This window comes from Pongo abelii, chromosome X, assembly GCF_028885655.2.
Source record: "Pongo abelii isolate AG06213 chromosome X, NHGRI_mPonAbe1-v2.0_pri, whole genome shotgun sequence".
Lineage (NCBI taxonomy): Eukaryota > Metazoa > Chordata > Mammalia > Primates > Hominidae > Pongo > Pongo abelii.
Genome location: NC_072008.2, coordinates 143365839 through 143510017, shown reverse-complemented (window position 1 = coordinate 143510017; position 144179 = coordinate 143365839). Strand labels below are relative to the sequence as shown.

Sequence of the window (144179 nt, the reverse complement as noted above, 5' to 3'; positions counted from 1 at the left end):
AACTCCATCTCAAAATAAATAAATAAATAAATAAATAAAAAATAAAAAATTTTTTAAAAAGTCTTCTTGGTAGCAAGATAACCAATTTTCAGAGAGTTGGACATGAACCAGTACTATCATAAATTTCTGAGAAAAGCAGAAGCTGTTTGTTTGACATTATAACTATAAAAACATGAACTAATCAAAGTGTCATTTCCTCTCAGTAATTAAAGCCTTGGCAAGAAATCCAAATGCAGCCAAAATTTCCTGGCATCAGAGTGCGTGGGATGCAGTAGTGAAAAGAGGGCATAGTCAGTTTGGAGTTTAGAATTCAAATTATGGTTCCACCACATATTAGCTGTGTGACTTTCTGGAGGCTGCTGAATCTCTCTGGAATTCAGTTTGTTCACCCGTAAAATAATGTCTATTTCTACAGATTGTTGAAAGAACCAAATTAGATGATGTACCTCAATCCCCTGGCAAGTACCAGATGCTAAATAAATTAGTCCATTCCTCTTCCCACCCACTCCCCCAACACAATACTTGGAAAAGTCATTTCCTGCTCTTCAAAAATGTATAATTGAGTGATTGAATCAATAGGAATACACTTGAGAACAATTAGGTGACAGTGTCAGACAGCAGATGAGTAGTAAAAACCCAAAGAGGTTCTGAAAAGACTAACGTGGACACAGAAGCTTCTTAGAGGAGGTAGGCTTTACTAGAACATATTTCATTTTTATCTTTGCGTTTTAAAATAATGTATATATAATAGATTGTATGTAGAGAGATTTGTGTTCCAAGTGTATGGATGAAAAAATGGGTGCCAGAGAAGGTGAGTGACTTATTTGAAGTCATGCAGCTTATAATTAGAAGAGCTAGGACTTTAAACCAGGTTTTCTGTCTCCAGGTGTAGCACTTTTTCCAAAGCAAAGAGGCTGAGCCTGGATGGGTAGAAAATATTTGGTTAGAGAGGGGGAGTATGAGGCAGAAGTTACAGCGGGAAAAAAGATACAGTTGCAACGAGATCAGCCATCAGAGCAGAGCTACCTCATCCTTTCAATACCAGTTCCACCAACTCAGATACACCTAATCTGCCTTCCTTCTTGTTGCAATAGGTAACATATTTGCTTTTACCCCAAAGAATAGATCCCATACTATCTCACCCCTTTTAAAAACTTCGCTCCTGCATTTTTCATATTTCTTGCCTCTCATCAGTTTCTCTCTATTCACAGAAAAACTTTTCAGAATAGTTGCCTCTAGTTGCTGCCTTCACTTCCTCACCACACTTCCTCTTGTCTCAGGCTCCCAGTTCCACTACTCAACTGAAATGGCTATTGTCCAAAGCTCACAATGACCTCTATCTTTGCCAAATCCTTTGGTCATTCTCAGTTCTTATCTTTCTTTATCTCTCAGCAGTATTTGGCATGATTGATTACTCCCCACTTCTGAAAACTTTTTCTTCTTTAGGCCCCCAAAACTGCACGTTCTCCTGGCTTCTCTTTTATTTGGCCGCTTCTGTCTTTTTTGCTGACATCTCTTTTCCCTTTGCTTGATTTCTAAATTTTGGGGTACCAAGTCTCAATTCTTGGACACTATTATGGGCTGAATTGTGTTCTGCCAAATTCATATGTTGAAACCCTAACTCCAAGTACCTCAGAATGTGATTGTATTTATACACAGGGCTGTTAAAGAGGTGATTATGTTAAAATGAGGCCTTTAGAACAGGCCGTAATCCAATCTGCCTGGTGTCTTTATAAGAAGAGGAAATGTGGGTGCACAGCGGGACACCAGGGTCACATGAACAGAGGAAAGACCATGTGAGGACACAGAGAGAAAGTGGGTATCCGAAAGGCAAGGAGAGTGGTCTCAGAAGAAACCAACTCTGTCAACACCTTGATCTTGGACTTCCACCCTCAAGAACTGTGAGAACATGAATTTCTGTTGTCTAAGCCCCCCAGTCTGTGGGATTTTGTTATAGCAGACCCAGCAGACTCATAGACCTCTTCTCTGTTTTTTCTATACTCACTGTTATTCTGATTTCATCTAGTCCCTTGACTCTAAATACCATCTATTTGCTGACAAGACCTAAATTTGTATCTCTAGCTGGACCATTTCTTACAGCCAACCACCTACTCCACATCTCTAGCTGGAGGTCTAATAGGCATATTTAACTTAATGTAGCAAAACAGTATTTTCTGATTCTAAGACCCATACCTCTAACCACTGTATTAAATTAGAGCTATTTCCTTGTACACTTTTATTAATGTGGGCTATGACTGCATTATTAGTTTTTCTTCAGTCTATTTGTTTTTCTTCTTATGGAAATACTGGTGACTCATACAATACTTGAGATATTTTCCACTTGGAGTGCCATCAGGACAAATATTCCTCATGACGTAGTTTGACAATTGACTTTTTTTTAAACCCAAATTCAGTTCTTTCACTTTATCCTTGCAATTTCATCTTCTTGGTTTTGACTTGTCCTTTTAGCATATCAAGATTTTGAAACTTAGTTCTGTCATCCCCTATATTTACTTTCTCCACTATCTTTGTTTCATTTACAAACTTGATGACTATTTTCATCTGTCATGTGAAAAAAAAGTTGAACAGTGCAAGATGAAGAAGACAGCTCTTTTGTATTTCCATAGAGAAGCCCCTCCAGGTTCTCAGCAATAACCTGGTATCAGCACCAATAATCTACACTCTGGTTACAGCCATCCTACCAGTGGTAGGTGTAGCTAACTAAAATACCATGCAGCCCTTATATAATGATCTCGTTCTCTAGGATGTCAAACAAAACTTTGTCAAGTGCCCTGCTAGAACACAAATATCACAGAATGATGGGAGAATTGTAGCAATGTGAATGGAAGAGAGATAAGATGTTTCAAAGGAACATGAATTTTATAGCATTTGGGTATGAGGAGAGAGAACAGGCATTCAAGTCCAGTACGGTGGGTACATCCTGACATCTCATGGATTGCAAATGTGGGTTTTAATTTTTGGTTTATTCAATATTTTTTAAAATTTGATAGTTTGCCCAGTAACATGGATGACTCTCCACAGCATTTTGCTGAGTGAAAGAAACCGAACACAAACGAGTACATGCTGTCCAATTTTATGTATGCAAAGTTCTAGAACATAAAAATTAATCTATGGTGCAAAAAAAATCAGATCAGATCAGTGGTTACTCTGGATGGAGAGAGGTAGGATTTGACTGGAAAGGGGCACAAAGAAACATTCCTCAAAAAGTAGTGGAAATGTTTTTACATCTTGATAAGCATTTGGGTTATACATGTGCATACATTTGTCAAAAGGCATCAAATGGTATATTTAATATTTTTGAATTGTATTGTTTGTGAAATTTACCTCAGTGACAAGAACAAAATACTGTGAACAAATATACTTAACTCAAATGATACATGTGGTGAAGTGTTTAGTGGGGAGGATCCTGATGTCTGCAACTGACTTTGAAATGCATCTGAAAGATGGATTAAGGGATGGATATGCGATAAAGCAAGAACAGCAAAACGTTAACAGTAGAATCTAGGTGATAAGTATATGAGCGGTCAATATCAAAGTCTTTCAACTTTTCTGTATATGTTTGAAATTCTTTATGATAAAATGGAAATGAAACCAAGGTAGAAAATTTGGTAGGTTGTCTACATTTAAAAATTGGAAAACTTTCCATGAAAGTCTAGATATGTCTTCTCTTTAAAAGGTACAATATCTGGCAAGAAGGGTTTCTCTCATGGCTGGAGCTGAATGGTGCACTACAGAACCCAATATTCCTGTTGTTTCCTCAACAGGGACAGATTGCACTGTTATTTTTTTTTTTTTTAATTTGTTCTTCACATATTTACACTACCTGTCTGGAATCTTGTAAGCAGTTGAGTTTTTGACCCCTGCAGTATAGTTAAGTGTTCAGGCTTTGGTTTCACATGGATCCAGAATTATCACTGACAGTTTCTCTGAACCTCAGTGTCCTCTTCTGTAAAATAATTGGAATACCTATCTCATAGAACTGTTATAAAGATTAAATGAACCTAAAATAAAAGTTGGAAAGAAAAGCAAAGATTGAATGAGATAATGTATAGTTTCTGATACAAAGTAAGTTCTCAATAAATGATAAGGCTCTTTCTTAAGGGTTTTAATCAAAATGTCAAGATCAGGAGAACAGCACAAACGTTGACAGAAATATGGAAGTTGAGCCAGGATTGGGCAGAAGAGAGTAGTCTGGGAACAAGATGCATCCAGTTTTAGGCATGTCAACTTGCCTAGAGATAATGGCTGGATATTTGAGTTGCATCATGTACTAGGCATCTGAAGACAGAAAAGTGACATTGACACCAGAAGTCAGGGCTGGAGATAGAGTTTAAAGAAGTCCTCTTTAAAGAGGTGATAGTTGGAACCATAAGAGTGGGTGAAAACTTTGAAACAAAATGTAAAGAGATGAACAGACAGATGTTCAAGGAGTGAACCTCAAGGACTATCCACACACAAGTTGAAGTAGGAAGAGAAAAAAGGGGCAGAGAAACAGGAGTATGTCCTTAAAGCCAGGAGAAGAGAGTGTTTTAGAAGAGAGGGATTTGAATAATCAAAAGCTTGTGGAAGCATAATGTAGAAAAGTGTTCTCCATACACTTGTCAAATAGCAGAGAGACCACCATATCCAGACAAGGGATCTATGACAGCCTCTCCTTGACCTACTTGCTCCTTCTAGGTTGCAGGTTCAGGCAGGCCACAGTCTTTCATATGTAAAGCAAGTGTCATATGCTTTAGGGAACAGAAGTATCATCTGGTTGCAATCATAATTCTGGTAGTCTACTAAGGTTGAAGCAATATAAATTGGCATGAGAAAGAGAAATAAAATGTCTTCTTCATACCAGACAACACCAGAACTTGGGGGAATTGGGAGGGGAGACAAGCTTTTAAACTTTCCACATTTCTTTTCTTTGTAACTTGGTAGGAAACCGATTTTAAAATTAACATTATATTTGGCATTAATTTGCAAATCAGGAGCACAAATGATATTTGGTTTGGGATGTGTGTGTGTGTGTATGTATCCATAATTGAGTTACATTAGTTCTTTCAACATTCCATTGTAAATGAAAATGGTGTAATTCAAGATAGCACTGGAAACATATAATTATTTTAAAGCCTTTGGTTATACTCATATACTAATGTGATTATCTAGCTGTGTTGGGAAAGAATAGGATCCTTAGCTTAGCATTAAATGTTCTGTTTGACACTATTTGTACATTAATATCAAAGAAATGTATAGAAAATGCATGCTTAATCTTAAAAAGAAGGTATAATATTAATTCCCCATGGTCATTATTTCTCAAGATTCATCTTAAATGTATTATTAGAAAATTTATTTCCAGAAGCTCATGAAATTGCTCTTGGGATTTCCTTTGTTCATAAGTTTGGTAAGCTACTGGTTTATCTGCTTAGTAAATAAAGCCTCAGGAAGGGTTTTGCAATTTTCATCTATTTCTGTTGTTACCATTTTCCACTAGGCTGCCTAGCTCGCTTCTTTAAGCCTAACTTAAACGTTCCAAATGTTAGCAGGTTTCATTAACAGCTTCCAAGTAACAAGATCTACAGAAATTTCAGAATTCACATATGGAATCAAATTCTTAAGACTCATCTACAGACCAAGCTACTCAACTTTTCCAAATGCCAGGCACAAGGTTCTGTTTACCCACTGATGAATTCCAGTCAATTATCCAGGTATCTTCAGTCTTCCTTTTATTTTTTTTATTTTTTATTTTTTTTATTTTTATTTTTTCTGGGAAATATATTTTTATTTTTTTATTATTTTTTTTGAAATTAATTTTACAGTTGTTTATTTGGGATCTTGTAATTTCAAATGAATTTTACAGTTGTTTATTTGGGATCGTTAGGCACATGAGTGAAAAACAGTAGCTCTGGGGTTTTTTGCAGAGTTAGATTGCTTCTGTTTTTCATGGGCCCATCCTCTGAGTGTTTTTTTTTTTTTTTTTTTTTTTAAAAGGTGGGCAAACACACCATAAGACAAAGAAAATTGGTGCCTGAATAATGTATTTACACTTTATTTCTCATGGATGCTATTTTAGCTTGAAAGTAACTGGTTGTATTTAAATAAATCAAAATTAACATTGCTACAAACAGTATGTGTTGGGAGAAACCAGAATTCTCTTTAAGCATGTTTCAAAATTATAGATTAGTAAATGATGGAGGATTACAGAAATTGATGAGACATCAAAAAACTTCATCACAAACTAGGCTTACACCACCAAAGTATTTTGACATCAGCTGACATCCTTTTCATCTTGGATAGCAATAAAAATTGTTTAAGTAGAATTGCATAGTTTACTTCAAATTTAAATGCAGTGAAGATCTTGTTGTATAGTAACTGGTGAAAGATTTTTTTACAACAAGGTAAACTGTAATCACCTTGTCTTAAAAAGGAGGCAATTTCAAGAGAGTCTTCTATCCTCAAATGAAAACATAAATTATTTTCTTTTGTATTTGAAGTCATTCTTATTTTAAATTTCATTTTTTATATGCTCTCTAACCTATTGTAGTTAGTTAAATCTTTCATGGAATTCTTTGTTTTCATGTACAGTCAACTCTTGATTATCTCAATTCAACAATACAATTGAGCAAATATTTATTGAGCACTTGCTAATGGTGCAGCTAATCTAAAATAGCAGACCATTTTAAGAAATAATTCATATTTGATTTTATAATACATTATGATTTTATTATAAAAATACCTTGATTTGTATAGTGCTTTATAATTTTCAGAGTACTTTCACATACATTATCTCATTTGATTTTATGCAGATTCACTTCCCTACTTAGGAGAGGCTGATTGGGCTTAGGCTGATTGATATTAATATTAATTTGCATTCACTAAGCACACACTGGCTGAACAGCAGGAGCAGGCGGCTGCTGGAGTGTGCTGGGGAGAAGGGGAAGCTTGTCTGCGATTACAGATCTGAGGTGGACAATAGAGCTGATGCACATAATAGAGCAGTAATGACCACACATACACACTGGCATATATGTCTTAATTTATTTTTCCATTGCTATTAACTACTGACACAGGCATTTTGGAGGTTTAAAATGGATAGCTAATTATGATGGGCAAATAGGATGGCATAATAATTGTGTTTGGATGAGTCACTCTCTCGAGATCTAGTAGTGGAAACCTTTGTGACTATCAGTATTGACTCTGGAAAAAGAATTTAAATGGAAATGAGCAAAGTAACCACAGATAAGACTTCAGCATCAGCTCAGAAAGTGGAGGCTGATGGCAACAAATCCATTAGCAGAGGAGCATTAGATACTGATTTTAGCCACATAGGGAGCAGCTGCCATTTTATTTCTGGAAGCACATTTAGACTTTAGATTCACAGGGAGAGCAATGAGGAGTGTAGAGAACAGAACCATCAGTTTTGGAGTTTGGGTTTGAATCTCAGCCATTGTACTCGTCAACTATGAACACCAGCTGTTCTGGCTGCAAAGGCAGTCTACACTTCATAATGTTGTTATGGGGATTCTAGGAGAGGATTCATGTAAAGATCTCAACACAGTACCTGGCACATAGTAAGCACTCAATATATGGTAGCCATTACTTGTAGTAGTTTTTAAAAATTACTATTACTGAGCCCAGGATGTTGACGCTGCAGTGAGCTATGATTGCACCACTGCACTCCAACAGCCTGGGCAACAGAGTGAGACCTTGTCTCTCTAAAAATAAAAATATTATTAAATACTGATCACTTATCCTCCCTAGAAAAGCCACCCACCCACCCTTTGGGACCTAAAGCAGCTATTTAAAAACAGAGTAGCTGTGGCAGGCATCATCAGTTGCTCTGGGCAGCATGTGTAAGTAATAGGGGCAGGTAATTAGAGAAGAAGAAAGATCATATTCCTTTCCCTTATATACTGAGTGAACTTAGGACAGACAGGAGTTTGAGCAGATGAGCCAGCAGAAGCATTTAGGCAGAGGCAGGAAGCCAACCTCACTGCTTCCCATGGAATGATGAGATGCGCAGAAGGGGAGGAAAAAGCCCTCATCTTCTCTTTATTGAGTGTGTGTCAAAAGGAAGCTTGCCATCACGACAGGTCTCCCCCAGTCTCACTTCTACTTGCCAGAGGCTGATCTTGGGTTTTCAACTCCAGCAGCACAAGAACCGCAGGAGAGGGCCAGAGGTGGTGTCTGGGACTGGAGAGCAGAGCACACAAGCAAGGATCAAAAGCAGCAAAGGAGTTGGCCTTGACTGCTCCAGGCCTCTGTCAGGAGAAGAACACAAACAGGGGAGGTGGAAGGAGAGATGCTCTCAGAAACAAGGAGTTTGTGAGAACTAAAGAAATGGTTTATGTAGCATTCATCCTGGATTAATGCAAAGTGATTGAAACAGAAAGGAAACATGATGGTTAGTTCAAATTTTTGCAGACAGAAATTACTGTTAGTCCGTTTGAGGCCACAGACCCTTTTGGAAATCCAATGAAAGCTGTGTGTTCTCCCAGGAAAGAAGCAGATGTATACCTACCCACAAAAGGCTCCATGTAATTTCAAGGGATTTATAGACCTCCTTAAACTCAGATTAAGAACCTCTGCTATCCAGGATGTAGGTTAGACTACAATTGATATCACAAAGATGAGTTGGGGATTCCAAATCTTAAGAGATAATAGAGTAGTTTTCCAGTGTTTACCTCAGTAGTTGTTTTCCTGTTTTATTGAGGTATAATTGACAAATATTGAGTGAAAGGAGCAGAAGTTAGTTAAACCTTCTTATCAGTACATGGGGCCCTGTCAATCTCAAGCAGCCATTTCATTACCAAACAACTCCTAGTTTCCAACAAAGGAACGATACCATCACTAGTGCAATCCTCCTGGGTCCAAAGGGCTATTCTAATAAGGAAGAAGAAAGAAAGAAGGAAACTCCAGAAAAGTCTTCTCCCCTGTTGGGCAAGAGATGGTTTTAGAATTTCAGCTCGCGATCAGTCATTTAACTCTTTACATCACTCTGCACTTTGCACTAACTATAATTAGTATTGGGCCCCAGAACTGCTGTTATTTTATGTACTACCTTTCCCTTCCTCGGACATGCTACCAGCACAGACCACGTAGGAAAGATGGAAGAGCACTAATTAAGCACCTCAATAGGCACATATCGAGTCACCATAATAAATAATGGAATATTTCTTGTTTGGACACTTTCAAGTTCCACAACTCCAGAAATAGCAATTTAAATGACTTAATTTTCTTCTCCATTGACTTTAATGAAGATCTCCTTAGATTCAGCCATCCAGCAAACCTAAACTCTCAAATAGTGCTGTGACTATTTGACTTGGGCCAGAAATATCTGAGAAGTGGACTCTGGTTATGCAACTGAAATACGAATTTGTATTAAATGCTCTCATGACAAAGCCCTGAAAGGTTAGGTGATGATTTTAAAAGTTAACACACTTCAACACAACTACAGTGGCATTTCGAATGGTGAAGCTGATGCACCTTAAGCCTTCAGATGCCTATACTTCTTTTAATTTTATTGTATTTTCCTTCAAGGACACCTTCAGTATCCAGCTATCATCCTGGAATGTTTGGATACTGGATCTTTTCCTTCTTTCTTTCTGCCCCTAGAGGCCAAGCAAAAACAAACTCAGTCTCTGAAGCCCAGGCTTCATGTCTGAGTGCCAGCACGGAGCTGGCTCTCAGGTCCCTCCCAGCCCAATGATCTTATTTTATGCTGGAGAACACCCAAGTGCAGAGATGGGAAACACTGACTTTCAGAAGTTTGGAAGCTGGACATGAAAGTGCAAGGCTAAAATAAAGGTAAGAGAAAGATGAAAGCGGGTGTCAGAAAGCACAGGGAACATAGAAGTGGAAGTTCTCAGCCCAGAATCTGAGCCTAATTTTAAGTTTAAGACTAGAATGTCAAGCTTTTTGGATTTAAAACATTGACAGCCTAACAATCCAAAAGTGCCTGGCATGGGCATGAGCGTTGCTATAAACACCTTCCTTTTTGCATTTTTCTGTGTTTTAAATGATAGCCTTAAGATGACTAGCAAAAATGTGTTGTATATTAATTTAAATGTAATGACAATATTAGATTAACTATTGGTAAATATCCTCTTTTAGTAAGTTAAAAGTGAATTTTTATTCAACCACAAGTTTGTCTTGGGGCTAAACTAATATTGATCACACCCTGAAAATCTCCCTCACTTGCAGGCATTTTCAGTACATTAGGCCATCAGCTTCAATTCTTTTTCTTATTTAATTGACAAATAATAATCATGTATATTTGCTGGTTACAGTGTGATGTTTTGATCTATGCAGGCATTATAGAAATATCTCACTTATATGTGAAGTCTAAAAAAAGGCCACCAGTTTCAAAATTAATTTCCCTGAATGGTGTCAACAAGAGTGACATAACTGTTAGCGTGGGGCAGCACTTCTCTAATCTGCAATATCAAGACAGATATCAGAAGAGCCCGCATGGCATGGCTGGATGGGAATTGTTGGGAACAGCCTGAGAAAAACGGTAAGATCAAACACAGACTCCTGTACCTTCCCAGTCTCAAAATGTAACTCTCTTTTGTGCACTGACCTGATACCTTGACTCCTGGGAGTCTGTTAGCTTTGGGTTAGGCAATGCTTTTTCTACTTTTCTCTCTACTTATCTCACCAGAAGCACTTGTGTTGACACAGATTGTTTGATTTTTTAGAAAAAGATAATACGATTGGATAGTGTGCATAATAGCTTATATTTACTTAGCCCTTTCTGTGAGTTAGACACTATCTTACATGCGTTACCCACATCATCTCATTTGATCCTCACAATAATTCTAAAGTAAGTTGTGACCATCATTTACAGTTAAGAGGCTCTGAGGTTATCCCCTGCCCAGGGTTACCCATTTAGTAAGCAACAGATCCAGCATGTGAATCTGGATCTAGCTGACCCCAAAACTCATGTGGCAGGTTCTTCTGTCTCCTGATCATGATTTTATATATAAATGTTGATTTGATAGATTCATATCAGTTCTCAAGATAACAGAGCATTCACAATACTAGGAGGTCACTGGCCTGAGTATATGGTGATCCCAAGGGCTTAGAATTTCCATTCTGATCCTTGTTTTATATCATCTCATTGGTCCTTCCTTACGTATTTATGTCCCTCAGCCTGATATGTTCTAATTTCTTCTTGCCCACAGACTTACGGTCCTTGTCCACAAACCTATGTCACTTGGACTGATATGCTCTAATTTAGGATCTGTAAAATCCAGTCTACCAGTCCTGATACTTGTCTTCCCTTGTGAGCTGGACAATCAGCCTGTGGTGTGATGTGGGGAGAGGAAAGAGATAAGATGGGGCCCACTCTTTGTCCTGGAAGAGTTCATGTTTGGGCTCATCTGGATTCAATGACAGCCCAATGAATTGACTGCAGAAGCCTGTTGCCAACACTGTGGTATAGCTGTACCAAGCAGGGGAGAGGTGAAGCATTCTGAAATCCATGCACTGTGGAGTCAGAGGCTCAGAGAGAGCTCACCCAATGGAAGGCACCAAATCCAACTCATCTACTCAAAAGCTTTTTTTTTTAAGGAGTAAAGATTTTGCTTTCTCCTTTTAGTCTCACAGTTAGACAATTTAAGGAGAGGAAAACCATCAAATAGGTCCTTTGTTAATTGTTATGCTTTAAGATGTGGGGATAAGCTTCTAGAGAAAGTGTGTGTCTTGAAAACTTGGTCACAAGTTGATTGTTCCCCCAAAATGTCTGTAGCTAATCAGAGAAATTCAAGTAGAGCCCTTGGCTGATTGATAGGCGTGACCAAGCAATTACCCACACTCTATAAAGCGGACTCCATGCAACCACCCACATATTTGCTGATACCTGGGAGAAGCACAATATAGTTCAAGCTCTGGTGGAAGTGAGAGAAAGCTCTGAAAAGGCTGTTTTTTTCCACCCCTGAAATAATATATTGCCCATGACCATCATTTCTCAATCTCCCTAAAGAACCAGCCTTCAAAGATTTAAATAACTACAAGGGGATTTAGAAAGTCAGACCAGAAAGAGCCACAGGCAAAGATTAGTGTCAGGAAGGCTGACAGGTAAATTGTCATTGTGGTGTGCTAGGTGGAGAGAAATGTGTGCAGCCCTTCACTAATTTCCCCTAACAATGGGCTGGCCCAACCCACATGATCCAACTCCATGGATTAGAAAGAAAGCAAAAATAATAATAATGAGTGTAAATCAAGCTAACTACATCACCAAACATTATTATTTAACACTTAATGAGCACCCATGGTGTGCTGGAAGCTGGTTTACCTCAACAATAGCAGCTTATTTTTATTCATAACACTTCATGGAAAGCAAGTAGCACAATATAGGAGTTCAAGTTCACTTCAGACTTCCAGTTCCTCAGTGGTGGGGAATAATGTTATTGGGGCTAGGCCAGATCTGTAAAGCCAATGAGAAATCATTTCTTTTGGCTGTTCTTTGCTTTGTTGGGACTGAAAGATAAAAGAGATAAAGAAAAAAGGAAGAGAAAAGAAGAAAGCCCACCACAGAGGGAAGCAGAGCAGGGGAAAAGAAGACCAAATTCAGAAACAGGGAAAAACGCCCCCATTTAAAAACAAAAAGGCAAATGCCTCAGTCCTGTGTGGAGAGATGTCCATTCAGCAGTCAGGCAGCAGCATCTGGACATGTTGTATCAGAACAAGTATAAAACCTTTGTCCTGGATGGAGCAGTTTGGTCATTTCTGCCCTGGGGAAGTGCACTGCTCTCTCATTCCCACTCTTCTAAAACCCACACAGGGTCTGGCCTGCAATGGGAGCTCAGGGCATTGCTGTTTCCATATCTCCTTGTTAGACTACAAACAGACCCAAAATGTGTGCAGAATGAAAAAATAGGCAATAAGATTGGGTTTGGGATTTGATTTTAATAAGTGTAAGAAGGAGAGGCAAGAAACCACTGAGTGGCAAACCAACCTCAGAAAATGTAGAAAATATGAAAGTCACCTGTAATCCCTTCCAGAAATAACCACCTTTTAATTTATGTATATTATTTATTTTAGGATAGCCTTATTTTCCCTTGATTTTGGTGGTCCATTGGACTGGGTCTGTCTTTCCCCACTTTTCCCTTTCTGGTGGAGCAGCATGTTAAGACTCCACAGCGAAGCAGAGGGTAGGATGGTGGTTGTCAGAGGCTGGGGAGTGGAGAAAATGGGGGGACGTTGGTCGAAGGGTACAAACTTTCAGTTATGCAGGATGAACTATTTCTCAAGATCTAATGAACAGCAAGATGATAATAGTTAACAATACCATTGTAATTTGCTAAGAGCATAGCTCCTAAATCTTACCACACATACAAATACACATACACATACACATACACATACCTACAATGATAACTATGTAGAAGTGATGGATATGTTAATTAGCTTGATCCTGGCAATCATTTCACAGTATGTATATATACATACCAAAACATCAATCAGGTTGTACTCCTTAAATAGGAACAATTTGTATATGTAAATGATATTCCAATAGAGCTGTTTTAACAAAAACACTCCATAGCATTCAAGTAGCACCATTTGTCTAGCATCTCATAAAGCTTCTAGAATCTTTAAAGTGGGAAATAACTTAAATGGTCATGTTGTCCAACACTCTAATATTACAAATGAGGTGTCTGAGACCCAGAGTAGGGAAGTGATGTCTCAAGGCTGCACAACTACTAAGTAACAAAACCAGAATTTGAGCCCAAGTTCAAAGTCAGACACTTAGCCATGACCCTGTGTATATGGAATAGGCCTCCTTCTCTTCTCAGAGGAAACAAGACCTATTTATTCAAAGACAATCTTCAATAATACACAGTAGCACATAAGTTGAATTGGGAGAAAGAAGGGTTAGTCAGGGAGAGCCTAAGCCTAGAAGACTGGGGATGGTTTTGAGGGTTCATTTAATAGGCAGTATTTTCTGAGCCAGGTCCTGCAGGTCTGAAGCCACTAGGCAGAGGAACGAAAACAGGCATTTCAGACAGGTAGGGAAGTAAGAGGAAATGCAGCAGTGAATATGAGCTTGGGTTTCTCTGGTACAGAGTGGAAGTGGCCTAGGCTGAGAGCATAAATTGTTAAGCAAGCACATTTGTACACTCACTCTTCCACTGAACTCATTTTTATTGAGCAGCTATTATATAATGAGGCACTGTCATGGGCAGTGCTGAACAAAATGATACACGGTTTCTGTCCTCATGGAGCTTACACTCTTCTGGGGAAGACAGACTTCAGTCAAGTGTTGTATGAATGTAATAATGCACTGAGATCAGTGCTTTGAGAGGAAACAACACATGACTATGAGATCTGGTTAAGGCCAGGGGATCAGGGAAGGAAGCCTTCCATCAGGGAGTAATGCTTAAGCTGAGATCTGAGAATGAATAGGCCTTAACCAGGCAAAGGTGGAAGGGAAGAATATTGCTGAGAGAAGGCCCCATGGCCAGAAAGAGCCTGGTGCATTTGAAGAATTGAAAAGAGACCAACAACGTTGTGATGCAGAGTAACAGGGAGAGAGATGCAAAATGAAGAGGAGAAGTAGTCAGGGGCCACATCAGAAGAGCAGGGCATACACAAACATTGCCTATTCATCCCCAGATTTGCAGTAAAAAGTTTTTTGTTTTGTTTTTTTTAGAGACAAATACAAAGAAATTGAAGATGAGTTAAATACATTCTTTGGGCAAAACAAATGAGCCCTAAACAGAAGACAGCTCATAGACAGCTCATAGCTGTAATTTTGAGCCCTGAACATAAGAAAGCTCCTTGGTTTCTCATTGTCTCATAACAGGTTCATAGATCACTTGGAAAATCAGGCTGAGGGAAATTTAATCGGATATATTTCCTGCTGTCCTTGAAGCCATTGAGCAGCCCTGTTCTTGAAGGCCACAGTAGACTGAACCTGATTTTTAAGCCTTGATTCCAGTTTATTCTTCTGGTTTGCCTGCTGCTCAGGAGTCTCTCTTCCTGTAGAATCGTCAATAGGGAAGTGAAGCACATCTCTATTGGAATTACCTTCTCTTCTAGCTCGGATTTCCTTGCTAGTACAGGTATCTTACCTCCTCTTTTAAGGGCAAGGAGGAACTGTAGAGGACCTTCAGCAGAGGGGATAGGGGTTGGGGGAACATGATCTGATTCACATTTTGAAAGGAGCATCCTGGAGGCTGTGGGCAGATAATGATATAAGCTTACGGCTATTGAGCTCTACTGTGTGCCAGGCACAGTGCAAAGCACTGGTCATACATCATCTTTAAACCCCACAACAACCTTAGGAGGTAAGCTGCAGTTATTCTTTCCATTTTGCTGAGGGGGCAATTCAGGTGTGGAGTGATGAAACCACACAGCTTATTAAATAGCAGAGCTGAGACTCAAATGCAGATCTCTTTGCTTTCAAAGCTTGTGCTCATAGCAGTCATGTTCTCTGCCTACCTTTTTGGTTTTATTCATGGCAAAAAAATATGTAACATAATATTATCATTTTAACCATTCAGAAGTCTACAATTTAAATGAATACATTAAGTGAATATATTCAATGCATTTACTGTGTTGTGTAGCTGTTACCGCTATCTCTTGCCAAAATGTTTTCATCATCCCCAACAAAAGCTCTGTGCCCGTTAAACAATGGCTCCTCATTTCCTCTTCCTTTCAGCCTCTGGTAGCCCTATTTTACTTTCTCATATGGCTACCTCATATAACTGGAATTACAAGATTTGTCCTTTGACATCTGGCTTATTTCCTTTTGCATATTGTTTCTAAGGTCCACTCATGTTGCAGTATATATCAAAATGTCATTCCTTTTATGACTGAATAATATTTCATTGTATGGATATACAGATCTCATTTTGTTTACTCATTCATCTGCTGATGGACACTTGAGTTGTTTCCACCTTTTGGCAATTGTGAATAATGCTGCTATGAATATTGGGGTACAGATATGTATTTTATTCCTTGCTTTTGGATATATAGTTGTTCCTCGGTATCAGCAAAGGATTAATTCCAGGCCTCACAATGAATACAAAAATCCACAGATGTTCAAGTTCTGTTGTCAGCCCCATGAAACCCACGGATAGGAAAATTCAGCCTTCCATATCTGAGGGTTCTGCATCCTGTGAATACCACAGTTGTGATCCATGGTTAGTTGAATTTGCAGATGTGGAGCCAACAGATACAGAGGGCCCACTTTATACATAGGAGTGGAAATGTTGGGTCACATAGTAGTTCCGTGTTTAACCTTTTGAGAAACCATCAAAACTTTTTACACAATGGCTGCATCATTTTACATTTCCACCAGCAATGCACAAGGGTTCCAATTTCTTCACATCGTCACTGACACTTGTTATTTTCTGTGTTTTTGCTTATAGCCATCCTATTGAGTGTGTAGCGGTATCTCATTGTGGTTTCGATTTGCATTTCCCTAAAGACTAATGATGAGCATCTTGCCGTGTGCTTACTGGTCATGTGTACATCTTCTTTGGAGACATGCCGATTCAAGTCCTTTGCCATTTTTGAATTGGCCTGCTTACCCTTGATGCATAGTCTTTAAGGAGAAAGCCTGGGGAGCTTGGAGACGATACTCATCAAAGGATAACCACAGATAAGAATGCCTGGTATGGACTGGGCTGACTTGTATATCCAGAGGACATTTTTCTTCCTGACGTGATGTCCACAGTGAAGCACTTCTGCCCCCAGTGGCCTGTAATCTTATAGAGAAATTAGAAGGTCTTCTGCTCTTTGAGGGGAGAGAATCTTTATGACCTGTATTTTATGTCAGTTAGATTCTCTCTGACATGGCTGACAAATCTTTCTCGGAGAGCTGTTCCCGGCTTGGGTAGGTGCCCTTCCCAGCTTCCCATAGTCATCTATCTTACCTCTGTCCTAGCACCATGCTGCAATTGCCTGTTGATGCCTTTGGCTCCCAGCTTGACAGAAAAGCTCCTTGAGGTGAGGGACCATGCTCACTGTGTTATTCTCACTCCCAATAGTGCCTGTCCCATAGTAGGTGTTCAGTGAATATCTGTCCAGTAAATTTGTGTGTGTACATGCATGTGCAAATACACAAGTGCATGCACATGTAGAGGGAGGCAGTTGGTAAGAAGAGTCTAAAGGAAGGGCTCTGGGGGACCACAAATTGCTGGTATTTACATGTCATCTCCTAAGATGCTATGTGGAATAATAATGACAGTAGCTATCATCTGCTGAGCACCCACTATGTGCCAGGCACTTTGCATTTGCATCATTTCCTTTAATTCTCATAAAAACCCTTTGAAATAGGCATCCCAATTTTATACATAAAGAAATAACTAGTCTCAGAGAGATTAGGTAACATGTTCACAGTCAATTAGCTAATAAATTGCAAAGATAGGATTTTGACCAAAATCTGAGCTCGTAGCCACTATGCTGAAAAATGTTATGCTTACTTTAAGTTGGGTACATGTTGTCTTTTCATAGTCTCTCTGATACCTGTTCTAAATGTCCCTGTACTCCAGGCATATCCAGCAGAAGAGAGAAAATTGTAGTGCCCAGAAGGTTGGAGGCAGGAGCCAAGGAAGGACACAGGGACTCCTGCCTCTCTACTGAAGAGCTGTACCTCAGTATCACTGAGTATCACCTTAGCATCATGTTGAAGTCCAAACAGGACTTCCAAAGAGTTTTTGTTCTTGCGAGTCATATCTATTTCTATGTACCATATTATAAATTAAAACAGAACTGTAAAAATATTTATTGAGCTCCGGTCTACAGCTCCCAGCGCGAGCGACGCAGAGACGGGTGATTTCTGCATTTCCATCTGAGGTACCGTGTTCATCTCACTAGGGAGTGCCAGACAGTGGGCGCAGGTCAGTGGGTGAGCGCACTGTGCGCCAGCCGAAGCAGGGGCGAGGCATTGCCTCACTCGGGAAGCGCAAGGGGTCAGGGAGTTCCCCTTCCAGGGGTGACAGACGGCACCTGGAAAATCGGGCCACTCCCACCCGAATACTGTGCTTTTCCGACGGGCTTAGGAAACGGTGCCCCAGGAGAGTATAGCCCGCACCTGGCTCAGAGGGTCCTACGCCCACGGAGTCTCGCTGATTGCTAGCACAGCAGTCTGAGATCAAACAGCAAGTCGGCAGCGAGGCTGGGGGAGGGGCGCCCGCCATTGCCCAGGCTCGCTTAGGTAAACAAAGCAGCCTGGAAGCTTGAACTGGGTGGAGCCCACCACAGCTCAAGGAGGCCTGCCTGCCTCTGTAGGCTCCACCTCTGGGGGCAGGGCACAGACAAACAAAAAGACAGCAGTAACCTCTGCAGACTTAAATGTCCCTGTCTGACAGCTGTGAGGAGAGCAGTGGTTCTCCCAGCACGCAGCTGGAGATCTGAGAACGGGCTGACTGCCTCCTCAAGTGGGTCCCTGACCCCTGACCCCCGAGCAGCCTAACTGGGAGGCACCCCCCAGCAGGGGCAGACTGACACCTCACACGGCCGGCCAGGTACTCCAACAGACCTGCAGCTGAGGGTCCTGTCTGTTAGAAGGAAAACTAACAGAAAGGACATCCACACCAAAAACCCATCTGTACATCACCATCATCAAAGACCAAAAGTAGTTAAAACCACAAAGATGGGGAAAAAACAGAGCAGAAAAACTGGAAACTCTAAAAACCAGAGTACCTCTCCTCCTCCAAAGGAACGCAGTTCCTCACCAGCAACGGAACAAAGCTGGACAGAGAATGACTTTGACGAGCTGAGAGAAGAAGGCTTCAGACGATCAAATTACTCCGAGCTACGGGAGGATATTCAAACCAAAGGCAAAGAAGTTGAAAACTTTGAAAAAAATTTAGAAGAATGTATAACTAGAATAACCAATACAGAGAAGTGCTTAAAGGAGCTGATGGAGCTGAAAACCAAGGCTCGAGAACTACGTGAAGAATGCAGAAGCCTCAGGAGCCGATGCGATCAAATGGAAGAAAGGGTATCAGCCCTGGAAGATGAAATGAATGAAATGAAGCGAGAAGGGAAGTTTAGAGAAAAAAGAATAAAAAGAAACGAGCAAAGCCTCCAAGAAATGTGGGACTATGTGAAAAGACCAAATCTACGTCTGATTGGTGTACCTGAAAGTGACGGGGAGAATGGAAACAAGTTGGAAAACACTCTGCAGGATATTATCCAGGAGAACTTCCCCAATCTAGCAAGGCAGGCCAATATTCAGATTCAGGAAATACAGAGAACGCCACAAAGATACTCCTCGAGAAGAGCAACTCCAAGACACATAATTGTCAGATTCACCAAAGATGAAATGAAGGAAAAAATGTTAAGGGCAGCCAGAGAGAAAGGTCGGGTTACCATCAAAGGGAAGCCCATCAGACTAACAGCGGATCTCTCGGCAGAAACCCTACAAACCAGAAGAGAGTGGGGGCCAATATTCAACATTCTTAAAGAAAAGAATTTTCAACCCAGAATTTCATATCCTGCCAAACTAAGCTTCATAAGTGAAGGAGAAATAAAATACTTTACAGACAAGCAAATGCTGAGAGATTTTGTCACCACCAGGCCTGCCCTAAAAGAGCTCCTGAAGGAAGCGCTAAACATGGAAAGGCACAACCGGTACCAGCCACTGCAAAATCATACCGAAATGTAAAGAACATCGAGACTAGGAAGAGACTGCATCAACTAACGAGCAAAATATCCAGCTAACATCATAATGACAGGATCACATTCACACATAACAATATTAACTTTAAATGTAAATGGACTAAATGCTCCAATTAAAAGACACAGACTGGCAAACTGGATAAAGACTCAAGACCCATCAGTGTGCTGTATTCAGGAAACCCATCTCACGTGCAGAGACACACATAGGCTCAAAATAAAAGGATGGAGGAAGATCTACCAAGCAAATGGAAAACAAAAAAAGGCAGGGGTTGCAATCCTAGTCTCTGATAAAACAGACTTTAAACCAACAAAGATCAAAAGAGACAAAGAAGGCCATTACATAATGGTAAAGGGATTAATTCAACAAGAAGAGCTAACTATCCTAAATATATATGCACCCAATACAGGAGCACCCAGATTCATAAAGCAAGTCCTGAGTGACCTACAAAGAGACTTAGACTCCCACACGTTAATAATGGGAGACTTTAACACCCCACTATCAACATTAGACAGATCAACGAGACAGAAAGTCAACAAGGATACCCAGGAATTGAACTCAGCTCTGCACCAAGCGGACCTAATAGACATCTACAGAACTCTCCACCCCAAATCAACAGAATATACATTTTTTTCAGCACCACACCACACCTATTCCAAAATTGACCATATACTTGGAAGTAAAGCTCTCCTCAATAAATGTAAAAGAACAGAAATTGTAACAAACTGTCTCTCAGATCACAGTGCAATCAAGCTAGAACTCAGGATTAAGAATCTCACTCAAAACCGCTCAACTACGTGGAAACTGAACAACCTGCTCCTGAATGACTACTGGGTACATAACGAAATGAAGGCAGAAATAAAGATGTTCTTTGAAACCAACGAGAACCAAGACACAACATACCAGAATCTCTGGGATGCATTCAAAGCAGTGTGTAGAGGGAAATTTATAGCACTAAATGCCCACAAGAGAAAGCAGGAAAGATCCAAAATTGACACCCTAACATCACAATTAAAAGAACTAGAAAAGCAAGAGCAAACACATTCAAAAGCTAGCAGAAGGGAAGAAATAACTAAAATCAGAGCAGAACTGAAGGAAATAGAGACACAAAAAACCCTTCAAAAAATAAATGAATCCAGGAGCTGGTTTTTTGAAAGGATCAACAAAATTGATAGACCGCTAGCAAGATTAATAAAGAAAAAAAGAGAGAAGAATCAAATAGATGCAATAAAAAATGATAAAGGGGATATCACCACCGATCCCACAGAAATACAAACTACCATCAGAGAATATTACAAACACCTCTATGCAAATAAACTAGAAAATCTAGAAGAAATGGATAAATTCCTCAACACATACACCCTCCCAAGACTAAACCAGGAAGAAGTTGAATCTCTGAATAGACCAATAACAGGAGCTGAAATTGTGGCAATAATCAATAGCTTACCAACCAAAAAAAGTCCAGGTCCAGATGGATTCACAGCCGAATTCTACCAGAGGTACAAGGAGGAGCTGGTACCATTCCTTCTGAAACTATTCCAATCAATAGAAAAAGAGGGAATCCTCCCTAACTCATTTTATGAGGCCAGCATCATCCTGATACCAAAGCCTGGCAGAGACACAACAAAAAAAGAGAATTTTAGACCAATATCCTTGATGAACATTGATGCAAAAATCCTCAATAAAATACTGGCAAACAGAATCCAGCAGCACATCAAAAAGCTTATCCACCATGATCAAGTGGGCTTCATCCCTGGGATGCAAGGCTGGTTCAATATACGCAAATCAATAAATGTAATCCAGCATATAAACAGAACCAAAGACAAAAACCACATGATTATCTCAATAGATGCAGAAAAGGCCTTTGACAAAATTCAACAACCCTTCATGCTAAAAACTCTCAATAAATTAGGAATTGATGGGACGTATCTCAAAATAATAAGAGCTATTTATGACAAACCCACAGCCAATATCATACTGAATGGGCAAAAACTGGAAGCATTCCCTTTGAAAACTGGCACAAGACAGGGATGCCCTCTCTCACCACTTCTATTCAACATAGTGTTGGAAGTTCTGGCCAGGGCAATTAGGCAGGAGAAGGAAATCAAGGGTATTCAATTAGGAAAAGAGGAAGTCAAATTGTCCCTGTTTGCAGATGACATGATAGTATATCTAGAAAACCCCATTGTCTCAGCCCAAAATCTCCTTAAGCTGATAAGCAACTTCAGCAAAGTCTCAGGATACAAAATCAATGTGCAAAAATCACAAGCACTCTTATACACCAATAACAGACAAACAGAGAGCGAAATCATCAGTGAACTCCCATTCACAATTGCTTCAAAGAGAATAAAATACCTAGGAATCCAACTTACAAGGGATGTGAAAGACCTCTTCAAGGAGAACTACAAACCACTGCTCAAGGAAATAAAAGAGGATACAAACAAATGGAAGAACATTCCATGCTCATGGGTAGGAAGAATCAATATCATGAAAATGGCCATCCTTCCCAAGGTAATTTACAGATTCAATGCCATCCCCATCAAGCTACCAATGACTTTCTTCACAGAATTGGAAAAAACTACTTTAAAGTTCATATGGAACCAAAAAAGAGCCCGCATCACCAAGTCAATCCTAAGCCAAAAGAACAAAGCTGGAGGCATCACACTACCTGACTTCAAACTATACTACAAGGCTACAGTAACCAAAACAGCATGGTACTGGTACCAAAACAGAGATATAGATCAATGGAACAGAACAGAGCCGTCAGAAATAATGCCACATATCTACAAGTATTTGATCTTTGACAAACCTGACAAAAACAAGAAATGGGGAAAGGATTCCCTATTTAATAAATGGTGCTGGGAAAACTGGCTAGCCATATGTAGAAAGCTGAAACTGGATCCCTTCCTTACACCTTATACAAAAATCAATTCAAGATGGATTAAAGACTTAAATGTTAGACCTAAAACCATAAAAACCCTAGAAGAAAACCTAGGCATTACCATTCAGGACATAGGCATGGGCAAGGACTTCATGTCTAAAACACCAAAAGCAATGGCAACAAAAGCCAAAATTGACAAATGGGATCTAATTAAACTAAAGAGCTTCTGCACAGCAAAAGAAACTACCATCAGAGTGAACAGGCAACCTACAAAATGGGAGAAAATTTTCGCAACCTACTCATCTGACAAAGGGCTAATATCCAGAATCTACAATGAACTCCAACAAATTTACAAGAAAAAAACAAACAACCCCATCAAAAAGTGGGCAAAGGATATGAACAGACACTTCTCAAAAGAAGACATTTATGCAGCCAAAAATCACATGAAAAAATGCTCACCATCACTGGCCATCAGAGAAATGCAAATCAAAACCACAATGAGATACCATCTCACACCAGTTAGAATGGCAATCATTAAAAAGTCAGGAAACAACAGGTGCTGGAGAGGATGTGGAGAAATAGGAACACTTTTACACTGTTGGTGGGACTGTAAACTAATTCAACCCTTGTGGAAGTCAGTGTGGCGATTCCTCAGGGATCTAGAACTAGAAATTCCATTCGACCCAGCCATCCCATTACTGGGTATATACCCAAAGGACTATGAATCATGCTGCTATAAAGACACATGCACACGTATGTTTATTGCGGCATTATTCACAATAGCAAAGACTTGGAACCAACCCAAATGTCCAACAATGATAGACTGGATTAAGAAAATGTGGCACATATACACCATGGAATACTATGCAGCCATAAAAAATGATGAGTTCACGTCCTTTGTAGGGACATGGATGAAATTGGAAATCATCATTCTCAGTAAACTATCGCAAGAACAAAAAACCAAACACCGCATATTCTCACTCATAGGTGGGAATTGAACAATGAGAACACATGGACACAGGAAGGGGAACATCACACTCTGGGGACTGTTGTGGGGTGGGGGGAGGGGGGAGGGATAGCACTGGGAGATATACCTAATGCTAGATGACGAGTTGGTGGGTGCAGCGCACCAGCATGGCACATGTATACATATGTAATTTACCTGCACATTGCGCACATGTACCATAAAACCTAAAGTTTAATAATAATAAATAATAATAAAAGAAAAAAAAAATAATAATAAAAAAAAAAAAAAAAAAAAAAAAAAAAAAAAATATTTATTAATTAATTACTTAACAAATATGGTACATGGCAGTACATATGACCCCCAAAATATTTTGATGGAAAATAACTTTATTTTCCCAAACAAAAGAATATTCAGTGAGAAGAGTGGCATTGTGTAACATTTTTACAAATCTCTTTAATGTCTGCCTTAACAAAGGACAGCTGGATTCTCAGATAGGCTTCTGCATTCAGTCTGCCACTATGTTGTTAGGGATGTGTTCTATGAAGAAAACCAGTCACAGACACACATGGAGTCAGAAAAAGAAAGTATCTCAGGAACACCCAAGTTTCCTCCAATCCTACTTTGAGAACCCATACGTTGAAAACCACTGTTCTAAAGTTTTCCTGCCAGCTGCAAACATTACATTAAGGGCACATCTGTGCCAAAGAAAAACAAAAATGTGCCAGGCTTTTTCAGAAGGAAAAACATTTCAGAGCTGTCAGGCCACCACAAAAAATAGAATTGGCCTAAAAGAATAGCCCTCTATGAAATGAATCAGTTCAGGAAGCTAAGGGCTTAAAATGGGCTAATTTAAGGATTGACAGATAGGCACATAATGCTGTTTAGGAGTTGGCAGCACACCAACTTCTCCCAGTGCCCAGCTGGAAAGGGCCCTCTTAAGCAGTCTTATTTTTATCTCAGGTGTTGAGAATGGCAGGGCCAATTAAACACCCACTCTAGTGTTCCAGGCTAACGCATTATGTTTCCATTCAAGCATTATTATTATTAAAGATAATTGTATGTGGAGGAGCAGAGCCCAAAAATGCCCATTAAGCCTCTCACACCTTTTGAAGAGAGAACAGGCGAATATATTTTGACAAGGAGAGAACCTTGCTGAGTTCTGGGCTTTTGAAATTTGGGGAGGGTTTGTGTTCATTTATGAGTTGGCAAATAATAATTTCTGACTCCAAGGAGTAGGAGGAAGTTTTCTCAACATCGGTTACAAAGTAATGTTCAATCTGACCACAAGAAAACCCAACACCTGGTTTAAGATTCTGCCATTTTGAAAAGTTAAGAGCAGGTGAGGAAACACTGTACTTCATGAAGGCCTAGGTTTTGGGGGAAGTTAGGGCCTCGCCCCAAACTGGGGAAACCCAAATCATCCATTTCTGAGGTAATTGTCAACTAATTACTGGAGATATGTTTTAAAAGAATAACATAAGCCCCCCGAAAAGCAAAAGCCCAAGTGGAAAGCAGCTTTGGGAGAGGAACAGGCTCTGTCTTACCAGCTACTTGAAAGGGAGAGGGGGCATCCTTATACAGGCACTAGCTGCCTTTAGCGCTTGGCAGTGCCTGTTTTCTTCTTTGGCAACATCCGGTCTCCTGCTGATGTCATCTCCAGGAATACCTGCTGACTTGCTGAGATCCAAAGAAGAAAAACAACGTGAAGTAAATTACATGTCCTTCTGCTCTCCTCCAGTTGCAAGGGCATTGTGCTGACAATGGAGGGAAATTATTAAAGGGGGATGTCAGCTATACAAATGTGCATCGCATCTCTCCACCTTCTTCTCTTTCTTCTTGTCTCCCATCCTACCACACACACACACACACACACACACGCAAGAATGCAGATGCTTCCACACCAGGTGTTGTGAGATGCTATTTTGGAAGGTGGCAAAATTAGATAGTTGGGTAAACAAGAGCTCAGCTAGGACATTTTTGTGGTGAGACAAAATTTCATGTTTCATCTAAGCATCTGTAATTGAGAAGTTTATTGTCATTGCTGTTCAGGCTTTTTGGCTAGAAATGGTGGAAGGAAAGTTGGAAGAGTCTACCTGAGTGATTAGAGCAATCTGGAAACGCTAATGTATGTGTCTGAAATGGAGTAGTTCTCAGAGTGAGGACTATGGCATTTCTGGAACTACTGATATGCTCTGTGATATTTGTACTGCCCTGATTGGGCTGCAAAAGTGCTATCTGGATATATTCTCTCTGTCTCTCTCTGCCTATGTATTCTCTGTCTCTGTCTCCTTTATTTTCTCCACCTGGGTTTCACTTCCTGCATCACTCCCAAACACCCACACTTTAGCACCAGAGAGTTCTGCAGAGGGGAATATTCACCCACTCGTCTATCTACTTCTGTCTTTGGGTCTCCTGCATCTTAGCTACCACTTACCCTGGGAAATCTCTTACCCTTGTTGGTTCCCCTGGGGTTTGGAGTCCTGTTCTCTCAGCTGCTCTGACTCAGTTTCTCTTTACCTCTCCCGATCAGACTCAGTCACTCTCTGGCAGTCACATTGCTGCTAACCCAGGCCCATTGGGATGGCCTGGGCTTCTGAGAACTTCTCCATTGGCCTGGCAGATTTTCCCAGATGCTCTAAGCCTGCAATGACTTCAGCTCATTACTCCAGAGGTGTGAACAGGGCTCAAACTTCAAAATAGCTTCCTCAAGCAGCAAGGGCGTTCACAGAAGAAATTAATAGGTTGTTAAAGAGAGAAAGCAGGTTTTCTGGAGGCTGCATGGTGTAATAACCTTGGAATCTTCTAGACCTCCTAGTCCCTGCTCAGACACTTACTAGCAGTGTGATCTTGGCCTTATTATTTAACCTATCTCAGGCTTCAGTTTCCTTAGTGTAAAATGGGGGAAACAGCAGCTCCTACCTCCCACAGTTGATGACAGGGTTAAATGAAATAATAAGCGTTGAGTGCCAGGCATAGAACAAGTGCTGGAAAATATGCTAGTTTTCTTCTCCTTGTGGTTGAATGTCCCCAAGCACTCTCCTATTTTCCACAATCTTTTTTTTTTTTATGTGGAAGCAGTATCCCTCATTTTTAAAAATTCATTAACCATGTAACATGAGTTGACCTGCATATAATGAAAATATGCTCAAGAAATTTCCCCATTTTCTCATTCAATTTAAATAAAAGAAAACCTAAACCAATAAACAACAAAAATTCTGATGGGGCATGTATCACTCAACTTCAAGTACGCCAACACATGTGTCAACTTTCATATACATCCTATACTGATAGACACCCCTTGGATCCAGAAGATTCTTCTGTGGTACAATTCTGTTTTATATATATGGAGAGAAAGTGAGGCTCAGAGACCTCTGTATATAACTTACTTTGAGTGTAGACCAAAGGTACAGCAGATGGTGGGATTCCAGCCCTCAGAAATGGATGTTCCAGCTAGCAGAACATACTGCTCCCAGTGCACTATGAAGGTATGATCTGTGTTGGGGAGGGGGTTAAAGGGGAAGGAAGCAGGTTGGTAAAGTCAAAGGTCCTTCAGCAAATGAAAAGGCAGAGACAAGACCAGAGCTCTCAAGATTTAAGCCCTTGCTATCAGATCTCAACCATTCCACAAACACTGTTTATAGGCTCTGCATTGTCTTAGGAGCTACCAGAGGTGATGACACAGCCAATAACCAAATCCCTGTGGCCATTCTTCATTTATCTGCTGACTACACTTCTAATCTTGTCTCCATCCCTTCAGCTGCAGTAGCTGCCTTATTTTCTTGCTCCTTTTTTGTTTCAGGCTTTCCCCTTCTCAAAGCCTCACAGAGTAACTATAAAAAATAACCCAGAAAGCACCCACCTGACTAAGGGCCTGGAGTTAGATTCCCAGCTCCTGGTCTATAAGGTGAGTAGTCAGCACTTGACATTGTCTTTGTCACTGAGGCCTGGGATGGGAGGAGAGAAAACTGGGTTCAGGTTGCTTTTGGGGCAAGAAATTAACAAGAATCAACTTAATGAGCACAACCAATGGGAATGACTTGGAAGTCACTTGTTCAGAGTCCTCAAGAAGAATTGGTTTCAGTCAGGTGTGTATAATCCCAGAAGTAACCAGAGGCAGCATTTTGAGCATTGTAGTAAGGTAGAAGACATTCTGAGAGAAAGTCAGAGCAACAGTCTTTTTAAAGTGCTAGAGGAAAAGTCAGGTGTCTGAGATGAATGGAAGGCTGAGGGCTGCATGTGAGAAACCCATGCACATCAGTCTTCTTTCTCCAAGAATTCACCAGCTAATGACAATGTGGTATTAGCCTCAGATGTCTCATAATTAGGCAGTAATTCCCAATGAAGCTGATATTATAGAATAATAGCTAAAATCAGAGCTCAAGATGTCTCCATGTAAAGTAAAAGCTATTTAATACATTAAGCGGCCAGTCATCAGATAATGTCCACTTCCAGTGAATTTGATTCCTGCAGCATTAGCCACATCGGTGAAAGATTTTACTTTGGAAATAATTCAATGATTTCTGCAGTCATGAACACACTAATGACTGCATTACTGATCAAGCACAATTCTTTTATCTCAAAAACACAAATATAAGTAAGGAATGCAATCAATGGATTCTATTATGTTTACTCTCTCAGAGTCCAAAAAATGATACTGATGCTAAACTACTCCCTAAATTTCTACACAGATTATTTTATTTAGCACACGTCTCCATAACTAGAAAATTTTTTGGAATAGCAATAATCCATGTTAACATAGGTTATAATCATCATTATCTATCATGAACATAATTCTATGCCCATAAAACCATCTCATAATCTTTTTAGCAGTATTTCTAGAAATCACTCTGCTATGGACTGAATGATTGTGTCCCTGCAAAATTCATATGTTGAAACCTTAATCCCAAATGTCACTATATTGGAGATAAAATGTTTATGAAGGAATTGAGGTTAAATTAGGGGTGATAAGGGCATGGGCCTAATTCAATAAGACTGGTGTCCTTATAAGAAGAGGAAGAAATACCAGGAGATGTGTGCACACAAATGAAAGACCATATGAAGCTGGCCATCTGCAAGCCAAGAAGCAGCCCTCACCAGAAACTGACCATGCTGGCAGCCCAGATCCTGAACTTCCAGCCTCCAGAACTGTGAGAAAACAAATTTCTGTTGTTTAAGACATCCAGTTTGTAGTAGTCTGTTCTCACATTGCTATAAAGAACTACTTGAGACCAGGTAGTTTATGAAGAAAGGAGGTTTAATTGATTCACAGTTCTGCATGGCTGGGGAGACCTCAGGAAACTTACAATCTTGGCAGAAGGCTATGGGGAAGCAAGGCACATCTTCCCATGACAGAGCAGGAGAGTGAGAGAGAGCGAGTGGGGAAGTGCCGCTCACTTTCAAACAAGTGAGTTTATGAGAACTCACTCACTATCATGAAAAGAGCAAAAGGGAAATCCACCCCCATGATCCAGTTACCTTCTACCAGGTCCTTTCCCCAACACTGGGGATTACAGTTCAACATGAGATTTGGATGAGGACACAGAGCCAAACCATATTCACGATCTGTGCTGTTTTGTTATGGCAGCCTGAACAGACTAATACAAGCTCCTAATGGGCATCAGTCGTATAATGTAAGAAAAGCTAAGGAGGGTCTTAGTAAGTTTTGCAAGGTCAAACCTTCTTAGCTAGGCACTCGAGGTTCTCTAAAATTTCACCTCAAACTTACTTTTCAACTTTTCTCCCCAAACAATATTCTCCAAATATTTTTCACATCCATTCCTTCATGACAGTTCTTAATACTACCAGAAACCTTGTTTATGCCCTAATCACCTCATGGCTGGGACTGTTGCCCAAATCTCTTCTGTACCTCCAGTGTTTTTGCATTCCAAAGCCACCAAGCACTTACTGCTGAGGAGACTTTTTGAAATCACAATTTCATGTCTTTTGAGACTAAACTTTGCAAATCTACTCCTACATGTTCATTCCTTGTTGACCAGAGTTGGAGATCTTGAGCCTTTTTGATGTTGTTTCCCTATTCCACCTGCCAAGGGCACCTAACAACCTTGCACATTCTGTAGGAAACAAACATAGCAAGGCTCTGAAAGGTGGACAGAAGGTGGACCAACTATAAACCTCAGGAAGCAAGGAATAACATAGTTGTGTGTGATCCCGGGTTTTTTATTTTTTATTTGTGCCTTATGTATCCAGGACTGGGTGTTGGAGAAGCTGGCAACCCAGAAATGCCAATAGGCACAAACAAAGTCCCAAGAAAGCTTAAGCTCTCTAGCCAAAGGATCGGGAAAAGGAGAGCCCAACAGGACAGAAACTTTTAGACAATAACAACTTCACTCCAGCCAAACATCACAGAAAAAACTGTGGCCCTCCACCTGAGCAAAGGTCAAATGGGAAGCCTAGACTTCCACCTTCATCAGGCACCCCAACCCAGAGAAGGCCCAGTGGGGAGCTGAGATACCGCCACCCAGTGGTAATGAGACTACCCTCCATACTAATTCGTGATACAAACTCTCAGAAAAATCGACACGTGAAAGGTATGTAAAAGACCCAAATGAAATTTTTAGGAAAAAAAAAAAAAAAACAAAGCCTAAGATGAAAAATGTGCTGGTGGCATTAATGGCATTAATGGAAGCTTAGGTATTGGAAAAGAATAACAAACAGAAGGCCACAATAGAAACTATCCAAAATGAAACACCAGAGGAAAACATTAGTGAAAAAAGCATCATTAAGAGCTATGGGACAATTTCAAGCAACCTAATATTTGTATAGAGTCCCTAGTGGAGGGGAGGGACAGAAAAAAAATTTGAAGAAAGAATGGCTGAAAATTTTCCAAATATGATAAAAACTATGAACCTACAGATCTCAGATGCTCCACAAACCCCAAGCAGAAAAAACGTAAATAACAATATATCAAGGAATACCATAATCAAATTGCTCAACAAAAATAAGCATTCCAGAAGATTTCTCATCAGAACGAGTGCAAGTGAAAAGACAGTGGAGCAACAACTTCAAAGTACGAAAAGTAAGAAAAAAAAAAAACGATTGATCTAAATTCTGTAACGAGTGAAAATATCTTTCAAAAATGAAAGCAAAATAAAGATGCCTTAAAACATATAAAAGCTGCAAAAAAATAGCACCAGAAAATATGCACTACAAAAGATGTTAAAGACAGTCCTCTGGCAGTACTTTGATACACTGGTTTCTCCATAGGGTGCTCACATGGAAGCTGGCCTCCCTCTTGGCAAATGAACTCTTTCAAAGGATAGAAAAGAAGGTTCTTGGTCATGAAATCCTTCCCTAAGCCAACATCTAAGAAGGGTTTTTCCAATGTTACCTTCTAGAATTTTTATAGTTTCAGGTCTTAGATTTAAGTTCTTGATCCATCTTGAGTTGATTTCTGTATAAGGTGAGAGATGAAGATCCCGTTTCACTCTCCTACATGTGGCTAGCCAATTATCCCAGCACCATTTGTTGAATAGGATGTCCTTTCTCCACTTTATGCTTTTGTTTGCTTTGTCGAAGATCAGTTGGCTGTAAGTATTTGGGTTTATTTCTGGGTTCTCTATTCTGTTTCATTGGTCTATGAGCCTATTTTTACACCAGTACCATGCTGTTTTGGTGACTATGGCCTTATAGCATAGTTTGAAATCAGGTGGTGTGATGCCTCCAGATTCATTCTTTTTGCTTAGTTTTGCTTTGGCTATGCAGACTCTTCTTTGGTTCCATATGAGTTTTAGAATTGTTTTTTCTAATTCTGTGAAGAATGATGGTAGTATTTTGATAGGGATTGCATTGAATTTGTAGATTGTTTTTGGCAGTATGTTCATTTTCAGTGTTGACTCTACCCATCCATGAGCATGGGATGTGTTTCCATTTGTTTGTGTCACCTATGATCTCTTTCAGCAGTGATTTTTAGTTTTCCTTGTAGAGGTCTTTCAACTCCTTGGTTAGGTATATTCCTAAGTAATTTATTTTATTTTATTTTGCAGCTATTGTAAAAGGAGTTGAGTTCTTGATTTGATTCTCTGCTTGGTCGCTGTTGTTGTATAGAAGAGCTACTGATTTGTGTACATTCATCTTGTATCTGGAAACTTTGCTGGATTCTTTTATCAGTTCTAGGAGCTTTCTGAAGGAGTCTTTAGGGTTTTCAAGGTAAACGATCATATCATCAGCAAACAGTGACAGTTTGACTTCCTCTTTACCGATTTGGATGCCCTTTATTTCTTCCTCTTGTCTGATTGCTCTGGCTAGGACTTCCAGTACTATGTTGAAGAGGAGTGGTGAGAGTGGGCATCCTTGTCTTGTTCTAGTTCTCAGAGGGAATGCTTTCAACTTTTCCCTATTCAGGATTATGTTGGCTGTGGGTTTATCATAGATGGCTTTTGTTACTTTGAGGTATGTCCCTTGTATGCCAATTTTGCTGAGAGTTTTAATCATAAAGGGATGCTGGATTTTGTCGAATGCTTTTTCTGCATCTATTGAGATGATTGTCTGATTTATAGATAAACAGTTGGGACTTAATTAATCTAAAGAGCTTTCGCATGCCAAAAGGAACAGTCCGCAGAGTAAACATACAACCCACAGAGTGGGAGAAAAATCTTCACAATCTATACATCTGACAAATGACTAATATCCAGAGTCTACAACGAACTCAAACAAATCAGTAAGAAAAAAACCAAACAATCCCATCAAAAAGTGGGCTAAGGACATGAATACACAATTCTCAAAAGAAGATATACAAATGGCTAACAAACATATGGAAACATGCTCAACATCACTAATGATCAGGGAAATGCAAATAAAACCCACAATGTGATACCACCTTACTCCTGCAAGAATGTCCATAATCAAAAATCAAAAAAACAGTAGATGCTGGCGTGGATGCAGTGATCAGGGAACACTTCTACACTGCTGGTGGGAATGTAAACTAGTACAGCCACTATGGAAAACAGCGTGGAGATTTCTTAAAGAACTAAAAGTAGAACTACCATTTGATCCAGCAATCCCACTAGTAGATATCTATCCAGACGAAAAGAAGTCATTATAAGAAAAAGATATTTGCACACACGTGTTTATAGCAACACAATTCACAATTGCAATATTGTGGAAACAAACAATAAGTGGATAAAGAAACTGTGGTATACATACATTAATGAATACCACTCAGCCATGAAAATGAATGAATTAACAGCATTTGCAGCTAGCTGCATGAGATTGGAGAGTATTATTCTAAGTGAAGTAACTCAGGAAGGGAAAACCAAACATGGTATGTTCTCACTGATATGTGAGAGCTAAGCTATGAGGACACAAAGGCATCAGAAGGATACAATGGACTGTGGGGACTTGGGGGGAAGTGTGGGAGGGGGGTGAGGGATAAAAGACTACAAATATAGCGCAGTGTATACTGCTCGGGTGATGGGTGCACCAAAATCTCACAAATCACCAATAAAGAACTTACTCATGTAACCAAATACCACCTGTACTCCAATAACTTATGGAAAAATATTATTATTTTTTTTTAATGAAAACAAAGTATAGAAGCAAAGGGAACACTTCCAAACTCATTCTAGGAGGCCGAGATTACCCTGATACTAACCCAGATAAAGACATTACAAGAAAAACAATAACAACAAAAGAAAACAACAGACAAATATCCTCAGCTGGGTGTGTTGGCTCATGCCTTTGATCCCAGCACTTTGAGAGGTCATGGTGGGAGGCTCACTTGAGGCCAGCAGTTCCAGGCCAGACTGGGCAACACAGCGAGACCCCGTCTCTACAAAAAACTTTAAAAGTTAAAAAAAAGAAATTAGCCAGGCATGATGACATGCACCTATGGTCCTAGCAACTTAGGAGGTTGTGGTGGGAGGATTGCTTGAGTCTGGGAGGTTGAGACTGCAGTGAGCCACAATTGCATCACTGCACTCCAGCCTGGGTAACACAGTGAGACCTCGTCGCTCTAAACAACAACAACAACAACAAAAATATCCTTCAGGAGTATAGATGGAAAAATTCCACACAAAATTTTAGAAATGAAACCCAGCAGTATGTAAAAAGGAAATACGTTATGACTAAGTGGGGCTTATCCTAGGATGCAAGTTTCATTTATTATTTAAAACTCAATCAGTACAATTCACCACATTAGCAACCTAAAAAAGATGCAAGTCCTTTATCATATATGTGCTTGGCTAGTATTTACCCAGTCTGAGGCTTGCCTTTTTATTTTCATGTGTGTTTTTCGAAGAGCATAAGTGTTTAGTTTTGATGCAGTTAAATTTGTCAATTATTTTCTTTGATAGATCATGCTTTCGGTGTCATGTCTAAGAAAGCTTTGCTTAATCCAAGGTTGCAAAGGTTTTCTCCTATATTTTCTTTTATAAGTTTTATACTTTTAGGTTTTACATTTAGGTCTATGATCCATTTTGAATTAATTTTTGTATGTAATGCAAGGCATGGATTGAAGTTCTTTTTTTGTATATGGATATCCAATTGTTCCACACCATTTATTAAAAAGATGAGCCTTTCTAAGTGAATTTAATTTGCACCTTTGTCAAAAATCAGTTGTCCATATTCGTATGCATCTATTTCTGAACTCTCTCTTCTGTTGTTTTGTGTATCTTGATACCAATACCAAACTGAGCAGATTACTGAAAAATTGAAATACTCCAATTTTGTTATTTTTCAAAGGTCTTTGTGGCTATTCTAATTTTTTTTAACTTTTATATTAAATGAAGAATCTGATGTGAATTTCAAGAAAAGCCTGCTGGAGTTTTGACTGGGATGGTGTTGAATCTGTAGATCATGTTGGCAGAATTTGCATCTCAACAGTACTGTCTTTCAACTGATAAGATAATTATCTCCATTTATTTAGATTTTCTTTATCCCAGTAATGTCTCGTATTTTTTAGTATGTAGGTCTTGCATTTCTTTTGTAAACTGTGTTTCTCTATTAGTTCTAATGGTTTTAGTGGAATCCTTAGGATTTTCTATAAGCAAGATCATGTCATCTGCAAATTGAGGTAGTTTTACTTCCTCCTTTCCAATCTGAGTGCCTTTTGTTTCTTTTTCTCCCCTTATTTTAATGGCCAAAACCTCTAGTAAAATGTTGACTAGAAGTGTTGAGAGCAGATGTCCTTACCTTTTTTCCTCAATCTTGGGGAAAACCTCTAGTCTTTCACCATTAAGTATGACTTTAGCTGTGGGCTTTTTGTAAATAACTTTTCTTTTATCTGGTTGAGGAAGCTACCTTCCAGTCCTAGTTTGCTGAAAGTTTTTGCCCAAATGAACAAAGCCAGTGAGTGAGAGAGCCACGACTCATGTCTACATTGGTCAGTTCCAACAAAGTGTGCTTTTGAGACTAAGTGGGACAGTGTTTGCAAAGCACCGAGCACAGTGTCTGACCCAGACTCGGCTCTTAGCTTCCTTCCCTCCAAACCTCATGTGCTTGCTACTATACCCCACCGTTAATGAAGGGAAGGGATATAAGCCATTATTATCTTCTCTTTTCATGTCTCTTAGTCTTAATCTCTTCAGCCACATCCTCAAATTTGAATCCCACCTGCCATGTTTTATTTAACTGGTCCTATACCACCCACCCCAATAGGAAACATGATCTTTGCTTCCTTAGTACCTGTCAACCCTTAGAAGTGAAACTCCAGTTAGGTTACACATATAAACACCATCATTTATCAGAATATCCTCAGACTGTACCTTATTGATTAGAGTTTCCTATTTGGACCTCGATATTAAATATTCTAACAAGAAAATATTCATTGATTCTACTCAAAACTATAGCCCCCACTTCAGTAAGAACCTTACCAGTACCAGAAATCCAATTCAAAATCACTTTTTGTTGGCTAGATCTGGGCAAACCTCATGGTAGAATTGTCATTGGGTTGGATCTTTGGAAAGGCAGAATTCACCAGGGAGACTGGGAAAGGGAAGGCTTTAGAGACAATCTGAGCAGAACAAGACAAAGAAGCTGGAAAGCAGGAATGAATTTTGGGCAAGAAGAGTAGTCCCATTTGGCTACAATTATAGGTGAAGAGAAAGAGGAGGTAGTAGCAGAAAAGAAGGTGGCAGTGGTAATGAAGGTAGTGGTGATGGTGCTGGAGGAATTAGGAGAGCAAATATTGAAAAACTAGCCTGCAACCAGATTACAGGGAGGGTTTTTTTTCCTTCCTAGGTAATGGAAAAGCCATCAAGATTCATCAAAGTTTTCTAATGGAAAACTAGAATCTAAAATACTTCTCTAAATGGTGATCACATTATTATTAAGGATGATCATATCACATTTAGTGTAACCATAAGCAGATACCCTGTCTCTCACCTGGAGATGTGACATATATCTTTCACTTGGAGGACTACAGGACATTTTCTTTAAAAAAAAAAAAAATCAAGCTTACAGAGTGTTAAGAAGCCTAATGAATAATTATTACAAGGAACTGACACTAAGAGGATTTTTCTTTTTTATCTTTTTAATACGTAATTTCCCCCACAGATTGAGCTTTTTCACTTTGGATGGGAGAATAGACTCTTTGATGACAGAGGAGGCAAGATTAAAATGTAGGGTCCTTAGGCAGGGTGTACTTTCCATCAGTGCCCCTCTTCCAGTGCTCCTTATCACTGTGTTACCTCTCAAGGTTGTGGCCCTGGTGCCTTCTTTTCCTTCCCAAAACCCTTCTCCCAACTTTACTACATGTTATTAACTGCAGATGGTCTTTGCACAGCCTTCCACAAGCTGGCAGTATATTTCTACTTCAGAAATACCTTTTTCTATTATGAATCAATCTCAGCATGCAGCAGTGACGACAGTCATTGTCTCTGGGTGGTGAGATTACGGATGATAATTTTTGTTGTTCTTTTTGCTTATCTGTACTGTCTGGCTTTGCTGTGGTGAATATGCATTACCAGTGAACGGAGACATAATAAAAGTAGAGCTAGAAAAGATTCAATTTCATTATAATGTCAAGTAAATAAGGCTGGATAAAAAATTGTATAAGCTATTTCACTATTTCTTAGTGAAATAGATAAATTATTAGGATAAGAGACTGGAAGGAAATATGCCAAAATGTTGATAGTTGTCTCTGGGATCAGAACTCTGTGTGCAGGGCCCAGGCTAGGGGCAGAAAGTGAGGCATTCGGGGTACAAAATTTAAGGAGGCCTTCACTCTCATAGTCATGCAAATGCAGGGTTAACATCTGATTTTTTTTTTTTTTGGATACAGGGTCTCACTCTGTTGCCCAGGCTGGAGTGCAGTGACATGAACATGGTTCACCACAGCCTCAGACTCTCAGGCTCAAGCAATCCTCCTGACTCAGCCTCCTGAGTAGTTGGAACTACAGGCATGCACCACCACATGCAGCTAATTTTTAATTTTTTTAGAGATGGGGTCTTGCTATGTCACTCAGGCTCATCTCAAACTCCTGGGCTCAAGAATCCTCCTGCCTTGGCCTCCCAAAGTGCTGGCATTACAGGCATGAGCCACTGCACTCGGCCTAGGCTTGGCACCTGAGAGTGAGGGATCCTTGTATTTTGCACCATAGGCACTTTGCTTGCCTCATCCTAGTCTGTACCCTGCCTGGGTGACTGAGATGTGAAGAGGTTTGAACTCTTTAAACAAACCTTTTTCAAATGACTATTTGCTTGTGTAAGGGAGAAATGTAATCATTATATTATCCATTTACCCCAGTCTATCAGCAATCAGCTAGCTTCATGACTTCTTTCTCCAGTCATGTTCCTAAGTCTGCTTGCTTTTCAACTATTCCTTTTACCAATATTCTGAACTCATTTGGTCCTTGGCAAATTTCTGACCATGGATCAATCCATTCCACTGTTTACTCTGATCCTATATAATGACAACTTTCGGCCTCACTGGGATGTTGTCTCAGCACTGCCACGCAATCCTTTGTGACCCTTGTTAGCTCCCTCTTTCCTTCCCTATGTAAGTTATTTCAAATCTTCTCCTTTCTCCTTAAACTACCTCATCCTGAAATTTTAGGAGCATCCTTTAGATGTGTGCATCCTTTAGATGTGTCAGGAGCCAGACTACAGTTGGTTAATGAACAAATAGGAGGTAAGAGAGGGAAAAAAAATGCTTTCAAGGGTAGATAACTCCACAGAGACCTTGTCTGTGAAGAGGGGAAGAGGGATAGTGAAGGAGGCCATGTTCACTGCATGTGAACTCATAAAAAGCTACTGTTTTCACTATAATTTATATGCCATTGACTGCCTGTCTCTCTCACCTATCCCGACTTCACTCTTATGCTCAAGACCGCTTATTGGATATATCCACATGGATGTCCTACTGGCATTACAAACTTCACATGTCTGAAACCACATTCATGGTTTTCCTTTAATCTTTCAATCAGTGCCCCTCTTCCAGTGCTCCTTAAAAAAAAAAAACACACACACACACACAAACAAACAAAAAAACCTACCTCTTCACATCACCTCCCTCATTCTCAGAAAGTGACTTTACCTCCTCTGTCAGCCCAGGTCCTGGAAGGAATCAGATGCCATTTCCAAATTGGATAATTGAAATGAGTTTAATGGAGGGACCAGTTAACAAAGGTAGGACCAGAGTTTTATGAAACTAACATGACATAGCCCAGGCCCTGGGGCCAGCAACAATGGAGAATGTTACATCTCTAGGCTTGCAGGGCCTTGAAAGCAAGCAGTCACCAGAACTTGAAGAATGCAACTGTATAGAGAGGGCTACCTGACAGGCACTGTGGTCTTTAGTAGAGAGAAATAGTCAACCTGAAGCAGCCCGGTAAGGAAGGAACTAGGGGAATAAATGCCCAGTCCTCAGTTGCCTCACCCTCTCCCACCTCCTGCTGGACCTCCCACTTGCAAAATCCAACCTGAAGGTCCATACAGGTCAATCTCCCACTTACATCACAGGATGTGGAAGAGTGGAGTGTAGATCAGCAGGCATAGACATCTTAGTGCAGAGAAAACAGAGACCATTTGGTAGAATTTTCCTCCATTTCTACAATTTTGTCCTGAATATTTCTTCAGCCTTTCCTCTTTCTTTCCTATCTCAATGTAAACGGTGACCCTTGATCTCTATGGAGCCAGTGCCATGCTCTGGCCATCTCTCTCCCTGACCTTCCTAGGACTCCTGGAGTCTTAGGAAAGCTAGAAAAAAGACTCATCTCACTTCTTACTTCTATCTTCAAGCTTTCTTTCTCCACATTTTCCTTCGAATTTAGTATTTCTATACACCATGGAATACTATGCAGCCATAAAAAATGATGAGTTCATGTCCTTTGTAGGGACATGGATGAAATTGGAAATCATCATTCTCAGTAAACTATCGCAAGGACAAAAAACCAAACACCACATGTTCTCACTCATAGATGGGAATTGAACAGCGAGAACACATGGACACAGGAAGGGGAACATCACACTCTGGGGACTGTTGTGGGGTGGGGGGAGGGGGGAGGGATGGCATTAGGAGATATACCTAATGCTAAATGACGAGTTAATGGGTGCAGCACACCAGCATGGCACATGTATACGTGTGTAACTAACCTGCACATTGTGCACATGTACCCTAAAACTTAAAGTATAATAAAAAAATAAAAAATAAATTTTTTAAAAAATGCTTAGGTTTCTCTCATCTTAAAAGCAAGCATACAAAACAAAATAAAATACTTTCTCTCCTGACTCCATGGCCTCCTTCACTATCCCTCTTCCCCTCTTCACAGACAAGGTCTCAATGGAGTTATCTACCCTTGAAAGCATTTTTTTTTTCCTTTCTTACCTCCTATTTGCTCATTAACCAACTGTAGTCTGGCTCCTGACACATCTAAAGGATGCATAGTTTTGTCTTTACTCTACTTGGTCTCTGAAGCATTTGACACTGGAGAATTCCTCCTTCTGGAAACTCTCTTCAGCCTTGGTTTCCTATGGAAGGCAGGAAAGCGTCGTAGTTAATAGCATGTCCTTCTGATTCAGAGACATAGAGTCAACCCAACTCTGTGCCCTGGAGCAAATTACTTAAACCTTCTGGGTATCTGTTTCCTGAAGCTTGAAACTGAGATAGTAATATTACCTAACTAAGGGAATGTTTGGAAATAAGGTGATCTGTATATAGTATTTAGCACAGTTTCTGACATACTGCAAGTATTCCATAAATGAGAGCCGCATCTGTGTGTCCCTAGAATCATGAATTTTTATCCCTTCTTTTTAAAATCCACACTGCATGTGAACTCATAAAAAACTACTGTTTTCACTATTTTCACTATAATTTATATGCCATTGACTGCCCATCTCACCTATCCTGACTTCACTCTTATGCTCAAGACTGTTTATTGGATGTATCCACATGGATGTCTTACTGGCATTGCAAACTTCACGTCTGAAACCACACTCATGGTTTTCCTTTAATCTTTCCATCAGTGCCTTTCTTCCAGTGCTCCTTATCTCAAGTGTTCTCAGTTGCAAAAGGCTGAAAATGGGGCTCCTTTCTTGATGGCCTCCTCTTCCTAACTACGCCCTCTCAATTCAATCAGTCCACCTCCTACTGTCTGTTCTCCTTCCTTGTACTTGGATTCCCCCACTTCTTATCACTGCATTACTTCATACTCTCATTTCTCCTTACATGATCACTATAATTGTTTCCTAATGGTTACTAGTCTGCTGCACCACCAATGTGCCCCTCCTGCTTACCTGCCAGAGTGTTCTTTTGAAAATGTGACTCTGATAATGCCACTATGCCCCATGGTCTTCAAGGTAAAGTTGAAAATCCTTTGCCCAACTTATAAAGTTTGTCATCATCTGGCTCTTGTGTATTTGCTCATAACTCTCCAGGTTAATCTACCACTTCTTCCTTAATATCTCGTGTACACTCAAGCCATACCAACTATTTTCAGGTCCACCAACTCTCCATGCTCATTTAACAGTATTGCTGCCACTTTCTTTCTCCTTGGAAGATCTTTTCTCCACCTGCCCCACTGCCTTGTCTTGCTTTTCCTGACTAACTCTTATGTGCTCTTCAAGGCTCAGCTTAAGCTTCACCGTTTCTTGAATGCTCTTCTTGACCCATCACAGCACCTTCCATGCTGTATTGTAATCTTTGATTTGCTTCCATACTGTATATAAGGAGTCAGGAAACTCTGGCCCGCCTTCTGTTTTTGTAAATAAAGTTGTATTGGAATACGACCGTGCCCATTCATTTATATACTGTCTATGGCTGTTTTTGAATTTTAACCACAGAGTTCAGTAGTTGCGATAGAGAGCATATGGCCCATAAAGTCTAAAGTATTTACTCTCTGGCCCTTTGCAGAGAACATTTGCCAATCTCTGCTCTAGATCAGAGGTTCTCAACTCTGGTTACATAGTCAAACCACCCAAAAATATCTTGATGCTAGGTTACAGCACCACACCACGACAACCAAGATTCTGACTTAATTCATATGAATGCAGCATTTAGAGTTTTAAAAGTCCATTAGGTGAATCTAATGTGCAAGTTTGAGAACCACTGCTTTAGACTAAATTTTGTGAGTTTTGGAACTGTGTTTTTGCCTTTCATCTCTCTATCCCTAGTTCTAGCATAACAAGGACCTCATAGTAGGTAGTTGACAAAGGATTGTTGCATGAATCATGAATAACAGTAAAAGTGATAATAGGCAACATTTACTGAGTATTTACTATGCTCCAGGATTCATGCCAAGTGCTTTACATATATTATCTCACTTAATCCTCACAATAATCCTGCAAGGTACACGCTATTATTGTCCCACATTTTACAGATGAGAAAATTGAGGTTTAAGGAGGTTGAGTGACTTATTTAAGGTCACACAGAACTAGGAAAGCACAGAGTCGTGGCTTGAAGTAAAACTCTATTGATTTTAGAACCTACATTCTTTTTTTTCCATTTATCAAGTTTTCAACAACAGAACCTGCATTCTTTTTTTAAAAAATTTATTTATTTATTTATTTATTTATTATTATTATACTTTAGGTTTTAGGGTACATGTGCGCAATGTGCAGGTTAGTTACATATGTATACATGTGCCATGCTGGTGTGCTGCACCCACTAACTCGTCATCTAGCATTAGGTATATCTCCCACTGCTATCCCTCCCCACTCCCCCCACCCCACAACAGTCCCCAGAGTGTGCTGTTCCCCTTCCTGTGTCCATGTGCTCTCATTGTTCAATTCCCACCTATGAGTGAGAATATGCGGTGTTTGGTTTTTTGTCCTTGCGATAGTTTACTGAGAATGATGATTTCCAGTTTCATCCATGTCCCTACAAAGGACATGAATTCATCATTTTTTATGGCTGCATAGTATTCCATGGTGTATATGTGCCACATTTTCTTAATCCAGTCTATCATTGTTGGACATTTGGGTTGGTTCCAAGTCTTTGCTATTGTGAATAATGCCGCAATAAACATATGTGTGCATGTGTCTTATAGCAGCATGATTTATAGTCCTTTGAGTATATACCCAGTAATGGGATGGCTGGGTCAAATGGAATTTCTAGTTCTAGATCCCTGAGGAATCGCCACACTGACTTCCACAAGGGTTGAACTAGTTTACAGTCCCACCAACAGTGTAAAAGTGTTCCTATGTCTCCACATCCTCTCCAGCACCTGTTGTTTCCTGACTTTTTAATGATTGCCATTCTAACTGGTGTGAGATGGTATCTCATTGTGGTTTTGATTTGCATTTCTCTGATGGCCAGTGATGGTGAGCATTTTTTCATGTGTTTTCTGGCTGCATAAATGTCTTCTTTTGAGAAGTGTCTGTTCATGTCCTTCGCCCACTTTTTGATGGGGTCGTTTATTTTTTTCTTGTAAATTTGTTTGTGTTCATTGTAGATTCTGGATATTAGCCCTTTGTCAGATGAGTAGGTTGTGAAAATTTTCTCCCATTTTGTAGGTTGCCTGTTCACTCTGATGGTAGTTTCTTTTGCTGTGCAGAAGCTCTTGAGCTTAATGAGATCCCATTTGTCAATTTTGGCTTTTGTTGCCATTGCTTTTGGTGTTTTAGACATGAAGTCCTTGCCCATGCCTATGTCCTGAATGGTAATGCCTAGGTTTTCTTCTAGGGTTTTTATGGTTTTAGGTCTAACATTTAAGACTTTAATCCATCTTGAATTGATTTTTGTATAAGGTGTAAGGAAGGGATCCAGTTTCAGCTTTCTCCATATGGCTAGCCAGTTTTCCCAGCACCATTTCTTAAATAGGGAATCCTTTCCCCATTTCTTGTTTTTCTCAGGTTTGTCAAAGATCAGATAGTTGTAGATATGCAGCGTTATTTCTGAGGGCTCTGTTCTGTTCCATTGCTCTATATCTCTGTTTTGGTACCAGTACCATGCTGTTTTGGTTACTGTAGCCTTGTGGTATAGTTTGAAGTCAGGTAGTGTGATGCCTCCAGCTTTGTTCTTTTGGCTTAGGACTGACTTGGCAACGCAGGCTCTTTTTTGCAGAATCTGCATTCTTAATCAAATCAATCTAGTTGGTCACTTGGAAGAGTCTCAAGGGATTCTTTAGAGAAGAAAGTATCTGGCAGGGAGTGGTGGCTCATGCCTGTAATCCCAGCGCTTTGGGAGGCCAAGGTGGGTGGATCACGAGGTCAGGAGATCGATACCATCCTGGCTAACACAGTGAAACCCCATCTCTACTAAAAATACAAAAAATTACCTTGACGTGGTGGCAGGCACCTGTAGTCTCAGCTACTCAGGAGGCTGAGGCAGGAGAATGGTGTGAACGCCCAGGAGGCGGAGCTTGCAGTGAGCCAAGATTGTACCACTGCACTCCAGCCTGGGTGACAGAGCAAGACTCTGTCTCAAAAAAAAAAAAAAAAAAGAAAAGAAAGAAAGAAAGTATCTGTATCTGGTCACTCTCAGAGGGTTGATTTGTTGAGAATGAGAAAGTTGAGATTGTGGATAAGAGGGACATTTTTTAAAAAACAGGGATGTGGTAAGATCATAACAATAACACAACCAATAATAGTAGTGACTCCCATTTCTTGAACACTTACCAGTGCCCGATTCTGGGTAATCATCTTAAATGCATGATCCCACTTAATCCTTATAATCTGGAAAAAAGTCCATTTGCAGGGCTGCCAGGCTTAGGTAGAATATCCTAGAGAAGGATTTCAAGCACAGTGAGAAAGTGAGAAGAGTCCTGTAAGCTTTAGGATATCGGGAGGCAAAAGAGGGTGTAGTACTATGCTAAAGGGACACACTATCTACCTGGAAATGCTCATTAGGGTCAGCTTGCCTATATAACAAAAAGAGCTACTTCTATTACCAATTATTGAGTGTCTATTTTATCCCAGGCAATTAACATGTATTACCTCAAGTAATCTTATAATGCCTGTAAAATAAGTATTGTAATGCCTGGATTAAAAAACTGAGACTAAGAGATGGTAGAAAAGTTTTTCCAAGGTCATACAACTAGTGAGTGGCAGTACCTTGATTTATAGTTAGGTCTCTTTGACTCCAAAGCTCATGATCTTTATTCACATTGTGAATGAATAAATCAGTTACATGTGACAGGATGTTACAACAAAACTAGTTTTATCTCAGTTGCAGCTGAAACCCCAAGACTAAGGAGATTCTTAAAAATTGGCTTTTGATTATTAATCTCTCCAACATTGAGGGTGTAAAAGAGGAATCCATGAAGCAGCCCACAGGGAAAGAGCCAGCTTGAAACACCTGCTAAATCCACAAAGTTCTTATTCTTTTTCTTTTTTTTTTTTTCTTTTTTTGAGACAAAGTCTCACTCTGCCCTCCAGGCTGGAGTGCAGTGGTGCCATCTTGGCTCACTGAAACTGCAACTGCAACCTCTGCCTCCAGGATTCAAGCCATTCTTGTGCCTCAGCCTCCTGAGTAGCTGGAACTACAGGAGCACGCCACCACTCCAGGCTAATTTTGTTTTTTCTATTTTTAGTACAGACAGGGTTTTGCCACGTTGGACAGGCTGGTCTCAAACTCCTGTCCTCAGGTGATTACAGGCATGAGCCACCACACCTGGCCTAATCCACAGAGTTCTGGTGCTGAATTACCACAGCCACACTAGTCAGGCAAGGTCTTGCCCCTTACCTATTTTCTTCATCCCTGCTTTGCCACTGAGGAAGTCAGAAACCATAGTTAGCCAGGTAGGGAAGAGGAGTAGAAGTGCAAGGTATGGAACTTGAGAATAAGGTGACCACCATCCCCCCTTTCCCACTGCAGTTCCTGGTTAGGGAAATGGAGAAACTTTCATTTCAAATGAAGATAGGAATTTTGACTCATAAGTGGACTAGACTCTTTACTGAAAATGACCCAAAGTGACAAGATAATGTTATATTATCTGAGCATAACCAGAAAAGCCACAGGTACTAGCCCTGGTTTGCATCCAGGGAAGGGATAAAGCATAGGTGACACAAAATAGGTTTGAATGGCCAGTGGAGGAGTCCCACTTACTCAATGGTACAGAGACAGACACACACATCCGGGTGGTAGAGTGTGAAGAACTCTAGAGGCAGAGAATGGGAATCAATGTCCGGATTTCAACACCTGGTAGCTGTGTGACTTTGGATAGGCCACTTAATCTTTCAGAGCTTCAATTTCCTTATCTGAATCTGGAAGCCTTTACCTGTCTCACAAATGTATTAGGACATGGTAAGATAACAAATGTGAAAGAGCTTTGCTGTACATGTGTAAGAGATTGTTAACATGTAAAAATGTACAAAATTTGCAGAAGAATAAAATCTCAAATTGAGGGAAAAACTATTAAAACTTATTTTAGGGGGGCCATATATATGTGTGTGTGTATATATATTCACATATATATATACACACTTCTATATATAACTAAACATATATATATATAGAGAGAGAAATAGAACTTTCTCTTCTCTCTCTCTATATATATGTATATATAGATCTATTTGTCTATAAAGCTCTCTCTCTATATATATGTATAACTAAGGAATGAAGTACAAATAAATCAGTAATACAATTCTGAGAAAGTTCATAGGAAAACTCCAGTTGGTTTTTTGTTGTTAGTTTTCAAAATCCAATTTCTTTTTACGGTTACATATAACCAGCCAAGTTGTTTCCATGGCTTCGTGATTCCTCATGCTGTTTGATATGATTCTAGAAGCAATGCTAGCATCTCTTGCCCCATTATACAACATAAAAAGATATGAACATTGAGTTGGTGTGTGTGTTTGTGTGTGTGTGCGTGTGTGCGTGTGTGTGTGTGTGTGTGTGAGAGAGAGAGAGAGAGAGTTTGGAGCTGGACTTTATCAATAATTGAGTTTTTGACAACACTCCTGAAGCCTCTACCATTTGTTTTATGTGGCCTGGTGCTACAGTATTACTTCAGAAAACCATTTTCCAGGCTGTCAAAAAGAAATTTTTTAACCTTTGGCCTTCAGAAATAACAAATGGTCCATTTCTTCCAGAGCTTCTTTCTTTCTTGAGGGGCATTTTCCTCCATTACTGCAGAAAATCCCCTCTCACACCCAAATTCTGTTTCAGACCTAAATTGTGGCAATATTAAGACTATAAGGTCTCGTTACTAAAAACAAAGATGGGTGCAGCAAAATCATGAAACTCATGGCAAATGTTAAGTGGAGATTTGAGCTAATATTCACCTGCCAATTACTATATATCTGCTTCAAAAACAATTATCCATATACACAGCAGTAGAATCTTATTTTAAGAAGTCTGAAGAGATATCAGAACATCCAAATTATGATGTTTTTTCCAACCCAGATGAAACATGAACACATATTAAATGTACTGTCTATTTTCAGAGAAGTGGGGGAATAACAGGTGTATTATTCAAAAAGGAATTGCCTTGCTAACCCCAAAGTAGAAACTTGTGGGGAGATATATGTGATGACTATGTTGTCTTTCTTCCATAGGTACTGTTGAAAGCATAATATGACATTCTTAATACAAATACATGTATCTTTTATAGTTTTATCTGTGCATATAAGGCCTTCCTCTGAAGTTTAAGGGCTGTTGTGCGGCCAAAAGATAGGAGTGAAGTAGAGTGTTGTTATCTTTGTGAATTTCCCAAACTAAGCCAAACTAAGAGGAGAAGATGGTAGTTTTGCCAGTACAGTGATTCATTCTATTTAAATGGACAAGGTCTGAAATCTCCACAAACTACCTGGGTGTACCTATCCTCTGAATTGACTTCACAGTAAGTTGGGCCTGAGAAGTTTCAGTGGAGAGCATTACAATACCTTTCAAAGAGCAAGGGCACACCATGTATGAGACAATTAATCCTTCTAACCACTGTATGGGATGTGTTTTACCTAGCAAGAAACAGACCGAGGTCAAGAATTGATGGGCAGAAGTTGTAGCGAGTGAACTTCTAATGTTCTCTGTCACTTTGTGATGTAGAGGTAGAAGAGGGTCCAACAGAGGAAGATCTAATGTTACAACTGAGAGTGACATCTCCATTCTCTACACTTTACTTGTTCCTCTTGCAGCCTTTAACCTCACTTATCCCTAAGATGTAGCTAGTTTTACACATGTTTTGTCTTCTCTCCTAGACCATGCAAGAACTGTATCTGATCCATCTCTGTAGCCAAAAATGTCTAGCACAGTGCTTGGCACTAGAATGGGCTCCAACAAATAATAGTTGAATAAATAAACAAATGACATCTTGACATTAACCAGTTCTTAGAACCTGCTGGATGGGAGGCCTTGCCAGAATAGCTTTATTTTCCTATAAGGGATTTTATAGGCTGCTGAAGCACCTGGAAGGTCACTAGGATCATGATATTTTATGGCTACATCTTTAGTTTAAATTACAGTTGGTAATTCACAAAGCCAGTTCCATCCTACTTAGTTCATCTTCATTTCCCTTTGGAGAATGAATGGAAAATAGCAGTATGTGCTAATCCTGATTAACTAGTAGTGGTTGCCTTGAGCATATGGCCAGGAGGGTTCTGAGGGCAAATCTGGGTGAAAGACTGCTATGACAGATTGGTAATGCATTTAAGAATGCAGTAGGGAGAGTGTAGGTGACTGACATTTGCCATCTCCTTTATAGAGTTTGCCCTCAGAGCCTGTTATTTTCCTCCAGATAGGAAACCACTTACAAGATATGAGTCATAGTACACTGCAGAATCCAAAGTTTGTAAGTCTCTATTTAACTTATTTCTCATGGACAACTGATGTTCACAATACTTTCCTTGTCTTAACCTGACATCAATGAGGCTCCAATGTGATAATGGATGTGAATAGGATTAGCAATGGTAAAAAATACTACATAGGCAGAAGGGACTATTATTCCCTCACTTCTTTCCAGTGCAGTGGTTGTCCAAGTGCAGTCCCTGGACCAGAAGTATTAGCATAAACTGGAAACTTGTTAGAAATGCAAATTATCAGGCTGAATCCCAGATCCACAGAATCAGAAACCACTGTTCTAAACCTTTTGAATAACCCAGAATAATCCAGAGCTAAACACCTGCTCAGCCCTGGATTTTGCTTTTTCCCTAAAGGAAGGAGGTTCATTATTGCTAGGATCAGGCCCCAAAATATCCACCAGGACCAAGAGTCTTTCAGTCTTTTAAGAAGAGCTCATTCCTAAAACAAAACCACAAACAATTTCTACAATTATTTTCCCAATCTACCCAACCAAAATATCACTAATCCACAGGAAAAAGCACCATATTTTATTATGGCTAACATGATATTTAATATGGAGTCTGTGTCTAAATGCAGCCCTTACACAGACCTACCTTTGATTTCACAGAATGATAATTATATCCCAATAACTGTCAAGTAAAGAGGGTCTTTGAAGTGTGGTTTTTACAGGAGTACTCATTCTCATCAGCAAAGCAGTACTATATAGATTATTCACAAAGACATGGGGAATAGTTTCATGATGATCATTATGCCAAGTTAGGCATTAAAATACTCTTGCTAAAAGAGAATTCTACTTGTGATATAAACAGCTAGCATTTATTATTACCTGCTAAACATGTGTTAAGGGCTTTATGTGAATTCTCTCTTTAAGTCTCAATGATCATCCTTGAGGGAGGTACTGCCATTTTCATCTCTATTTTCTTGCTGAAGAAACTGAGGCTCAGAGGGGCTAAAGAACTTGCTATGCTACCCCAAAATCAGACAGTGGAGCTTGAATATGTAACAGAATCTATCTTTCTGAAAGCCTAAGCTCTATTCCTTAACCACTCCACTATAGGAAATCTGATTCAAATTCTGTGGAGGAGCTCATTTTTCTTCCCTAATTCAGGCAGGGCAAACAACCTATACACACACGAGGGAGAGAAAGAGAGAGAGAGCAAAGGTCCGATACACACACGAGAGAGAGAGAGAGAGAGAGAGAGAGAGCAAGAGAGAAAGAGCGAGCAAAGGTGGGAGAGAAAGGAAGAAAGGAAGTTGCTTGACTTCCTGAGAAACCCGTTAGCATTTGCAAATAGACTTGCATAGGGCATGAGGAATTCTAATAATCCTTACTGTCTTCCTTCTATTTAATCTAACTCTGAGACAAGTTATTGGGGAAGGCTGTGGAATCTCTTTTTCCCTAATGATTTTTTTTTTTATTATACTTTAGGTTTTAGGGTACATGTGTGCAATGTGCAGGTTAGTTACATATGTATACATGTGCCATGCTGGTGCGCTGCACCCACTAACTCGTCATCTAGCATTAGGTATATCTCCCAATGCTATCCCTCCCCCCTCCCCCCACCCCACAACAGTCCCCGAAGTGTGGTGTTCCCCTTCCTGTGTCCATGTGTTCTCATTGTTCAATTCCCACCTATGAGTGAGAATATGCAGTGTTTGGTTTTTTGTTCTTGCAACCCAAATATCCAACAATGATAGACTGGATTAAGAAAATGTGGCACATATACACCATGGAATACTATGCAGCCATAAAAAATGATGAGTTCATGTCCTTTGTAGGGACATGGATGAAATTGGAAATCATCATTCTCAGTAAACTATCACAAGAACAAAAAACCCTAATGATTATTAAACATTAAAGAGCTAATCTTACTGGGATGCATGAGTTCAATCTTCCCTTGGGTTTCATCTAAGTCTGAGAATTTGGATGAGTGAAAGAATTATCCATAGCCAAGTATTGGAAGAACAAACCATGTGGAATCTTCGTAATAAGAAAAAAATTATCTCCCCTCAATGAGCATACAATTTAGATGAAGAAAAGAGATAAACCAATTCATCATTTCTACCAGTAACAAACATTGATGGAGTTTCTATTGTGTGTCAAGCACTGTGCTAGGAAATGTGGGAGACAAGGAAGCACAATTCTCAATAAGGATGCTTTCATAGGCCCATTTGAACATGGGGACATTTTGGTGCTGTTTTGTCAAAATGCCACTGTCAAAAGGGTGACGTCAGACTGCCCTGCGACCCTTTAAAATACGGTTTCTGTGTTCAAGGTGCTTAGAGTCACAGAAGAGTAAGAGTGCCAGTATGTTGGTGCTTTACATGCATTATCACTAATCTTCACCAAAACACTTCAGCATGAATGTCATTTGCTTTTTATAGAAAAGGAAATTAAGGCTGAGACAGTCACACATCAGGTGAGTGATTGTGTTTGTCAGGGTTCTCCAAATAAATGGAATCAAGGAGGGGTGTGTTTATCTGTGTGTGTGTGTGCATGCGCGTGTGCGTGTGTGCCAAATCTCATAATAAATCCTGTTATATGAGAGGATTTATTATGGGATTTGGCTCATATGATTATGGAGGCAGAGAAGTCCCATAATATGCTGCTGCTGTTATAAGTCCTGGAGCCCAAAGGCCTGAGAATCAGGAGCTCCTGTGCCTAAGGGCAAAAGAAGATAGATGACCCAGCTCAAGAAGAGAGAGTGAAGTCCCCTTTCCTCTGCCTTTTTGTTCTATCTGGGCCCCGGAAAGATTGGATGATGCCCACCCACATTGGTGACAGCAGATCTTCTTTATTCAGTCTACTGATTGAAATGCTAATCTCTTCTGGAAACACCCTCACAGACACACCCAGAAATAATGTTTTATAGGCTATCTGGGCATCTCTTAGCTCAGCCAAGCTAATACATAAAATCAACCACCATAGTAATCAAGCCAGTATTTGAATCCAAGTGAGTCTATTATTTTGGGTCAAACCAAATGGAACGGTGGGAATGACAGCTAGATTGCAGCGGGTGGAGGAGTGATTTGTAAGCAAGGATACAGAGAAAGAGAACATAGGTGATTCTTTCCCAAACCTGGCTGTAAAGTTTTCGAGAGAAATGTCTCAGAAAATATAAGGATCAGGAGAAGTTTGTTGTTTTGGTTTGTTTTGTTTGGAGGTGAGAGTATTGAAGGAAAACGCAATGCCTACCCTCTAGGAATTTACAGAAAGAAACACGCCTCAAATTTTCCATACAGAAAATCACTCCTACGCCAGATGTCATTTGGAGCCGAAAGGCCACCTGTGGACGTTAATTGGTCCAAATGATCTTCTTTGGTATTCAGTAATCCAAAGAAGGAAGAGCCATCATCAGAAAATAATGAAGGGAACAGATATGGGAGACTGGAAACTGGAAAACTGTGCCTTCCAAATCTCTCCAACATGGTTATGTAGCATTTACAGCTTACCATTCTCAAGGACTATCCTGACATTTACCTGTGGTAGGCAAGATCCTAAGATGGCTTCCAAGATTTCTGCCCCCTGGGACACACGCCCTGCATAAGCCCCTTAAGTGTGAGTGGAACCTGTGTATGTAATGAGATATCACTCCTATGATTATGTTTCATTATATGGCATAGGGTGATTACCCTAAATAGACTGACCTAATCAAGTGAGCCTTTTAAAAGCAGAGTTTTCTCCAGTTGGTTGCAAAGAAGGGAGTCAGAAATTCAAAGCTTGGAAAGGGTTTGGCACACCATTACTGCTTTGAAGATGGAGGGGACCACATGGCAAGCAATGTGGCTGCCCTCAGAGCCAAAGATAACCTCTGGTTTACAGCCAGCAAGGAAACAAGGACTTTAGTCCTACAATCTCAATGAACTGAATTCCACCAACATCCTGAGTGAGCTTGTAAACAAGTTTTCCTGGACCTTCCAGATGAGACATCAGCCTGACCAATACCTTGATTTCAACTTTGTGATACCCTAAGCAGAGAAGCCATTTGAGCCATATCCAACAGAATTGTGAGCTAATAAATAGGTGAGAATTTAAGCCTCCACGTTTGTAGTAATTTGTTATGCAGTAACAGAAAACTAATATACCACCTTTTCTGAGAAGCTTTCCCTAACTAACTTGCATAGCTATGGTCCTCTAAGAGCAGGGACCATGCCTTATACATCACCATGTCCCTCACCGTGCTTTGGTGCAGGGCTTGACACAATGAAAAACCCTCAATAGATGAAAGTTGACTGCTAGCAAAATCAGAGAGTAAACATTCACTTTAAAAAGTAATTATTGCTGTATCAAATGACGGGAAAAGTGCTTCCCAGGAATGAATGATTGAGTGAATGAATTTAAGAGTACCTCTTGCACTTAAAGTGAGTGAATGTCTACACAGGTAGTCATGTAGTCATAATAATTCAACTGTTATGCAGAGTGAGGCAATCTGTAAATATGCTGGCATTGCAGAGTCCAAACAGTACCCAAATCTGCAATGGCAGCTCCACGTTCTCTGCCACTTAGACCCCTTGGTTTACCTTGGGTGGTGGAATATTTGCATAATCCAGACAAGCTTTTCTATAATAGATTCAGTCATTCCATTTCTTCATTGATTATCCTGAGGCATGCAGATTACCTGTATCTCTTTATCTTCCTCATCTGTCAACAGTTACACAGAGGTGCCAGCCAATTTCACTTGCACTAAAATAAAATTTAAGGATATTCATAGAAAGTGGGAAATATAAATGTATAAATGCTGTGGGACAAATAGGGCTTTATGTTCTGCAGGGAACATATGTGATTCCTAACTATTTATTTTCTATATACATACATACACACCTAGCTGTACATATGTGTGTGTGTGTGTGTGTGTGCATGCTCGTGCACACACCTTATAGTTTACAAAGCTCTTCCACGTCTATTGGGTCATTTGAGCCTCAGAACTCTTCTGAGGCAGACAGGGCAAAGATTCATATCTCCATTTGTAAATGAGGAAACTGAGGCTGAGTGAAATTATTTGCATAAGTTCACACAGAAAATCAGGAGAATTGTTGAGAGGGCTAGATCCCCCATGTCTACTTACTGGGTTGCCTGTAGTAATTACTTAGAAGTTGTTTTTTGTTTGCTTTTTGTTTTGTTTTGTTTTGTTTTTTTGACACAGGGTCTCACTCTGTTGCCCAGACTGGAATGCAGTGGTGCAATCTCAGCTCACCACAACCTCTGCCTCCCAGGCTCAAGCAATCCCCTGCCTCAGCCTCCTGAGTAGCTGGGATTATAGTTGTGTGCCACTACTGCCCGGCTAGTTTTTGTATTTTTAGCAGAGATGGGGTTTCACCATGTTGGCCAGGCTGGTCTCGAAATCCTGACCACAAATGATCCACCCGCCTTGGCATCCCGAAGTGCTGAGATTACAGGTATGAGCCACCATGCCTGGCCACTTAGGAATACTTCTGATGAGCTTTTGATGTACACCCAGAAATGCTCCTGGGACCAACTTATAGTTAGTTTTTGGCTAACTGAAAGCCCATTAAAATGATTTTAAACTCAAATAACATCCTAATCAAAGATGTGAAAACTTGACTTCATCTGAGCTCATTCATTCATTGAAAAAATATTTACTGAACATCTACAATGGCCACTGTTCTTGGTTCTAGAGGTAGAGTGGCAAACTAGGTAGTCATGGTCCCTTCCTTACGAAGTTTATATGGCCCAGTCATTCACTGAGTTACATAGAAATACTGCCATTGACTCCAATTAAAAAGCCCATACTCTTTCCTCCTTGATTCCCATAAGTAGAAGTAGTTTCCATCTGCTGAAAGGTACATTACAATCTGATGAGAGCTGAGCAAATCTCCTTGGCAACTGTCCTCCAAGAGGCTCAGAGATCCTGGCTACTTCTCTAGTTCCAGGCCTCCATTTCAGAGATTTTAGCTTCCAGCAACATAGACGAAGAGGGCAAGAGGGGGGATTCCACCATTTTAAATTGCCTTAGACTGCAAATGACACATCACTTCAGCTCACATTCCCACTGGTAGGAACTTAGAGTAGCCCTCCAAGAGAGACTGGGAAATGGACTCTTCCTGGTGTGGGTGCTCAGGAGGGGGAAATATGGTGGTGAACATAGCATTGTCTTGGCCACATGACCAGTGAAAGAAAGTGAGTCTTCCATCCACTTTCCTTTATGGGCTGGTTTTAGTCAAAGCCCTTTTGCTACATGGTAGACCCACTTAAGTTATCCCCAAGACAAGTGGAAAGAGTGTTGCAAGGGCATGCTTGGACTGGAACTAGCCTCAAAAGACCCTAAGAATGGAGACAGCTACCTTCTCTGGGGCTTACTCAGGGGATGCTCTCTCTTCTCCTGGGTATGTCTGCTTCATCCTGCATATTTGCTTCATTCACCTGTCTACAAATCTGATTTCGTGATAGCTCCACCTTGTACACAGCCTATCATACTAAATTTATAAGGGCATAAGTCTATCGGCTTAGCTCTTTTTTTCAGACCAGGTCATCAAAGCCACTTAGGTTCCTGGCTAGACTACATATGAGCCACCACTGGGCCAAGGACCCACCCATGATCACATAAGGTACAGCCAGGAGGCTGGGGCACATAGTCTACTGACCGTTCAACAAGGCTATGAGACAGGTAGTTTCTCTGGAAGCTTCTCCTGCTGTGTTATGGCAAATAATGATTGGTATTTTTAGTATAATGATGTCTTTGGGACAATGGGTCTATCTGACTGCAGGGTAGAAAGCTCCTCAGTGCCACAGCCATGCAAGGCCAGCAGACTGTCCCAGAATTAGCCTGTGGAAATATCGTGTATTATCTCATTCAGTCTCTAGTTCATCTTCCTTTTGACGTACCTTCCTATACTACTGAGATTGGAAAGCTAGAAAATATATTTCCCAGTCTCTCTTGTAGCTGAAGATCTGGAAGCAAACTAGATGCACTTGCTTGGAGTTTTGAAGTCAGATGGAAAGTGTAGGCCATCTCTCTTCTTTTAGCTGTTTTCTGCTGGCAATCTAGGTCTTAGAGACATGAGATCTTTTTTTGCACTAGTGCCCCATGTCAATTCTCTGGCTTCCTGGATGTTGACAAGCAAGTTGTAGCAGAGACACTGGACAGAGTCTGTGTCTCATTACCCAGTCATCATCTTTGTAGGGGCCAAGAGGTAGCTGGGGTAGGAATAGTGGCAGTGGCAGCTTCTTAATTCTGTCTTCCTGATTCCTGGATAACAACAATTGCAATGCATTCTTAAATGTAGTGGTTCAGCCAAACGCTGTGGCTTACGTCTGTAATCCCAGTACTTTGTGAGGCAGAGGCAAGAAGATCTCTTGAGCCCAGGAATTACAGACCATCCGGGGCAACACAGGGAGACTCCATCTCTACAAAAATGCAAAAATAAAAAAAATAGCTAGGCATGGTCGCATGTGCTTGTAGTCCTAGCTACTCAGGAGGCTGAGGTGGGAGAAATGCTTGAGCCTGGGATATCAAGGCTGCAGCGAACCATGATCACATCACTGTACTCCAGCCTGGGCAACAGAGTGAGACACTGTCTAAAAAAAAAAAAAAAAAAAAAAAAAAATTAGTGGTTCCACCAGTGGCCTTAAAGATAGTAGTTCTTCAAGAGGGTCATTCCTGTTATGTTCTAGGAGTCATTTTTTGATGTTCAGCATAGAGCCCACACCTTCTTCCCTTCAAATAAGTTATCAGTATGGATTCTCTGTATTAAATAATTTCTGATTAGTATACCTTGAGTTGTTTCAGTATGTTGCCCTGAACCTTGACTGATATACCAACATATGTACTCCCTTGATAGGGACTGCAAAGTAGAGGAGACTAAAACCCAAAAGTCCATTCACAAACCCGGTTTTTCCATGTGAGATTCTGGTTAAAATCTGTAATAGGAAAACTCATCATTCCCACTCCCACCCTCAACCCACCCCTGATTTAACTCCATAAATGTAAACAGTTTTATTCATTGTCAAAGCAACTTTAAAGTACGCTACAACAAATTTCAAAGTAAATTTTAAAAAGTTGATTTTAGATTCAACTCAGCAAACAGTGATTGAGTGCCTCTTCTTTGCCAGGCATGGCAGTAGGGGTGGACGATGCAAAGATAAGTAAAAATTGGTCTCTGTTCTCTGAGAGTGTACTGCCTCTGTGCTGGGGAGAATAACTTTAATACAAGGCAACTTGTGATAAATAGCAAAGAAGACTTCTAGTCAAAATGCAATGGGAACACAGAGGAAGAAGAAAGAGAAACTCTGCCTGGGGTGGAACAGAGAATGAGTCGTAGATGAAGTGTCAGCTAAGCTGGGTCTTGAAAGATGAGGGAGATTTTGTCAGGAGGAGCAACACTGGCTTCCCAAGAAATCCGCTAAGTTCAATTTTCATTTTTTAAAAAAATCCATAGGAGTATATTTTTCACTACATCTTTTTTTACCCTTCTTTTACTTTTCAACAAAAAGTGCATGTGAGCCACTTCCACGTCTCAGGGCAAGCAGGGAGCAAAAAAATCATGGAGATGAATTGCATTGTGGAATTTGTGAGTGGGTGCTGGAAATTGGTCTCTGCTCTCTCAGAGAACAGAGACCTCTTCACACTGGGGAGGTAACTATTACAGCTAAGCATTTGCTGAAATTACTTTCTATCAGCAAGACAAGATGTAATCAAGTTAAAGGATGCAGGCTTTGGGCAAAACAAAGAAAGAAACTATGTGTGGAAATTATTTTCTAGGGGCCTCACAGAAAATCAGGAGAAATTCCAGGAAAAGCAAGATGATATAGTTGCAGAGCATAGAGGGTCAGAGAACTTGAATTCTGTTCTTGACTCTGACACTAGTAGGGTCTGTGACTTTGACAAGCCACTTCTCATTGCTAACATTTGATGATTTATTTATTTATTTGCCTTTGGACAACAGAATACAGAGCAAGTGCAGCCAGCAAACACCAGGCTAGATTCTAGAAGTCTAAAAACTGAGAAATGTGTATACGCCGATTCTAATCCTCACCATTCCTACTTTCTCTAAAACAAAAGTGGCCCAGAAATTCATTTTATGAAAACTTTTTCCCATTGAAAGCCTGGCCTGGAGAATTCAGTATGTGGATTAATCCCTATTAGATCCTGTTTGTCTGTGTAAGAAAGTCAAATTCTCCTTAACGTCATGTCTTCAGTTGTTAAATGGCAACAGAAACACAGCCATGGAAAATGGCATCAAAGGTGGGAAAACAGAGGTTCAGAGAAATACTGTGACTTACCTAAACTCAAACAGCTATTAAGTGTCAGGGCTGGTCCCAGAACCCAAGACTATCTCACTCTGAAGTCCAGGTTGTTAGCCACCACCCCAATAATATTGAAGTAGCTAAAGCACTTATTACTGAATCTTTTTGACTTCTTATTGAGGTGTCACTAGTTAGCATTTCCTTTTTTTTACAGAACGTGAGTAAGGCTCATGAACTTTATATCAGTTTTCTACTACTGTGTAACAAGTTACCAGAAACTTAGTAGCTTAAAACAACATTAATTGCCTGGGCACAGTGGCTCATGCCTGTAATATCAGCATTTTGGGAGGCTGAGGCAGGCACATCACTTGATGTGCCTGGCCAACATGGCAAAATCCTGTCTCTACTAACAATAGAAAAATTAGCTGGGTGTGGTGGTGGGCACCTGTAGTCCCAGTTACTGGGGAGGCTGAGGTGGGAAAATCCCTTGAGCCCGGGAGGCAGAGGTTGCAGTGTGCTGAGATTGCACAACTGTGCTCCAGCCTGGGCGACAGAGCATGACTCCATCTCAAACACACACACACACACACACACACACGCACACCATTAATTAATTATCTCACAGTTTTTATGGGTGAGAAATCTGAAAACAGTTATGGCTGAGTCCTCTGCTCAGGTTTCACAAGACCACAATCAAAATATTGGCCAGGGTGGGCTCCAAGGCTAGAAGTCTTCTTCCAAGCTCACGTGGTTGTTGGCAGAATTCATTTTCTTGCAGCAGTAGAAATCATGGAAGCTTCTTCTTCAAGGCTAGCAGGAGACAGAGTGACTTCTTCCAGTTTCTTCTTTTGGGGCAGGACTGGAGGGCTCACGTGCTTAGGTCAAGCCTACTCAAGATAATCTTCCTTTTGATTGATCCAAAGTTAACTGATTAGGGAATCTTACTTCTATAAAATACGACAACCTTTGCCATGCTCTATTGTTTAGATGCAAGTAACGAGTTCCACCTACATGAAAGGAGAAGGGTTTATATAAGGGTGTTTCTACCACAGTGTAAGAATTACAGAGGTCATCTTAGAATTTTGCCTATTATAAAGTTTAATCTACTTTTCCAATTGAAGTTTTCCATGTTTCTATCAGAGGCACCCAAATTATTTAATACCTCTGGAGCCATAATTTCAATTATTGTTTTGAACAACTGCTTAAAAACAATAGCTCTGCTTTTGAATAGTGGCCAGGGTAAGGAAGAGTGGAGGGACCCATCCTGCTACTGGGGACCTCACAGCCCTCTGGGAAGACCCATCTGGCAGGCCTCCACTCACTGCATTCTTTGACCTGGAAACTCAATCAAAGTTTGTTATGTTGACTTCAGGGGTTGTTTGGGAGTAGATAGTAAGAAATGATCCAAAATTCTTTAGAAAAAAATATGCAAAATGGTAAATATAAAAATAAGACACCATCCCTTTGAAGGCCTGTATGAGATATACATTCATTGCTTCTGTCAGACAATTTTCATGTTAAAAACCTTGTTTTATTCCTTAGTCATGAGTTTATCTTCTTTAAAGTAAGGTAAAATAATAAGACCCGTTTTGTTTGCATAACAAAATCTATCATTTCATCTCTTGTTTGTGTGGGGGTGTGTGTGTGTGTTTTGGTGAGGCGTAATGGGGTGACTCTCAGGCTTTTACTTATTCCTACATATTTTCTCCCTTTTTCCTCTCATTTTTTCTCTTATATTCATGGCCACTTCTCAGCTCTATATTATTTGATTGTCTCAAAGCAGGTGTGCAAAGGGAGCAGTGTAGATGAATGCCTCAATTATCAAAAAGAACTACTATGTGCCAGGAAAATTTCCCAGGTATTTTAAAGACACTATATTATTTAGCTACTCAATCCACAAACAAAGAATCAGCAGGGGCACCAAGATGGGGGTTTCAGTAGTGATAGAAGAGTACAGACACAGCCAACCCCGCTCAAGTGGAAAACCAGAAAAGGAGGCTGTGTTCACAGTCACTCATATATATATTTTTTATTGACAGGTAAAAATTGTATATATTTACAGTGTACAACATGATGTTTTCGATATGTGTATATGTTGCAGAATGACCACATTAAACTACTTAACATATGCATTACCTCACATACTTATTTTTATTTTATGGTGAGAACACTTAAAAAGTACTCTTTTAGCAGTTTTTAACTATACAATATATTGTCATCAAATGTAGTCACCATGATATACAATAGGTTTTCTGAACTTATTCCTCCTAACTGAAATTTTATGTCCTTTGACCAGCATCTCTCCACTCTCCACCACCCCCATCCCAGCATCTGGCAGCCACCATTTTGCTCTCTGTTTCTATGAGTTCAACATTTTTACATTCCATATATAAGGGAGATCACATGGCATTTGTATTTCTGTGTCTGGCTTATTCAACCTAACATAATGTCCTCCAGTTTCCTCCATGTTGTTGCAAATGACAGTACTTGTTTCTTTTTTTAAGGCTGAATAGTATTCCATTGCTTATCAATTACCCAGGCCATCATCAAGATTTTCCCTTATGTTTTCTTCTAGTCGTTTTACAGTTTCAAGTCTTATGCTAAGTCTTTAATCCATTTTGATTTGATTTTATATATGATGTGATATGATTCTTCTAAATGTGTATATCCAGTTTCCCAGCACGACTTATTGAAGAGTCCACACTCTGTGTTCTTGTTTCATTCACTGTGTGTTCTTCACGTCTTTGTCAAAAATCAAGTGACTATAAGTATGTAGATTTATTACTGGGCTCTCTATTCTTTCCCATCTGTCCATGTGTCTGTTTTCATGCCAGTACCATGCTGTTTTGATTACTGTAGCTTTTAGTAGATTTTCAAACTGGATAGTATGATGCTCATCCACATATTTCTAACAGCAGCTTCTTCATTATTTCAGGGAATTCATATGTACTTGAAGGATGGACTAAGACATGTTACCAAAATTCCTAGGGGAAAGTTTATATATAGTATAATGCATCATAAAGGTAATTCCCAGTTGAACAAAAAAATAAGGCCTAGAAAGGTTATTATTATTAATAATAATCATATTCAACAACACATAATTTCTTTTTTTTGAGACAGAGTTTCGCTCTTGTCACCCAGGCTGGAGTGCAATGGCACGGTCCTGGCTCACTGCAACCTCTGCCTCCCAGGGTCCGTTGATTTTCCTGCCTCAGCCTCCCAAGGAAAAAAGAAGAAAGTAGGAGTTGAGCACAGGTAGGGAATGAGGCTGTCAGTGTAGTTTTTTGTTTTTTGCTTTTTCTGCTGCTGAGTAGGCCAAGGAAGTTCCATGATGCAAGATGAAGAGGTAAAGTTTCATGGAATCATTGTCTCACTACAGTAGAAGTGCAAAGGGCCTGAGACTCCAGGTGTCTAAGCCCCCACACTCGACAGATGAGTCTTGACTTAAAGACTCTCATGATTCCCTGTATCCCTCCCCTTCAAAGTTGCCTCTATGAACCACACGTATAAGTAATGACCAAGATTTAGAATATGCTGAAAATATGTGAGGGGGTGAAAGCAGCTGATGGTCTAGATACATAACCATGGTTTTTCAGGGATTATTTTAAAGGAAAAATAGAGGAAAAACGTATAGGAACAAAGTTGTGATACTCAACTGGAGGTGGTGCTGCTGGGAAGGGGCATACACCTTCAATGTAAAATGTTCCCAAGGCATGTTATTTTTCCAAATGTCCAAAGGTCATTCTGATTCACCAACCCTGTGACCAGTATATTCAGAACCACTGCAATACAGTGTGAAAAGATAATCTTACAGTCATGAGTCACTAGATTAAAAAAGAAAAGTCTGCTTTTGGTAAATACTTGAATAAGAGTAGCTATTTCAGAGCCATTGTTAAGTTTGTTTCCTTGGACAAAGAGAGCATTGGTAGATAAATGTCAAGAGTGCTGGCCTGAGCCCATGAAAGAATATTGAGCAAAAAGGTTTGTGAAATTAATTTAGCACTACATAGATTCTACTAAGGGGCTGTGTGATTCTAGAACAATATCATCTCCAGAGAAAACTGAATGCAGACTTATGCACATATTTTTAAAGTGAAAGGTTCCACATTTCAATGGGAATGTGAAGTCAGGCACCAGGACTGCCAAAGAGTCTGCACTGCCACCTAAAAACTTTGCCACCTTTACAATGAAGCGTGGCCCTCCTCATCTATGTTGGGGTAACTTAGACTGCAAAAGCCTTGAGGGAAGGTATTACTTGCTTCAACTTTGGATCCCCATAATGGCACGTAGATGGAACGTAAGATAGGTTTGCTAAATAAAGGATTCAATGGCTTCCCAAACTCCTTAAACTGGCTTCTTCTCTTGTAATTTAAAAAATCTACCCACTAGGGGAAGATTGATAGTTTCGGAGAATAGAAGGGCAGTTATGGATCATGGTATGCCTCGCATACCAAAGAGTTCGGATTTCTTTCTAGTTATAAAGAGAAACTGTTAAAGGGTTGAAAGTTTAAATGATCGGATTTATGTTTTCAAAAGCTCATTCTGTCTGCTGAGTGGGGAATGGACTGCAGGGAGCAAGAGTGGAAGCAAGGAGACCAGTGAGGAAGCTACTGCAGCCAGCGAGGTGTGAGATAATGATGGCCAGGATGAGGACGGATCATACTGAATGACTAAGAGAACAGAAGGGGATGAGGTAGGAGAGGAGGACAGAGACCAGGGCCTGTAGGGCCCTCTGGGCCATGGTAAAACTTTGGATTTTATTTTAAGCACAGCTAGAAGCCGCCAGAAGATTGAGAACAAGGGGCAGACATGCCCTGGTTTATGCTTTTTGAAGATTCTTCTGGCTACCGTGTGGAGAAGGGACTGTAGGGAAACAAGAGTGAATATGGGAAGAAAAGTGGAAAGAAATAATGAAGTGGAGATGAGTTGCTCACTGACTGAAAAAAGCAGCTGAAAAAAATTACAACTCTTTTTATGACATATGGATATATTGCAAGGTACATTTTCTCATTTCATTTGAACATAAAATGTTAATGGTTTAATAGGTGTTTTGTTGTACCAGCAATTGATGGACATTGAAAAATGTTAATTGGGGATATTGCTACCAACTTGCATCATTCTGAGAGAGAAATTCCAGAATGGCATTCGAACATATTCCCTCACAAAAACCTAGATCCAGAAAAATAACCTTGCTCATTTCCTATTCACATGTCCCCACTCCCTCCAAAAGATTGCAATACAGTTCATTTTCAGAGAGCTTCTTTTTTGAGTTTATTGAGAAAACACCCATTTATTAATTAGACTAGCTTACATTTCCTTCCTCTGTGACCTGTTGAAGTCCAGGTGTTTCTATGTGTTTTAAGCATGTGGCTTTCCACCTACCTACTGTTTTCCAGTGCGGTGGTTTGCAAATGGTAAAGAGTGGGAGTCACGTGGAAGAGGGCTGCAGGATCCACAGGAGGGAAAGAGAAGGGCAGTTGCACAACGGGCAGAGATGCATCCAGGCAGCTTGGGTGACAAGGGACACCCACACCCCCAAGACGCTAGCGTGTCAAGACTTTCATTGACAATACTCCACAGCCTGCAAATATCAGTAGGAGAGTGGAACTTGGATACTGGCTGTTCGGTGGAGTTTGAATAAGCAGGGTTGTCCCATTGGAAGTTAAGACAGAAGGGTTTCTAGAATCCTGGCCAGTGGGGCCGAAATGGCTGAAGCCAGGAGAAGTTTGATCCACTGTCTAGAAGAATCAGGGGCCAGCGGGGAAGCAGGGTAGGTGAGGAAGTGGAAGGGATGTGCACCAAGAGTAGCTTCAGTAGCAGAGACGGGAATACAAGAGAGGATCATGAATGACCGGGGAGAAATTTCGGAGTTTGGAATCCCGGAGGTGGCGAGAGCAGTTCTGAGAAAACTTTCATGTGGTGGCATAGTTGAAATGAGGGGAAGGTAACTGTCAATGAAAGTGAGAAGAAAGTCAAGGAACTCAGAGGCCCAAGTGTTTGTAGGGAAATCACAAAGACACACAGAAGTCCCCAAAGATTCTGGCAAAAGCCAAAGGCAGAAAGACTATGAGCCAGAAGCCAAAGCCCTAGAGACTGGAGGCAGTGTGCATGCTCCAGAGGCTGCTGAAGGTGGCCAGAATTTTGGATGGCAGGGCACAGAGTTAAGCAAATCTCAGTATCAAGGCAGTGCTAGCTCTATTCAATGGAAGTAAGAGACAAAATAGGACTCAGATTTGAGCCTTCTCTTTGTCTCTGGGAGATGTCTGTCTGAAGGGCTCATGGGGTACTAGATAGGCAGGGTTGGAGCTACCCACTCACATGTCCCCCACTCAGAAGCCAAGCCACTCTGAACCCTGGCTTTTACAGTCCAAGATTCTGGGGGCACTTTCCCCTGACTGTGATACTCCCTTTGCTTCCCCAGAGTTGGAAGGTAGGACCAGGTGAACAGTTAGGGAAGCTTCCAGATCCACAGCCAGGTCTGATTGGAGGGTTTACTTTTGGCTTGCCAAGAAGCCTCTGTGTCCAAAAGAAGCACAGGGTAGTGGTTTTGTGTTAGAACTCTCAAATCAGAGACACTTTGTGTTTGGATCCTAACTGTGTGGTGTAAGGCAAGTTAACTTTAATTCTCTGTGCCTCTGTCTATGAAATGGGGATCATAAATAGCATCTACCTCATGGGGTCTTTCACTTACTAAGCAAACACTTATTGAGTGCCTACTATGTACCAGGCATGGTGCTACATTTTGAGAATATGACAGAGAGCAAAGCAGACAAAACTCGTAACTTTCATAGACACAGATAAACAAGATAAATAAGCAAAATACACATATTACGTAGTGATAAATGCTACATATTTATGGGAGAAGGCTAGAGTATTGTGGTGGTGATGAGTGATACACTTTTAAATAGAGTAGTCAGGGAAAAGGAAGCCTTTACTGAAAAGATGATATGAAGCACAGGAAGGATCAAGCCATGTGAAAGTCTGGGGAAAGAGCATTCCAGGAAGAGGAAACTGCAAGTGCAAAGGCTCTAGGGCAGAAACATGCTGGCAGGTATAAGAACAGCAAAGAACTCAGTGCTGCATGCTTTACACAGGGTCTGGCACTGAGGGGTCCCTCAGCAAAGTTGAGGTGAGGCAGGGAATATACATATTAGCAGAACTGCTTGTAGCTGCCTGACCTGGCTGCACAGATGAGATCTGTGCAGGCCCCTGGTAGAAGTCGGGTATAATTCTCCCTTTTTCTGAGAAGGACAGAATCTGGTGTGGGCAGTGAGAACTAAAGGAATGACAGTGCCATTCTTACCTGGGAGCTGGCATCTGGACTGACAGCCCTCTCACATGCAAGCTTCACTGAGGAGGCCAGCAGGGACAAATGTAGGTAGACTTGGAGTGACCCTCTAGGCCGTCTGGCGCAGGGTGGGGTGGACTTTAGAGGTCTGGGGGTAACAGGTCAGTGTAATGTGGCCCTGTGGCCTCTCTTTTATCCATAGGGTAGGAAGGCTCAAGATCTTTCAGGTTACACATACAAACACACTGTGACTCAGGCCCTGACTAATTGGAATTCTCACAACCCTATGAGGTAGAGGCAACCATTCTTCCCATTTTACAGAAGAGAAGTCAGTACTCTGCCTGAGATTAACCAGACAATGAGCAGTAGTGCTGGGATTTGAACCCCGGTCTGTCAGAGTGCTCACTTTTAACTACTGAGTACTGCTTACATGTTATGAATGACTCCTAGAAGGAGAAGCACCTGAGAGTTTTAAGGCACCTGAGTGGCTGGGAGACCTTGGGCAAGTTACTTCACTTCTGCTAACTGGGTTTCTTTCGGTCTTCCAGATCCACAAAGCTGGAGGACTACTGCAAGGAAATTCTCGGGATTGAATGCAGACAGATAATGGGGTTGCATAATGCAAAGATGAGCCTGGAGCCAGAGGCTAATGGTACGAAAACTCAGAATGCCAGGGCAGACCCTTTATGCTTGAACACCCGTTTGCCAACTGCTGGGCTGCCAGCTGACCCTGCTGAGGTGATCATCTAAGTGCCCATGAATGTTTCCCATCTGCTTCTATAGGCAGAATAAGTGGGAAATAATTCCATTTTCTTGTAAAAACAAAATGCCCAGAAGTGCCTGCTTTGGGCCCACTCATGTAAATATGAGAAACATGATTACAAAAGGAATGATTAAAAATCTAGATAAAATACTTGGTCAGTCAGTAACTGATCCTGAGGCTTGTAGCTCCTAGGAACTGCTGCCATTGTAGGAAATGGAAATGGAAGGGATGTAGAAGGTGGAACCACTAGTAGGGTAGAAGAGGATGCAAAAGATGGAGGGGATGTATTGGTCAGAGTTCTCCAGAGAAACAGAACAATAGGAGAAATATATATATAAATGTGTATATATATATATATATGTGTATATATATACACATATATTTATGTGTATATATATACACATATATTTATGTGTATATATATACACATAAATGTGTATATATATAAATATATATATAAATATATATACAGACACACACATCTATAACCTCCTATTTGTTCTTACTTTATATGTGTATGTCAGTGTACATGTATATGTATACATATCCAGAGATTTATTATAAGGTATCAGTTTACAGGATTGTGCTGTCTGCAAGCTAGAGTCCAAGGAAAGCCAGTGGTATAGTTCAAAGGTTGAAAAGCCAGAGAGCCAATGGTGTAGGCTCCAGTCCAAGTCTGAAAGCCCGAGAATCAAGAACACTGAAGGCAGGAGAAGATCAGTGTCCTAGCTCAATCAGTCAGGCAGAAAGAAAGAGAATCCTTTTGAACAATTTTGTTCTATTTAGGTCCTCAATGGATTGGATGAGGCCCACCCAACATTGGGGAGGGAAATGGGCTTTACTCAGTCTATTGATTCAAACGGTAATCTTTTTCATAAACACATAGACACACTCAGAAATAATGTTTAACCAGATATCTGCACATCCTGTGGTCCAGTCGAGTTGATATATAAAATGAGCTATCATAGGGAATTTTGTAGCAAGAGTGTCTGGTGTGGGTGCCTTTGTGCTGGACTGCTGAGTGGGGTCAGAGGTGAACTAACCACCATCAAGCCCTGCTCTAAGCACTCTCCAAACTGCCTCATTTGCTCCTTTCAACTTCCCCATGAGGTAGGTGCTATCTTTAGCCCATTTTCAGATGAGGAAATCAAGGCAGAACTATGTTAAATGGTTTGCATAAGGTCCTAGAGCTAGTAAGTGGCAGAACTGGGATTCAAACCCAGAGCTGACCAATGCCAGCCCTAGTGCTATTCGCCAAACCCTCCTTCCTGCCTTTCAAGGGCTGGGTTGGACTGCAGGGTTGCTGAAAACTCCATCTGAATCCCATAACCCATTCCTCTTGGTTCCTGGGGACACAAAGCCAACCTGGCTAGAAGGTGGGGCTCTGGGTTGCCAAGGATATAGCAGGGAATCCTGACTTGAGACAATAGGGGAAGGGGTACTGAGTCCAAAAGAAAGACCGAGGCTGAAAACCGCTCAGGAGACATCAGAGCCAAAATGCCAGCAATGTGTCTAGAGGGTACAGAACCAGGAGATGAGATGTAACACAAGCTAGCTGGGAACCAGTAGAGGTGGAGGAAGAGAGGGAGCTTCTTGAGCCCAGAACCCCTGCTTAGTGCTGGAGTGTTGTATGGAGTGTTGACTCTTCACCAAGTAGCATGCTAAGGGGTTTACAGTGTGATCTCGTTTCACCCTCTCAACAAGTCTGAAAGGTAAGCAAACCATTTCCCCACTTTTTCAGAGGGGAAACTGAGTCTCAGGGAAATTAAATGACTCAGCCAAGACCACACAGCAAGGAAGTGGTAGAGTTTAGAACCAATTCAGATCTGGCTGACCCCAGAGCCCAGGCTTCCACCAGCCAATCTTTTTGATTGGTGTGTGACAAGTATACATTGGTGAGCAATCACATTGAGGCACAGAGATGGAGTGGCCAGACGTTTCCAGCCTTGCCAAGCAAGGATTTGATGCCTGTAATACCCACAGCAGACATGTCAGGATTCTTTCATCATTTACCCAACATTTCTCCAGGCAACTAAGTTCTATCTCCTGGGGGAAATTTTCTAATTTCTAATTCTAATTTATACTCAACCAAAACTTTCAGAAAAATCTATACACTTTAGTTTTAATTTTTTTATAAGTTTGTAAGTATTGCCTGAAGGAATACAACAGAAATTTTATTTATTTATCTTCTGTATTAACTCATTTGTGGCCTGTGGGAAGAGGTGTCACAAAAACCAAAGGAATTGAGCAATGTTGGAGAGATTTTACTTTTAAATGCATTGACAATGGAAGGGAAAAAAAACTATGTCAGAAGTTGTAAGGATAAATTAGGACAACAAGCACTTGGCCAAATACTAAATTCATCATGAGACTAGGTTGCTTAGAAGTATGAGGTCTCAGAGATTGAGCCTGGACTCAAGTACAAGTCCAAGTTTTAACTTAGCACTGGTCTTGCTGGATGATCTTGGGACAATCGCCATGTTGGATGGGCTCCATTTGTCTCTCTAGATCTTCTTTCCACCCTTCTCCACCCTACATCCTTGTGTGCCCCAAGAGGCTGAGCTACGTGGACTCAATCACCTGGGCTCCCTAGTCCTCTGGTATCCAGTTGGGTTCAGTCAATGAGAAGCACTGGCAGAAGACTGAAGGGTAGAAGGAAAGAAAGGGTGGTGTATTGATTTTCCTGGCTCCCTTACTGTCTAGGCCACAGGCTTCTTGGGCAGGAAGCCTGTAGGTTGCCAGTGCCTATATTGTTTTACCAAAAGCCACATCTCCTGTTACAGTTCCTTCCCACAGCTACATCTTTCAGTGGGTTCCATATCTACTCCCTCCCCTTGCTCCTTTAGGCTAGGAGTAGTAATATCTCCCTGCTGCAACTAGCTCCAGTCTTTAGCCATCCCTAATTGGTTTCCTTCACCCAACAAACAAACACCTTTGTAAGTAGTCTTTTCCTTAAACTCTCCTCAAATTACACCTTTGGGTAGGCCATCTCTTTCCTGCCTGTGCCTTGATGAATACTCTCAATCCCTGTGGGTCTCAAAATCTCTGTTTAGGTAATGGTATTTTGTTCTTCACTCATCCCAGGGATATTCAATAACCTACCAAATACTGATGGAATGCTGATATGTGGCAGATGCTCAGAGGAGAAATGAGAAAGGTGATGATGCCCTTTGTCCTACTAATAGGAGATGGTACTTCTATCCCAGGAGAGGATAGGGCTTCATTCCATCCCACCCCACTCCAGCATTTCCAGAAGGGAGCTTGGAGCCAGAGGTGGGCTAGACTGACTTTCCAAGGATCACCTGCCCTCCCAAGGTAGGGTTTCTGCCCAAGAAGCTTGGGTTCTGGGTTAGTGGGTTCAGGGAAGGGTGTAGAATAGAGTTGTTATGAAGGCTTGAGACAAACTTCCCTTCTGGGACCTTTGAGTGATAATAATAACTACAAGTAAATGTAAAAAAAAGAAAGAAAGAAATCCATAAAACTGAAGCTATAGGTCCAGCACGTTTGCTTACCAGAAGAAATGTATCTAAAGGCCTAATATATGGCCTGTCATATAGTAAGCATTCCACTAATGATAACAACAATAACAGCAATGATAAAATAGCTAACACTTATATTGTGATTACAACGTAGGAGACACTGTTTGAAAGACCTTTGCATGTATTAACCCTGTGAATCTTCACAACAACCTTACAAAGTAAGTCTTACATGCACGCGTATGTTCATTGCAGCACTATTCACAATAATGAAGGCGTGGAATCAACCTAAATGCCAATTAGTGGTAGACTGGATAAAGAATATGTGGTATATATACACCATGTTATACCATGCAGCCATAAAAAAGAAGGAGATCATGTCCTTGGCAGGAACAACAGATGGAGCTGGAGGCCATGATCCTTAGCAAACTAACAGAGGAACAGAAAACCAAATACCACATGTTCTCAATTACATGTAGCAGCTAAATGATGAGAACACATGGACACATAGAAGGAACAACACACACTGGAGCCTACTGGAGAGTGCAGAGTGGGAGGAGGGAGAGGACCGGAAAACGTAATTATTGTGTACTATGCTTTGTACCTGGGTGATGAAATAATCTGTATGACAAACCCCCATGACATGAGTTTACCTATATAACAAACCTGCGCATGTACCCCTGAACCTAAAATAAAAGTTTTCTTTTTTTTTTTTAAGTGGACGTGTCAGTTCATTTTCATGCTGCTGATAGAGACATACTCTAGACTGGGAAATTTACAAAAGAAAAAGGTTTAACGGACTCACAGTTCCAAGTGGCTGGGGAGGCCTCACAATGATGGCAGAAGGTAAAAGGCACGTCTCACATGGTGGCAGGCAAGAGAAGAGCTTGTGCAGGGAAACGCCCCTTTATAAAACAATCAGATCTCATGAGACTTATTCACTATCACAAGAATAGCATGGGAAAGATCCACCCCCATGATTCAGTTATCTCCCACTGGGTCCCTCCCACAACATGTGAGAATTATGGGAGCTACAATTCAAGATGAGATTTGGGTGGGGACACAGTCTAACCATATCAGTGAGTCTTATTATTAGCCCTATTGGATGGGCTAATATTGGATAGGCTACTCTCCACGAAAGCATGGAAACAAATTACCACAAACTTGTTGGCTTAAAACAAGAAAAAAATATTTCCTCCCAGTTCTGGAGGCCAGAAGTCCAAAATCATTATAACTGGATAGTAGTAAAGGTGTCAGCAGAGCCACAATCCCTTGGAGGGCTCTAGAGGAGAATCCATTCCTTGCTACTTTCATCTTCAGTGGCTCCCAGAATTCCTTAGCTTGAGGTTACATCACTCTAATCTGTGATTACTCCATGATCACATTGTCTTCTCTTTTGTCTGTGTCCAGTCTCCCCCACCTCTCTCTTACAAGGATATACACGCATGATTGCATTTAGGGCCAATCCAGGATAATCTCCCCATCTCAAGATCCTCAACTTAATTGCATCTACAAAATCCCTTTTTTAAGTATGCAGTAACATTTATAGGTCCAGGATTAAGACCTAGATATTTTGGGGGCCATGATTCAGCCCACCATGGAGAGGTTAAGTAACTTGCTCAAGACCACACAGATGCCTGTTATTTTTAATTATGTCTTACTATATGATTTGGGATAAATTACATAACCTGATCTGCGAAATGGTGGTGAAAATCCCTGCCCTGTGGTACACGAAAAAATAATTATTAAAAATCTTCAGGGAGAATGTGACGGTACAAAGGTAGGGCTTCTATTTGTTTTTCAATTTCGTGTCTACCCCAGGCCATAATAAGCATTCAAGACAAGTCTGTTGAAGGAACAAATAAACGCATTAATGATAGCACAATATGTTCACACTGACCTTCTCAGTTTAAAAAGTCCTTTCTATCCATCATCTCATTTGACTTCTCAATTGGCTTGTGAGGTAGATAGTGTGGGCTCTATTATCCCAATTTTATCCAGGTGAAACAGGCTCAGGGAGGCTAACAGCACTAATAATATCGCTGATATTATGGCATGCCAGGTACTGTGCTAAGCCCTTGTTCAAGGTTGCACAGCTAGTAAGTTACATGAGGTAAATAATAGAACTAAACAGGGAAAATACTGGGCCTCTCAGTGCTCAGGGCTCAGGCTGTGCAAGGGGTGATCAAAGGCCCTGGATTTTTTTCCTGGAGAAGTCTTGTGAACCAAATATTTGTGTAATGTCAGGATATATGTATTCTGCTTTGGTGTTAGAAACTTTTGTGTTACAGGCACCTTGGTATAAATGCAGGTTCCGTTGTTTGGCTTAAGCTACTTACGCTCTCTGAATCTCAGTTTCTTCCTCTATAAAACAAAGATGGCAGTGGTTCCTACTTCAGAGAATTGTTGGCAGGATGAAACAAGGTAGCCTGTGTAGGCACTTAGTGCATGGTGTAGGGTTCAGCCACTACTTTTGCTGTTGTTGCCACTGTTACTAACATTGTTATTATGCATTGTACTATAGAGCCTTCTTGAATCTGAAGATTTCTACCACCTGAATGACCTTGGGTAAAAGAGGTAATTTTCCAGTCAAAACCCAAAAAGACCTGGTACTTGGTACCCAATCCTTTCTTTCTCTTTCAAGATTGGCTTTATGGTTGTTTATTTGAGCTATTTTCCCTAGGTTCCAGTGTCTTCAGAGGTGGGAAACGAAGTGGTGTCATAAAGAGGTGCTTAAGTGTTGGGTGGACTCTCTCTTCTTCCTTTCTTTGGCCTTTTCCAGGCCCAACCCACTCTTGCTGCCCACCCAGTACCCCATTTAGACATCATCCAGAGTAACACAGGGCCTGGGGCTATGCCTCCCTCTGGCAAAGAGTTGCCTTGGAAGCCTGGACCCCTGAAGAGAGATAAGTCATACTGATGTCTGTGTGCCTTCTGCCCGAGAACAGGCCTGCAGCCAGCCCACTTCTACAGCACTTGGGTATTTGGCATGGTCATAGCACTTGGAGGCTGTATTAGTCTGTTCTTGCATTGCTATAAAGAACTACCTGAGACTGAGTAATTTATAAAGACAAGAAGTTCAATTGGCTCACGGTTCCAAAGGCTGTACAAGAAGCATGGCTTGGGAGGCCTTGGGAAACTTACGATCATGGGGGAAGGCAAAGGTGAAGCAGGCACGTCCTACATGGCTGGAGCAGGAGAAACAGAGTGAAGGGGGAGGTGCTACACACTTTTAAACAACCAGATCTAGTGAGAACTCACTATCACAAGAACAGCAAGGGGGAAATCCGCCCCCCATGATCCAATCACCTCCCACCAGGCCCCTCCTCCAACACTGGGGATTACAATTCAACACGAGATTTGGGTGGGGACACAAATCCAAACCATATCAGGGACCTTATTTATATCTTGTTTAGCACCCCTACCCCCAACTCTGCTGTTTCACAGGAGATGAGGCCTCCACTGGGACAAGTGAGTCACCTTGCTTATTACCCTACACTGTCACCTAGCTGTCTTAGGACCCTACCAGCTGTATAATCTGGGAAGCTTTCCAATTTCATCTTTTAATAAAATCCCAAACTGCAAATTCAAGGCTGGCTGCTGGGGGAAGGCACTGCCTGTTCAAAGCTACCTTTGAAACCCATTCTGACTTCTTTGAAATCAAGTATTTTGTATATTTTATATAAGTAACATTATCAATATTAGTAATGACTGTTTAAGACCTGCTATATAGAAAACACTGTAGTAAGCATATCCTGTATACATTATTTTGTTTAATATTCACATTGACCTTATAGGCCATTTTACATATGAGAAAACAGAGGCACTTCTCTAAGGCTTCACAGCTAGTAAAAGGCAGAACCAGAATGCAAACGCAGTCCTGTGGGATACCAGAGCACGCACTCTTGACACTTCACTGCTGTTATCAGTTAAGATGACTGAGCCAGTCACTTTTTGTTCCTTTTTCTCATATGGCTTTTTAAAACCACTTCCAAAAGAACCCCAGTTTCCACCAGAATCAGACACTGCATCTCCTGGGACTCTGTAGCTCTCCCTTTTCACTCTTCCTTTCACCTTGCTTACAGATTTCCCTTCAAAGTCAGGGCCGTGGCTTCAGTTGTGCAATCTATGACCTGCACAAGGCCACATGGCTGGAGAGCGAGGCAAAAGGGCCTGAAATGCATCCTGTGCCCTGCTGACCAAGCCACTTTCCCTCAAGATTGTGCCCAAATTGAGGGGCATCTTTTTCTAATTCACACAAAGGCACTGCATGGGCTAGGCTAGTTTCTGCTCAGATCAGAGTTGTGTCATAAGCGGTTTGCCACTGAACTTGCTGAGTTCTTTGTGTTTTTAGGAGTTGTAGGACAATCTATGATCGTGTCGCATTCACCCATCCACCCATTCATTCATTTAAGAAGTATTTACTAAGCTCCTATGTCTGCTACATATTGTGCAGGATGCTGGGAACATACGAGTGAATAAGACCCTCATGGAGTTTACATTCTAGTGGAGGAGACAAGGAAAATGTAAACAAAGCAATAAATACAGTAATCACAAATTATAGTAAGTTGTGCAAAGGAGAAAAGTACAGAATCATGGGAGAGAAAAACAGGGAAGCTCTACCGATAATTGTTTGGTCAGGGAAAGCCTCCCCAAAGGAAGAATATTTAAGCTGAGATTTAAGGATAAGTAAGATATATCTAGGTGAGAATAGAGAGAACAGTATTCTAACTAGAATTCACCATATGTACGAAGTAGGGTGACCAATTGTCCTGGTCTTCCCAGGACAAAGGGATTCCTGAGACATGGGACTTCTAGTGCTAACACAAGTAAAGTTCTAGGAAAGCTGTGATGAGCCAGTAACCTTAGTGTGAAGGCTCTGTGGTAGGAAAGAGGTTGATGTGTTCAAGCAGTGGAAAACCAACAGCTGTTAGCTTAAGGTGCAATAGGGAAAAAGTACACGTTGAGGGTAGTGGGCAGGCATGGGCCACATCATGCCAGGCCATGGGAAGGAGCTTGGATTTTCTCCAAAGGAAAGCCATTAAAGGGTTTAAACAGTGGCATAACTTCATTTGAAGGGCATTTTTTAAGGGATCTGCTATAGGGAAAATGGATTAGGGAAGGACAAGAATGGAATCAAGGGGGAATAGTTAGGAGATTACGACAGTAATTAGGTGAGAGATGATGGTGGCTTGGATCAGGGTGATGTTGGTTGGAATGGTGAGAAGTAATGGGATTCAATATACAGATTAAATAAAGCACCAGCCGGACTCACCTTTGCCCAATGCAAACAGCCTTTTCCCCATAGGCCTTTGTCAAAAACAATCAGCAGCAATTGCTTAACAAAACAGCTTCCTCAGGCAATGAACAAAGTTTGGAGTAAAAAAATAGAGTAGCTAAAAAGCTTAAATGGAAAACTTGAGAAATGAGATGTCTACAAGGGGCTTTGACATATTCCTGAGAATCTAGAAGGCCATACACATGTGTGGGACTGTGAAGATGCACAAAATTGTTCACATACTCAGGAAAGACCTGGGAAGGCCCTAATGTCTCACCTCTGGCTGAGCTTGAAGCTTTGTGTGAACAGGACATGAAGAGTAAGACAGAGTTGACAGAGTATTAAAGGCATGCACTGACATGTACACATAGCCCCTCAACAAAGACTGGGAGATGTGTTGTTTCTATACATTTAAAGCAATCTCCATGCAATCATTAGCTGACCACCAGGCTAACCAAAGAGAGACTTCAGTGGCCACACATGACAAATAATTAAAGACTTTAAATATTTGCTCAGAAAAGTCACTAAAAAACAAACAACAACCACCACAATAAAGAGCAACAAAAAACTCTAGCAAGGAGAGTTGATGGAAAACTGGAAGACTCCAGTGTTATAAGAAATCAGGAAAGACTTTCAAGAAAGAGGAAATGTTCAACTTCATCACATGTTGGCAAAAGGTCATGTAAGATGAGGACAGAGAAGTGACCATCAGATACTTAACATGGAGGGCATTAGTGATTTCAATAAGAGCAGTTTTAGTTAAGCAGTAGGATTTGAAGCCTGGTTAGTTTGGATTGAAGGAGATAAAGACAGGTAGACAGGGAGTATAGACATAACACTTTCAGTTGACTCTTTCAATAAAGACCTTCAGCCTATATCAGAGGTAGGTGAATAGTATGAAAAGACTGTTGGCTGTCTTTAGATCTTCTCTGACACACTCTTCACAGTCTCCATTCCACTTGCTACATCAGACTCAGAAACTACCAGCTAGCTGGGTGGCCTTTGGTTCAGGTCCTTCACCTCTTTGCATCTTACTTAGTCATTTGTAAAGTGATGGGTTGGAACCAGGTTAACACAGGACAAAGTAAATTTCATGAAATATTAATTACAACATTTGTTTATTTGGTCTATTCTCACTGGAGAACACACAGCTAAACAAAGTTAAATAGATAATCTTTTTGCAGGACTTATCAGAGCCTTTAATAATCTAATGTAAATTTTGCATTCCTAAGAGTAGGATATAGTGTGTAGTATCTCTCTAATACATTTAAGCAAAGAACCCTTATTTCTTGGATGATCTATAAACAGCCTGTGAATATAGTATTCCAAAAACAAGTGTGGAGAAACACTGGATCTCTAAGGGCTTTTATAGTGATAATCTCTTTTGACTCTTATATTAATGTAGGTATAACACATTTATTAATTTATGCCCAAATCAGTCCAAAGTATCAAAATTGTTATAATAACAACAGTTGTTATTTTACGTGTGCTTAGTATGGATGAGTATTTTTGTGATATGCTTTACACGTATAATGAGGGAAAAAAACCATCCTCCACACCATAAAATCAAGGAGATGAATGGCAACTTATTTAAAAACTTAATTAAATTCTTTTAGGAAGACATTTTCAAGCCTCAGCCAGACCCTCGCTTATTGAAAGAAAAACCCAGTGCTAAGCTTGGGGGTTAAGGGCTAAAGACAGTTGAATTGCTCTGCATGGTAAAGTGGAAAAAATGGGGTTCCTTTGTTTCCAAGAGAGAGGGAGCAGAGAAGAGGACTGAGAAAGGCAAATTGAACAACTTGGAGGCATGGCCAGAGGACTTTGAAGAACATTTTGCATTTTAAGCTGTTTACCATGCTGCAACAATTTCCTCTACTTCTCCAAGCCTCCAATAAAGTATGCTATGCACATACAGGCACTGTGAATTGTTGCTTTTGTTAATATGTTGGGGGTAGTAGTGTTGTTGTTGCTGTTGTCAAAATCAAAGAAAGAGTTTGAATTTAAGTTTAGAGCTACAAAATTGTAAATGGTTGTACTATGAGAGGAAGAACTCACAGGCGGGAAAAAGCTAGAGACAGAGGTGACCATATAATTGAAAACCCCATGGAAATTTGCAGACATCTTGGGGATGGGAAATAGGAGTTTGAGTCAATGTTATCTAGGTCTTAAAGGTAAAAAGACTTCAGCAGCTAATATCTGGATTCCACGAGCAGGATCTCAGTCAATCCTCACAACAGTCCTGTAAGGAAGGTATTGTTATTTATTTCTACTTTTCACCTGAAGAAACTGAATCAACTCAGGCTCAGAGAGGACTTGTCCACAGTCACACATCCTGCAGTGGCAGATCAGTTTGACTCAAAAGCTCTTGTACTTAACCCCTTTCCAAGCCACTCCCTGAAAATATTGCAGGTAGAGTGGGAATGGGCCTGTGGCAAGATTCCATTTCTGTTCTGATATTTTGTTCACGGACTAAGCCACAGACACCCAAACTGCCAATGGATTGATCCTCATTCAGACAGCATAGGAGTGCTCAGGTTTCTATGGAGACGCTGTGGGCATCACAGTGCCCACCATACATTGCCATACACTGAAGCCATTATCTTCTGCTCCTAAAAAGAAACCATGTCCCCTACCATGCCTGTCCAATTCTTATTCATTCTTCTAGACTGAGCCACATGTCAACTCCTGATGCTCCCCTACCAGACGAAATTATAGTATGTATCATGTGTCCTTCTCCCCTACTAGGTGAGACACTCCTCCAAGAGAAGGGATCCAGCATTAACCTCTGTATCTGCAGTGTCTTGCAAATGTGGAGCCCTTCCTGAGAAGTGATGACACCCACACCTACCCTGGCCTGGCCTCAGGCCTCACCTCTCCTGGACCCGTTGCACTCCAATGACTATTGGCAGAAGGGCGCACAGCCTGTTCACATCCTTTTTGCTTTCTGCAGACAGTCTTGATGGGGCTGCAAGCAGGGTGGAGACAGAGAGCACACTGATTTCATTTCATTTTTAATCTGCAGGGGCCTAATTCTCTGAAATCGGCTCTTCAGCCTGAAAGGACAGCACTACCTCAAATAGAAAGTCAGCCTGGCAGAGCCAAGTGTCATTATATTAATATGCAAAGCTACCAGTCAGCTAATCTCCACAAACCATTTGTTTCTTTAATTGCCCTCTTAGGGCAAAAGTGAAAAAAAAAATAGGGAAGATGAATAACAATTTTATTTAATTCACCCTTTTCATTCTCCCCAACTGCACTTACTGATGCAGTTGTGAAGCTGGCAATTTTCAGCTTAAACTGTGTAACCACCCCTCTCTCAGATTCCCCACCCCAGCCTCCCCCACCCACATCAGCATCTGTCTCTCTGTTTCACTGAGTTCTGTCCTTTGACCCCACTCAGAGCAATGTCTTAGGGCTTTGAGCCTCAAGAAGATCCCCAAAGGGGTAGAAGGCAATTACAAGATGGCAGCAGGGAACCCAGTTTGATTCCTGCATTCCCCATGGGACAGGAGAGCGTCAGATTCAGAGCACTGGTTCAGAAGTAGCAGGTTGCATTTGAATCCTGGCTCTACCACTTACTAGCTCTGTGGCCTTGGGCAGGTCACTTGACTTCTCAGTGACATCACTTGACATCATCAGTACAAACGGGGCAGGTTAAATCCAGGGGCATAATAGTGCCTGGTGCATAGAGCTGCTGTGACGATTGAATCAGACCATGCCCGAGCAAGTAAGCACACGAAATGAAGAGGGTGCTGCTCAGTTATGTTGGCTGCTACTGCAGCTGTGGTCTTTTTTCTTTTTATGGTTTTGTCAGGTAACTACAAACGGGGTTTTCCTTGTCACTCAGTGCACAGCTGGACCACAGGAAGCAGGGCAGCTGATGGTGTTTCCCATGGCAATTTGGATTTTGGCTAAGAAGAAAGGAGGAATGAACATGGTGATTTCCGTGAACCCACCCAGATCCTTATTATTCCCCATTTCCAGTTTCAGGAACTTCTCCACTCTGATCCCAGCCCTTACCTCTCAACAGCTGATAATTTTCTAGCAGTCTGTTTGGATCTTAGAGTATCAAAGATCCTAACAAAAAGGCAGACACAACAGAAACCCCCAGAAAGGGCCAATCACTTGAGCACGATGTATCCCTACATGCACACTTGGAGGGTAGCAGAGCCTTCATAATGGAGCCCCAGACCCACGAATGTGTTATGCCCTGAGCATCATGTGCACATGTGCACAAACCAGGAGATTAACAACAGGGAAGGTCAATGGAGACCCTGGAGTCTAGGGTTATGCCTGAAACCATTCTATGGAGGTCTATGTAAGTGCCCTGAAGTTTCTTCTTAAGGTTTAAAAAAATTTCATCCTTAGGAACAACCCTCTTCACGAGAATTGGCCACTGTTGGACTCAACAGTTTCCTCAAGTGGGAATCAAGTGGAATTTGTGGTGCTCATTTCATCAGGGATGTTGTGAGGATTAAATGACACAAATTATATTATCAATAAAGGTTGATTTCCCACCCTTTCCCCCCATTTATCCCTAGAAAAGCCCTGAGTAAGATCTTAAAACAAGTCCCTACTTGTCTCCCCTGGAGTCAGCAGTCCTGAATTTGATTCCCAGGTCTGTAATTTATGAGTGGTGTAGCCATGAGCAGGTGGCTTATTCTTTTTCAGAGTCTCAGTTTCTGCATCTGTAAATTTGAACTAATGCCAACACTTATCTGTTAGGGATTTGAAAATTAAGCTAGATAATTTCCATAAAGAGCTCCACATAGTGTCTGCTCATGGTAAACACTCCATGAAAATTTTGTTTACAGTAAAATAACAGTCAACATCACCATTTGTTTTGTGTTCCTTGAAAATTACTTCTGGGATCCCCAAGCACATTTGCTCTCCCTTTCAGCAACTTCCTGAGAACTTCCTAGGCCGGGCGCGGTGACTCACGCCTGTAATCTCAGCACTTTGGGAGGCCGAAGCGGGTGGATCACGAGGTCAGGAGATCGAGACCATCCTGGCTAACACAGTGAAACCCCGTCTCTACTAAAAATACAAAAAATTAGCCGGGTGTGGTGGTGGGCGCCTGTAGTTCCAGCTACTTGGGAGGCTGAGGCAGGAGAATGGTGTGAACCCAGGAGGCGGAGCTTGCAGTGAGCCAAGATTGTGCCACTGCACTCCAGCCTGGGTGACAGAGCTAGACTCTGTCTCAAGAAAAAAAACAAAAAAGAATTCCCTGTCATTTTTTTTATCTGTGCCACTGTGTCACTCTTACCAACTCCTAGGTGGAGACAAGAGAGTCCCTCTGTCACTGGGTCTCTCGGCTTTTCCTGCTCCAAGAGCCATGGTCAACACCAGTGTTTTAGCTGCCATTTCAGATGCTGCCACAGATCTCTTTGCAATGTGGAATTCTAACCCAACCCTCCCGCAAACAACTTCCCTAGGTTTTGTTATTGGTCCTCAAGGAATTGGCTTAATTACAATTTTTAATGACGCACATGCTCACACAACTTCTGTATTAGCTGCCATCTCTTCTAGTGCTCTTCAGTATGTAATAAACATTATTCTTCACTGAAGCTGAGATCCAGTTTCTCATCTTCAACACATTAGGATCATTTGCGAACCTCTGATTCCACTGACATAAGAAGGCTCAGCTGAGACCTTATAGTTGAGGACAGAATGTTCTCTACCCTGATTCCAAAAAAGGGAAGACATCTCCAAGCCCACGAACTCCAAAGAGGTAGCAAAGTGAGTCTTCTGAGAGACAACTTCAAATCCTGAAAGCTGTTTTCAGAAGAAGGGGATGGGGGCTTTGCTGTGCTACTCATAGGTACCTGTGATGTGTGAGTCTGGGACAGATACACGTGCACTTAGAGTATGACATGTTCCATCTGGATGATTCAGCAGCATCATTTATGCACACAGGGCAGTGATGATTGAATTCAGTCCCTGAATCAAAGATACCTGCCGACTAGAAACTCAGATCATGAAGAATTTTCTAAGCCCATTAACAAAATATGAAAGGCCAAGAAAGCAGAGCTACTCATGTGACCCCTGCTGGACCACCAAACTTCTTGGTGCTTGGAGAGAGGCCCTGTTGGTGACAGTGTTGCATAAAGATGGAACTAGGACTTTTTTTCAGGGCAAAATTCACACAAAATAGAATTAACAACTTTAAAGTGTACAGTTGAGTGGCATTTTGTACATTCACAATGCTGTACAATCATCACTTCTATATAGCCCCCAAACAATTCATCACCCCCAAAGAAAACCCTATATGCATTAAGTAGTCACATTCTACGCCCCTTCCCCTCCCGTCCCTAGGTCCTGACAAACACAAATACGCTTTCCATCTCTATGGATTTGTCTATTTTGGATATTTCATTTAAATAGAATCATACAATGCACGACCTTTTATATCTGGTTTCTTTCATAATAGCATGTTTTTAAGGTTCATCCATGTTGTACCATATATCAATACTTCATTCCTTTTATTCCCTGAGTAACATTCCATTGGATGGATACAACACATTTTGTTATCTGTTCATCAGTTGATGGGCATTTGGATTGTTTCTACCTTTTGGCTATTGTGAATAATGCTGCTATAAACATTTGTATACAGGTATGTTTGAATGCCTGTTTTCAATACCTTACAGTCTATACCTAGAAGTGAAATTGCTGGGTCCTATAGTAATTCCATATTTAACTTTTTGAGGAACCACCAAACTGACTTCCATAGTGACTGCACCATTTGCATTCCCATCAGCCATGCATTGGGGTTCCATTTCCTCCATAACCTTGCCAACACTTGTTGTTTTCCTTTTTAAAAAAATATATCTACTTTAGAGGTTGTGAACTGCTGGTTTTGATTTACATTTTCTTTTCTTTCTTTCTTTCTTTTTTTTTTTTTTTTTGAGAAGGAGCCTCGCTCTGTCGCCCAGGCTGGAGTGCAGTGGCACAATCTCCGCTCACTGCAAGCTCTGCCTCCTGGGTTCATGCCATTCTCCTGCCTCAGCCTCCTGAGTAGCTGAGACTACAGGTACCCACCACCACGCCCAGCTCATTTTTTTTTTTTGTATTTTTAGTAGAGACGGGGTTTTCCGTGTTAGCCAGGAGGGTCTTGATCTCCTGACCTGGTGATCCGCCCGTCTCAGCCTCCCAAAGCGCTGGGATTACAGGCGTGAGCCACCGCGCCCAGCCAATTTACATTTTCTTAATGACTAATGATGTTGTGTATTTCTCATACACTTGCTGACCATTTATATATCTTCTGCAGAAAAATGTCTGCTCAAGTTCTTTGTCCATTTTTATAGTGGTTTGCTCTTTATATATTCTAAATACTCGACTTATTAGATGTAAAACTTATAAATATTTTATCTCATTCTGTAGGTTATCTTTTTATTCTTTTGTTAGTGTCCTTTGATGCAAAAAGTGTTTTATTTTGATAAAGTCCAACTTATCTGTTTTTTTCTTTCGTTGCCTGTGCTTTTGCTGTCATATCTAAGAATCCATTGGGCAAATGAAAGTTATGAAGATCTACTCCTATGTTTTCTTGTAAGAGTTTTATAGTGTTAGCCCTTAAGTTTAGGTCTTTAATCCATTTTGACTAAACTTTTGTATATGCTGTGAGACAGAGGCCCAATTTCATTCTTTTGCATGTGGCTCTTCAGTTGTCTCAGCACCACTGGTTGTGGAAACTTATTTCCCCCATTGTAAGGCATTGGCACCCTTTTCAAAAACCAACTGACTGTAGATGAATGGGTTTATTTCTGGACTCTCAGTTATATTTTATTGATTTTTATGTCTATGCTTATGCCAGTCCCACATTTTCTTGAGTATTGTACCTTTGTAGTACATTTCAAAATTGGCGAGTGTTGAGTCCTTCAATTTTTTTCCAGAATTTTTCTTTGGTTATTCAGGGTTCCTTGCAATACCATATAAATTTTAGGATTAGCTTTTCTAGTTCTGTAAAAAAAAAGGCTGTTAGGATTTTGATAGGGATTGCGTTGTATCTGTTAATCACTTAGGCTAGTATTGCCATCTTAATATTAAGTCTTCCAATTCATGAACACAGAATATCCTTTCATTTATTTAGACTTTTAAAAATTTCTTTCAGGAAGCAGGATTTTGATGCTCAACTTTTCACAGGGACTGCTGTGAAGGTGTGTTGAGGCGAGCTGGAACAAAGTCAATTTAGTTGTGACTGGGACCTACTTTGATCAACACAGGCTGAGTATAGCACACACTGCCAACAGGAGTGAATAAGAATGAACTTCAGAATGTTGACGATATTGGCCATTTTCAAATAGAAAAATAAAAAGAAGCTTAGAATGGAAGGAGTGGGTGTCTGAGAAAGCATGGGTTTGGCATTTAACAAATGCCAGATGCCCCTTGTAGTCTGTTCCAGTGCAGTGGCTCTCTGACTGGATTGTGGTCCAGATAGGCTGGTCTCAGGTAAGATTCATGGTGAGAATATAAGCACATCTCTACATGGGAGATTTGAAACAGTTTCCTAATTATAGCTAATAAACAAGCTGGACACTGCCTAACAGAGGTCTAATGAAGAGTGAAACTGTTCTTCTCATTTGTTCACTCCTGTGAGGTAATGGAGGTGGCAAGCTGGATTTGGGTGTGGAGGCAAATTATCCCCAGGGTCTTCTGTTCCCCCAACATGCCTCAGAAAAAGCACCTTCTGAACTATACATCCAAAAATCCAGACTTGAATCTCAGTTCTGCTACTTACCTTGCTGTGTGACCTTGGAGAAATTATTAAAATTCACCAAGATTATTTGCTCATCTATAAAATGAGAATTCTTATAATATCTGCATAATTCATAGGGATGTTGTGATGTGCAAACAAGAGGGGTAAAAAAGTACTTAGAAAACTGATAATAGCAATTCAAATGTCAGGTATCATTGCTGTCCCCACCTGGAGGTCTCACCCTTTGGGGGAGGGCTTTCATCCCCAGGAAACACTGATAATGCTAAGCAATGGACCTGTGCATGCACAGAGCTCAGAGTACAGGAATGAGACTACAGAAAACTGAGAAAGAGAAATTTCGACTCTCTCCGAACCCCAAGGGAGGAGATAGTTGTATAAAAGAATGAATGAATGGGTGAATGAGTAAGGGCAAAAACAAAGTGAAAGGTTTAGTGTTTCACTGCAAAGAGGACCAAGATACAGCAAGCACAGAAGTATGCATTGAGTGCCTATTGCATGCTAGGCACCGTTTGGAACTCTGGGGACTGTCTAGTGGGATGTATAAGGCTCCATTGGGTATGGGATAACGAGTCTGGTTTGAAGGTCAAAGGAGGAGGATACAAGATGACTAAGACTTGATCCATGTCCTTTAGGAGCTTCAGCTGATTAGGGGATATAGGATACATATACATTAGGCTGATGCAAAACTAATTGCGGTTTTTGCCACTACTGTCAATGGCAAAAACCGCAATTACTTTTGCACCAACCTGATACAAATAACAGTGACACACAGCAGAAAGTTACATTTGAAAACAACCAAAATCCATTTGCTGGAATAACTTAGGAGCAGGAGACAATACACAGTTGTTTAGGAAGTATCCATGCAGATAAGTCAGTCTTCCCAACTCTTTTTGTTTCCTTGTTACGATAAGGCAGAGAGATAAGAAAGATTTGGGGGAGGATATTTGGTTTTGAGCCCATGGATGCCCCTAGCCCCCTAGCCAACGTTGGTGGTTATAAAGTGTGCTTACATTTCTGTAGGGTGGACCGTGCAGGGTGTCTCTTTAGAGGTGTCAGGTTGTATAACAGTCTTCATTCTAGATCCAGGCTGGCAGAGGTGTTGGGAGTAGGACAGCTTTTTAATTTGCTCTTACCCTTTCCACTGATAGCAAAATGCCACAGAAAAATCATGGTCTCTGTCTCTTACCACCTTTGTGATCTTGAACAAATGAAGTAACCCATCTGGGTCTCAATTTGCTCCTCTGCAAAATGGAGATGATAATAACAGCTACTTTGTAGGGTGGTTGTGAGAACAGCACAGTACATGGTACATAACAGTTGTTCAATAAATAGGGTAGCATTTACTATAACTATTTCATGGTTGTTACTGTCATCCTGGGATCATAAAGAAAACCTGAATTTATTAATAAACTCTCCTGACAGCCGAATGAATTCCTAACAGAGCAGAAACTAGGTGTCCAGCAAAATTCGATCTGGACTCTAATTTCTTAATTCTGCAGGGTTTCTGATCCTGAACCACTGGTCAAGGCCACAGAAATATTTGGGGGCAAGGGGCTACTTTTGGTAACTGTCTTCTGAGATTTTTCAATCTATCTTAGAATGAAAGAGGAAAGAAAGAGAACAAAGACATACATTTAGAAAAAGTAATCATTACCATTAATATTTCTACTGATTACCCTTATAATTAAAGTCAGAGGTCATCCTTTTCCAAATGTTTTTATTCCCATGTTTTTCTCTGGATGCTCTCACAGCCCACTAGGATAGAGGAATTAGGGTATTGCCATTTTCCCACAAGACACCAAGCAGAGTTCTGTTGGAAGCGCCAAGATCAAAATCTACTGTGGTCAGTCATGCCTCAGTACCTCTGTTCTTTCATTCATTCAACAAATATTTACTAAGTGAGTATTGTGTGCAGACCACGGTTCTGACATTCTAGTTGGGAAGTGGGGTGGGTCAGGAGACAGAAAATAAACAAATAGCAATATAAATACATAATGTCAGATGGTAACAATGCTATAAAGAAGAAGAGGCAGGTTAAGGGAAATATAGCGTGATGGTGAAGAAGTCCCATTTTATTCAGCGGTGATCCAGCTGATGAGATGACATTTAAACCGAGACCTGAAGGAAATAAGGGGCCAAGCTATGTGGCTCCCTGAAGGAAGAGTCTTCCAGGCGGAAGTTGCTCTAAGTCACTCTTGAACAACCATTCTATTTCTGTGTGCCAGAAACTCCCAACCTTTTATGTTTCTTTCTCATTTCCTCTTTCACCATTTGCCCCTTTCACCAAATAAAAGGTTATGTTCTCTTGATCCCTGGTGCTTGCTTCTGTATGTAGTTTGCATTCATACTCTGGCTTCTCTCCTGCCACTCTGGGCAGCCCCTTCCCCTTACTTCACCAAGCCCCTTTCTTTGGGATCTAATCACCCCACTTGGCTGACACCCCCTCTCCCACAGGGAAGATCTGACACCAGCACATCACTTTGTTTAGTTTGTTGAACTACTAAGTACATCAAGAGTTACTTAAAACCATAGGGACAACGTTTAGCCTGTCCAGGAAAAAGAAAAAACAAAAACAAAAAAACCCTAAGAAGTGCAGTAACATCATTTTGTGTGACATTCAAATGATAATTTAGAAATGCTTGCCCTTGATGGAAACAGAAGGAAAAGACAAATACACGTATGGCATGGACAAGCAACAGGCTAGTTAGCAAGCTGACTGCATTTGGATGCTTAGGTACCTGTTCATAATAAGAAAAGCCAGAGAAGACAACTGTTACCAACCTCATTGCTGCCACACATAACACATAATAGTGCTGACCTTTATGTGGCAGACTTGCATGGGAGTGCACAAAAGGCTGGGCGAGGTGGCTCACGCCTATAATCCCAGCACTTTGGGAGGCCAAGGCGGGCGGATCATGAGGTCAGCAGATCGAGACCATCCTGGCTAACATGGTGAAACCCCATCTCCCCTAAAGATACAAAAAAAAAAAAAAAAATTAGCCCGGCATGGTGGCGGGTGCCTGTATTCCTAGCTACTTGGGAGGCTGAGTCAGGAGAATGGCATGAACCCAAGAGGTGGAACTTACAGTGAGCCGAGATGCACCACTGCACTCCAGCCTGGGCAACAGAGCGAGACTCCGTCAAAAAAAAAAAAAAAAAAAAAAAAAAAAAAAAAGGAAGGGAAGTAGTTGATAATCAGACATACTTTATTTTTTTCTTTTTTTTTTGAGACTGAGTTTTGCTCTTGTTGCCCAGGCTGTTGTGCAATGGCGTGATCTCGGTTCACTGCAACCTCTATCTCCTGGGTTAAAGCGATTCCCCTGCCTCAGCCTCCCAAGTAGCTAGATTACAGGCGTGTGCCTCCACACCCAGCTAATCTTGTATTTTTAGTACAGACAGGGGTTTCACCATGTTGGTCAGGCTGGTCTTGAACTCCTGACCTCAAGTCATCCACCCGCCTAGGCCTCCCAAAGTGCTGGGATTACAGGTGTGAGCCACCACGCCCAACCGATAATCAGACATACTTTCAACAAATATTTATCAAGTACCTACTATGGGCCAGGCACTATTTATTAGATTCTGGAAATAGAATCATATAAAAGACAGAAAAAGTCCCTCACCTCTAGGACACTTCCTCCTACACACTAGCGTCTAGTGGAAGAGCCAAGCAATAAACACACCATAAAACTGATATATAAGATAATGTCAGATACCAATAGTTACAGTATTATGAACAAAATTTAAGAAGGTGAGAAGGTAGAGGTAGATGGGGCAGGGATACTCTCTTAGAATGGTCAGGAAAGGGCTCTCTAAAGTAGCATCATTTGAGCAGATATGTAAGGGACAAGATGGAAAGCGTCATCCAAATGCTTAGCAGAAGAGCCTTCCAGACAGAGACAACCACAGCAAGTGCAAAGGTCCTGAGGCAGGAACAAACTTTGCATAAAGAAGCAAGATCAGTGGGCTGAGCCATAGTTCTCAGGGCATCATCAATGCCCCCTAGAGGTCATTTTGAAAATGTAACTGAGCACTTTTAGTTTTCTAATTGTTCCAATGATTGGAGGATGCTACTTGGAGGGCAGGGAACAGGAAAGACCATACTTTATTATTTTTTTTTTTTGAGACAGAGTCTCGCTCTGTCGCCCAGGCTGGAGTGCAGTGGCATGATCTCAGCTCATTGCAACCTCTGCCTCCTGGGTTCAAGCGATTCTCCTGCCTCAGGCTCCCAAGTAGCTGTGATTATAGGCATGCACCATCACACTCAGCTAATTTTTTTTTGTTTGTATTTTTAGTTGATATGGAGTTTCACCATGTTAGCCAGGCTGGTCTCGAACTCCTGACCTCAGGTGATCCACTGACCTTGGCCTCCCAAAGTGCTGGAATTACAGGCCTGAGCCACTGCGCCCTGCCCATACTTCATTTTGTTTGGGACTTTATCAAGAAATGTTCACCAGGCAAGGGTGTGAAGAAAAGGGAACCCTTGTGCATTGTTGGTGAGAATGTAAATTAATACAGCCATTGTGAAAAACAGTATGGAGGTTTTTCAGAAAACCAAAAATAGAATATGATCCAGCAATCCAGCTTCTGGGTATATATCCAAAGGGTCGCTAAAACCCAAGCAGAAGAGTTTCGACATTAACGCCCTCACAACCTCTGCTTCCTGCACCTGTCACTGTGCTCCTAGCACATGGCTTACACATGGTAGGATGTTAAATGGATGAAGTAATATGTAGTAGACCTTAGAAAAGTTAATCTTTGTAGAAAGAATTCTAAATGTAATTATATTCAAGATTTACAGGACATTTCAGTATAGTCCTAAACTTGGTTGAAAACATGAAAACAAGAAAAGCAGTTACTATATGAAATTAAAAGAAAATTAGCTGGGCATGGTGACACATGCCTGTAGTCCTAGCCAATCAGGAGGCTGAGGCAGGACAATCACTTGAGCCCAGGAGTTCAAGGTTGCAGTGAACTGTGATCATGCCACTGCACTCCAGCCTGGTGACAGAACAAGACACTGTCTCTAAGGAAAAAAAATAAAAGAGGCAATCAACTGTAGAAATGTACAAGAAACACATACTGCTTGGAGGCCAAAGGTGCTTTGCTACTTCTGCAAAGATTGCTGGTCTTTAAATGCCAGGGAAGAGTCGTCTGAGATAATCAAACACTTAGGAGTTCCGCTTTACAATTCTTTCTTCTTATTAGATATTGACAAGGATTCTTTCCTTGACCAAACTATAGTTGGGTTCCTGAATATTGTCCTTGGCTCATCTGTGCACTTTCTTGTAAAATCCAGTTTTAGTAATGAACACTGATAAGGCAGTTTAGTAAGAATACCCCTCCCTCCCCGTTGATGTCTGATCACCCTCAATATCTGATTGGATTCCTCATCACCCACCATCACCCAGGGGATGTCTGATCACCCTGGCCTGTCTTCAGCAAATGTCCTGTTAGGTCTGTTCAGCCAGAAACCCCCTTCCCCCGATGTTGGTTTTTTGTTTGTTTGTTTGTTTTTGTAATTTTTTAATCCACTGACCCCCATCCTACTCCTTAACTACAAGTTTCCACTTACCCAGGCTATATTCAGAGTTGAGCCCAATTTCTCTCACCTACTGCAATATCCCATTGCAGTGATCCCTATACCTATCATGGTGGTCCTAAAATAAAGTCTTCCTTACCATGCTTTAACAAGTGTCATTGACTTCATTGATATACGAACTAAATACTAATAACAGAAATTGACTGTGAAACTCTACTGCACTTTAAGAAAAACTATTCTCAATGAAATTATGGTCAAAAGTAGACGTCTATTATTCTTCAGATTCATCAAAAGTATGAGAAAAACCTCACTGGTCAGTAGATTATTTACATAAATATAGAGTAGCGCTGCTGCTATGAGCAAAGAACTGGGTCTCACAGTCTCACTTTCCTGAGATAGGTCAAAATCTTACTCTATGAAGTTTGCTATCATTCCAGCAAGCACTTGAGCTGCAGGGGTCCTCTCAGCAACTGGACATGCTTCTTTCAGACTGTGCGTAGCAGATCCTTACCTTGGGACTTAAAGACCCATTGAATGCTTTTTCGCATCACCTCCACGCTGGAACAAAGCCTACTGAATGCATGTGTCCAGGCCTCTCCCACTGCTTTCACTCTTGGTACACTTTACCACTCCTCCCACCACCACTACCACCTAAGGGGACAGGAAAGGGAAACTGAAACCCTCCTGTATCACAGTGGCCTCTGGACCATAACATTTCCCTCACTCCAGCATCATGATTCTGGAACCGTCTCCCCACATCACAGGTTCATCAGCCAGCGGAGAATGAGAGTGACTTGACTGTAAAGTAAGGAGCCTTTAGGATTCAAACCATATTCAGATGGAGCTAGTTGTGGGTGCATAGCCTTGTAAGTGAAGCCAGCATGGCACAGAGAAACCATCCATTAGTCAAGCACTCCAGCTCTCATTACTGCTTCTTCTCCTTAATCATAGCATAGAACCCACACTTGGGATTCCGTAATTCATTCATATTGACCCTGAATTATAGGTCCACCACGTTACAGATCAGAAGTGCTCGCATTCATGTATGTAACAAACTTTTTAAAAAATTTTGCCCATTATGTGCTAGACTCTAGGGATATAGCAGTGATGCAGGCAGACTTGTACTCACATAGAAGAGATAAGAAATGAACAAGTGTAATAAGTGCTGTCAAATGGCAGGAACACAGTGCCACGGGAGCCCAGAGAGTGAGGATAACACCTTGCTTAGAGTTCAGAGGAAATTGCTGTGAGAGAATGAGGCTTAGGTTAGGCCCTTAAAGGTGAGTAGGATTCAGGCAGGTGAAGAGGTGGAGAACAATCACAACATGTTACTATGTGAGGGGTAAAAACAGGTCGTAAAACATACTAATTCCAAATTTGTAAAGTACATCCAGAAGGATGTTCTTCAAATATCAATAGTGGTTATCTCTGAATAGTAGTACTATGAGTTATTTTTAGTTTCTGCTTAATATTCTGTATTTCCTAAAATTCCTACTATCAGCATATTTACATCCGTAGTCAGAAAGTAAAATTTGACCTTATGTAAAGCAAACCTGTCTCAGCCCCAGCCACTTCAGCCCTGATCCAGTGACTGTGTCCTCCTCTGAATTACTTCCAAAGAGCTCTTCCCTGGGCCCCAGTGGCCAACCAGAGAAATATCCCCTCACAAATGCTCCTCGATTTCAGGCCTTTGCCAGCTAACTTACTCCTGGTCAGTTAATGGAATCCTCTCCTGGGAGCCCCTACGTAGCTCCACATGCTACATCAATCATCCTGTCGTCTCTCCAGTCTTCTCAAATTTTCTGAGCCCCAATTTCTTTCAACAGCTCTATTTTTCTTTCCTCCCCCTAGAATTGCCATCAGATTCTACCAGCAGGCTTGTCATGGAGACTGCCTGCAAAGTAATTCTTGAATGCTACAAACATTGTTAAAGTCTATTTTCCATTATGAGCTCTTCCAGTCCAGCTGAAGAAGGCTACTCACAAGTCCATCCGTATATAATTTTGAAAGATTTTTCTCTATAATCTGTGGGTCACTAAGGGTATTCACTCATTTCCTCATTATCTCCTCCAGCTAATACTTCACTGCTGAGGCAGTAACAAATTTGAAGCCTCATCCTGGTTCTATGTGATGCCACAGCTACAGACAAGAGTGATACCAACCTCAGGTTCCATAGGCAAACACATTGGCACGTGCAGAAGGTGGGGTACCCCTCCTCCATTTCCTTTTACAGGCTAGGACAACCCACATTCAACAATTCCGCTTCTCTGGTTTCAAGCCTCACTGGTGTGTCTGGGAAAGTTGCCTGGAACCTGGAGGGTACAGGTAGCAGCAAGGTGGAGGCAACAACATTCCTCTTGTTGGCATATGTCCCTCCATATGCCCGCTCCCTGGTGCCAATCCCTGGCACTTTCCAAACCCTGTGTTTGACAGCTGCACAGCTGCTGAGCAATTAAGCCTAGTCATCTCAGAGAATTTGCAAAGGGGCAGAGAAAAATGCCCTCTGCTACTGCTCAGGCTGTGGTCTGAAAGGTTCTGTGGAATTATTTTATGGGAAGCCAGAAGGCAAGAAGGGACATAATATTAAGTGAGTTCTTCTAAAAACTGCTGTCAAAGAGTTTATCATAGAATCAAAGAGTCTTAAAGTTGGAAAACACTTTCATAAATATTTGCACTATGACTTATGATGCTAATTTGCTGTCTCTGAAAGATAGGAACAGAGTTATGGTCTGTTGGGCCCTCACTTGATAAATACAAGTGTTTATCAGCCTTACAGCTAGACAGTAGGAGGCTACTTCAGAGGCCAAGAGATAGATAGCCATAACGATATCTACAAGCACAATGAACTCCAGCTAAGTCATCCAAGTCAAGGTTTACCACCCTTCAGCTGGTTAGCATGGAGACACAATATCAGTTCTCAGTAGCGTTCAGCCCAATCGACCCCTCCCATTTTCCAAGACACTCCCCTCCCACTATGGTCTTGTCTAGTCTCAACTTCCTTCTCTTCTCCTGCATCCCCTGGGGATGAGGTGGAGAAAGAATTGGTATGAATAGATTTGCTCATACAAAGAATTGATTGTTCCAACTGAAACCTCATGACTTTACACCAAGGTGTAACAACAATTCTGATTTGTGTTCATGGTTGGTGTTCTTGTTTCTTTTATGAAAAGGGAAATTGGAGCTGGGCATGGTGGTACATGCCTGTAATCCTGGAGCTTTGGGAGTCCAAGGCAGGAGGATTGCTTGAGCCCAGGAGTTTGAGACAAGCCTGGGCAACATAGTGAGACCTTCTCTCTAAAATCAAAAATTAGCTGGGTGTGGTGGCACATGCCTGCATCCCAGCTACTGGACAGGCTGAGGCAGGAGGATCATTTGAGCCCAGGAGTTCCAGGCTGCAATGAGCTATGATCACACCACTGCACTCCAACTTGAGAGACAGAGTGAGACCCTCTCTCTCTAAACAAAAAAGGGTGGGTGGGGGGTGAAATTTACCTCATATATGTGCTTCATGTTAAATGCTGCCTCTTAGAGTAGTAAAATTTAAAATTTTATTTAGCACCTTTGGCCAAGGTACTTTAAATACTGGCTGATATATCCAGCAGATTCCTTTTAGATCTGCTAAAAGCAATTAAAACCAAAATTGAAGAATGGACATCTAAGGGGGCTGGTTTGTGAACCTAGACTGGCTTTCCCAGTAAGTCTCAATATTTTGAAGTGGGAGGGGGGCAGTATTGGAGCACGAAGAAAGGATGTATTAGAATCTCTGAAGAAGGCAACAGAGGTAATGTGTGGAATAAAATAACAATATTCCTATGATTTAAAAAATATCCGCTATGGAGTGTAAATAGCTGAAAAATCTTCCTGACTGGCAAGAATGCACGGAAGACACAGTAAAAAATATTACAGGAGGACTGAGTAATAAAAAGGAAGTGAACATTGCCTAGCCTGGATTCACGCCCTTGATACAAGGAGAACCAGGTGAGGGAACTGATGGGTCAGCACAAATGAACCTTACACTGGAAACACTCTCCCAAATGCTGCCCCTTCTGATTGCTAGAACACCAGCAGGGCAAACTTCCAAGTCCAAGTAAGCCAATGCAACTATAGCTATACTGTGTTAGCCTTCAGGGCAAAGGCTGTCTTGTCTACAACTCTATCCCCAATGGCTGGAGCTCTGCTTAGCACATAATAGCTTCCCAATAAGTAAATGTTTCTTATATAGATATATGGCAAAAAGAAACATATAAAATATTTATTTTATATAAATATCAATTTGTATCTTATATAAATACACGGTGAAAGAATATGACATAAACTGGATGTGTGGCAAATCCACTTTATATCATATTTTTCCCCTCTTGGGTCTCAATAAAACTCTTTTAAAGAGCAATAGAGATATAGCAAGAAAATACAATCCATTGTATTTGATCTACCCAAATAATACAAGTTTAGAACCAGTTTCACCTGAACAATATCTTGAACAGTAATAGTATAGTAGATACTCAAGAAACATAAATATTTCTTGTATGGATAAATGCAGATGAGATATCAAGAGAAATACATACTGAGAAAATACCTTACAACTAGTAGATCCAAATCAATGTTTGATTGTCTGTTAAAAATGGAGTGGGTCAATTAAGAGAAATCAAGTCAATTGAAAACAATACTGAATCACTTCCAACAAGAAAAGGTGGACTGCATTCCCAATGCTTACATAAAGTTGAGTATGCTCAGTATTTTTTCCCGTATGTAATCCATCGAGAAACATTGCAAAATCATTTCAGGAGCCATATTATATCCAAAGAGCCAAAGAGGGAAATAAATAGCTGTTGGGAGTGAAAGAAAAACATCAACATCTGTTTGTATTTTCATGCACAATAATACTATTTTCTCAGTATGAAGTCCAGTTTATATTACTTGCATTATCAGACGAACCAGACTTTTAAAGAAATAATCAAATGAAAGGTGATTTGTTTTCTTCCAACGTAGGTATTTACATATAACCATTTGCTCAATCTGAAGAGCTTCCTCATTTCTCCTCTGTACTGTGGGGCCATCTCAGAGATGGTTTGCATAAGTAATGCATTTATTTACTAATCTTCAAAGAGTCTCTATTTTTCCTGCCTTCCCACTGTAGTCATTAGGGGTCACAACCCTGCAGGAAATATGGGCTGCCATGGTAACACAAAATGTCTGCTGCTGGGCTTAGCGTAATTCCTCCCTAATAGAAAAACAACGAGCAGTAAATCCCATCTTTGATAAACTGGCTTATTGTTGTACGGAGCCTCTACCTGGGAGGTGGAGATCCCCCAGAGCAGTTTTAAATGATACAAATGCAACCCACATCTGGATTTATTTTTCATTTTACACGAGGAACTGGTAAAATTGTACCAGACCAAGTCAAATTGCTTGTCACATTTAAAAATCATTGGTATTGCACTCAGTCAGTTATCTGTTGGGTTCATTTATCAGATGCTATGTGCCACTGTGCTAGGGTCTGGAAAAAGCAAGTCACTTCCCAAAATCACTTTTAATCCCCATTAGGAACTACAAATAAAATGCACCAACTCCATAATTTTCAACTATTTATTAATGATAGCTATTTTATTAGTTTACAGTCTTGCGGATTGAAAGTGGGGTGAGCCTGCTTAGGGTTAAGGGATCAGAAATGAGGGAAGGATATTCTAATATTGACCTCAAAGAGAAATCATATACAACAACAAGAAAAGGCTCCCCTGCTTATATTTGAGAACAAAAAAATATAAAGTAAGAAAAGGCAGACCTACTACTCAATTATTTTGTTCTGAAAGGGGAGTGCTAAAAAAATTCTTAAAGTAGCAATGATTACGTAAATAAAATTACATGGCAAATGTTAAAAAGCACAATTCTTGTCAAAGTATATATGTTCATCAAAATGTATGCATTTGAGGACCAGTCACATGGTCATGTTCTTAGACAGTGACAGGAACAATCATTGAAGAGATGATGATTCTTTTCTCAAACAACTCTGTTTCACTCTTAAATCTTGAAGACAGACTTGGAATCTGCTGTTTGCTTCTACTGCTTTTTATTACACCCAAAAACATGTACTCTACTCCACCACCCAGGCCACTGGCCTTACTGTTCTCTGAACACCATACTTGTCCTGTCTGTACATCACTGCACACACTCTACCCGTTATCTGGAATGCCTTCCCCCTCCCTGTGTCACTAACCTGCCTCATCCAAGCTCAATGAATCCTCTGTGGCCTATTATCATACATTGGGGCATTTAATGACAATCTGTCATATATTTTGTTTGCCAATTATTTCTTACATACAAGAAGACTGTAAAGTTCCTCTGAGCAAGTGTCAAGAGTCTCCCTGTTGTTTCATTGGCTCCCACACTCTGATGAAGCAAGCTGCCATAATGGAGAGGCCCACGGGGCAAGGAACTAAGATTGGCCTCCAGCCAACAGCCAGAAAGGAACTGAGGCTCTCAGTTCAATAAGTCTCCAGAAACCAAATTCTGCCAACAACCTCATGAGCAAGGGAGCAAATCCCTTCCCTGTCCAACCTTCAAATGAGATCCCAGCTCTGGTTCACACCTTGATTGCAACCTATGAAAGACCCTGAAGCAGAGGACCCAGCAAGCCATGCCTGAATTTCTGACCCATAAAAACTGTAAGATCACAAATGTGGTTTTATCTTAAGCTGCTAAGTTTTGGGATATTTCCTATACAGCATCAGATAACTGCTACTATGAACCAAGCCACTAGCCTCATAGCAGGGCTCCATAAATACCTGCGGAATTAGAGTTATGTAAAAGTAAATTATACTTTTGGTATATTCTCCAGTGAGTTAAGTGTTTGGGGGAAATAGCATCATACTTCTCATTAAATGAAGGCCAGGAATGTTAAGTGGTTCTCTAGGTCACCTACCAATTTCAGAATATGGAGAGTGAAGATCAGGGCACCTATTTCTCATTTACCCCTTCATGGTGTTTACAAAATATTGATAATATTCGTTGAGTTCACACAAGACTTTCTTACAATTGATCTCATGTGTGGACCCAGCTTACTCCCTCTGCTTTTGATAAGTCCCCAATGCCAGCAGAACTAAGTCAAATTTCTTGACCTGTTGTTCAAGCCCTTTCATAGCTGGACCCACACTCCCTCCAGCCTTGTCTCTCACCACATCTCCTTTTCAGCCCCATAGTAGCCAGAGTAAAAGCACAAATCTAACCATATCCTTCCCATTCTCAAAACCCTCCAATGACTCTATTGCTCTTAGGACAAAGATCCTGCACAGCCTGACTCCTGCCCACAGCTGCAGCCTGATCTTGCAGTACCCTTTCCTGAATGCTCTCCTCTCTAGTCACAATGGCCCACTTTCAATTCCTTTGACTGTGTTCTGTCTTGCTACAGCCTTTGAACTGCTGTCACCTTGTCACCTGGATAGCTCCTATTCATTCTTCAGCTCTCACCATACCATCACTTCCTCAGGGAAGCATTGGCTGATTTTTCTGACCAGGTCAAGCACCACATTTTATGCTCCCAAGGCACTATGTATCTCTTCTTCCTAGGTCTTGTTACATTTATTTCTGTGGCTTATTAATGTTAGTCTCTCTCAATCACTGTAATGTCAGTTCCATAAGGTTAGGTTTTGTTCACTGCTGTATCCCCAGGCCCTGGCACATATTAGGTACCTTATCTCTCTCTCTCTCTCTCCCTCTCTCCCCGCATCTCTATCTATCTATCTCTACCTACATATGTATTTTAAATAACTTATTATTTTGAATTGACAGATAACATTGTATGTATTTATCATGTACAACATGATGTTTTAAAGTATATATACACTGAAAATTGACTAAATCTAGCTAATTATCATATGCATTACCTCACATAGTTGTCATTTTTGTGGTGAGAACTGTTAACATCTACTCTGTTAGCATTTTTCAAAAATAAAATGTATTGTTATTAACTATACTCACTATGTTGTACAATAGAACTCTTGGATGTGTTTCTCCCATCTAATTAAAATGGTGTACCCTTTGACAAACATTTATCCAAAACCCCTCTACCCGCCTTCCCAGCCTCTGGTAACCATGATTCTACTCTCTACTTCTATGAGATCAATGTTTTAAGACTCCATATATTAGTGAGGTTATGAGATACTTGTCTTTTTGTGTCTGGCTTATTTCACTTAGCATAATTTCCTCCAAGTTCGTCCATGTTGTCACAAATGACAGGATTTCCTTCTTTTTTTTTTTTGGATTTGTCAAATTATTTTATTATTATTATCATTATTATTATTATTATTATTATTATTATTATACTTTAGGCTCCATGGTACATGTGCGCAACGTGCAGGTAAGTTACATAGGTATACATGTGCCATGCTGGTGCGCTGCACCCACCAACTCGTCATCTAGCATTAGGTATATCTCCCAATGCTATCCCTCCCCACTCCCCCCACCCCACAACAGTCCCCGAAGTGTGATGTTCCCCTTCCTGTGTCCACGTGTTCTCATTGTTCAATTCCCACCTATGAGTGAGAATATGCGGTGTTTGGTTTTTTGTTCTTGCGATAGTTTACTGAGAATGATGATTTCCAATTTCATCCATGTCCCTACAAAGGACATGAACTCATCATTTTTTATGGCTGCATAGTATTCCATGGTGTATACGTGCCACATTTTCTTAATCCAGTCTATCATTGTTGGACATTTGGGTTGGTTCCAAGTCTTTGCTATTGTGAATAATGCCGCAATAAACATACATGTGCATGTGTCTTTATAGCAGCATGATTTATAGTCCTTTGGGTATATACCCAGTAATGGGATGGCTGGGTCAAATGGAATTTCTAGTTCTAGATCCCTGAGGAATTGCCACACTGACTTCCACAAGGGTTGAACTAGTTTACAGTCCCACCAACAGTGTAAAAGTGTTCCTATGTCTCCACATCCTCTCCAGCACCTGTTGTTTCCTGACTTTTTAATGATTGCCATTCTAACTGGTGTGAGATGGTATCTCATTGTGGTTTTGATTTGCATTTCTCTGATGGCCAGTGATGATGAGCATTTTTTCATGTGTTTTTTGGCTGCATAAATGTCTTCTTTTGAGAAGTGTCTGTTCATGTCCTTCGCCCACTTTTTGATGGGGTTGTTTGTTTTTTTCTTGTAAATTTGTTTGTGTTCATTGTAGATTCTGGATATTAGCCCTTTGTCAGATGAGTAGGTTGCAAAAATGTTCTCCCATTTTGTAGGTTGCCTGTTCACTCTGATGGTAGTTTCCTTTGCTGTGCAGAAGCTCTTTAGTTTAATTAGATCCCATTTGTCAATTTTGGCTTTTGTTGCCATTGCTTTTGGTGTTTTAGACATGAAGTCCTTGCCCATGCCTATGTCCTGAATGGTAATGCCTAGGTTTTCTTCTAGGGTTTTTATGGTTTTAGGTCTAACATTTAAGTCTTTAATCCATCTTGAATTGATTTTTGTATAAGGTGTAAGGAAGGGATCCAGTTTCAGCTTTCTGCATATGGCTAGCCAGTTTTCCCAGCACCATTTATTAAATAGGGAATCCTTTCCCCATTTCTTGTTTTTGTCAGGTTTGTCAAAGATCAGATAGTTGTAGATATGTGGCATTATTTCTGACGGCTCTGTTCTGTTCCATTGATCTATATCTCTGTTTTGGTACCAGTACCATGCTGTTTTGGTTACTGTAGCCTTGTAGTATAGTTTGAAGTCAGGTAGTGTGATGCCTCCAGCTTTGTTCTTTTGGCTTAGGATTGACTTGGCGATGCGGGCTCTTTTTTGGTTCCATATGAACTTGAAAGTAGTTTTTTCCAATTCTGTGAAGAAAGTCATTGGTAACTTGATGGGGATGGCATTGAATCTGTAAATTACCTTGGGAAGGATGGCCATTTTCATGATATTGATTCTTCCTACCCATGAGCATGGAATGTTCTTCCATTTGTTTGTATCCTCTTTTATTTCCTTGAGCAGTGGTTTGTAGTTCTCCTTGAAGAGGTCCTTCACATCCCTTGTAAGTTGGATTCCTAGGTATTTTATTCTCTTTGAAGCAATTGTGAATGGGAGTTCACTCATGATTTGGCTCTCTGTTTGTCTGTTATTGATGTATAAGAATGCTTGTGATTTTTGTACATTGATTTTGTATCCTGAGACTTTGCTGAAGTTGCTTATCAGCTTAAGGAGATTTTGGGCTGAGACAATGGGGTTTTCTAGATATACTATCATGTCATCTGCAAACAGGGACAATTTGACTTCCACTTTTCCTAATTGAATACCCTTGATTTCCTTCTCTTGCCTAATTGCCCTAGCCAGAACTTCCAACACTATGTTGAATAGAAGTGGTGAGAGAGGGCATCCCTGTCTTCTGCCAGTTTTCAAAGGGAATGCTTCCAGTTTTTGCCCATTCAGTATGATATTGGCTGTGGGTTTGTCATAAATAGCTCTTATTATTTTGAGATACGTCCCATCAATACCTAATTTATTGAGAGTTTTTAGCATGAAGGGTTGTTGAATTTTGTCAAAGGCCTTTTCTGCATCTATTGAGATAATCATGTGGTTTTTGTCTTTGGTTCTGTTTATATGCTGGATTACATTTATTGATTTGTGTATATTGAACCAGCCTTGCATCCCAGGGATGAAGCCCACTTGATCATGGTGGATAAGCTTTTTGATGTGCTGCTGGATTTGGTTTGCCAGTATTTTATTGAGGATTTTTGCATCAATGTTCATCAAGGATATTGGTCTAAAATTCTCTTTTTTGGTTGTGTCTCTGCCAGGCTTTGGTATCAGGATGATGCTGGCCTCATAAAATGAGTTAGGGAGGATTCCCTCTTTTTCTGTTGATTGGAATGGTTTCAGAAGGAATGGTACCAGCTCCTCCTTGTACCTCTGGTAGAATTCGGCTGTGAACCCATCTGGTCCTGGACTTTTTTTGGTTGGTAAGCTATTGATTATTGCCACAATTTCAGCTCCTGTTATTGGTCTATTCAGAGATTTAGCTTCTTCCTGGTTTAGTCTTGGGAGGGTGTATGTGTTGAGGAATTTATCCATTTCTTCTAGATTTTCTAGTTTATTTGCGTAGAGGTGTTTGTAATATTCTCTGATGGTAGTTTGTATTTCTGTGGGATCGGTGGTGATATCCCCTTTATCATTTTTTATTGCATCTATTTGATTCTTCTCTCTTTTTTTCTTTTATTAATCTTGCTAGCAGTCTATCAATTTTGTTGATCCTTTCAAAAAACCAGCTCCTGGATTCATTTATTTTTTGAAGGGTTTTTTGTGTCTCTATTTCCTTCAGTTCTGCTCTGATTTTAGTTATTTCTTGCCTTCTGCTAGCTTTTCAATGTGTTTGCTCTTGCTTTTCTAGTTCTTTTAATTGTGATGTTAGGGTGTCAATTTTGGATCTTTCCTGCTTTCTCTTGTGGGCATTTAGTGCTATAAATTTCCCTCTACACACTGCTTTGAATGCATCCCAGAGATTCTGGTATGTTGTATCTTGGTTCTCGTTGGTTTCAAAGAACATCTTTATTTCTGCCTTCATTTCGTTATGTACCCAGTAGTCATTCAGGAGCAGGTTGTTCAGTTTCCACGTAGTTGAGCGGTTTTGAGTGAGATTCTTAATCCTGAGTTCTAGCTTGATTGCACTGTGATCTGAGAGATAGTTTGTTATAATTTCTGTTCTTTTACATTTATTGAGGAGAGCTTTACTTCCAAGTATATGGTCAATTTTGGAATAGGTGTGGTGTGGTGCTGAAAAAAATGTATATTCTGTTGATTTGGGGTGGAGAGTTCTGTAGATGTCTATTAGGTCTGCTTGGTGCAGAGCTGAGTTCAATTCCTGGGTATCCTTGTTGACTTTCTGTCTCGTTGATCTGTCTAATGTTGACAGTGGGGTGTTAAAGTCTCCCATTATTAATGTGTGGGAGTCTAAGTCTCTTTGTAGGTCACTCAGGACTTGCTTTATGAATCTGGGTGCTCCTGTATTGGGTGCATATATATTTAGGATAGTTAGCTCTTCTTGTTGAATTAATCCCTTTACCATTATGTAATGGCCGTCTTTGTCTCTTTTGATCTTTGTTGGTTTAAAGTCTGTTTTATCAGAGACTAGGATTGCAACCCCTGCCTTTTTTTGTTTTCCATTTGCTTGGTAGATCTTCCTCCATCCTTTTATTTTGAGCCTATGTGTGTCTCTGCACGTGAGATGGGTTTCCTGAATACAGCACACTGATGGGTCTTGAGTCTTTATCCAATTTGCCAGTCTGTGTCTTTTAATTGGAGCATTTAGTCCATTTACATTTAAAGTTAATATTGTTATGTGTGAATCTGATCCTGTCATTATGATGTTAGCTGGTTATTTTGCTCGTTAGTTGATGCAGTCTCTTCCTAGTCTCGATGGTCTTTATATTTCGGTATGATTTTGCAGCGGGTGGTACCGGTTGTGCCTTTCCATGTTTAGTGCTTCCTTCAGGAGCTCTTTTAGGGCAGGCCTGGTGGTGAAAAAATCTCTCAGCATTTGCTTGTCTGTAAAGTATTTTATTTCTCTTTCACTTATGAAGCTTAGTTTGGCTGGATATGAAATTCTGGGTTGAAAATTCTTTTCTTTAAGAATGTTGAATATTGGCCCCCACTCTCTTCTGGCTTGTAGGGTTTCTGCCGAGAGATCCGCTGTTAGTCTGATGGGCTTCCCTTTGATGGTAACCCGACCTTTCTCTCTGGCTGCCCTTAACATTTTTTCCTTCATTTCAACTTTGGTGAATCTGACAATTGTGTGTCTTGGAGTTGCTCTTCTCGAGGAGTATCTTTGTGGCGTTCTCTGTATTTCCTGAATCTGAATGTTGGCCTGCCTTGCTAGATTGGGGAAGTTCTCCTGGATAATATCCTGCAGAGTGTTTTCCAACTTGGTTCCATTCTCCCCGTCACTTTCAGGTACACCAATCAGACGTAGATTTGGTCTTTTCACATAGTCCCACATTTCTTGGAGGCTTTGCTCGTTTCTTTTTATTCTTTTTTCTCTAAACTTCCCTTCTTGCTTCATTTCATTCATTTCATCTTCCAGGGCTGATACCCTTTCTTCCATTTGATCGCATCGGCTCCTGAGGCTTCTGCATTCTTCACGTAGTTCTCGAGCCTTGGTTTTCAGCTCCATCAGCTCCTTTAAGCACTTCTCTGTATTGGTTATTCTAGTTATACATTCTTCTAAATTTTTTTCGAAGTTTTCAACTTCTTTGCCTTTGGTTTGAATATCCTCCCGTAGCTCGGAGTAATTTGATCGTCTGAAGCCTTCTTCTCTCAGCTCGTCAAAGTCATTCTCCGTCCAGCTTTGTTCCGTTGCTGGTGAGGAACTGCGTTCCTTTGGAGGAGGAGAGGTACTCTGCTTTTTAGAGTTTCCAGTCTTTCTGCTCTGTTTTTTCCCCATCTTTGTGGTTTTATCTACTTTTGGTCTTTGATGATGGTGATGTACAGATGGGTTTTTGGTGTGGATGTCCTTTCTGTTAGTTTTCCTTCTAACAAACAGGACCCTCAGCTGCAGGTCTGTTGGAGTACCTGGCTGGCCATGTGAGGTGTCAGTCTGCCCCTGCTGGGGGATGCCTCCCAGTTAGGCTGCTCGGGGGTCAGGGGTCAGGGACCCACTTGAGGAGGCAGTCTGCACGTTCTCAGATCTCCAGCTGAGTGCTGGGAGAACCACTGCTCTCCTCAAAGCTGTCAGACAGGGACATTTAAGTCTGCAGAGGTTACTGCTGTCTTTTTGTTTGTCTGTGCCCTGCCCCCAGAGGTGGAGCCTACAGAGGCAGGCAGGCCTCCTTGAGCTGTGGTGGGCTCCACCCAGTTCAAACTTCCAGGCTGCTTTGTTTACCTAAGCGAGCCTGGGCAATGGCGGACGCCCCTCCCCCAGCCTCGCTGCCGACTTGCTGTTTGATCTCCGACTGCTGTGCTAGCAATCAGCGAGACTCCGTGGGCGTAGGACCCTCTGAGCCAGGTGCGGGCTATACTCTCCTGGGGTACCGTTTCCTAAGCCCATCGGAAAAGCACAGTATTCGGGTGGGAGTGGCACCCCTGGAAAGGGAACTCCCTGACCCCTTGCGCTTCCCGAGTTAGGCAATGCCTTGCCCCTGCTTCAGCTGGCGCACGGTGCACTCACCCACTGACCTGCGCCCACTGTCTGGCACTCCCTAGTGAGATGAACACGGTACCTCAGATGGAAATGCAGAAATCACCCGTCTTCTGCGTCGCTCACGCTGGGAGCTGTAGACCGGAGCTGTTCCTATTCGGCCATCTTGGCTCCTCCCCTCGATTTCCTTCTTTTTTTATGGCTTAATAGTATTCTGTTGTGTATCAATACACATTTTTGAAATAAATGTTGAACAGAAGTCACTTCTCTTTTTTAAACTTCAATTTCTTCCCCCAATCTAGTGAGGGAAAATGTTCTATTATTTTCTCCAGTTCTATCTCATTTGTGATTCCAAGTTGGACAACATCCCCACCTTCTACACCCAGTTCCTGAGGCAGCAACTTGTCTGGGCCACTTCACTCCATTCACTGAGACTCCTGAAATAAAGAGCAGATCCTTGGTCTACTTTTCCAGTTCCAGAAACTAAACATTAGAACTCAGAAGAAATAACAACAAGTACAAAAATGTTGCTCTTTTTGCAGTCAAAAGAAAATCCAAAGAATTTTTAAAAAGATTCCATTTCCAAACTGATGAAAATATGTGAATCATTTGTTCATTTGGTTGTTTGTGTATTTAAATGCAATTTTGCCTTAGGAGCTGTCCAAAGCTTTCCTGCGGTTAAAAAGTACTTGTGAGTGCAGCCTCATGTTCTGATGGCTTTATCTCAATGGATACTCAGTAATGACATTTATAAATCTCTTCTGGAGGGCATCACTGAGAAGAGAGCTTGAAATGAAAATAGAAGTACAGCTTTAGGTCATAAATTTCTATAATGTCATGTCTGGAAGCACCTAAGAGATAATCTGCTCCAACCCCCTCACTTTATAGATAGGAAAACTAAGGACTAGAAAAAGAAAATAACCTGCCCAAAGTCACAAAGCTTGTCAGTTCAGCTAGATTTCAGTGCAAAGGTGGGACTAAAAACCAAAATTCTTGACCGTCAATGTCATTCCTTGCTCTCTCTCTCCCTCTCCCTATCGTTCTCTTGCTTTCTCTTTCCCTCTCTCTCATTATAAAAAAGCTGATTATTTTCTTCTGGATCTCTTTCCACCTCTCAAAAAGTATTTAGTTGTATGCCGTGCATTTAGGAAAGGTTTAATCAAATGAATGCTAAAAAGTAACAAATAGCTAAGAACCAAATCTCTGACTATTATGTTGAGGAAATTCAAGTACAACGAACCCTTGACATTCAGGAAGGGCATACAGAAAACTTCACCTCCAACTCCTCTCCAATTCACAAATCCCACAATTACATAATCGGCATATAATTTCCTGCATAAAACTTCTATTTTCCTCCTAAGAACCATCACATTTTTGCAAAACCAATTGCTCCATCACACCAGCCTTGAAGTGTGTGCAGTTCAAATTTATGCCTCAGCAAAATTACAAATTTCTACATGTCATGAGCCTTTAAGACCCACTCATACATAGTTGAAGTTGTGAATGTTATATCCAAAAATGTCCAGGGTCTACTGATTCTTTAAAGTGATAACCCCACCAAATCTGGACAGGTATTTGAGTCACTGGATTTAATTCAAGGGAGAGACCACGTTATGCCAGTGTGAAATTTGGAAAACTACTGGTCATGAGTTACATTTGAAAGCATAGAATATATTGGATAGGTCTAGAAATGGAAGTGTAAAGAAAATCAAATCTATCTTGATCATGGAAGAACCTTCTCTCCTTGTCCTGGAAATGCTCCCCTTCCTGGGTACAAATGCTCAATTCATAACTGCAGGACAAAATAGACCCCAATGAATTGGGCATTTGTACCCAGCCCTGTGTCATGCTATCCTGTATTTATAACAAAATATCTCGACTTAGTCCTTGCTTTTTCAGAGTTTAAAGTTAAGGAGTCAAGTCAAATTCAGTAGAAATTGATAAATATCAGTGCAAGGGAAGAGAGGATATTTAACAACACTTAGTGGAAAAGAAAGGATTTGAGCAAGGGAGGATGAGGTGGGCTGAAAAGGACTTGGAAGAGTCTGTGGAAAAGCCTAGAAATGAACTAGGGTTTGCCTGTAGTCACCCTAACCATCAAAGAGAAACCCAAAGAGTCTTTTGCCTGTTTCGGGTTTTATTTTTTTAATCTCTTTGGAAGTGAAAATAATCCCTAATATCACCCAGCAAGGGAATTCATACATAGTGGAGGCTCAATAGACCCCTCTTTGGGGAAATATTCATTAAAGTATAACTTACATACAGAAATGTGCACAAATGATAAGTGTTCAGTTTGATGAATTTTCAAAAATTGAACACATTCTTGTAACCAGCACCCAGATCAAGAAACAGAACATGACCAGTACTCCAGAGGCACCTTCACTTCCCCTTCCCAGTCACTGCCTCTCCTGCCCCCCTACACTGCCACAGGTTAATCAGATTAATTTTGCCTGGTTTTGGACGTCATAGAAATGGCATCTTGTAGGATGCTCCTTTTTTGTGTCAGGCTTCTTTCACTCAACATTGTGTTTGGGAGATCTGTCCCTGTTATTGCATGTGACCGTGTACATAGACCATTTGGGAAGCACAGTTTCATGGCGGTTGCATGTAATTATCATGTGTCAGGAACACATGAAATCATCCACTCACTGCTCCAGGGAACAATCAGATGGAATATACAGCAGAGAAGAAATGAATGAAGCAAGGGGAAGAAGAGATAGACGGGGCTTCTATAGCCTGGTCCTCAAGGAAAATTGGCAATTAGGTGAAAGGTGAAGGGGATAAGAGGTCTGAGTGGCAGACCTGATTGAGATTAACATAAACCATTAGGTTAACCCAGAGACAGACAGGAGTGGCACTTGAAATTTACATAAATGCTATACCAAGCTGCAATCAAGTTTCTGTAGGAAGAAGAAAATTGACAAAAAAAACCCTTGTAACCCAAACTGAGGAAAAACAATGGTGGCCATAAATTGTCTTTGTCTGGCAGAAAAGCTGAGGAGAGAAGGAAGATTTGGCAGAAAAGCTGAAGAGAGAAGGAAGATTTGAGGAAAGATTTTTGTCTAAGTTGGCACTGAGATAACCAATGGATCACGGAATTTAATGCCCTCCCCACCCCCAGTTTTGGGGAAGAATAATATATGTACCCTGATAGTATTCCTGCAAACCATTCCCTCCCCATAGGTTCCCCAGCCTTTCTGAGCAAGAGAACCCAGTTTTCATTCAATAAACATTTATTTTCTTTGAGCCAAGCGCTGGCCTTGATGTATGGTGCTGAACTGACTCGGTCTCTGTACTTATGGAGATTACAATCTGTCCAGGTGGGCAGCCAGTCAGTACCTAACATGACAACAGCGACATGGCACAGCCTTAAACCATAAAGCATCCCTCTGAAAGATTTCTATACCAGAATGAAAAGCTGCCCCTGTCATCCTCAGCACTCCTCTCCACTCCATCCCTATTCAGGGAATCCAGTCTAGGGTGAATGTTACACAGCCTTCAGATCATTCTGTGCAGCCCATCTTGTGCCTTTTAGGAGAAAGGGACCATTTCCCAGGTCCTGCAGGAGGCCTGAGAGGAAGGAAACAAGTGCCAGGATGCTAAAACAGCTCTGTTTCTGGAAATCTCGTGGATGGGAAACCACCACAATTCCAGAGAGAGCTCCTCCAGGATGACTTTAATATCTTTTCCTGCCCCTCTGCCCCAGCATATATTAAAATCCTGGAGATACAGACTCTTATTCTCTCTTCTTGCTCCCTCTGCCTGGGCATAATGATATGATGTAACTGGGCATAAAGTCCATGCTCCCTACTTGGGGAAAACTATAGCAAGTTGCTTGGGACTTAAAATCTAAGCCAAGGTTTAAAGAGTCTAGTTTAAAGGAGTTCTCAACTGTGTAGGCTGGAACTATTCCTGAAGATAAGTGGGACTGGTGGCCAACACTGTAGCAATAAGAGCTGCCTTTGTGTGTGTCATTTATACCTTGCATAACAGCACAATTATAAGATACTTACTATGGGCCAGGCCCTGTTTAAAGGCTTTACCTGTATTAACCCGCTTAGTCTTCACAGCAGCACCTATGAGGTATGTGTTATTATTAACACCCCCAACACATACCCTATTTTATAGATGAGGCAATGAAAGCTCAAGTCTGACAACTGGTAAGTCAGGGAAGCTGTGATTCAAACTCAGGCTGTCTAATGCTGTAGTTTGGTCTCTAAGGGGTACTCCATACTGTCTCTTATGTGCAGTGTCTTTTTAAATTTTTGCACCAGTCCTGTGGGGCAGAAGGTAACCCCTTTTACAGAAGAAAAGACTGTGGGTCAGGAGGCTTGATGAGGCCCCCAAAGCTAGCAAGTAGTGAGGCAGGATTTGATACTAAATCTGTTTCTCTGTAAAACCTCATTTTGAAGCCAGTAGAGCAACTTAAAGCCATTTGAAGCCAGTAGAGCAACTCAGAGGTTCCGAGATAAAGTAAGGGGGTTTGCTTGGCCTGACTTGAGTAAGGCTTCTAGCCTCAAGTTTTCACCACCTTCTCCCTCTTCACTCAAACGAGTGAGGTCAACATACTCTAAGACAAAGATGAGAGATGAAAACTGTAAACTAATTTCATGAGGCCATGGTTCCAATATTTTTATTTATCAAAAAAGAATATGGTACAATGGTTAAAAGCGTGGGCACAAGAGTGCAAGTAGCCTGGGTATGAATCTCCATTTCTATTACTTACTAGCCATACGACCCTTGGGAAAGTCATTTTACCTCTCTAAGCCTCAGTGTTCTCATCTGTAAAATGAAGATATTAGTTCCTAGAACATACAGCTGTTAGAAAAATTAAATAAGAATTAATGAAAGTCATTTATTGTAGTACCTGATTCAAGGCAAATGTCCAGTGAATGGCTGCTAGTATTAGTTTTAATTATCCTTTTTGCCGCTTCTCTCATTTTCTTTTTCCAGGCAAGATATACTTGGCATCTGGACTATACTCCAAGGCCTAGAGGTGCCAGTTTGCATTTGAAAGACATATAATTACAGAACTCATCAAGATGAGGACAGGGAGGCAAAATGTCCAGGCATACCAAAGCCACTTCCAATTGCAACATATATTTTCTAAATCAAAAATTATTCTCGTATTGATTGGCTGGAAAATGAAGATTCTTTTTTAAACTCTAAAATAACTTTTATTCTTAAGAATGAAAATATGCTGAAGTTCTTTCCAGCTACTGAGAGAAAACTGTTTCCATGGTCTTCAAGGATGCTTAGCAAAATCATAAATGACAAAGATTGCCCTTTTGGTTCCCAAGATAATCTCTTCCCAGAAAAATATTTATGTTGAGTGTTTGATGGCTTTATGGCTACAGAAAGAGTCCCACCTCTTTGCTGCCTTAAAGATAGTTAGCTAAAGTGGGAAGGAGGCGTCTAGGCAGGCCAGCTGTTGCTATAACCTACCACTCTGTTAGTTTCAGTAGCTGTAACCTGGAGCTATTTAGGCTTGTTTTGCAGCAATGAAGGGTGGTTTTATGCAGGCCTGCTTGTCTCTTGTCGCTCCTCTGGGGATAAGAGAGGTGGGTTATGGACTCACTGCTTCTGAAAGCCTCATATCTTTTTATAGCGCCAGCCAGAGAAGCCACTTCTTTTTCTCCCTGCCCTTTCGGATCAGAGTTGCAAGCACCACTTAGGCCTGAACTAGGAATCAAACATTATTGCTGATAATAATAACTTTAAAATGCTATCTATTGTTCTGGGCACTGGGCAAAGCACTTTACCTGCATTTGCTCATTCAATGTTCACAATAATCATATGGGTTAGAGTCCTGTTCTGATTCTTCATTTTATAGATGAGGACACTGAGGCCTCATCTATAAAGACCCTGTTCCGACTCTTCATTTCATAGATGAGGACACTGAGGCCTAGAGAAGATAAGTACCTTCTGAAATTCTCTGTAGTTTGAAGGGCAGAGCTACAGCTGGAACCCTGCTTATTTGACTAAAAGTAGAATGATGCTTCCTGTGGGGGAAGAAAATAACTTTCTGGATTCTAGTGATTTCTGCAATTTTGGAAGGTAGTTAATTTGTGAATGTACCATAGCACTGAGTCACAATTCTCAGCATCTCTCAGCAGCTCCTACAGGAAACAGTTTGGAGAGGGAAGCTCCAAAAACCAAATGTGATGGAAAATAAAAATGCAATAGTTTCCTGACACTTTTTAAAAACAAAACAACATTTATACATACCATGTTTATGTTGTCTCAGCATTAAATTTACAAAAATATCCTATGATAATAAAAATAAATTATTAACAAAGTATAAGACCAGAAAGCACGTACATAATGACTATAGAATCACAAAAGTATTTCTGTGAAAGAAAAATTTTAAATGAATTTCAATGAAAAGAAGAAAACAGAACACTGGAATTTGTTTTGGAAATGAGCTACACTTGAAGAATTACTTTGCAAGCCCCTGAATTTCAAGTTCTAACAGCTGTCAGATAGCACTGTCATATTGTAGAGGAGAATGTACTCACTTTCTGCAGATGTGCCTATTTTTGGCACTTACTAGCTGAAAAATCACTTGTAAAGAAGTAGGTAAAGGACAATATGAAAGGCCTCAGGACTCCGGAAGTACTCTCTCCTGGATTTCATTAAATCTAATGAGTCACATAATTTTGGAGCCTTCAAATTTTGTGTGTAGTATTTTCTTAAAGAAACACCTATAGGATCACCAACAAGAGAAAAAAGCGCAATATTTTGTCTCCTCTGCACCTCCAAAAAAAGCCTTTAAAAATAGAATCAAGTTCTTTTCAAAAAGCATCTCTGCGGTGGCCATTTTATTTGCCGCCTAGTACTTGGCTTGGGCTCAGCTGGAAAGCCTAATATGCAGTCATGCTGAAGGTCTCTCGTCTTGAAATGAGAGCCTGACAAGGAAATCAAAGTATCCTTTATATCCCAAGTCAGTCTGAAAACGTCACAGCTCCCACGAGAACTCAAATTAACTCAGCACCCACTACATGCAAGACTCACCATCGAGATTCTGGGACAGGTACAAACATGATAAAGCTCAGTCCTTGCCCTCAAGGAGCTTTGTCATTCAATGAAGACACATGAAATTCACAAACAGGGAGTCAGATACATTGGGCAAGTCTCTCTGGACCCCCATTCCACATCCACATATAATATTGGGTAATATTCTCAAATTTTGCAAATGTGAGTAACCCAGAAATAATACAAAGAATAACTGCTGGAAAAGTTCAGAGGAGGGGAAAGGCTGCTGTAGATGAATATATCCTCCAAACTTCTCCATTCCCCCAAACACATACCTGGCATCCTTTGCTAAATTACCTCCAAAGGGAATAACTTGGAAAATTGAAAATGGCAGTTTTCAGGCCATAGTCACAAGGAAGCAGGCACCTCATGTGAGTGCCCCATACTCTGAGAAATTTGTCCACCCTGGAGTAGTCATGTGTCTACACAACTAGAAACATCTACACATATATTCAAAGCATCTGCTCAATGACACATTTTTCCCACAGTTGTTTAGCATCTTGTAGGTGCACATTTTTGATTTTCCATTCAGTTAGGAGTTAATAGGATTTGCAATTCTGAAGTCTATTGAAATTGATTCCCAATTCATAGAACTTTCCTACAGATCAACGTAGCACTAACTCTAATAATAAAGCAGCTGTCATGACCTCTTTACCCTAGAAATTTCCTGAGGGCACATTATGAGCTAGTTATTGTGCTATGACCTGGGGAGGCTCCAAAAAGGAATGATACTCTGGGCTTGCCCTTGAAGATTTTTGGCTGGCAAGGAAGACAGAGATTGGTAAATTTTTTTTTTTTTTTTTTTTTTTTTTTTTTCTGTTTAAACTGGGATCTCATGCTCAAGAAAGGTTGATAGTCATTGTTTTCATGCCGGGGATTTTGAGCGCAAATGCTCAAAGGACCAAGCAAGTAACAAGGCAGGCCTGGCGGAGACTGTGAAAAAGTGGAGAGAGTTTGCCCTGTGGGATGAGGGAGCCATGACTCAGTCTCAGTGAATGCTTGTCATGTAGAAATGATGATACAGGGTTGCCAAAACTTTTGATTCTCCCCAAAAATCCAGAAATCCTGATTTTTTTTAATGCAAAATCTCTCTCAACTTTTAAATGTTAGCAACTAATCTAAAAAATATATTTTAACACCGTGCAAGGACCAAACAAGAATTATCTGTGAGCCCACTGCAGAAGTGTGCAGGCTGTCAACTTATGATGACTGCTTTAACAGTGTCGTGCTGACTGGGTGTCCGTGACTAAGTGGCCACGTGACCTAGTGAAAGTTGACTTCTCTGAGCCTCAGTTTCTTCAACTGGAAAATGGGAATAAATGTCCACTTTCTCAGACTACGATAAGGAAACTAATGAAATTAAAAATATGAAAATAGTTAAGAAAATATTTTTTAAAGTACAAAGTATGGAACTCTTGAGAAACAATAGCTTCAGTTGCTTAGTATAACCAGCTCATTCTAAATCAGAACAACAGTACCAATGGTTTAAAGCAAATCCTAAATGTCTCTTCATGTTTTTGTATGATGAGGTGGAGCATTTCTATATAGGGGAATTTATTTGCAAATGCACCTGATTCCATATAACATAGACACTGGGTTAATGGGTTTTGAGTAAATAGTAAAACTACATTCATATGCATCTAATTTGGCAATTATTTAAAATCATATTAAGCCCTGTCTGATGCAGAGGGCATAATTGGCCTTTCTCAGTACTACAGATTAGCACCTTTGTTCTCACTATTCAAACCAAGAGAACTGAATTTTAAAAATAGAGAGACCGGTATTGTCTCCACATCAGTTCAGGGAAATGTTTTAAATTGTGAGGTTTAGAACACCTCTTTAATTTAACTCTGGTCATCTATACTCCTAATCACATCACTACAGCAACACTAAAAATTAATACTGCAATTTCTAATAAACAGTTGCATGAAGGCCAGTTAAGCTGGAAAGTCCATTGTGAATTTAGAGATTACAGCTCTGCTGAATGACTAGTCCTCCAGTTTTATCTCAGCTATTCTGCTTGTCTATTTAAGAGAGAGAGACAGAGAGAGACAGAGAGAAAACAAACATGCAACTCTATCTGGTTGTTCTAGGATCAAATTCTATTCTGTGATTTTAGCTTACTGTCCCAAATACCAAAAACCAAACTTTTTGAAGGTGCTGCAGGAATCTAGTCAGAATGCCTATTTTCTATGTCTCTGAAATTACCTAATTACCTTTTTAGCCAGCTTCCTATGTAGAATGTCTGGTTTTACAATAACATAGTGTTTCATTTGAAAAGAAAATTTTGCTTTTTGACTACGTGCTTTGAAATCTCTTGTTGCTTTAATTTCATCAGGTTTTCTATGCTTCTTGCGTGTCTTTATAATCAAAGAGGCCAAAATGTTCCTTTCACTTCTTATTCAGAGATGGAGCTGGATTATGGGGAAAAAATAAAATAAAACCTGTGACTGAAAACTCCCACAGATTGTGCCCTGTGTAGGCAAATCGATCTGTTAAAAAGAAATGACATATCTAATGTGAAACTCCTCTGTACAGGGTTTTCAATGAACACATCATGCCAGGGAACAGATCAGGGACCCTTGCAGCTGTGATTTCGATTCTTTTTTTTTTTTTGAAATCCGGAGATAGCGTCCCTAAAGGAGAATAGCCCCTTCGGAGACCCTTCTGTGTTTCAGGTTCTTTCATAAGCTCTACTTGGCCACTAATTTGCTTCCATGGAGAGGTGACTTGAAAACACCACAAAAGTAAGCCATTGAGCATGTGGATGGACGGACTTTTAAGCATGAGTAAATTGACTTTTTGAAAAAAAAAAAATTAAAGCCAGAAAGTCTTTGTGACCTATTGATGTGAAATCTTTACATAAGAAATGCCAGGCTAAAGAACTAAAAAGCTTAATCAAAATCTGATCTACTTATTATTTTGTCTGTTCTGACCTCGGATATCACCATATGAACATTTTCTTAAAATGGAACAATGTCTTAGATCCAAGTGAAGCCCTCCCAAAGCATAGATTGTGGCTGAAACAATACACTAATCATCAGCATCATGATTAATTGCATGTTCAGATCTTGGCTATTCTGGTTTTCTGTTATTCCAAAAACGTACAACACCTGATTTTATCAGTCAGATCGACCCTTCATGAAAATGGCAGAACCTGAAGAGTACACAGAGAAATAAAACATCTATATGAATATCTATATATCTATACAATATTTTATATATATTATTTATAAAGCATTATCCTGAAAAAAAAAGAATTTTTCTTTTTCAGTGGCACTAAGGAACATCAATTCCTCAAAGCAGAAGCAATACAGTGCAATTATTATTATTAACTAAACAACTACTAATTTAAAAAAAAGAGAAAATATAATTTTGAAAATATCCGGTTATATGAAACAGACTTTATTGACCACATTTTAAATATTTCCCAATCTCATCAAACATCCTTTACAATATATATGTTGGGGAGAACCACAACAAGCAAAAGGCAACAGTAACTTTCCTTCCCTGTCTTTAATAGACATTTCAGTACATGTTAATCACCACAAATCACTACACTGTTGATAGTAAAAAGAAGATATGAAATTCAATAATCCTATTCTATTTTTGTTTCAGATAAACAACAAAGTCATAAAAACTTCTCAATATTGCCATATTTTAAAATAAAATTACAGCTATCTGCCAGCACTACACATAACAATTTATTGTACCTGAATAATTACTTTGGTTGAATAAAGTCCATATGTTTCAAATAAACCTGAAAGACATTTGTTTTTTTAATCTAATTCTCCCCGATAAACAATATACTAATTAGTCACATATTTCATAAAAGTTACAGGGATGTAATAGCAGCTTGTAAATTGCCTTGCATTGCATAATATGTGATTCCATAAATCATCACAAAGCATAAAACAATGGGCAAGACCTAAGGCTGGATAAAAATTAAACCATAAAACACGATTTCAACTAAATTCATCATTTTATCATTTTTTAAGGAGCTATGACCAGATATCAAAAAGTAAAAGGAGAAAATATTTTCCATGAAAAGGCAACCCATTTTGTTTAGATTGCAGCCATCTTTGGAAACGGTACAGATATACAGAGAAAACAGGATCATGCAGCCACTGATTTCCATTTTTTAGAGGAATTATTAGCTAGTCAACCATTTAAGATTTGATTACATATAAAAGGTCTCTATTTCACATAAGGGAGGGAAAGGGGCAGGGTATCAGGGTGATGAGAAAAACAACACAAATAGCACTTAGTCAATCACTAACGAAATTAGAAATTGAACTGGTTTTTACTCTTCGTAGGTGACATTAAATCAGAAGAGTTATCTACTTGCATTGAATATATTTACAACCCCATTAAAAAGTATTTTGTCTCTATTTTCTTTCACTAAATTCCCTTTACTAGAATCATAGAAATTAGATAGCATTAATCAAAACGTATAATTTGAAAATCTTTCCAGGAAATGCCGTCTGTTCTCTTTATTTATTCCTTTTGAACTCCAGAAGCTATCTCTAAGTTAGGTACTATTTGCCATAACCCACAAGTTCCCACTTTCTGCATCCTCTCTCAGAAAAGCAAATACAGAATGCTGATTTTTTTCATCTAGACACAGATACACATAGACAAATATTCTTACATTTACTGAGTGTCTTATACAACAAAGAAGAGACAAATTTATATTTTAAAAGACAGAATATACCAAAATTTTGATAAGAAATATTATGAATATTAGTAGCACTCTGAGGAGACATATGTGATTTTTTTCTTATGTAATTTTTTGTCAAATATTTTTTAGCATTTATACCACCAACCCCAGAAATATTGCCCCATGCTAGTAGGAAATTCCATTCTGATATCAAAACAGTCTTATCAAAATACTTGAAATCATCCAACTGACTTTTAAAACAACACGTTTTTAAAATCATGCACATAATAATTATACTAAAAACCTCTTCAAACTTCACTTAATTTAATTTTTAGCCTCCGAAACCATCATAACTTCCTTAATACCCTGGTGCCCCCTTTTGGTGTAGCTAGATCAAGCCTTTTTTTTTTTTTTCCAATTAAAAAAAATCATACACAGTGTATGTATTCATTCACAAGACATAGTGTTTAACTTGGAAAATGTCAATTCACACTACAGATGGCTCATGGTTATTAGAGCTTTTATTCTGCCTTTACTATTACCAGTTATTGATCTAAAACATGTGCAAACAAACAAAGCTAACTCTTTGAGTGGGAAAGGAAATGTGTCCTTTCCCTTAGACAATTGGCATAGCACTACTCAGATTCCTTGAGTTCTCGTCCCAGTCTTCATGGTAAATAAGTGACCCGTTACCTTTGCTACGGACATTCAATGGCTCGCTGACGGCTGCATTCAGAAGATATTTTTTTGTCCTCGATACATTTATGCTGTAGGTCTGTCTATCATCCTGAGGAAAGAAAGGCTGGTGAGCATGCATAGATCCCAACATCTATTGACAAACAGCAAGCCCAAGCATGGAGACACAGTCTAGTAAACAAGTTTTGTCACAGGGGGAAATAAAAGTTAACATTTTAAAGAGTTTGACTGAAATTTAAGAAAAGGAAAAAAATTAAATATCCTTACGACTTTTCATATGTTAGAGCTGGTAATTATGCCTCAGAAATAAGTTCTTTCCACGTTCAACAGCACTGTGTGAAGAAGACGAGCTGATTTCCAGCAGGGATATTGAATCCTTCCATCTGAAGGACCAATCAAGTGTGAAGTACAGTATAGTTTTAGATTCAATTGAAAGGAAAAAGCTTGACTACTAGTTCATAGCATGACAACTTTCATGGATTAGTTCAGACCCTATTCTCCTCCCTGAAAGGGTATCACAGCATGAAGACAGTTTTCAATGCACTAAACTTTAATAGCTGAGTGGGGGAGCCAAAGCTTCCCTTTGGTCTCTATAGAAACAGTATAGCCAAAATTTGAGGCAAAATTAAGGTCTTTGGTCTTAGGTGCTGTACCTCCCCTCAGAGGTTTCTTTTCACAAACAGACTTTGGCCCTTATCAAATGTACACTCTTTTGGGGACTACTGTAAAAGGGAAGAGGCAAAACCTACTCCATTATTTTCCCCTCTGAACTCCACACAGGCAGCCATTTCAATGAAATACCAGAGAGCCCGATATGTGGTGCCCAGTGTCAAAGGCAGGTGGAATCATCTCTTAGGAAAGACTGCTCTTTGTTGTGTTGATGGTGGTTGTGGCTGTTGACAGAAAGCTCCTCCCTGCTTATCTCTGCAACCACTGCCCTGTGCCTGCAGCACTCAGGCCAGGCAGGCCCCTCCCTTCCCTCTTCTCCCTGGGCCTTCCCCACTCATCTCGGCCCTTGGGATTTTCCCACAGCAGCCTCCACAGCATTCCCTGAATTGTTCCCCCACCCCAACTCCTGCATCTCAATTGAGTACATTGTCAGAAGAAAGAGGTATTTTCACAACACCAGAGGGATGTTAAAGTTGGCACAAATCAAGCACTTCATTAGGAATTTAGTATGCTCGAATTTTCTTTGTCAGAATTCCTAGTCAAAGGCAGCAAGACCCTAAGACTTGAAGATTTTCTTCTAACAATGCAGTTTTACTCCCCACTCAGGTCAGCTGTGTCTGAACCAACCTCAAACATTCTTTTAGTTCTTTTCTTTTTCCTAGTTACAACTTCATCTCCAGGTTCAAGACCCCTTTACTGATAAGAAAATGCAGCTTCCTCATCTGCCTTAAGAAAGGACACTCCAAACTTGTGGTGGAGAAGTCTAGGATTTATTTCCTTGGAGTCATATAACCACCATAGTAGGATGGGGACCAAGGAGATGCTCTCACCCCTTGGTGGGGCTGATGGGTTCAGATATTGATGAGAACATTTCTAAAGAACATGAATTAGGGGATGTCAGAAGTAGCTTTCTTTAGAAAGTCCTCTCAACGGCATGATAGAACTGGCTTGGAAATCTATCAAACCAGTTTGTAAGGGCTATTGGTGGATCCAGCCCTATAGTTGGGGTCTCCTTGTATAAAACTTCATATTCATATGATGCCAGCAATTCTACAATACAGATGTTATCTGGCATCTGGACTTCTAGAACCCTCAGGTTTTTGGACCTAGAAACAGCTCGAAAACATTTTTTTATAGTGAAAGATCTGTCCATTGATATCCAGCACCAAACAACAAGGCCAAGACAGACAGCCTGCAGAATTGCTTCAAGGGTAAGGTGACTACTTGGGTTGTCGCCCAAAAGGAAAATGATACTATTAATAATAACTAATAAATGATGCTAATAATAATAACTTACACTTGAAAGTCAAGAGGCACTGGTGAAGCAACAGAAGCGAGAAGAAACAAGAAATGGGTAGAGAGTCATTGGCGGCAGAAACAGCAGAGTTTAGAAGGAGGTATGGAGGGTGCACAGTCATGGTGGCAGGGACAGCAACAACAGCCATAGAGGTGAGTAGAAACAATGCTCAAAAGTCTCTCAGGGCACCCCAATCAATTACATTTCCCAATCTGGAAAAGAGGGGACATTTACTGCATATAGAGCAGAGTAACAAACTCATTCATGCTCTCCTTCATTCCATCCATGTATAGTTACATCTATGAGGTACCATATTTATAAAAATACAGAAGCATATGGTATCTTGTAGAAATATTTTTTCCAACAACCATTTAAAAATTTAAAGTAAGTGTGTAAATCTCAAAGTACTTAGAGCATTCGCCAATCTAAAGAGGGTCATTCCACTGAAGGTGCTATATAGCTGAGATATGCCTAGAATGTGTGTGATTTTTACTTTTATTGTACTGACTGAAATTATTCCCAATGTTTATTATTTTTAAATGGCCTAGCATTGAGTTATGTATACATTAGGCACTCCACATTGCTTGTTGAGTGGATAAATAAATCATGAAACTGTCAATAGCAAAATAAGTAGAAGTTTCCTTTGACCAGATTCTTTAAATACTTAATTATTACATGTACTTATTCATTCAACCTGCATTTATTTGTGAAACACATAGAATGGGTGTGTGTGTTTGCACTCATGACGGGGTGCCAGCGTAGACAAAAGTCAACAAAACCTGCTAGCATCCATCAATTTAATATCCATCTGTTAAGCATCCATCAGACTTTCAAGTTAATATGAAAATACAAATGGCCAAGCAACACTTGTAAAAATATTCATCAAGAAATGACAATCAAAACAATGAGATACATATTGATAATTACCTGTAGTGGAGTTGGTGTAGGTAGTCAGCCTTTCAGTAGGAAATTTTGAAAGCTTAAAAGCACACATTTAACTCGGGCTCAGACATTGCATTTCTAAGAATGTATCCTAAGGTAATAATTAAAGATGTGCATAATGATTAAACTACAAGGATTTCATTGTAAAATTATTTGTATTAATAAAGGACAAGACAACCTGAATCAGGGGCTTGAATACATTATGCTGCAGTCATACAATGGGATATCAAGCAGCTATAGAAATCATCTTCTAGAAGAATACTAACACAAAGAGATGACCAGAAAATGTTAAGTGGAAAAATAACAAGTTTAAAAAATTTTTATTAATTTCAAGGATCACAGTAATTCATATTTATAGTAACTCGAACTAAGCAAAATTGAAGAGAACTGTAATTGAAAGTCCACTGTGGTATCAGAAATAAGCACTGTTTTCAGTTTGTTATACATGTTTCCAGACTTATTTATTTTACATATCCAAATGTAATCAATAAGTTGAATTGACAGAAGTCATGGAGTGAAATCATAAACCACCTTCAATGGTGTCTTCCACTTTACCTGTCTCTTTAGTAACAAAACACAGTGTTAAATGGTTACTTTAACGCATTCCATGGAATAAAGCTTTCAACTAAAACCAGAGTTAGAGCTATTCTTCCTATCTGAGCTGCAACCTGCTACAGGTGAAGGGCCTACAGCTGGCAAATGGACCACGGTTGTTCTCTTTCCTTCCTTTAGACTTTGAGCCATTCTCCCCATCTTACAAACTACAATTACTGACCCTGTTTAGAGTAATGAATAAAATATACAGGATGCCCAATTAAATTGGAATTTGGAGTAAGCAATGAATAAATTTTTGAACATGATTGGTCTCACATATTGCATGGTAGATAATGCTAAAATGGTCTCCACTGTTTATTTCAAATTCCAATTTAACTGAGAATCCCGTATTTTTGTCATTGTTGTTATATCTGGCCACCCTAGTTCAGCAGCAAAGCAACGGGAAGAAAAAGAGGTAAGGGAGATAGGAAAGTTATTTCTTGACTGATACTGTTGTAAGTTGGCTTTTCACAATCTGGGACCGGCAGGTATTTAAAGCTATGTCTTTTGTGAATGCTTTTGTGATTCCTTTTGAAACCTCCATATTGCAGAAAGCCATTAACCTGAAGATCTTTCATGAATGTGTGGTTTTTTTCTGATCCCTGGGGTACACGTACATGTCCCTTGCTCTGACAGATTCTGGGAGAGCAGGCATATCTCAAAACAGCACCAAGATTTTTGCTCCTGCTCTTGAAGCACTGGCCAGCCTTTTACATTTTCCAGGTGAGAGTCAGACACCATGTCACCATATCTGTCCAACTGCAGAAGTCACATATCAAGCTAAGTGGTCCTTGAAATTCCTCTCTCCTGACTTGATGTAGAGAGAGAAGCACTCTGTACCCTTCCATCTTGGGGAGGAGGGCTCACAGAACAGCCCTCTTACTGGAAATATTCCTTACAAGTACCCCTAATCTCCACCAACCAGAGCTTTTTAAACCCATACTGAGTGAAGGGCTTAAGAGTTTTGAAATCAGTTATTGGCTCGCTACTTTGAAATTCATACAGGGTGGCCTGTCTCACTAATTGCTTCAATATCTATGGTATCTTGATGCCTCAGTCAAAACTTTAACTTTTGTTACACTAACACTATTTATATTGTTCCTCTAGTCAATTCTCTCACATTCTCCACAATTGCAAACTTTCTTGACCATCTTCATACCTTTCATACCTTGCCCTACCATCACTATCAATATTTATAATTTCCAATGTCAGTGCTACTTGGCAAGTCCAGCGGTTGTTGAAGTGTGTTCTCTGGACCAGCAGCATCAGCATCAGCCAGGAGCTTGTCAGAAATGCAAATTCTCAGCTCATCCTAGACCTACAGAATCCGAGCCCCTGTGGGTGGGCCCCAGCACTCTATTTTAGCAAGCCCTCCAGGGGATTCTAATGCATGTTTAAGTTTGAGAACCACACCAATGCTCTCACCTACTTTCCAAAGAAGTTAGTTCACATGTTTATTCTATTCATACTTCATTATCTTTCAGCCACCCCAACTTTCACTCCAAGCAAATGAACTCACTTTCAAATTCACATTAAAAGATGGAAAACTTCAGATTCCCTAAAATTCCTACTACCAAATCTACAGACTGACCTGTAATTCTGCCCATCCGTCTATTAAAATGGAAGAGGATACCTCCTTTGTATGGCTAGTCCTGCAACCCAACCCCTGAGTCCCAGCCCCTCTAGCTTCTCAGGAACTTCACTTTAATGATTATTTACCCTCTCACTTAAATATATAATCTTCATAGGGTTTCAAAACTTCCATCTTAAAGATCTTCCCATTCAGATTCCCTTTTCAGCAATGACATCAGATCCGGTTTTCACTTCACAGTCAGCATTTTCAAAGAAGCTAACTTGTTACTTTCATTTCCTCATCTTTGCTAACTCCCCACTCTGGCATTTGCTCCCACAGCTCCATTGAAATGACTCTCATCAAGATTACCCTGACTTCCATGTTGCTAAGTTCCACTGGACACTTTATGGTTCCTACCCTGCTTGACTTTTAGTCCAATGTTGTCCAACAGAAGTTTCTGCAATGATGGAAGTGGTGTGTATCTGTGCTGTCCAGTATGGTAGCCACTAGGCTTATGTGGTTATTGAGCACTTGAAATGTGGCCAGTGTGACTGAGGACTGAATTTTTAAACTTTATTGGATTTAAATTTCAATAGTCACATATAGCTAGTGTCTACCATATCAGCCAAGGCATCTCTAAGCTGTATGCCACTCCCTTCTTGAAACATTTTCTTTTCTTTGGCTTTTATGTTGCCAACTCTCTCTCCATACCCCTTTAGGATTCCCTTTCAGCCTCCTTTGTTGGCTACTTCTTTGCTATTGGATGTTTTAGGGTGCTACTATCATTGGTAAAATTTGAATATGGACTGTATATTAATCTTTTCACTTTCTGCTCTAGGCTTTAATGATCATCTACAGAGAGAGAATTCACAAACTTGGATACCTGGGGAGAGTTTGTGCATGTGTCTTGAGCTGTGTATATGTAGATAAAACATATCAGCATTGACAAATGGAATTGCATTTTAAAAAGGTATAGACAAGCTAGCCCTCCTGATACTACCTTCCTGGAAAGGAATTTGGAAAGATCCATCAATTTTTACTCTCACTGGCAGACTAGGAGACAACCTACCTAATTACACCCTCACAAGCAATTTAATTCTGAATTGCCTCAAGTCTTTGCTTACTCACACTGATCTCACTTCCTGATACTTCAAGACAAGTGGAGAACACCTACTCTGAGCAGTGACCCCAGGCCCCCTCTATGTTTTTATTTGACTCTTTCTCTTTCCTTCATAAACCTAGGTTTTCTGGCTTTCTAAGCCGGCTTTTTTCCTGCAGTTCTTGCAAGCATAAAGTGAACTCTTATCCTTCATGTAGATTTATTCATGACTAACATTTTGCCTCATCTGACACACCAGCACCTCATTTTCTCTCTCTTTCTACACACATGCAATATGCATATACATACACAAATGTTCACATATATTGTTATCATTATTATTGTTATTTTCGCTGGACTGTTTGGGAGTAAGTTTCAGATATTCTGAACTTTTGTGCTTAGATATTTTTCTGTGAATCTACTAGAAACACATACATTCTCTTAAATAAATCTCATTAAATGATCAAATCTGGGAGAATTCACACTTATACAATATTATTATCTAATATACAGTCCATATTCAAATTTTACCAGTGGTATCTATAGAAACTTCCTTTCAATACAAGATCGCACATTGTGTTTTGTTCTCATACGTCTCCTAAGTCAGCTGCTTTTGACCATTTGGGCTCTGCTACCCCATGAGACCTCTATTTCAAGAATGCTAAGACCATCCTTCCCAGCCCCACCTGTCTTAGACAAATTAGCCTGGTTATGACAGCCCCAGGAACCATTCCATAAAGAGGGTCCAAGAATTATCCTTTCTCCCTCCCTCCTTCCCTCATTCCTTCCCTCTCTGTTGTCCCTCCTTCTTGTCTTTCTGTCTTTATTTTTAGCATTTTCTGGCACTATATGATGCTCAAGTTTCATCTTGTATTTTTTCCCCAGTTCTAGAATCAGCTATTTTCCCAAAGGCTCCTTTTAGTGGAGAATGATATTTAGAAACAAATATTTGGACATCAGTGGTGCTAGTTGCTATGGGGCTGTCAATTTATAGGCCCCTTCAGTGGACAGAGCAAGAAAATATATGTATATATAACAAAGTATCACACATATCTATATTTCTGTATTTCTCTTTCTGTATAAATACATAATACATATGTGTATGTAAATATGGGTTCATAATATTTTCAACTCTAATCTAGCATCACAGTGTTGATTTTGACATCCTTCCTTTGTTTGTTTGTAACTTTTTTCCCCTGACAGTGAGAAATCTGACCTTCAATATCTGTTTAACTTATTTACTTTTCTGTTTAACCCTACAATACATGTTAAGTCACTTCAGAATTGTTAAGTTGTATCTCTATGAGAAACAAATTTAACAATCACAGCATAGTGTTTATGTACGATATGTACAACTCCTTTTGTCTTTAGCCTTACAGTATTCAGGGAAAGTACTGTTTTCCAAAGATATGTATGTGAGCTCCTTTTTTCTTATCTCTTTCTGTGAGGTTATCTCTCACATTTGTAGCAAAGATAGGTTTGTTTGTCACTGTCTGCACAGTCTACACCCTGGGATCCTCTGAAATCCTGGTTGACTTTTTTAATTAATAAATTTTATTATTTTAGAGCAGTTTTGGGTACACAGCAAAATTGAGTGGAAAGTATACAGTTCTCATACACTCCCTGCCCCTACATATGCATAGCCTCCCCCATTATCAACATCCTCACCAGAGTGATACATCTTTTACAATTGAATACCTACATTGAAACATCATTATCACCCAAAGTATATAATCCACATTAGGGTTCTGCTGTTGGTCCTGAAGATTTATGGGTTTGGACATGTGTATAATAATATGTACCGACCACTGTCATTTCTTACAGAATAGTTTCACTACCCTAAAAATCCTCTGCGTTCTCCCTGTTCATCCTTCCCTGTCCTTTAATGCTCAATAACCACTCATCCTTTTATTATTCCTGTTGTTTTGCCTTTTCCAGATCGTCATATAGTTGGAATTATACAAAATGTAGCCTTTTCAGATTGGCTTCTTTCAGTTAGTGATTTGCATTAAAATTTCCTCCATGTCTTTTTCATGACTTGATAGCTCATTTCTTTTTAATGCTGAATAATATTCTATTATCTGGATGTACCACAGTTTATTTATCCATTCAGTTACTGAAAACCATCTTGATTGCTTCCAAGTTTTGACAAGTATGAATAAAGCTGCTGTAAACATCTGTGGTGGAAGGTTTTGTGTGGACTTTAGCATTCAACTCATTTGGGTAAGTACCTAGGGGCAGGGTTTCTGGATTGTATAAGAATATGATTAGTTTTTTAAGAAACTGCCACACTATCTTACAAAGTGGCTATAGCATTTTGCACTCCTACCAACGATAAGTAAGAGTCACTGTTGTTCCACATTCTCACCAGTATGTGGTATTGCCAGTGTTTTGGATTTTGGTTATTCAATGGTTAATTTTTTTTAAATGTGCACACACTAAAATTCTCTCTTTGTGATGTGCAGCTCCATGGATTTTGACAAAAACAGTGTTATTTATCTACCACTCTACTACCATAGGAAACAGTTCCATTAATCTAAAAATTCCCTACGGGGCCCCTTAATAGTCAGTCCTTGTCCCCTGACAACCACCAATTTCTTTCCATTCCTACAGTTTTGCCATTTCCATAATATCGTATAAATGGAATGTTACAATATGCAGCCTTCTGAGTCTGGCTTCTTTCACTCAGCAAAATGCATTTAAGGCTCATCTATGCTGTTGCATAATGTGTGTGTGTGTGTGTGTGTATATATATGTGTGTGTGTGTATATGGTGTATATATATATACCACATATATGGTGTGTATGTGTGTGTATATATATTTGTGTGTGTATATATGGTGTATATATATATATACACACCACATATATGGTGTGTACATGTGTATATATACATCTTTGTATATATATTGTATATATATTTAATATATTTTATAAATATGTATTTTTTAGGTATATATATTTTTAATATATTTTATAAATATATATGGTGTATATTTTGTTTGTATATTCTTTTATATTTTATAAATATATACAATAATATATATTTATGGTATATATACAGATATGTTTTATAAATATATATGTATATGTACAATAAATATATTTATAGTTTATATATTTTATAAATATATATGGTATTTATAAAATATAAAAAATAAAAAAACATATAAAAATATATATCTCTTGCTGGTTCTGGTTTTTGGTAGAATCTATATGTGTGTATATGTATATATATATGTGTGTGTGTATACACACACACACACACACACACACACATATAAAGACAGTCGGCCCTCCATACCCACAAGTTCTGTATCCATGAATTCAACCAACCACTGATCAAAAATATTTCTAAGAAAACAATGAAAAATGCAAAAACTTGAAAACACAAATTTTAAAAGATACAGTATAACAACTACTTACATAGCACTTGGATTGTATTAGGTAGTATAAGTAATCTAGAGATGATCTGAAGCATGCAGAAAGATGTTCATAGATTACATGCAAAAATACTAAGCCATTTTATATAATGAACTTCAGCATCTGCAGATTTAGGTATCTACAAGAGGTCCTGGAACTAATCACCCACAGATAAGATACCAAGGGATGACTGTATGTATTTCAAGGAATTGGCAATCGTAGGGTCTGACTGGGCAAGTCCAAAATTCATAGAGCAAGTCAGCAGGCTGGAAACTCTTAGACAGGAGTTGACATGCAGACCACTGGTGGAATTTCTTCTTTCTCAGGGAAACCAATTTTGCTGTTAAAACCTTTCAACTGATTGAATGAGGCCCACCCAGATTACAGAGGTTAATATTCTTTACTTAAAGTCAACTTATTATAGATATTAATCACATCTATGAAAGACCTTCACAGAAACACCTAGATTAGTATTCAATTTCATATCTGGCTACCGGAGGCTAGCCAAGTTGACACATAAAACTAGTCATCACACGGTTTGTTTTTCTCATTCATCTGTTGAAGATTTCTCTTGGATCAGAATAGAGTTCCCTTAGAATAGAGCAGATAAATACATTGTAGTATATTCATAGTTAAATACTGTAATAGCAATGACAATCAATAAACTACAACTTTAACCAACAGCATGGATGAATCTGACAAAGAAAGAAGCCCTACACAACATAATTCATAGTATTAGTAGTTGATTTCACAAAGCTAAACTTATTTATACCATTAGAAATCAAGATAGTGATTACCCTTGAAGAAGCAGTGACTTGCAAGAGGGCAGAAGGAAACCTCACAGGTGCAGGGTTCCATTACTTGTCCCAGGTTCTGCTTACACAAGTGTGTTCATTTTGTCATCATTCATTGGGTTATACACTTATGACTTGTGCACTTTTATGTATGGGTATTGTACTTTAATAAAAAGTTCAAAAAAGTTCTGTTGAAGATCAGAGGATCTGAGTTCACATCTTGGCATTCCCACATACTCTCCTAGTTGTGTGATCTCAGGAAACTTACTTAACCTCTCCAGTTTCAGTTTCCTCATGGATAAAATGGGATAACAACATTTTTTTGGCAAGGGTGCTGTGAGGATTAAATTATATATGAGAAAAGGGGAGTTTAACTTCTAAAAAGTATTTAGTTATGGCAGTGTAGATCTGGATAGATTCCAGTGAGAAGAGAATGGATGTCGCATTTTTCTCTATAGAGCCCTGGCACAAGGACAAAGACAATAGCCAGAAAATAATATGACAATTGGTTACAACCTCAAGCGAATATTATTGATGAAAAGAGTACAAATTAAATGCAAATGATTATGACTAAAATATAATTCGATATGGGGCAAACTGTAGCTGCTAGTGTACTTAGAATGTACTTTTCTGTACTTTAGCTAGATTTCCACATGAGGACAGCATATATTCAAACAATAATATAAGTCATTCTAGGCAAACCTCCCTTTTAGTTTTATAGCTCTTTCTTACCAAAGAAATATTAGAATTAGAAATCATAAAATATGTTGAAATTCTCTGAGACTGCTGAGACTGGACCTTAATAATTTTTAAAATCATGATGGCCAAAAGAAGAGACAAACTGGCTGGAGTTGGAAGCAGTTTTCCTCTTGTTTCTCTATGAGTGGATGCACATTTCTTGTTTGGAGAAAATAGTTGGATTTTATGGAAGCAGACTTCCAAGATGACTTCAATGATCCTTGCCTCCTGGTATTCATACTCTTGGGTAGTTTCCTCCTACACTGTACCAGGGTTGGTCATTGTGATTTATAAAATGTGGCAGAAGTGATGATGCATCACTTCCAAAATATGGGCATAAAATACAGTGGCTTTTGTCTTGTGCTGTCTCTTTCTCTTGATATCTCTTGGATTGCTCACTCTGGGGGAAGCCAGTTGTCGTGTCTAGAGAGCACCCAGACAGCATATAGCAAGGAATTTGCCAGTGAGGAACTAGCAACCACATGTGTAGGTTTAAAAGCAGATATTCCTCCAGTCAAGACTTCAGATGAGACTGCAACCCCAGCTGAAAGCTTGGCTGCAATCTCATGAGAGACCATAAACCAGAGGGACCTACCTAAGCCACTCCTGGATCCCTGATGCACCAAATCTGTGAGATTGTAAGTGTTGTTTGTTGTAAGCTGCTAAATTTGAGGGGTAATTTCTTTTGCAGAAATAGATAGGTAATACAAATGATTAATTTCTCTCTGGAAATATAAAGCCAGAATCCTATTTTGGAGGGGAGACATTTGGGACAATGTTGGGGGTTAAACAGTTTTGCATAGTAATGTAAAAAGTTAGTTTTTTATAAGTTTGTATCTCTTTAAGAATTCCAATGATATTCACGTGAAAGTGAGAGGGGAAAGAGGTTCTCCTTTTCTCTGGTGTATAGGGGGAGGATATTGGGGGCCTTCACTATAGTATATGGTCAAAGACATTCCCAGTGAAGACAAATAGGCTGGCTCTACCTGATGGTGGAGCTAGTAGGGGCTAGGAGATAAAGCTAGTAGGAGACCTCTTGAGTGGAAAGAGGAAGGGGACTGGACTCTAGAAGCCTGATTATCTAAAATAATGTTTAAAAAGTGCTATAATTCCACCTTGTTTTTCCAAACCTTCCATAAAGAGAAGAGCCTGTGGTAATGATTAAATCCCACAAGTATTGAGTATGGGAGCGTGGCCAGTGTGACCTATGAGCACGGAAGTCTGAGATGACTAGTAACAACTGGGACATATTTGTCACTCTTCCCTGGGGATTCTAAAAAACACTAGTCCAGTAAATGACTAGACTATCTACAATCGTGAAATATGCAAGCTCCAATTACAGTTGCTGGTTTTAAAGGGGAGGGTGAACTTTGAAGACTGGAGGACTTGAAAAATTGACTTTCAGTTCCTACTCTTGCTGGGCACATTTCATATCTTATTAATTCCTTATAACAAGCCATAAAGCCAGGTATTTTCCCCAATTTACAGATTAAAAAATTGAAGCTCAGTAAGAGTAAACAACCTAATTAAATTACAACACTGGTAAGAATTTGGATCCAGGTCTGTTGGACTCCAAAGCCTGTAACATTTGTGTCAATCTACTGTCTTTTACGTTAAAATGAGGAACTTTTGTATCAGAAAAAATACCATGAATGAACAAACTTGGAAGGGAGATTTTTTTAACAGGAAAATATTTGCCATCTACATGACAAATGATTAAAATATATAGCACATAAATAGCACCCGTAAGTCAAAATGAAAAAGAATTAACTACTCAAACAAGCAAAATACAGAACACATAAGCCATTGTTCGGTCTATCCAGCACACTATGTGATCATAGAGGGATCTCTGAATTTGTATGTTATAATTGCATACAGGTAGTAGACCTTTTTTTTTTTTTTTTTGCCTGCCTTTTATCCTTTCCTCTTTGTAGTAACAGGCCTTGGCTTTTCCATTAGGGAATTGCTCCTCCTCCATCCATCCTCTTTGTTGGACTGTCAATCATAGAGTCCATCCTCTGTTATACTGATTTTCTAGGAGTGAGCATATGATCCAGTTTGGACGAATCACAGCCCCTCTCCCAAAATTTTGAATGTTGAGTAGTGCTATGAAGATGGAAGTCAGTTGGCACTATATCATTCTGACAGCAATGCCCTAAAGCAAGAGTCTGCAACTTTTTCTGTAAGAAGTCAGAGAGTAAATATTTTAAGCTTTGTGGGCCATACAGTGTCTGTTCCAACTATGAAAATTCTGTCATTGCATGATGAAAGCAGTCATAGAGTAAACAAGTGAGCATGATGGTGCTCCAATAAAACTTTATTTACAAAAACAGGTAGTAGACTAGATTTGGCATATAGACTATAGTTTGCCAACTCTTGCAATGGAGAAACAATCCACAGGCACAATGTTATTCATATTCCCTAAGGGTGCTCATGTTATGGTCTTTCCTGAGACCTGGGTATTAAGCTTCTCCAATTCTGTGAGACACTCAGCACTCTTGCAGTAAATCCCTCTTTTTGTAGTTGTTAGCCAAAATTAGTTTCTGTTGCTTGCAACTGAAGACAGCTAACTGCCACAATAGACACTTTTCAAAAGCAAACATAGTTTTTAAAAAAACCTAGAGTTTTGAAGGAGCACAAGGAACTTTACCTCAAAATAAAGCTTTCTGGTATAGTGAGTATTTATAAGTAAAGGCCCTTAGAGATTTACAGTTGTTAGAAGAAATATTTTTTATTTATATAAAGACTGGATACAGCTACCAAGAAGAACAACTACTTTTTTCTGTTATCTCATTGTCTCTTGTAGAAAAATAAAGGCCAAGAATGTAACCACACCAGAACAGACCTATTTATAACATAGTGTCTGTCTCTCAGAGTCATTTAATTTTAAAAGAGAACTTCTATGTTAATCTCTGTTTTTTGATCTATTTATTTTCTCTGGTAATCACTACTGCCCCTAAAAAATTATATTCCCCATCTCCTTCTTCCCCTATGAAATAAGGCTATATAAGTATTTAAGCCCCATTGAGATATGGGGCAATCACTGTGATTTTCGCTTGTGTACACATTAATACGTTTACATGCCTTTTCTCTAATTAATCTGGCTTTTGTCAGTTAATTTTTCAGTGAAACTTCAGAAGGCAAACGGCAAGCTTTCTCCTCACCCCTACAGTTTTAAGAGTCCATTTGAAATATTTAAAATGGGTACTCATCAAAGTATTTTAAAATACACTAAGAAGACATCTTTCACTATCACACATGAGTCTAAATTACCTCCTTGTACTCTCTCTAATGATTATTACCAAAAGGCAACCTGCCACTTTTTCAGAACAATTATAGGGTATAGACCTTCATAAATACTTACCCACATGAATTCAAAACCTATATTAATTTTTTAAATATTTGTTAAAATTCAAAGCCTTTTCATTTTTATTAGTCTAGGTTTAAAATGCTACAAACCCTTAGTATCATTAAAACATTCAACATATGGATTTTTCTAACATTCTTACCACAAGGAAGAATCAATAAAACACCATTTAGACCTATATGGACCAAGAATATTTGGCTTACCAGCAATCGAAAGTATTTCAAAAGCAAGAGATGTTCATCAGGTTTGAGTGTTCACTTTCAAATTGTCCTAAAAGCTCGACCTGAAATGCCGCTGAGGATCCCTAAGATGCTGCTTCCTAGAACCACAAAAATAATAGTGGGGTTCACAAATTTGAAAAAGGGCACAATACTAATTAATAATAGTTGCCACTTGTTGAGTGTCTATAATGTGCAGGACACTTTACATATATTCTTTCTAACCCTTCCAACAGCCTTGCAAAGCAGATTTTTGTTATCATTTTATAGGTAAAGGAATGATCTCAGCTATATATACCTAGTGTGTTAAATTTAGGGTTTTCTTTGTTTTGTTTGGTTTTTTTTGAGACAGAATCTCACTCTGTCACCCAGACTGCAGTGCATAGGCATAATCATGGCTCACGGCAGCCTCAACTTCCTGGGCTCAAGTGATCCTCCCACCTCAGACTCCAGGGTAGCTGGAACTAAAGGCCTACACCACCACACCCAGCTAATTTTTGTATTTTTTGTAGAGATGGGGTTTTGCCATTTTGCCCAGGCTGGTCTCAAACACCTGGGTTCAAGCAATTCACCTGCCTCAGCCTCCCACAGTGCTGGGATTACAGGTGTGAGCCATCATGCCTGGCTTAAATTTCGGTTTTCAATAGTTTTTTTTGGCTCCAAAAACAATGCTCATTTCACTATTTCACAGTGAAAAGTCTCCCATGAGATCATTCTGTATTGCAGATGGGTAGAATAAGGCACTTTACTTCCTGCCTCTTGAATGATTCAGCAGGGAATGTCTAACATTCCTGTCATCTTCATCTATAGATTTGCAGGATATCAAGTTTTATTTTTTAGTGGACACTCTGGGTTGACATTCTAGTACTGATTCTTTTTTGTTGTTGTTATTTCCAAACAGAACCCTGATTTTGATCAAGGATCCAACCCTCCCTCATGTAGCCATGTGATTCAGGGTTTCCTGAGTTCTAAGGCCATAAGTTCAAAAGGTATGCCTGATTGATCTAATGCAGTGACGTCCCCAGATCAGCAGCAGCAGCATCACCTGATAACATGCTAGGAATGTACATTCCTGGGCCACCATGGACTTGCTGAACACAAGACTCTGTGTTTGCAGACTAGCACTTTGTATTTTAAAACAAGTTCTTCAAGGGATGCTAATGCATGCGAAAGCACGAGAACCATTGATCTAAGGGGACCATAATTCCTTGCTAGTGATTGGGTTAAGAATGGTCCTATGACCTGATTCTGGCCAATTATATTTGAAGTGAGAACTGCTATGTGGCTTCTGGGAAAAGTTTGCACATTCCTAAAAAAGAGACAAATAAAAATATGGTCCCTGTACATCTTCTGGGTGTTATTACATCTATATCTGTTGCAGCCGTCTTGCTGCAAACCTTAGAATAAAGCCTATTCTGAGAATGGCAGAGCAACAGTGATGAAAAATCCCGAGGTTTTCATGACATCACTGGAATTACCAAATCAACTACCCTAACTCTAGTCTTCCTGTCTTGTGAGATAATATCTTTCAGTGGAAATAGATAACAATGAAGCAAGGACAAAACTAAGAGAAAGACAGGGTAGGGATGAGGTAGGTAGATGACATTTAAGGGGGAAAGAATACCAAAGCTCTGAATGTTTGCAGATTCAGCCGCTCAGATTCTCTATAGAGTCACAAGAAAGAGCTGATTACGGAATAATGACAACCATGTATGTTTAAGACTATACAGAAATACAATACAGAAGGGGAAAAGACCACACCAGCTGCATCCTCACCCCAAGCCCCGATTCTCTCAGCTTTGGGAGGTGTCCCCAGTTTCATAGGCAACTAAGACCATCACTAAATATTACTTAGACCTGTGCCTCTCAGCTGTATTCTCACAAAATCAGTGATTATGTTAGATTGAAGACACTGGGCATAGAGCACCTGTACAGGACAGAGTTCAAGCAAACCACTGTAGAGGCAACAAAAATCCCTGGATCCAGCGCTGTTGGCTGACTGGCAGTTAATGATGGTGTCTAGTCCAACTATCTGTGACTAGAATAGTGAATAGTCAACAAAACAGACTACAGGGGCAATTATGCCAAAGCAGGAAGAAACCAGTTGGAGATGCCCCTGCAAATACAGTAGCTTTGTGAAGAGCAAGTTTGCATGTGTCATGAATGTATTTATTTTTATTACATCCAATACAAAGTCCCTTAAACCAGTGGTTCTGCTGGGACTGAATTTTAATAGTCAGCAGGCATTTACTTAAATGTCCACTCTGCTTACTGAAAAAGATAAAAGTTGGCAACAGGTTGGGCCTTAAGGCTGGCTGACGCCATTTCATCATAGCTTGGCAGGTCCATAAACTCTGGAAACATCTAACAATGGATTTGTGAATTCAACAGAGACAGATTTATAAGCTATAAAGTCAATGCATTGTCAAGGCAGCTACCAATTTATTCAATAAACATTATTAGATGCAGAGACTCTTGTCTTCTTCCTGAATTTAAAGGGAATATTTCTAATGTTGGATCATTAAAATTGATGCTTGCTGTATTTGGGAGTAGATACTCCGTATGAAGTTTCTATTCTTTTTTGCCTTTCTATTCTTATTTGCCAAAGTGCTGGTTTTTTCTAATCATGGAAAGGAGTTGAATTTTGTGAAATTTTTTTCTGCATCTATTAGGATGTTTTTCTCCTTTAGTCTGTTAATATAATGAATCATATTAATAAATGTTTTAATGTTAAACTTTTTCTTTTTTATGACTTAAAGAAATGGGTCATGATACATTTTTCTTCTTATACCAGCTGGATTCAGTTTGCTGATAGCTCATTTTGTACTTGTATGCCAATGTTTGCAAATGAGATCAGCCTATAACTTCCTTTCTCATGCTGTTTATTTATTTATTTATTTACTTATTTATTTTTCTTCAACTTTTATTTTAAGTTCTGGGGTAGATGTGCAAGATGTGCAGTTTTGTTACATAGGTAAACTGTGCCATGGTGGTTTGCTGCACAGATCAACCCATCACCTAGGTTATTAAGCACAGCATCCATTAGCTATTCTTCCTGATGCTCTCCCTCCCCGGCAACAGACCCCAGTTTGAGTTCTCCCCAATATGTCCATGTGTTCTCATTGTTCACCTCCCACTTATAAGTGAGATATGTGGTGTTTGGTTTTCTGTTCCTGCATTCGTTTGCTGAGGAAAATGGCTTCCAGCTCCATCCATATAGCTGCAAAGGACACGATCTCTTTTCTTTTCATGGCTGCACAGTATTCCGTCTTGTGTATGTACATTTTCTTTGTCCAATCAATCACTGATGGGCATTTGGGTTGATTCCATGTCTTTGCTATTATGAATAGCGCTGCAATGAATATACACATATGTGTATCTTTATAACAGAATGATTTATATTCCTTTGGGTACATAACCAGTAATGGGATTGCTGGGTCAAATGGTATTTCTGCCTCTAGGTCTTTGAGGGATCTCCACACTGTCTTCCACAATGGTTGAACTAATTTTCACTCCCACCAACAGTATAAAAGTGTTCCCTTATTCTCCAGAACCTCACCAGGATCTGTTGTTTTTTGACTTTTTAATAATCACTATTCTGACTGGCGTGAGATGGTATCTCATTGTGGTTTTGATTTGCATATCTGTAATGGTCAGTGATGTTGAGTTTTTTTCATATGTTTTTTTGCCGCATGAATGTCTTCTTTTGAGAAGTGTCTGTTCATGTTTCCTAACTCCTTTCTCATGAGACACCTCACTCATACTGTTTTCACTCAGACAAGGAGAGCATGAGAAAGGAGTTAGGGAGTTTTTCTCCTTTTTCAATTTCCCAGGAAAGTGAGTAAATAAAATAAACATTATCATTCCAGTAATTTTTTTGCAGAAATCCTCTATGTAACTATCTGGTTCTGATGTTATCTTTGTAGAGAAAATTTTTGAACAATGATTTTTATTATTTAGAAGACAATTAAGGTTCTCTATTTATTCATTGTTTTGGTAAGCTATGTTTTCCTAGGAATTTATCAGTTTTATGTAAGGTTTCAAATGGATTAGCAAAAAGTTGTTTATAATAACCTCTTACTGTTTAATTTCTGAAGTAACCATAGTTATTTTCACTTCTAGTCTTGTTTATTTGTGCTTTCGATATTTTCTCAATATTTATGTTGCCAGAAGTTTGTCTATTTTATTAGTCAAAAAAACACCTTTTATATTTAATGAGTATATCTTTAATTTGCATTTAATTAATTTATGTTTTTTATTAACTCTTACTCCTGCTACAACTTACTCATTTGTTCATATTCCAATTTCTTAAATCGAATTCTTAGCCCATAAATTTTGTCTTTCTCCTTTTCTTATGTAAGCATTTAGGGTTATAAATTCCCCCTTTTAAGTACTTCTTTAGCTGCATCCCATAAGTTTTGATAGATAATATTTTCATTATGATTTAGCTCAATTTTCTATTACTGTTTTATCTTTGATTCATGGGAGTTTTCAAAAATTCACAAAAGTAGAGAAAGCATGTAATAAACTGCCATGTACCCATCATCCAATATTATTATTGAGATAAAATTCATATGTTTATTTTAAACTGTACGATTCAGTGGCATTTAGTACATGGACAATGTTATGTAACCATCACCTCTATTTAGTTCCTAAACATTTCCATCACTTCAAAAGGAAGTTCCATACAATTAACCAGTCACTCCACATTCATCTCTCTCTCCAGCCCCTGGTGATCAATATTTTTAAAAATGCTATTATGAACCCATGGGTTTTTATAAATTTTATGAGTTTCGATCCATTGCATTCACTATTCTTGTAAATAATCCCTTATATGGTGAGCAAGAATCCAGTATTTTCAAGTTGTTTCCTGCATCCTTTTGGCATAACCCTTTTAATCTTTGATAGCTTACTTGCTTTATGACACAACAGGATCTACGAGGCTCATTTTTTACTCCAAACATAAAATGAGTTAATCCTCCAAGGAGCTCTTGATGCTTTCTAGCAGGAAAATTAGAGATGATAATATGGGTGCTAAGGGTGCTCACTGTCACTGGGATATCATTATTTCTAGGGCTTTTCAGTGAAAAAAGCTAGGAAATATGTATATTTTCATTAAGAAAAAATAAATCATAAAGTCTTATTATATTCCTAATTTATATATAAGATTGGGGCTTTTAATTAATTCAATTGTATACTTTATCTCTCTTATCTTGAAAATCTTTGATCTTTATGACATAAACCCATTACATATTTGATAATTTTAAAATAACAATACTATTATTACTAACTACACTACTTAATGCAGCCTAATATTTCTCATGGCTCTTTTTGTTTATCAGATATATTCCTATATTCCACTAGGAAAGTACAGTCTAAAGTTGTTTTAATGTTACTTGGATTAAAACAGTTGAACTCATGGAGACAGAGAATAGAACGATGGTTACCAGAGGCTGAGAAGAGTAATGAGGGGTTGGGGGTATTGGGGGGAAGTGGGGATGGTTGATGGGTACAAAAATTAGTTAGAAAGAATGAATAAGGCCTCATATTTGCTAGCACAACAGGTTGACTATAGTCAAAGATAATTTTAAGTGTACATATTAAAATAAAGAAATATAATTCAATTGTTTGTAACATTAAAGATAAATGCTTGAGGTGACAGATACCCCATTTACCCTGACATGATTATAGCATATTGCATGCCTGTATCAAAATATTTCATGTAATTCATAAATATATATACCTACTATGTACCCACAAAAATTAAAAATTAATTAAGTCACTTGAAATAAATTATTTTCCCTATGCAATTATGATATATAGTTAGGATTCTCTTAAATTTTGATAGTCACAGTTGATTTAATAGAATCTAAATCTGTTCAATATCTCTTCTCTGTTAAGAGAGAAGATCCTTAAAAAGGATACTTAAAAAGATCCTTAAAAAGATCCTTAAAAAAAGATCCTTTAAAAGGATCTTGGAGGAGGAGCCAAAATGGCTGAATAGGAACAGCTCCGGTCTACAGCTCCCAGCGCGAGCGACGCAGAAGACGGGTGATTTCTGCATTTCCATCTGAGGTACCGTGTTCATCTCACTAGGGAGTGCCAGACAGTGGGCGCAGGTCAGTGGGTGAGTGCACCGTGCGACAGCCAAAGGAGGGGCGAGGCATTGCCTCACTCAGGAAGCACAAGGGGTCAGGGAGTTCCCTTTCCAGGGGTGCCACTCCCACCCGAATACTGTGCTTTTCCGACCGGCTTAGGAAACGGTACCCCAGGAGAGTATAGCCCGCACCTGGCTCAGAGGGTCCTATGCCCATGGAGTCTCGCTGATTGCTAGCACAGCAGTCTGAGATCAAACAGCAAGTCGGCAGCGAGGCTGGGGGAGGGGCGCCCGCCATTGCCCAGGCTCGCTTAGGTAAACAAAGCAGCCTGGAAGTTTGAACTGGGTGGAGCCCACCACAGCTCAAGGAGGCCTGCCTGCCTCTGTAGGCTCCACCTCTGGGGGCAGGGCACAGACAAACAAAAAGACAGCAGTAACCTCTGCAGACTTAAATGTCCCTGTCTGACAGCTGTGAGGAGAGCAGTGGTTCTCCCAGCACTCAGCTGGAGATCTGAGAACGTGCAGACTGCCTCCTCAAGTGGGTCCCTGACCCCTGACCCCCGAGCAGCCTAACTGGGAGGCACCCCCTAGCAGGGGCAGACTGACACCTCACATGGCCGGCCAGGTACTCCAACAGACCTGCAGCTGAGGGTCCTGTCTGTTAGAAGGAAAACTAACAGAAAGGACATCCACACCAAAAACCCATCTGTACATCACCATCATCAAAGACCAAAAGTAGATAAAACCACAAAGATGGGGAAAAAACAGAGCAGAAAGACTGGAAACTCTAAAAAGCAGAGTACCTCTCCTCCTCCAAAGGAACGCAGTTCCTCACCAGCAACGGAACAAAGCTGGACGGAGAATGACTTTGACGAGCTGAGAGAAGAAGGCTTCAGATGATCAAATTACTCCGAGCTACGGGAGGATATTCAAACCAAAGGCAAAGAAGTTGAAAACTTCAAAAAAAATTTAGAAGAATGTATAAATAGAATAACCAATACAGAGAAGTGCTTAAAGGAGCTGATAGAGCTGAAAACCAAGGCTCGAGAACTACGTGAAGAATGCAGAAGCCTCAGGAGCCGATGCGATCAAATGGAAGAAAGGGTATCAGCCATGGAAGATGAAATGAATGAAATGAAGCAAGAAGGGAAGTTTAGAGAAAAAAGAATAAAAAGAAACGAGCCAAGCCTCCAAGAAATGTGGGACTATGTGAAAAGACCAAATCTACATCTGATTGGTGTACCTGAAAGTGACGGGGAGAATGGAGCCAAGTTGGAAAACACTCTGCAGGATATTATCCAGGAGAACTTCCCCAATCTAGCAAGGCAGGCCAACATTCAGATTCAGGAAATACAGAGAACGCCACAAAGATACTCCTCGAGAAGAGCAACTCCAAGACACATAATTGTCAGATTCACCAAAGTTGAAATGAAGGAAAAAATGTTAAGGGCAGCCAGAGACAAAGGTCGGGTTACCATCAAAGGGAAGCCCATCAGACTAACAGCGGATCTCTCGGCAGAAACCCTACAAGCCAGAAGAGAGTGGGGGCCAATATTCAACATTCTTAAAGAAAAGAATTTTCAACCCAGAATTTCATATCCAGCCAAACTAAGCTTCATAAGTGAAGGAGAAATAAAATACTTTACAGACAAGCAAATGCTGAGAGATTTTGTCACCACCAGGCCTGCCCTAAAACAGCTCCTGAAGGAAGCGCTAAACATGGAAAGGCACAACCGGTACCAGCCGCTGCAAAATCATGCCAAAATGTACAGACCATCGAGACTAGGAAGAGACTGCATCAACTAACGAGCAAAATAACCAGCTAACATCATAATGACAGGATGAAAATCACACATAACAATATTAACTTTAAATGTAAATGGACTAAATGCTCCAATTAAAAGACACAGACTGGCAAATTGGATAAAGACTCAAGACCCATCTGTGTGCTGTATTCAGAAAACCCATCTCACGTGCAGAGACACACATAGGCTCAAAATAAAAGGATGGAGGAAGATCTACCAAGCAAATGGAAAACAAAAAAAGGCAGGGGTTGCAATCCTAGTCTCTGATAAAACAGACTTTAAACCAACAAAGATCAAAAGAGACAAAGAAGGCCATTACATAATGGTAAAGGGATTAATTCAACAAGAAGAGCTAACTATCCTAAATATATATGCACCCAATACAGGAGCACCCAGATTCATAAAGCAAGTCCTGAGTGACCTACAAAGAGACTTAGACTCCCATACATTAATAATGGGAGACTTTAACACCCCACTGTCAACATTAGACAGATCAACGAGACAGAAAGTCAACAAGGATACCCAGGAATTGAACTCAGCTCTGCACCAAGCGGACCTAATAGACATCTACAGAACTCTCCACCCCAAATCAACAGAATATACATTTCTTTCAGCACCACACCACACCTATTCCAAAATTGACCACATACTTGGAAGTAAAGCTCTCCTCAATAAATGTAAAAGAACAGAAATTATAACAAACTATCTCTCAGATCACAGTGCAATCAAGCTAGAACTCAGGATTAAGAATCTCACTCAAAACCGCTCAACTACATGGAAACTGAACAACCTGCTCCTGAATGACTACTGGGTACATAACGAAATGAAGGCAGAAATAAAGATGTTCTTTGAAACCAACGAGAACCAAGACACAACATACCAGAATCTCTGGGATGCATTCAAAGCAGTGTGTAGAGGGAAATTTATAGCACTAAATGCCCACAAGAGAAAGCAGGAAAGATCCAAAATTGACACCCTAACATCACAATTAAAAGAACTAGAAAAGCAAGAGCAAACACATTCAAAAGCTAGCAGAAGGCAAGAAATAACTAAAATCAGAGCAGAACTGAAGGAAATAGAGACACAAAAAACCCTTCAAAAAATTAATGAATCCAGGAGCTGGTTTTTTGAAAGGATCAACAAAATTGATAGACCACTAGCAAGATTAATAAAGAAAAAAAGAGAGAAGAATCAAATAGATGCAATAAAAAATGATAAAGGGGATATCACCACCGATCCCACAGAAATACAAACTACCATCAGAGAATACTACAAACACCTCTACCCAAATAAACTAGAAAATCTAGAAGAAATGGATAAATTCCTCAACACATACACCCTCCCAAGACTAAACCAAGAAGAAGCTGAATCTCTGAATAGACCAATAACAGGAGCTGAAATTGTGGCAATAATCAATAGCTTACCAACCAAAAAAAGTCCAGGACCAGATGGGTTCACAGCCGAATTCTACCAGAGGTACAAGGAGGAGCTGGTACCATTCCTTCTGAAACTATTCCAATCAATAGAAAAAGAGGGAATCGTCCCTAACTCATTTTATGAGGCCAGCATCATCCTGATACCAAAGCCTGGCAGAGACACAACCAAAAAAGAGAATTTTAGACCAATATCCTTGATGAACATTGATGCAAAAATCCTCAATAAAATACTGGCAAACCGAATCCAGCAGCACATCAAAAAGCTTATCCACCATGATCAAGTGGGCTTCATCCCTGGGATGCAAGGCTAGTTCAATATATGCAAATCAATAAATGTAATCCAGCATATAAACAGAAGCAAAGACAAAAACCACATGATTATCTCAGTAGATGCAGAAAAGGCCTTTGACAAAATTCAACAACCCTTCATGCTAAAAACTCTCAATAAATTAGGTATTGATGGGACGTATCTCAAAACAATAAGAGCTATCTATGACAAACCCACAGCCAGTATCATACTGAATGGGCAAAAACTGGAAGCATTCCCTTTGAAAACTTGCACAAGACAGGGATGCCCTCTCTCACCACTCCTATTCAACATAGTGTTGGAAGTTCTGGCCAGGGCAATCAGGCAGGAGAAGGAAATAAAGGGTATTCAATTAGGAAAAGAGGAAGTCAAATTGTCCCTGTTTGCAGATGACATGATTGTATATGCAGAAAACCCCATTGTCTCAGCCCAAAATCTCCTTAAGCTGATAAGCAACTTCAGCAAAGTCTCAGGATACAAAATCAACGTACAAAAATCACAGGCATTCTTATACATCAATAACAGACAAACAGAGAGCCAAATCATGAGTGAACTCCCATTCACAATTGCTTCAAAGAGAATAAAATACCTAGGAATCCAACTTACAAGGGATGTGAAGGACCTCTTCAAGGAGAACTACAAACCACTGCTCAAGGAAATAAAAGAGGATACAAACAAATGGAAGAACATTCCATGCTCATGGGTAGGAAGAATCAATATCATGAAAATGGCCATCCTTCCCAAGGTAATTTACAGATTCAATGCCATCCCCATCAAGCTACCAATGACTTTCTTCACAGAATTGGAAAAAACTACTTTCAAGTTCATATGGAACCAAAAAAGAGCCCGCATCACCAAGTCAATCCTAAGCCAAAAGAACAAAGCTGGAGGCATCACACTACCTGACTTCAAACTATACTACAAGGCTACAGTAACCAAAACAGCATGGTACTGGTACCAAAAATGAGATATAGATCAATGGAACAGAACAGAGCCGTCAGAAATAACACCACATATCTACAACTATCTGATCTTTGACAAACCTGAGAAAAACAAGAAATGGGGAAAGGATTCCCTATTTAAGAAATGGTGCTGGGAAAACTGGCTAGCCATATGTAGAAAGCTGAAACTGGATCCCTTCCTTACACCTTATACAAAAATCAATTCAAGATGGATTAAAGACTTAAATGTTAGACCTAAAACCATAAAAACCCTAGAAGAAAACCTAGGCATTACCATTCAGGACATAGGCATGGGCAAGGACTTCATGTCTAAAACACCAAAAGCAATGGCAACAAAAGCCAAAATTGACAAATGGGATCTAATTAAACTAAAGAGCTTCTGCACAGCAAAAGAAACTACCATCAGAGTGAACAGGCAACCTACAAAATGGGAGAAAATTTTCGCAACCTACTCATCTGACAAAGGGCTAATATCCAGAATCTACGATGAACTCCAACAAATTTACAAGAAAAAAACAACCCCATCAAAAAGTGGGTGAAGGACATGAACAGACACTTCTCAAAAGAAGACATTTATGCAGCCAAAAAACACATGAAAAAATGCTCACCATCACTGGCCATCAGAGAAATGCAAATCAAAACCACAATGAGATACCATCTCACACCAGTTAGAATGGCAATCATTAAAAAGTCAGGAAACAACAGGTGCTGGAGAGGATGTGGAGAAATAGAAACACTTTTACACTGTTGGTGGGACTGTAAACTAGTTCAACCCTTGTGGAAGTCAGTGTGGCAATTCCTCAGGGATCTAGAACTAGAAATTCCATTTGACTCAGCCATCCCATTACTGGGTATATACCCAAAGGACTATAAATCATGCTGCTATAAAGACACATGCACACGTATGTTTATTGCGGCATTATTCACAATAGCAAAGACTTGGAACCAACCCAAATGTCCAACAATGATAGACTGGATTAAGAAAATGTGGCACATATACACCATGGAATACTATGCAGCCATAAAAAATGATGAGTTCATGTCCTTTGTAGGGACATGGATGAAATTGGAAATCATCATTCTCAGTAAACTATCAGAAGAACAAAAAAACAAACACTGCATATTCTCACTCATAGGTGGGAATTGAACAATGAGAACACATGGACACAGGAAGGGGAACATCACACTCTGGGGACTGTTGTGGGGTGGGGGGAAGGGGGAGGGATAGCATTGGGAGATATACCTAATGCTAGATGACGAGTTAGTGGGTGCAGCGCACCAGCATGGCACATGTATACTTATGTAACTTACCTGCACATTGCGCACATGTACCATAAAACCTAAAGTATAATAATAATAATTTTAAAAAAAAGATAATAAAACTAAGTCAAAGAAGGGCTGAGTGACTTGTCGAATGTCACACAGCCAGTAAGCAGATTTGACACAGTATGTGCTCAGAAAGCCTGACTCCAAAAAAAATAAAAAAATAAATAAAAATAAAAAATAAAAGGATCTCAGAACATTTTAACCTCAATTTCCCATTGTAAATAATTTTGTTTCCATTTTGTTACGTTCCCCAAATTAGTAATTATGATTACATTTTGCTGAATCAAAGGTATCATTGATTGTATCATGCACCATGATTTTTCCTACTCCAAAGAAAAAAAATGCTGCCAATTACATGGCACATCAACACATAAGATGCATCCCAATTTCAGAAATGTTAAAAAGATTTAAGTGTATCATGTAATCAATTAAATGTAATATTATTATTATTGCTGTTGATAGAGTCAATCCTTGTTTAGTTTTACCCACCTACTTACTATTTTCTTTCCTCTCAATTGCTAAATCTCCCTCCTTCCTTTTTAGATAAATTCTTTCTTCTGAAGTACCTCTCTGGTAGATTTTTAGGGAGAATCTATGAGTCATAAAAACTCAAAACCTATGCCTGGAAATGCTTAAAATGTTTTATTTTAAATTTTATTTTATTTCCATTTCACTGAAAGTTTTGGATTTTTTTTTACCATGTGCATATTGTATTTTAAAAGCAATTAAAAATATAAGAAAATAGAAACAAAATTTTTTGCTGAGGTATAACTTTCACACAGTAACCTGTACAAACATTACATGTACAGGTTGATGAATTTTTACATATGTATATACCTGTATAATCACCATCCAATTTCTGAAAATGTTTTGAAATGGTGTGGAATTCTAGTTTGAAGCCATTTTTTGCTGGATATAGTGATATTTTTCCATTGTCTTCTGGTTTCAGTTGTTGTTGTTAATTCTGCTATCCATCTCATTGCTATTCCTTAGAAAGTAATTTGCCTTTCTTCTTAGATCTATTTTAACATCACATAGTTTTTGGCATTTGGGATTTTATGAATTTGCATCCAAATGTGAATTTATTTTATTTTTCCTGACCAAGATTTGCTTTCTGAATCTGAAAATTCGTATTTTTCATCACATCTGAAAAACTGTCAGCAATTATCTCTTTAAATGTTGATTCTCTTTAATTTTCTATATGTGCTCCTTTTGGAGTTTCTATTTGATATATGTTGGACTTTCTTATTCTACCTTCCATGCCTGTTTAATATTAAATTTCTTGAGATATAATTAACATAATTCAAATGCACTCATTTTAAGTGTATTGTCCTATGAGCTATAACCAACATTTATACCAATATAATAATTATCATGGTCAGCATACAGATCATTTTCCAACCCCTAAAAAGTTGTCTTATGCTCCTTTCCAGACAGATCTGTCACACCCAGCCCTAGGCAACCACTGACATGCTTTCTAACATTATTGAATAGTTTTGACATTTTTAGGATTTCATACAAATGGAATCACACAATATAAACTCTTTGTGTCCGGCTTCTTTCACTTAACATACAATGTTTTTGAGATTCATCCATGTTTTAGGGTATATTATTAGTAAACTGTTCCTTTTTATTGCTGAGTAGTATATCAGTATATGGATATCACAGATTTTGTTTATCCATTCATCTATTAGTGGACATTCAGGTTGTTTCCAATTTGGAGCTATTATGCATAAAACTGCTATGAACATCCATGTGTGGATCTATGTTTTTATTTCTCTTTATTTACCTAAGAGTGGGATAGCTAGAACACACAGTAAATATATATTTAACATTATAAGAAACCTGTCAACTCTTTTCCAAAGTTGTTGTACCATTTGGTATTTCCGCCAGCAATGCATGAGAGTATTAATTGCTTCACATCCTTGTCAACACCTGGTATTATCAATCTTTTTAATTTTAGCCATCCTACTAGATGTGTAGTGGTACATGATTGCCATTTTAATTTGTAGTTCCGTGATGACTAATGATGATAAACATCTCTGTGTGTGTCTGCTGGCAATTTTTAGATCATTTTTGTTATGTTTCTTTTTAACTTTTTTGCTTATTCATTTAATTGGGTTTCTTGTCTTATTAATGAATTATGAGTTCACTATATATTCTGGACACAAGTCCTTTGTCAGATTTATGTATTGTAGATTTCTCTCCAATTTTGTCACTTCCATTTCATTTTCTTAATATATATTTCAGAAATCAGAAGTTTTAAATCTTGATGGAGTCAAATTTATTAAGCTTTTTCCTTATGATTTATGCTTTTTGTGTTCCATCTAAGAAAACTTTGCTTACATCAAAATAGTGAAGGTTTTCTCCTGTGCCTTCTTATAGGTTTTACAGTTTTAACTTTTATCTTTTGGTATGTAATGCACTTGAATTAATTTTTGTGTATGAAATGAGGTAAAGGTTGAGGATTTTATTTTTTTATTTTTATTTTTTATTATTATGCTTTAGGTTTTATGATACATGTGCACAATGTGCAGGTAAGTTACATATGTATACATGTGCCATGCTAGTGCGCTGCACCCACTAACTCGTCATCTAGCATTAGGTATATCTCCCAATGCTATCCCTCCCCCCTCCCCCCACCCCACAACAGACCCCAAAGTGTGATGTTCCCCTTCTTGTGTCCATGTGTTCTCATTGTTCAATTCCCACCTATGAGTGAGAATATGCGGTGTTTGGTTTTTTGTTCTTGCGATAGTTTACTGAGAATGATGATTTCCAATTTCATCCATGTCCCTACAAAGGACATGAACTCATCATTTTTTATAGCTGCATAGTATTCCATGGTGTATATGTGCCACATTTTCTTAATCCAGTCTATCATTGTTGGACATTTGGGTTGGTTCCAAGTCTTTGCTATTGTGAATAATGCCGCAATAAATATACGTGTGCATGTGTCTTTATAGCAGCATGATTTATAGTCCTTTGGGTATATACCCAGTAATGGGATGGCTGAGTCAAATGGAATTTCTAGTTCTAGATCCCTGAGGAATCGCCACACTGACTTCCACAAGGGTTGAACTAGTTTACAGTCCCACCAACAGTGTAAAAGTGTTCTTATTTCTCCACATCCTCTCCAGCACC

The 144179-nt window shown here is 39.8% G+C and overlaps 1 long non-coding RNA gene across 1 annotated transcript; it reads right to left on the bottom strand.

The window, feature by feature from the left end:
- Nucleotides 1-38007: 38007 nt before the first annotated feature.
- On the bottom strand, nucleotides 38008-114906 carry LOC134760878 (uncharacterized). The gene is made up of 5 exons (XR_010138932.1): nucleotides 114657-114906; nucleotides 114387-114480; nucleotides 43498-43601; nucleotides 39269-39411; nucleotides 38008-38443 (listed from the first exon to the last, which is right to left on the bottom strand). It is a non-coding gene; the product is annotated as an uncharacterized LOC134760878 (long non-coding RNA).
- Between the last annotated feature and the right edge of the window lie 29273 nt (nucleotides 114907-144179).